Raw genomic sequence first — 139,807 nt, forward strand, 5'->3', positions numbered from 1 at the left:
AAAGGATACATTGTTTCAGAAGAAAAAAAAGACCAAGTTCTGGCTTCCGAGTGGCAGATTCAACTTTCTCTTATTCATTTCAGGCTTAAAAAACAAAACAAAACTCTCTAAATGTCTTTAATAAAATTTAATAAACAGTAGGAGGAAGGGTTGTTAAGATAAAAAAAGGGTTTTAGTTCAGCCAAAAAATAAGGTAACAAGAAGTAGAAAAAAAATCAATTCATTCACTTAAGAGGAGAAACAGGAAGCGTTACAATCACTTCAATCCACAAAAGGTTGTTACCAGAAACCGGTTCGCAGAAAGAGGTAAAGCCGCATCCACAGGATGCAGACGGCAGGTGAAAACACGGCTTGTTCGGTCTACGGAAAAACCTCTCTCCACAGAACCAGTTCCCGGTTGGGGGTCCCATGATCTACATGAACTTAGTCCAGCCCCCTTCCCACATTCAAATCAGAAGATCTGTCCCGAAGATGTCGAACGAAAGAAGACTTAAGATAGTTTGACTAGAATATATACGATTATGAGAAGGTGAGTGATCATTGCAGTCATTAATTTGTTTTCTTCCCACTTCAAAGCATTCTCTGCAATTTTTCGGATTTTTGGGTTCTCCGCCAGGAAAGCTTTGACAATGCCATCCCTCAGGTTGGGCTCCAAATACAGCTGGTTGCTGTAGTATCCACCCCCATTCTCTGAAACGGTTCTCTGCACCGTCTTCATCAGCTCCAAGACCTGCCTCTCCCGCTTGTCTCCCGTGGCCTTGTTGTTGAACCCGCAGAAACGGTAGCGGCATTGCCGGATCACATCCCGTAGATTTTTGTTGGGGTTTCGGACATACTCCTCCAGGGGGATTCCTCCCAGATCCTCCATGTGGGTGAAGAGGACGATCGTGTGCCTGGTGGATTCTGCCCCAAAGATATCCCGGACGCACTTCGCGGCAGCCGCGTCTTCGGCGGTGAAGCGTCCCAACTGGGTCACCAAGATCAAGGCGTGGGGGCCAGGCCGGGAGAGTTGAATGCAAGACATGACCTCCCGTCGCACACCCTCACTGTAATCGTCGGAATCAAACATGGCTGGCGTGTCGACCACAGAGATCCTCCTGCCCATCCACCATCCCTGTCCCATTTGGCACCTCAGGGTGGTGTTTTTAACTGACAAGATGGACTTAAATGCCCTCCGTCCGAGGATGGTGTTGCCAGTGGCGCTCTTCCCACCTCCAGACTTTCCAACCAGGATGAACCGGAGTTCAGCATCGTCCCCTGGGAGTTTGGAAGACAGGGGGACAGTATTAGGGCAGAGTGTAGTTACACTGCTCAATGGAATTCAGTTGACAGAGAGAGGGAAGAGGGAGGGAGAGGTGGATAGATAGATGATAGATAGATAGATAGATAGATAGATAGATAGATAGATAGATAGATAAAGAGATAGGGAGATGGTAGAAGTAGAGAGGGGGAGAGAAAGAGATGGATGGATGATAGGATGGATGGATGGATGGTAAGAGAGAAATAGAGAGACAGGATAGATAAATATGGATGGATTGATGGATGGGATAGTTAGAGAGAGAGAGAGAGAGGGAGGGAGAGAGGGAGGGAGGGAGATGGTAGAAGTAGAGATGGGGAGAGAAAGAGATGGATGCATGATAGGATAGATGGATGGATGATAAGAGAGAAATAGACACGGTAGATAAATATGGATGGATAGATGGATGGATGGATGGGATAATTAGATGATAGGTAGGTAGGTAGGTAGGTAGGTAGATAGATAGATAGATAAGAATAGACAGACAGAGTATTATCTGGTTTCCCTCTTGACTTTGCTGGTCAGAAGGTCGCAAAAGGGGATCACATGACCCTGGGACACTGCAACCGTCATAAGTACAAGTCAGTTGCTGAGCATCTGAATTCGGATCCTGGAGACTCTAGGGACGCTGCCATGGTTGTACGTGTGGAAAAAATGGTCCTTTTTGTGGGTTGTGATTGTGTTTCTTACCTGTTAAGCCTCTCCACTCCATGGCGGCGGCCTGAAAGATTGGGGGGGGGGGAGAGAAATGGAAAATTAGGAACGGCTCCGGTAGGATAATCCACAGGCAGGCAGCGGATGGAAGGTTCGAGACAGAGGAAAGGAGGAAAGGAGGGCTGAAGGCAGGGAAGAGAGGTGAAGTGTCCCTGGGAAAGTGGCATCATAGTCAGGAATTGAACCCCAGCTGGGAGCTTTGAAAAGGATTGACCAGGAATGAAGGAAGAGGGAAGGGAGGGAAAGAAGGGAGGGAGGAAAGAAGGAAGGAGAGAAGGAAGGGACAGAGGGTAGGAAAGAAGGGAGGGATGGAAGAATGGACAGGGAAGAAAAGGGATGGAGGGAAGGAAGGGGGAAGGAAAGAAGGGTGGGAGGGAAGGAGAAAGAGAAAAGGAAGGAAAGAGAGAGGAAGGAAAGAGACAGGGAGGAAAGAGGGAAGAATTTGGGAGGAAGGAAGGAAAGGGAGGGAGGGAAAAGGAGGGAGGGAGGAAGGAAGGAGGGGGAGGGGGAAAGAAGGAGGAAGGAAGGAAAAGGAGAGGGACAGAGGAAAAGGAGGGAGAGAGGGAAGAAGGAAGGAGGGAAAGGAGGGAGGGAAAAAGAAAGGCAGGAGGGAGGGAAGAAAGAAGGAAGGAAGGAAGGAGAGAGGGAGAGATGGGAAAAGGTAGGGAGAAGACAAAAGAGAGAGAGGAAGAGAGAAAAGAAATCAGAAAGAAAGGAAGGATAGGGAAGGGAAGGGCCTCTTCCCAGCTAGCCATGCTCTGCTCCAAGAAGTTCTAGATTCCCAGGCCCAGGTGCAAAGCAGGAGAGAGATTGGGTGGGTGGGTGGGTGGGGCTGGGGGGCAAGAAACCAGGAGGGGGAGCCCACCTCAGAGACCCTGGAGGATAATCCGGGGGAGGGGGGGGCACATGAGAAAAGAGGTAGGCATCCCCTCCTTCCAAGGCACCGGAATCAAACTCAAGGCGCTGGGAAGACAAGCGTGGAGCCGCCTGGGGCTGCCTCTTTGCCAGAACTCCCATTTAGGCAGTCCTGACTTCGGGAATGGAAGGGCCGGGACCCTCCCTTGAAGACCGTGCCCCATTCTTCTCCCCATACCTACCTGGCAAGGGTCGCCCAACGACTGGTAGGCCATTTCTTCCTTCCGTTCTCCCTCCCTCTTCTCTATCTCCTTCCTTCCTTCCTCTTCGCCTCTTTCGTTTGTTCTCTTCTTCTTTCCTTCTTCCTTTTTCCTTCTCTCTCCTTCGTTCCCTTCTCTTCCCTTCTCTATCTCCTTCCTTCTCTTCTTCCCTCCTTCCTTTTCCCTTCTCTTTCTTCTCCTTTCCTTTTTTCCTTCTTCCTTCCTCTTCCTTCCCTTCTCTCTCCTTCCTTCTCTTCTCTTCTTCCCTTCTCTATCTTCTTCCTTCCTTTTCTCTTCTCTCTCCTTCTCTTCTCTTCTCTTCCTTGGACGGTGCAATCTGTGTAAGATCAGAAGGAGGAGGGGGAGTCACAGGGTTGCCATGGCAATCTCCAAAGACGCAGGAGGGCTGCCCCTACCCCATCTGGGGGCCCATTGCTTCCTCAGACCCCAAAGGCCTGCTCATGACACCCGCACCCCCAACCTGGGCTCACACTGTCCCTCCCCCCCAAAGAAAACTTGGGCTGGAGCCAAAGGACAACTTTCATTCTGGTGAGGTCTCCTGCTCCAGCTAGATGACCTCTTGAGGTCCCTTCCCACTCTGTGATTCTGTTCTGTCGAAAAGTAAAATAGCACATCAGTTCCAGAGCTGGAAGGGATATTGGAGGTCATCTAGTCCAACCCCAAGTCAAGCAGGAGACCGTTGCAGAATCACAGACTTGGAAGGGAGCCTTGGGAGGTCATCTAGTCCAACCTGGGCAGAATTTAGCTGTGTGGGGGGATGGGGTCTCCCCTTAGCTCCAGTGGCTTCTTTTATTATCCCTGGGCTTCACCGTTGGGGGGGGGGGGGTATTTTGAGCCCTATGGCGGTGGAGGGGATACCACCGTTGTCTCTTACATTCCCGGGACTTTCTCCTCTACCCATGCTTCTGGGCATGTACAGAAAGCTCTTTTGCGGCTTCCGGTTACTAGAGCCGGGCGGGTGGATTCCTCCTAAGACTCGGTGCCTTGGGGCTGAGGGGGCTTTTGAGGGTTTCCCAGGTGCCAATGGATGGGTTAACAGGAAGGAAGATGCCACCTCCCCTTGCAGAGTCCGGGGGAGTTCCGTCCCTTAAGACACCGGGTGGGGGTTACGTCCTCTAAGGCCCCAAATCTACGTCCCCGAAGACCCCGGCGGAGGGTCGTCCCCTAAGATCGCAGGGGCGGGGGGGGAATAAGTACCCTAAGATGCCGGCGGGGGGGGGAGATCTCTGTCCCATAAGACCCCCGGGAATTTCTGTCCCTTAGTCCCCGGGGGTTGGGTTTCATCCCTTAAGATTCCGAGGGGGGGGGCTTCGTCCCCAAAGACCTAGCGGGGGGGGGGGCTACGCCCCTGTAGGGCTACGGACTGTCCTTGTCCCGCTTTCCAAGCGATCGACACGTTTCCCCCCTTTCCCCCCGCCCGCCACACCGCCCATCTCCCCCTCCCCAGATCGGCTGAAACCCCCGGCCCGCCCTACCTGAGCTCTCGCTCCGTGGGGAGGACTGGGGGCGTCTCGGTCGGAAAGCGAAAGCCGGAGTGAGGGGGGGCGATTCCGTCCCTCCGACAAACTTTGGCGTCCCGCGAAGCTGCGGCCGCAGGAGGGGGCGCTGGGAGCACCCCCCGGAAAGAAGAAGAGCCGAGGCTGGGTGGAAAGTGGGTCGGGGGGAGATCTTGCTCCGTCACCTTCCAAAGATTAACCGAGCGATTCCAGCTGCGTTTTCTGAAAAGTCCAGAGGGGAAACGCCCCGCCTGTTCGCCTGTCCCCCCCCCCCCCCGCACCACATCGGAGGCGGGGCGAGCGTCTTCTGCGGGTGGGGAGGGGGGGGCTACGCGGCAGGGCATTGACCAGATCCGGTTGGTCAGTTCAGTGTCCTGCTTGAGTTGTGGGAGAGGGGGAGGTCGGACTAGTTGACCTCGGAGGTCCCTTCCAGCTGTGAATCTGTAAGGTCTCCTGCTTGACAAGGGTTGGACTAGATGACCCCCAAGGTACCCTCCAACTCTTTAATTCTGTAAGTCTCCTCCTCCTTGAGTATCGGGTTGGTCTAGATATCCTCTGAAGTCGTTTGCGACTGTGATTCTGTAATGCTCTCCTGCTCAAGCAGGGGGTCGGACTAGACAGCCTCCAAGGTCCCAAGGAAGTTGGGGATAGGGCGTGCGGGGGGGGGCGCTCTATGCAAAAGATAAAACGAAAAATTTAAAATTAAAGTAAAGATATAAATTATAAAGTAAAATAAAGTAATAAAAAAGGTCTTTGCGCTCAATGACCCGGTTGCATCCTGTGAGCGGGTGGGGGCCGCCGGCGCCTTTGTTTCCGCTCGCGCGCGTGTGTATGTTGACTGAGGGTGGGGGGAGAATCACTTTCTTTCAATCACGTGACTTCCAAACAAAGCAGCCCCGAACACTTTCGCTTTCCCCCTCTCCCACCCCTCCGCCGCTTCCAGCTAGCGCAGGCGCATCGGCTCTTCTCCCAAGCGACAGCTGCATCACCCACCCACCCCAGGAAGGATTCGGACAGAATAGAACAAAACAAAAAGAGTAGGAAGGGACCTTCGAGGTCATTTAGTCCAATAGAGAGGGGGGGAGGGGGGGAGAGACAGACAGACAGACAGACTAGCCAAATTTGGGCGGGTGGGACAGCTATCTATATACACGCTGTCAGACGGGGCAACCAAGTGGGACGCTCCATTCTCCCACTCTGGCTGTCAAACCTCCAGCCAATCAGGGACCATCTTGCATTGGCACGTTGGGGAAGCCACCTCCTTCCCTCCCTCCCAGGAAGGCAGCTGGAAGCCCCGGAGAAGAGGGTCCCATCGAGGCGCCCCCCCCCCAGGCCTCATTTCCTGAAAAACTCTCCAAAGTAGCACCGCCCCCAAAATTGAAGGGCTGCCTGATTGGGGGGAGGGGGGTTGGACTAAATCAGGGAGGAGCAATCTGCGGCTCTGGAGCCGCCTGTGGCTCTTTCATCCCTCTGCTGTGGCTCCTTGTCAATCAACATATGCATCACAACTGCCAGTGTGCGACACCCACCAGCACACAATTTATTCAGCTTTTCGACCCCAGTGGGCCAATCACGGATAAGTCCAAGAAAAGAAAACCTTCAGAAGAAAACAGAAACGTTTAATTCAACTACATCTGAAAGTTCTGTGGCGGCTCAGGAAATAATCAGGAATGGGAAGAGTTTTGTGGCTTCCGGAGTTTTCTTTTCTGTGGGAAAGGGGTCCAAATGGCTCTTTGAATGATTAAGATTGCCCAGCCCTGGACTAGATAACCCACAAGGTCCCTTCCGACTCTATTGATCTGTAAAATGGGCTGGGGAGGGGGAGGCGCAGGATCAGTGGGGAGGGCCCCCTGTTAGGGCCCCCCCGATTCCTCCCTGGGTGGGGGTCGGAGACTTCCTGGCTGATTCTGGTTTTTGTTGTTTTTTCCTCCCTCCCTTTTTCTTTCTTTCTTTCCTTTTCTCCCTCCATGCCTCCCTCCCCATCTCTCTCCCCTCCCTCCTTCCTTAATTCCTTCCCTCCTCCCTCCCGCCTCCCTCCTTCCTTATTTCCCTTCCCTCCTTTCATGATGGAGGCCGACAAGGAAAACTTCAAGAATAACAAAAACTTTTCCTGGTTGTTCCCCTTGTTTTAGGGGACGCCAAAAAAAAATTCTCTCTGAGCCTCGGCCTCATAGTGGCAACTCGGCAAAAACTTCCCACTCTGTTCTTCTCCCTTCAGCTTCCCTCCAGAAAACCCGCATGAGAAATTGGTAGCAGAGTCTCCCCGACCCAATTCCGTCTGCCGAGATCCTGGTTTCTCCCCTTGGATGAAAGGACTTTCATTCATTCTTTCCATCCTTCCTTCCCCTCCCTTCTCCCTTCCTTTCCTCCTTTCCTTGCTTCGTTCTTCCCTTTCTTCCTCATTCTTTCCTTCCTCTTTCCTTCCTTTCCATCTTACCTTCTTCCCTCTTTCCACCCTCTTTTCCTTCCTTCCTTCCTCCTTTCTTCCTCCCTCTCTCCCTGCCCTTTTGCTAATAGTAGCAAAATCTTGAAAACGTTTCCCTTTCGCTCCCTCTGCCCCCCAAAAGCATCAAGGCAGGACAGCTGTCAGCCTCTGCTTTGCTACTTGCTTTCAGCTGCCATTGAAACGGGGAGGGGGGTGGCATTTGGGAGGGGAAGCTTTCAGTACAGGAGTGAGTGAAAAAGGGAGTGTTGTTCTCACCATCTACCGCGCATGTGTCAGATAGTGGAATTGCCGCCAAGGCCAACCGTCCGGCATACCAACCTGATGATGCTTTTTGAAGATGTAACCAACATGACACCGGTGGGGTGTGCGGATTGGATTGTGGGATGGGGTTGCCAGGGGGAGGGAATTGGGTCACATATTGATATTTATGATTGCACGCGCTTTTGCCTCAGATCTTGCTTTGCTTAGCTGCTATCTACTCATAACCAGTAAAAGTACTCTTAATTCTGCAAAATGGAGTTGAGTGGTTTCTTTCTTGGTCATTGAGGGAGGCAGCCCTGACAATGGCCTTGGGGTATTTCTTCACCCCTTCCCATTTTCCTAATTTATGTATTCTTAATGGCTGCCACCTATTTTCTACATCACAATAAATATATACATGTTTTCCTCTGCATCATAATAAATCTCCTTGCTTATCAAAAAGGTTGTGTGGGGTTTGTGTGTGTGTGTGTGTGTGTGTGTGTGTGGTGGGGGTCAGGGTGTTCGTGTTTGCTCTTTGCAACCATTTAGTAGCAGGTGCCATGAAATCTGGGGGGTGGGGTGGGCGGATGGGAGGGGGGATGCTTCGGGCAATCCAAGATGGGCTTCAAGCACAACCGAATGGGAACGGAAACGACCCGCTCTTAAAACATTCTCGTGTGAATTTGATTGGACGGGGCAGCCCAGTGATGGAAGGCAAGTAAAGGAAGGAACAGTTAAGACTTGGGGGATTTGGGTGCGCGATTTTCAGTTCTGGCTTTGCCTTGCTGTAATTCACTTGACTTAATAAAGGAAACGATACCTTTATCGGTGAATGGAGTTTTTACTTAAGTCTGACCCAGGGACACTGGTGAAGGTGCTCCACTCAGCCCAATCGGCACCATGCCACGATGCGCTTAAAAGGCAGAGGGGAGGGGAAGTACAGGTAGTCTGTTGTAATAGTTTGAAGTTACAACGGCACTGAAAAAATGGAGTTACAACCACTTTCACATTTAGGTCCCTGGCAGCATCCCTGTGGTCATGTGATCAAAATTCAGATGCTGGCAAACGGACTCCTACTTATGACGGTCGCAATATCCCGGGGTTGCGTGATCCCCTTTTGCGACCTTGTGACAAAGAGGGAGCCTGATTTGCTGAACAGCCAGAGGATTAACTTCACAAGTGCGGCGATTCACTGAACAACTTTGGCAAGGAACGTCGGGATGAAACCAGTGATGTGTGGTGAGGTTTATGGCTGGTGAGGCTGGTGACGTCATCAGGAAGGCGGGGAATGGGACCACGTGTGCTGGAGGCTGAGGCTGCCTCAGCCTCCAGCACACGTGATCCCATTCCCCGCCTTCCTGAGCGTGCTCCGCTGGCTCGCGCTCCACAGTTCCCAACAGCAGCTGCTTTTCAGTGCTTTTCTGAGCGTCTGGCGTTTAGGACATCCAGCTATCTACCTAAATGCCAGATGCACAGAAAAGCACTGAATAGCACTTCGCCTCCAAGCCACCTCGTCTTGATGACATCACGGCAGGGGCTGTTGGGCTGGAAGCCCAAACCCCATTAGCCACAAAAACCGCTTCTGGACATACATTGCAATCGCGAGGAGCGCGCAAGTCCAGGAGAGGCAGGAAGGTTCTCGTTGTTCCCCGGTCGCTTTCGTGGCTTCATCATCTGGGAGTGCCGACAACATTTCTCCCTCCGCAGCTCCCGGGTGTGGCCGGACGGATGTAGCCAGAGTGACGCCAAGGCGGTCCGGGCGGACGAAAGAGTGAGCGAGCAAGCGATGGAGGATCAGGCAGCCTGATCCTCGGTCGCTCGCCTGCCGGACTGCCTCGGTGCCACTCTGGCTACCTCCGTCCGTCCGCGCCCGGGAGCTGTGGATGCAGAAATGTTGGTGCTCCTGGATGATGAAGCCACGAAAGCGACTGGGGAACGACGAGAACCTTCCTGCCTCTGCTGGACTTCGCGCGCTCCTCACGACTGCAATATACATCCAGAAGCGGCTTTTGTGGCTAATGGGGTTTGGGCTTCCAGCCCAACAGCCCCTGCCACTTCTGGACATCTATTGCAGTCGCGAGGAGCGCGCAAAGTACAGTGGAGGCAGGAAGGTTATTGGCGCTTCCGAGAACCCTCCTGCCTCCGCCAGTTGCCCAGCTGGCACCGCCCCACATGGGCACCTCTTCTTCCTCCTCCTCCTCCTTCCTCTTCCTCTTCACTCCCCAAAAGTTCTTCTCCTTACCGGAACTTAGCGGGAGCCGTGTAAAAGTGATGGGAGGAAATATATATTATTATTATATATTATTATTTCATGATGAGAGGTGAGGCTCTGCCTCCCCTGCCTCCCCTGACTGCATGTCCCTGGATGATTGCTAAGGTCCCTTCCAGCTCTGTGATTCTGTAAGGGTCTCCAGAATGGGCAGGGGGTTGGACTGGATGACCTCCAAGATCCCTTCCAACTCTTATTATTCTGTCATTCTGTAAAAGTCTCCTGCTTGAACTCCATCTGACTGTCCTTGGGCAATTGTGCTGCGACCGTCATAAATACGGCACGATGGTCCTAAGTGTGAAAAACCTTCCATAAGTCCCTTTTTTTCCTGTGCCATCATCACTCTGAATCAGGGATGAAATGCTACCGGTTTGGACCGGTTCGCCCAAACCGGTGGTAAAAAATGCTACCGGTTCACCTGAACCGGTAGTAAAAACACTACCAGTTTGGCGAACTGGTAGCATGTTTTTATTACCGGTTTGGTTGTGATGAAAGCAAACCGGTAGCAGAGCCTTTCACCCCTGCTCTGAACGGTCACTAAATGAACCTTTGTAAGTTGAGGACTCTCTCCATTGAAAGGGGGGAGACAGAGGCCCCTTATCTTTGGGGCCGGTGGCTCAGGAGGCCCAGGGACGGAGGGAGGAATTGGGGAGGAGGCTCCTCAGAACGACGGGGGTATCGGTGGCTCCGCGGGTGATACAGCAACAATCGAGGTTGTGTAGGAATGGCGACAACCACAAAGAACAAAGAAGCAGCGTTGAGGTCAGCAAAGGAAGGGACCACTTGGAATTCGGCTGGAGTCTGAATTTCTGAAGAAAAATCAGAGTTTGCTGAAGAGGAAATCAGATTTTGTCATGGGGGGGAGGGGGGATTCATTGTATCTGCAGCAAACCTGGGTTTAGGAGGCTTCCTTTTCCATGATGGCCACATTTGGGATGACAGTTTATTTCCATGGCCATTTCCTGGCTTTGTTCCCCAATCTGGGACATTGGATGCTTCTAAGCCCCCACCCCGCCCTCCCCGTTTCCTGGCTGCCTTGATAAAGAGCCGAAGAACTCTTGTTTGTGTAGAATTGGAAGCCTTTCAGCTTTCCCTCTTTTTCTTTTTCCTTTTTTTTTTAGGGTTGTCCGGTTTTAAAGTTCCTTTTTAATCACAATATTTTCTCTAAATTGTAAAGCCACCCGGATTCATTGGCTGTGATGAAATCTCCAGAAAAGATTGAGAGAGATATGAGAGAATGAGAGAAAGAGATGAGAGAAAAAGAGGATATATATAGAGAGAGATGAGAAGGAGAAGGAGGATGGATAGAAAGAGAAAGAGTAAGAAAGATGAGAGAGAGAAAGAGCATAGAGAGATGAAAGTGAGAGAGATGAGAGAGAAATAGGACAGATAGAAAGAGAGAGATAAGAGAGTGACAGAAAGAGATAAGACAGAGAAAGGATAGGTAGAGAGATGAGAAAGTGAGAGAAAGAAACAAAACAGAGAGGGTAGATAGAGACACAGAGATGAGAGAGAGAGAGAGATGAGAGAGAGAGAGAGAGAGAGAGAGAGAGAGAGAGAGAGAGGATAGAGAGAGATAAGAATGAAAGAAAGATGAGAGAGAAAGGATATAGAAAGACAGACATGACAGAGTGAGAGTAAGAGATGAGAGAGAGAGGATAGAGAGATGAAACTGGGAGAAAGGATAGAAAGAGAGAGAGATGAGAGAGTGAAAGAAAGATGAGAGAGGGAGAAAGAGGGTAGAGAGATGAGAGAATGAAAGAAAGATGAGAAGAAAGGATAGATAGAAAGAGAGGTAGAGATGAGAGAGTGAGAGAAAGACAAGAAAGAGGATAGAGAGAAAGAGAGAGGGTAGAGAGATGAGAGAGAAAGAGGGATATTAGATGGATGATATAGAAATATATTATTCATTTTATTTTATTTATTGGAATTTGACAAAAAAAACCTAAAGCAAGAATAAGAGAATAAAAATACAGTAACAGAGACGATAGACGCATTAGTGCACTTATGCATGCCCCTTCTCCTGACCACTTCTGTAAGTATGAATTGAGGTCGACAGAAGTCCATTGGTGACTGAAACTGTGAAAATGTGTAGCTGAGACAACTGAATCAGGAAGGGCATTCCAGACTTCGACAACTTTGTTACAGAAATCATATTGCTTTCTGTCAATTTTGAAACGATTTACATAGAGTTTAAAGCGATTAAAACAGAAAAAGTCATTTACAGGTAGAACATTACTGCCTTACTATATGTAGATAGATGGGATAGGCTGATAGATAAAATAGATAAATATACATAATAAATTATAGATGAGAGAGAGATAAATAGATAGATACTAGATGAATGGAAAGATGGATGGATGGATGAATGGATGGATGAACGGACAGACAGACAGACAGATAGATACTAGATACTAGATGGATGGAAAGATAGAACGACAGATAGACACAAGAGGATGGCTAGAGAGACAAAGAGAGATTGGATGGATGAATGGATGGACACCAAGCTTACCCCCAACATTACTTTTTTCCTGAGAGTAAGTCTTCTGTATACCAAGGGACGTTGAAATTACTCGATGCGGTCCTCATTTATACTCTCTCTCTCTCTCTCTCTGGTTCTCCTTCCTTAACAGCAGGACCTTATGTACAGAGTGTGGACTGGGAGCCCTTCAAATCCTCTTGGGAATAACCAACTGAGCTCTCTCTCTCTCTCTCTCTCTCTCTCGTGTTGGGTCCCCCACCACAGTATTTTCTTCCAGAGAATAGGTGTTCTGTGTACAAGGTTTGGTTGAAATTACTCAAGGCATTCCAGACTTATGTGGGGATGCACACACACAGACACACACAGACACACACACAGACACACACACGAACACACACAAACCAACGAGTGTTAGGGGTGTCTTATCCCACGGTCTTTATTTCCAGAAAATAAGTAATATGTGTACCAGTGTAGGAAGTTATCACCCATCCCTCTCCCAGAAAAATGAAATATCCTAGGAAATATTGAAAAGGCTGAATATTTCTCTGGATGTGAAAAGGGATAAACATTTTATAAAGAGAGAATAGCTCCCTGCAGCTTCCTGCCCCCACCCACTTTGTCAATGGGCCATTAAGAAGGCCAAGCCAGTCCCTTGACATAATAAAGAGTTCTTCTCCCCTTCAGCTCCAGGGGGATGGGATTAAGGCATAATAATATTGGCCCTTTACCCAACTCCCCACATGGCATATGAGAACTCAACCAAACCTGGATTCAAAATGCAGACTAGAGAGTTGCCCCTGCATGGCCCCATGGGAGTCTGACAACCAATCAGAAGACAAGCTCAAGATCAAAGGCCAGAGAGGACATAAAACCAGGGACTCAGCACCTCAGTCCTCCCGTCTCTTCTTCTCCACCAACATTGAAGCATGGGATCACCTTTTCTGTTCAGGACTCAAGCCATGTGGTCCTATCCACCATTAAAACCATCTTTCCAAACAGCCTCCATGTCTCCAGTGTCTTTTTCCCCACTTGGAGCAAAACCCAGAAGGACATTTCTTCCAACAATTGGCACCCTAGATGGGACTCCAAGCTAGCCTAACCAATGGATATGGCCCAGGTAAACATCCCCATTGAGTCTGTGGGTGGACTTTATCTTGGCCTTAGCCATTTGGATCTAGGTTTTAAAGGGGTTTTGAGTTTGAGCTCAAAGGCTGCCTGGAAAGAAGGTGAGTACCTCTAAATTTTAATTCTCTAAAATTTAATTTTAAAGCGTGGAAAATGTGTGCATGCCTGCATGTGTGTGAATAATAATAATAACAATAACAACAACAATAACAACAACAATAATAATAATAATAATAATAATAATAATAATAATAATAATAATAATAAATTTTATTTCTAGACCGCACCCTTTCCTTGGCAGGACTCGGGGCGGTGTACAGTCATGTTAAAACCATATACAAATACATAGACAAAAACGTAGACGTAGACATAGACGTAGACGGAGGAGGTAAAAAATATACTGTACAATTCTTAATTAAAATACAAATACAATTAAAATTCCCTTAAAAAATTCCCCAATAAAATGTTTAAAATGTTTGCCAGGAGGTGGAAGATGGAACTATCAATCGGCTAAGCCAGCTAGTCAGAACAGGTGAGTCTTGAGCTTCTGTCGGAAGGAGCGGAGGTCATTAGTAGTTCTAATATCGGGAGGGAGGTCATTCCAGAGGGTTGGGCCCATCACAGAGAAGACTCTACTCCTAGGCGCCACCCGCTGGCACTGCTTGGCAGATGGCACCTGGAGGAGACCCTCTCTGTGAGAGCGGATAGGTCGTAGAGATGTATGAGGTGAGATGCGGTCTCAGAGGTAACTAGGTCCCATGCCATGGAGCGCTTTGAAGATAGTAACCAACATCTTGAAACGCACCCGAAAAACTACAGGCAGCCAGTGCAGCTCACGCAGGAATGGTGTTATATGGGAGTATCTTGATCCTCCCATGATAACCCGCGCGGCCGCATTCTGAACTAGCTGTAGTCTTCGGGTGCATCTCAAGGGGAGCCCCATGTAGAGAGCATTACAGTAGTCCAGGCGAGACGTCACCAGCGCATGAGTGACTGTGCGTAGGGCGTCCCGATCCAATAGGGGGTGCAATTGACGCACCAGGCGAACCTGGTGGAATGCCCCCCTCGCCACGGCTGTCAGATGGTCATCCATTGACAGCCTGGCATCAAGGAGGATGCCCAGATTGCGCGCCCGTTCCACGGGGGGCAATAATTCGCCCCCTATGGCCAGTGATGGCGTCAACTGGTTAAATCGGGGCGCCGGTAGCCACAGCCACTCAGTCTTGGAAGGGTTGAGCTTAAGTCTGTTGTCCCCCATCCAGACCCGCACGGCTTCCAAACACCGGGACAACATTTCGACGGCCTCGTTGGGGTGGTTTAGGGTGGAAATGTACAGCTGTGTATCATCAGCGTACAGATGGTATCCCACCCCAAAACCACGGATGATCTCACCCAGCGGCTTCATGTATGTGTTGAACAGGAGGGGCGAGAGGACCGAACCCTGAGGCACCCCACAAGTGAGTAGCCTCAGGGTCGAACTCTGCTCCCCTGCCAACACACACTGCATCCGGTCGGAGAGATAGGAGCGGAACCACCACAGAACGGTGCCCCCCACGCCCATCTCTTCCAGCCGGCGCAATAAGATACCATGGTCGATGGTATCGAAAGCCGCTGATAGATCTAATAGGACCAGGATAGAGGAACAGCCCCTATCTCTGGCCCTCCATAGATCATCTACCAACGCGACCAAGGCCATCTCCGTGCTGTGACCGGGTCGAAAGCCGGACTGGCGCGGGTCAAGATAGACTGCTTCCTCCAGGTGACGTGGGAACTGTTGCGCCACCACACTCTCTACAACCTTCGCTAAAAAGGGAAGGTTGGAGACAGGACGGTAATTAGCTAGTTCCTCCGGATCCAGGGAAGGCCTCTTGAGCAGGGGCCTCACCACCGCCTCTTTCAAAGCGGTCGGCAAGGACCCCTCCTCCAGTGAAGCGTTCACCAGACCCAGGAGCCAGCCTCGTGTAACCTCCCAGGATGCCAGTACAAGCCAGGAGGGACACGGGTCCAGTAAACATGAGGTGGCTCGCAGTCGCCCACGTAACCTGTCCAAGTCCTCGAGGGCAACAGAGTCAAACTCCTCCCAGCATGGTGTCTCAAGACTTGCTTCCAACGTCTCCCCTGATCCACTGAAGGGGGCCCATCCACTCCGGATCTGATCGATTTCGTCTTGCAGATATTCCCCAAACTCCTCTGCTCTACCCTGCAAAGGGGCTTCCCGCGACCTCTGAAATAAGAGAGAGCGGGTCACCCGAAACAGGGCGGCAGGGTGGTTATCCGCGGACGCAATAAGAGCGGCACAGTGTCTGCGTTTGGCCGCTCTTAGAGCCACAAGGTAGGTCCGTAAATAGGCTCTTACCTGTGTTTGGTCAGATTCGGAGCGTGATGACCTCCACCTGCTTTCTAGGCGTCTCTTGTGGCGTTTCATCACCCTCAGCTCCTCGGTAAACCAAGGAGCCAGGGTGGTTCGTTGCCGCAAGAGAGGCCGCAAAGGCGCTACCTGGTCCAAGGCCCCCGCAGCCGCCTGATTCCAAGCGGCCACTAGGTCCTCCGTCCGGGAGCGGGTCAAGGCTACAGGAAGTGGCCCAAGCTCCGTCTGGAACCTATCCGGTTCCATCAGTCACTTGGGGCGGAACCATCTGGGACAATCAGGTTCCGCCTCCCCGCAGTGGGGGGTAGCGCCGGGGAAGTCGAGCCGGAGAGAAGAGTGGTCTGACCATGACAGGGGTGTGATAACTAGATCCCCTATTCCCAGATCACTCGTCCACTGTCCAGATACAAAAACAAGGTCCAGTGTGTGTCCACCCTCGTGTGTGGGGCCCTGAATTAATTGGGACAGGTCCATGGCTGTCATGGAAGCCATGAACTCCCGAGCCACCTCGGATGCTTCACCCGTCAACAGCAGATTGAAATCCCCCATAACCACAAGTTTGGGGGTATCAACTGCCGTCTCCGCGATCAGCTCGAGGAGCTCGGGCAGGGCCGCTGATGCATAGCGAGGAGCCAAGTATACAATCAGCAAGCCCAACTGCCTCCCTGGGCCCCATTTCACACCAAGGGACTCTCACCCGGAGATCTGTGGCACAGTGAATTCCCTCGGTTCCAGACTCTCCCGTATAATTACCGCCAACCCACCACCCTTACCCTGGGCCTGTGGCTGATGAAATGCATGGTAACCTGGCGGGCACATCTCCACGAGGGGCAAACCACCCTCGTGGCCCAGCCAGGTCTCCGTTATCCCTGCAAGGTCCAGCTCCCCCTCTGAGATCAACTCATTAATGAGGGGGGCCTTGTTAACAACGGACCTTGCATTGCAAAGCATCAGCCTCAGGCCCTGGCTAGTGACTAGTGTGACTAGTGTGTGTCAAAATGGATGGAAAAGTGAATGAATTTTTTGTTGTTGCTGTTTTGTCCTGTGAAAGCAAAAAAGGAAATGCCCATTGTGCATAAAGAGAGAGGAAAAGAGGAGGTGCGCATACCCACTGACGACAGAACCCCTCCTGGGTAGCTGTATGGCCAGTCCTCCCAAGTCTTTCCCCAGGACTCAAAAACTGTTGGAAAGTCCCTGTGAGTCACGGTGGAAAGACCCCATGTAGAGGGGCATGAAGTTTCCTGCAGTGAGGAATGCGAAAAGTCCCTCCATAGGGCGCGAAAGAGTTCCCTACATAGGGCAAGAAAAAGTCCCTTTAAAAGGGGTGTGAAAAGGTCCTCTAAGGACGCAAATTTTGAAGCGGGGAATACGAAGCGGCAAGCCCGGCTGGGACAAAGTGAGCCCCACATCTGAGTGGGATCATGGAGAGCGGTAGCCCTAGGGGAGCTATTGGGGGCCTGGGGCGAAAAACAGATGCCCGTCCTGGCTGATATGAAAAAAAAGGAAAGCAAGAAATATGTAAGAAATGGGCTTTGCTGAAAGATGATACAGGAAAACTAATTTGGCTACATAAAGGTACTTAAAAGAAAAGGGAAAATGTTGGGGTTTCTTTTTTCTCGTATTTGTTTGTCTCTTTTTCTGTCTTCTATGCAACAACGTGATTTGTTTGTTAAGATTTTGTGCCTTCCCTAATTTAACAGATTTGTGCTGGGAAAGGTTAGCATGTGTAAACCAAAGAGATCTCTCCCCCCCCATCTTATTTTATCCTTGTCCTTGTGTAAATGTGTGTCTAAGTCTTTGTGCACTCTTGAGGTAATTGTAACTATAAAACATCTCCAATCCTAGGCCTAGCCGGCCTGGCATAATCTCGACAACTGTTCCACCCCTTGGTTAATTTTAATTGTCAATGTTAGCTTTTAAACTTTTATTCTTATTGGGGTTTTAACTTCTCTGATTATTGTATTTATTTATTTTTACCTCCTCCTTTGTAGTCCGTAGACCGTTGCTTGTGTACGTCGCCCCGAGTCCCTGTGGGGAGAGGGGGCGACTAATAAGTCTGATAAAATAAATAAATAAATAAATCCAAAAGGACAAGAATTTTAAACTGTTCAAAGAAAGAAAAAAGTAAACTGGCAGAAATTGCCTTCGCTCAGTTTGTCGGGCCCAGAAAACTGAGTGAAGGGGGAGGGGGGTCTTTACTTTGTGTTTGTAAAGAGTAAAGAGAGTAAAGAGAAGTATTCTTTCTTCCTTCCTACCCTATACCTTAAAGTAACAACCCAGGAAACGTTTTAAGTTCATTTACAAGAAAAGTTTCATCTCTGCAGTTATTGTATGTTTAAATGATTTTACCTGTTCATCTCTTTCCTGAAGCATGTGAATCCAGACCCCATTTCTCATCTGTGATATCCCCACAATGTTACCAGTTTATCTGTTTAGTAATGGATGGTTTTATCTTTCAAACTCTGCCTGCAAGCTATCTACCCTTACAAGCTATCTAACTTGAACATTGGGCACTATCTAATAAAATGAAATTCAATGGTGAAAAGAGTAAGGTTCTACATTTAGGCAACAAAAATGGAATGCACAGGTACAGTATAGGTGGTACCTTGCTCAGTAGTAGTAACTGTGAAAGGGATCTTGGAGTCCTAGTGGACAACCATTTAAATATGAGCCAGCAGTGTGTAGCAGCTGCCAAAAAAGCCAACACAGTTCTAGGCTGCATCAACAGAGGGATAGAATCAAGATCACGTGAAGGGTTAATACCACTTTATAATGCCTTGGTAAGGCCACACTTGGAATATGGCATTCAGTTCTGGTCGCCACGATGTAAAAAAGATGTGGAGACTCTAGAAAGAGTGCAGAGAAGAGCAACAAAGATGATTAGGGGACTGGAGACTAAAACATATGAAGAACGGTTGCAGGAACTGGGTATGTCCCTTCCAACTCTACTATTGTATTGTGTTGTATTATATTGTATTATATTACCCCCCCCCCTTACCTCCAATCTTCCAATAAAGCCTTTTTCTGTGGGGGAGGGGACCTTGTTCTCATGTCTTTCAGCTCTGGAAGATTGTACTCTTTGAGGTGAGTATAGATTTTTCTTTACCTTTTGGGGGGAGGGGAGTGTTGCCTTGTGTGTATAAGACGAAGGAAATGCCTACTAGAGGTTTGCCTTCAATCTGAGTAAAAACTCTCTGCACATCTATCTGGCCAACCCAGGTTTCTACTTTGGGATCTATTTGTTCCTAAAGTAGAAACCTGGCCTCCAGAAGGCAGTTTTGATTTAGATTTTTGTCAACAAATTTACTGATTTTCTGGCCACCATCAGACAAACTGAAGAGGAGGTCTACCTGAGTGTCTTCCCCAAGGTAACTGAGGAGTCCACAGACATATGTTTTAAAAAAACTGTTGCAGCAGTAATAGTTGTCTTTAAAAAGAAAAGTAGAGCTCAAGAGCCCCACCCAAATGCAAACGATGTATTAGTGAAAGTCTCCATACAACTTGGTCTTTAAAACTATGCCAGTGATTGCTGGGAGATCAACAATTGGCGGCCCAGATGGGACGCCAAGGTAGCCTAACCAATGGATATGGCCCAGGTAAGCCTCCCATGCCAGCACAGACTCCATTGAGTCTGTGGGTGGACTTTATCTTGGCCTTAACCATTGGATCTAGGTTTTAAAGGGGTTTTGAGTTTGAACTCAAAGGCTACCTGGAAAGAAGGTGAATACCTCTAAATTTTAATTCTCTAAAATTTAATTTTAAAGCATGGCAAAGCATGGGAAATGTGTGTATGCCTGCATGTGTGTGACTGATGGGATCCTTCTCCTGATCACAGCTGGATCTTGATTCCTCTGTGTGTTTTACCAAGAGAGCCTGGAAAGCATTAGGGTCAGGCCAGAGCACAGGACCTTCCGTTAGGGAAAGGAGAGTGTGTGTGAAAATGGATGGAAAGATGAATGATAATTTGTTGTTGTTTTTATTGTTTTTGCTTTTGTCCTGTGAAAGCAAAAAAAAAAAAAAAGCAAAGGTCCAAAAGAGTAGAAAAGAGTGGAAAACAGTAGAGGTGCCTGATACTAACTGCAGAGGGGCAGAGGTCCTCAAGGATTACTTTTTTGATCCTCAAAATCCAGGTGATTCCCTGAGAGGAGGGGCCGAATACTTCGTGGGGGAATCAAAGTCCTTCCCAGAATCTTTTTTTCCCTGAAACCTATGGTGGGTGGTCACCTGGCTAGGCCAAAGTGAGCCCTACATGTAAAGGGTCATGGGAAGCATTAGTTCACGGGTGCCAGAAGTGCCCTTGGAGATTTTCTTAGATGCCAAGATTTTGGCTGACATGAGTAAAAAGAGAGCGAGGAAATTGTGTGAGAAATGGGCTTTGCTGAAAGACGATACAGGAAAACTAATTTGGCTACATAAAGGTACTTAAAAGAAAAGGGAAAATGTTGGGGTTTCTTTTTTTTTTCTCTTGTCTGTTTGTCTCTTTCTCTGTCTTCTATGCAACCATGTGGTTTGTTAAGATTTATGCCTTCCCTAATTTAACAGATCTGTGCTGGGAATGACTATCCTGCCCCATACATCCCTTCGACCAATCCACTCTCACAGAGAGGGGCTCCTCCGGGTGCCGTCCACGAGGCAGTGCCAGCGGGCGACGCCCAGGAGTAGGGCCTTCTCTGTGATGGGCCCGACCCTCTGGAATGACCTCCCCCGAGACATCAGAACAACCACTGATCTCCGCTCCTTCCGTAAGATGCTCAAGACCCACCTGTTTAGTTTAGCGGGCCTGGTCTAATCCCGATCTAGCCCCTCAATTCTGTACTTTTAAATTTTTGGGGTTGTTTTAAGCTGATTTTTAACTTTTATTACCCTGTACAGCTCTACTGTTTAATTGGTTTTTAAGTGTATCTATTTTATACTAGGTTTTAATCTGGTGTCTGTAAACCGCCCCGAGTCCCTTCGGGGAGAGGGGGCGGTCTATAAATTTAATAAAATATATAAATAAATAAATAAATAGGATGTTTAAACCTGAGAGTTCTCTTTCCCCCTCTCTTATTTTCTCCTTGTCCTTGTGTATACATGTGTCTAAGTCTTTGTGCACCCTCAAGGTAATTGTAACTATAAAATGTCTCCAATCTAAAAAAACAAAAATTTTAAACTGTTCAAAGAAAGAAAAGAGTAAACCAGTGGAAATTGCCTTCGCTCTGTTTGTCGGGCCCAGAAAACTGAGTGAAAGGGGAGGGGAGTCTTTACTTTGTGTTTGTTTGGCCAACAGGAACAGAGTAAACAGAAGTATTCTTTCTTCCTTCCTTCCCTGTACCTTAAAGTAACAACCAGGAAATGTTTTAAGTTCATTTACAAGAAACGTTTCATCCTTGCAGTTATTGTGTGTTTAAATGATTTTACCTGTTCATCTCTTTCCTGAAGCATGTGAATCCAGACCCCATTTCTCATCTGTGATATCCCCACAATGTTACCAGTTTATCTGTTTAGTAACTGATGGTTTTATTTTTCAAACTCTCCTGCAAGCTATCTACCCCCCCTCCCCTTACCTCTAATCCTCCAACAAAGCCTTTTCTGTGGGGGAGGAGACCTTGTTCTCTTGTCTTTCAGCCCTGGAAGATTGTACTCTTCAAGGTGAATATAGATTTTTCCCCCTTTTGCGGGTAGGAGGAGAGTGTTGCCTTGTGTGTGCATGTATGAGATGAAGGAAATTCCTACTACAGGTTTGCCTTTGACATGTATGGCATAAAATACAGAGAGAATTGAATAAATGGAAAAAACTAAATTGTCTATGCTGGGAAGGATAGCAGCAGTTAAAATGAATGTTTTGCCCAAGTTTCTATTCTTTCAAATGATACCAATACTTAAAAAAGACGCAAATTTGGAAGAATGGCAGAAAAGTATTAACAACTTTGTTTGGGTAGGAAAGAAACCAAGAATAAAACTTAAAATAATGCAAGATATACGTGAAAGAGGAGGCTTAAAAATGCCCAATTTAAAATTATACTATGAAGCAGCAGTTTTAGCAACAATTAGCGATTGGGTCAACCTAACAGAGGATAGAATATTGAATATTGAGGGTTATGATTTGGTATATGGCTGGCATGCTTACTTAATATATGACAAGAAGGTTGATAAGATCTTTAAAAGTCATATTTTAAGGAATGCCTTACTGCGTGTTTGGAAAAAATATCAATATAGGTTAAACGACAAAATACCTATGTGGGGGGTGCTTAGACATGCTATAGAGAATATAAGTATAGAACAAAAACAAGATCTAACTTGTTTATGCAGAATCCTTAGTATGGATAGAGGTGCGCTGCAGCTGAAATCTCTGAATGTATTAAGAGACAAAAGGATAATTCAAACCTGGTTCCAGTATGGTCAGTTACAGGCCAGATGGAAAAAAGATTAGAAATCCGGTATTATCCAAAGTGAGGATAACTTGATAAAACAAATTAGGGATCAGGGTCAAATGCATATAAAAAGGCTGTACAATGTATTGATAGAAATAGACTCAGAAACAGAATTAGTTAAAGATTGTATGATAAAATGGGCACAAAATTTTGAGGAACCAATAATGATGGAAACATGGGAAGAGATTTGGGGAAGAAATGTAAAATTTACACAAGCTCAGAACTTGAGAGAGAATTTCTACAAGATACTGTATAGATGGCATTTAGATCCAAAAAGGCTAGCCTGTATGTATCCGAACCTACAATCTAAATGTTGGAGATGTGATTGTGTTAATGCCACGTACTACCATATTTGGTGGACTTGTAAAAAAGTTAAAGCACTCTGGATAAAAATATGGTGGGTTATTCAAAATATTTTGAAAAAGAGGATAAAGTTTAAACCGCAGTTGTTTTTGTTAGGTATAATTTCAGACTGTACTGTCATAGAGACTAAACTGATCTTGAACCTAATGATGGCAGCAAGATTGTTGGTGGCGCAATACTGGAAGAAGGAAGAGTTGCCCACTATCCAAGAATGGACGTTAAAAGTAGTAAACTTAGCAGAGCTGGACAAAATTTCAGCGTATTTGAAAGATCATTCGGATGAGAAGTACAAGCTGGGTTGGACAAGATGGATTGACTATATTCAAAACAAATACCGGACTAAAAAATTCCAGTTAGCTTATGAATGAAGGCATAAAGAACACTACAATTTATTCAAAGTTAATTTAATAAAGGGGGAGTTAAAGCATAAGAATAGTAACATGTTAAAATTAGTTATCTTATGTTAGCATATGGTTGTTTAATGTTTATACCCTGTATTTTGCTCTGGGAGGTCGGGGGGGAGGGAGGGCAGGAAGAGGGAAGGGTAAGGGGGGTGATAATTGTACATTTTATTTAAAAAATGTAATTAAAAAAAAAAGAGTAGCAGAAAGGATCTTCAAAACCCAAACCCTGATTGACTCAAAAAATGATGCTGCCCCATTGCCCGGTAAAGCAGGATATGTTCCACTGGTGGTCTCATGAGTAGGAGTCCCCGGGCTCATTGTGTGTAATTTAAAAAACAACAACAAAATAGCCTGGATTGCACACTAATAATAATATTTAATAATAATAATATTTAATGCTTCTAGACCGCCCCCTCTCCCGAAAGGGACTCGGGGCGGTGTACAGTTCATACAAAATATAGTAACAAGATACAATAAAATTAAATATGTACAGTTGACAATTGACATGGAGGTGGTTATAAAGCAGTTAAAAGAACTGTACAAAGCAGATATAAAATAAATTCAAACCCCTAAAAACAAATACAGTAAATTAAAAAACCCCAAAATAACCAGATATAATACATTTGCCAGGAGGGACAGTTGAATTATGCCTAACTCGCTAGCTAAACTCAATTTGGCCTCACTAAAATAAAAGCTAGGGCAGGTTCAAGAACCATCCCTTGGAAATGGGCAGCCTGTAGATTTTTAAAAGACAAAACCATAGCTGCGAAGAATTTTGGGATTTATCTGATACTAATTGGCATGGAAAATTGGATACTGTAAATTTCTTTCCAGACATTGTGCCCTGGTTGTTAGACCTTCATGGTTGAAAGCTCTCTGGGAGCCACTGAAGGGATCCTTCTGCTGGCTCTCAATGCCTTTCCATCAGAAAAATTAAGACTCCCTGATCTGACCAATTTTAATCTTTTGCCAAGAACATGTGCGTTCCATGCACTTGTTTTGAAAAAACCGTGGGGATTGTGGAAAGTTATCACCCAATCCTCTCCCAGAAAAATGAAATATCTTAGGAAATATTGAAAAGGCAGAATATTATATTTGCCTGGATGTGAAAAGGAAGAAACATGTTTTAAATTGAGAGTAGCTCCCTGTAGCTTCCTACCTCCACCCCCTTTGTCAATGGGCCATTAAGAAGGCCAAGCCAGTCCACTTTACATAATGAAGAGTTCTTCTCCCCTTCAGCTCCAGGGGGATGGGATTAAGGCATGATAATATTGGCCCTTTGCCCAACTGACCACATGGCATCTGAGAACTCAACCAAACCTGGATTCAAAACGCAGCCTAGAGTGTTGCCCCTGCATGGCTCCATGGGAGTCTGACAACCAATCAGAAGACAAGCTCAAGATCAAAGGCCAGAGGGAGCATAAAACCAGGGACTCAGCTTCTCTTCCTCCCTTCTCTTTTTCTCCACCAACATTGAAGCATGTGATCACCTTTTCTGTTCAGGACTCAAGCCATGTGGTCCTGTCCACCAATAAAACCATCTTTCCAAGCAGCCTCCATGTCTCCAGGGTCTTTTTCCCCACTTGAAGCTGAACCGAGAAGGACATTTATTCCAACACCTTAATCCGATCTCTACCTCATGCTGGTCTGGTGTTTCCTCTACGCATTGTGTAGACCGGGCCCATCTCCTCTTGCTGTGGTTGTGGGGGTGAGTGGGTCAATTGAGTCGGCATGGCCTGCTTGGGGCCACTCAGCAGCTGTGGCTGACTGGATGGGTGTGGCCAACTGGGTGAACATGGCCAGCTTAACACACTCCCCCAACTGCTGCCATGTTTTTTCCTTGCATTGCGTAGAGCAGGCCAACCCTACGCTGACACGATGTCTGCGCTTTGCAATGGGTGAACTGGCCTTGACGCCATGTCTGATGCCCCCCCCCCCCCGTTTGACCGCTTTTGTCATAATGGGTGTCCCCCTATATTATAGTTTTGGCAGCTCCCCAGCCTCCTGACCTTAGGAGGGAGCCTCTTTTGTGAGAGTGAGAAGAATTGACCCACAGAAGTTGCCTTGGAAGTTGTGGGAAGTTGATCCCTGGAAGGAGAGCCAGGAGTGTCATCTGTCCAATTGGTGTAAGGCAGGGATGTAAAAGAAAAAGGCCACAGGGCAGTCGTGAAAAATGTAAGGAGCCAACCTGTGTCAGGCTCGTCCGGTGTACGAAGGATGCCTGTGAAAGTAGGCTGGTTTGGAGCAACCTGGCCTACCAGCTGTGAAGGCAGAACGTGGTCCACCAATTGTGAAGATAGGAACTGGTCTACCGTCTGTGTAGACAGGCCCCGGTCTACCAGCTGTGAAGACAGAACCCAGTCTACAAGCCTCCCGCCGTCCCCCTTTTCCTTCCTTCTTTCTTTCTCTTCCTCCCTCCTCTTCGTTCCTTCTTTCCTTCTCTTTCCTTTCTCCCATCCTTCCTGCCTCCGTCTGTCTCTTTCCTTCCTTCCCTCCTACCTACCTCTTCATTTCTCTTTTCTTCATTCCTCCCTCCCTCCTATTCCCTCCTTCCTTTTTTCCCTTTCTCCTTCTTTCCTTCCCTTACTCCTTCATCACTACCTTCCTTTTCCCCTTCCTTTCCACTCCTATCCTCTTCTCCCTTTCTCCAGTGTTTCTAGGGAAAAATCTAGGAGAACTCGGGGACTTTTCTCACACCCTCCTTCCTTCCTTCTTTCCCTTTCTCCTTCCTTTACTTCTTTCATCCCTCCGTCTGTCTCTTTCTTTCCTCCTGTCACCCCTTCCTTTTTATTTTCTTTCTTTCTCTTTCTTTCACCCTTCCCTCCCTCCTCTTCCTTCTTTCTCTTTCCATTTCCTTCCTTCCTTTTTTCTTTCTCTTCTTCCCTCCCTCCCTCCCTCCCTCCCTTCTTGCTCTTGCAAAGAGGCTGCGCTTCCATCGCCCTTGGCCTCTGCGGCTCCTGCAGTGCCTGGGAATTTGTGGGGCATGGGAGATGTGGTGGGGATGGGCTGGGGAGCGTCCACTTGGATGCTTTTTAGAAACAGCCCACAAAATAAAAGGAAGGGAGAGAGAGAGAGAGAGAGAGAGAGAGAGAGGGAGGGAGGGAGGGGCTGTAACACCCCTCATCTCTCGCTGGGCTTCAATGGGAACTCCGGGCTTCTGGATTCCCAAATAGTGCAATTCAGAAGGAAGCCCCTTACTCTGTATGGGGCCGACCCCTTTTGCCGCACAATCAGGAGGCTGTGAGATCAATCCTCGGTAGGGGCAGTTGTTTCTCTCTCTGGGCAGAGTGAGTAATTATCTGCTGAACAAAACTCCGCACTGGTGACAGGAATGGCATCCAGCCAGTAAAGACTCAGCTCCATTCAGTTGGCCCAGTTCCACTCTGATGTAAGGGATTATGGGGTCATTAAAAAACAAAAGGACATGAGGACAAGCTGGCCTTGAGGGGCCATGGGGAAGGATCTGGCTGCCATTGAGAAGGTGGAGGAGGGTCTTCAAAGACAAGGAGCCCTGGCTGATCTCCCCTCTCCCCTCCACGCACTTTTCAGCAGTCAAAGGCAAAAGAGAAGTGGAGAGGACACCAGATCTGCAGCTCTGTGATTGTTTATTTGTCGAGCAAAGAAAGTAGAATTAACTTGGCCCCCAGGAAGGGCAAGGAAGATCCCCTCCCCCTGCCACACACACACATTTCAGCAAAGGCAAAAGAGAAATGGAGAGGGCACCAGCTCTGCAGCTCTGCAATTATTCATTTCTCGAGCAAAGAAAGCGGAATTTAAAAAATCACACCATTTCTGGATTTGGAGGCAACGTGAAGCCGTGATCAACATCTGCAGGAAGACCTCAACTTGCAACTGCAGCTGAACCAAATGATCCATTTCTGTTGTTCAGCAAGGCCGTTAAGTGAGCTTGGCTCATTTTATAACCTTTATAAGCGAATCGGTGCAGGGGTTAAGTTAATAACATGCTTGTTCAGTGAAGCCTGGCATCCCCCTGGATTTTGCCGATCGGAAGGTTGCCAAAGGGGATCCCATGAGCCCAGGATGCTGCGGCAGTCATAAAGATGAGTCAGTTGCCACACACCCACATTTCGATCGCCTGATCCTGGGGATGTTGTAACAGTCATTAAGGGTGAAAAACGGTCATAAGTCCCTTTCTTCAGGGCCGTTGGAACTCTGAACTTGTGAGTTGAGGGGGACCTCTGTCTGCATTCATGCCAATTAGCATTGATAACAGAAATCGACCCGCTGAAATAATCATTTCTTGAGGGTGGTAGATGATGTATTTGATTTTGTCTGCCAATTGACTCTGCTCGCTCAACATCTGGATGTGCTCGCCCCACAGCTGGTTGACATAGCATCTGTCCCCATTCTGGACAATGGTGTTCTGCACTTTCTCCATCAGCTCCGAGACCTGACTCTCCCGCTCGGTTCCTGTGGCCTTGTTGTTGAACCCGCAGAAGCGGTTCCCGCACTTTCTGATCAGTTCCTGAAGATTCCCGTTGTCAGACTGTGTGACGTACTCATCCAGGAGGCTCCCCCCCAAATCCTCCATGCAGGTGAAGAGGACGATCGTATACCGGGAGGACTCCTCCCCAAAAATATCCCAGATGCGTTTTGCAGCAGCCGCATCTTCCGCGGTGAAGCGCCCCACCTGGGTAACAAAAATCAGGGCGTGTGGTCCGGGCTGGGAGAGTTTGACACAATCCCTGATATGATCATGCACAATTTCATCAGAATCTTCAGAATTGAAAATGTCAGGCGTGTCAACCACTGAGACCTTCTTGTCCTTCCAGGTTCCCTCCCCACTTTGGCACTCCAGGGTGACGGTTTTTACCGACAACATGGACTTGAACTCCCTCCTGCCGAGGATGGTGTTGCCCGTGGCACTCTTCCCACCTCCGGATTTTCCAACCAGGATCAGCCGGATTTTGGTGTCCACTCCTGCGGGTTTGGAAGACATCGTTACAAAGAGGAATCGAGACTTTCGCATGGGCCCAGAAAGAAACTGTGGGGGGGGGGGGAGAAAACAACATGTTGGGGCATCATTGAATTGATTGAAAATGGTGGTGATTTTGGAAAAGGGTGACCCCCTGCCCTGAAGTGGTTTAACGATGGTTTCTTTTTTTGTGAATCTCCTGGAGTTACAAAAATGGGTTGCTCAGCCATGCAGAGTCCCACAATACTCGAACCCCACTTTAGCAGCTGTCTGAATACAGTCGCTCTGTCCAATCCCCTCCTTCCCGCCACGAGCAAAGCTGGATCTAAGCAAACTAAGATTGACCCCACAAGAGGCTCAGGGCTGCTGGTGTGTGACAAGGATTCTGGCCTAAGTTCCTACAGTGAGTCAGACCGTTAAGTCAGTGTATGTGTGCTTTCAAAACCCGATCACAATTGCTGTTTGTGCCTTTTCATGTGGGACTCCCCCAATGCAGAGGCAGGGGCTCCTTGTGCAGTGTGTGTGTGTGCACGGGCTGCTCGGTCCTGCATTTGCATTTTTGTATAAATATATATATTTTCCATTGATATTCGCAGCAGACAAGATGGAGGAATGATGGAAGGAGGAGCCGAAGTTGTGACGACACAATGTACGGTCTCAATGCTCTGAGATAGCAGTCTACACTTTTGCCACTGGGTGGTCCAAACGGACCTAAACCATCCTGCAGAGACGGTGAACAGGAAGAACAGGAAGAATACATCTTGCTAATCTCAGGGACATCGCAAAGTCCCTGATTGATCCAAGAAAAGTTCTTCAAGCCGGTGACAAAAAATCCAGCCATTTGGCTGATGAAGTCGGTGCGGCTCCAAAATGGAACGATATGGAAAGAGAAAGTGTTTTCAGCTGGTGAGGAATTTTTACTGTTTTAAAAGTGACTGCCTATAAAAAAACTTAAAATTAATTTAAATTAGCGAACCGAAGAAATAAGCGGCGGAATTAAATTTGGACTGGTTTTGGACAGTGTGTTATCTTACTTTTTAAATGCTATCTTCACGGATGGAATTTATGCAAGTCTTTTAACATGAATGGATTAAGTTTCCTTCTATTTTTTTTCTTTTACTATTCTCTGTAATCTATGGACTAAAATTCTCCTCTTTCATTACTGTGGGTGTTTTTCTAACTCATTTAAGAATCTGACTTTTTTTAAAACTTGAAATACAAAAATGATACAAAAAGAAACAAAGAAATTGTAAATAAATTGTAACATTGTAACACTGCAACTTGGAGGCTGGAAGTTTGTGTATTGGAAACGAAATACTTTTTTCACTGATTATCCTGGCTTGGCACTTCAAGGTCTCACAGCTTGTTTATAGAGAGTGATAAGAAGAAAAGCACACAGATGTTCCTTTGAAGTATATTTTTAACCAGAGAAAGTGAAATGTTATTGTGATGCTTAATCCTGTTAAAACCTTCTAAGCTAGAGCAGCAATGTTTGTTAGCTGGAGATAATGGCACAATTTCAACAGCAGAAAGAAGTTTTAAGTCTGCAAAAGATACTTTCAGAAATACAGAAATTATCAGATACACGTGAGAGGATAGAGAAGAAGTTGGAAGTTTTAGTGCACCTAACAGCAAAATATGATGAAAAAGTTGAAGATGTTAATCAAATGGAAAAAGTGGTGGTTAAAATCCTAAAAATCGAAGAGGAAAATGAATATAAAGAAATTAAAATTGCTGATATTTATGGTGATTGGTTTGTCTCTGAAAAGGAAAAGAGTGGAATACTGAAAGAGGAATTAAATGGAGGGGAAATCTACCCCAGATGGCAAGATACAGAAGAAGAGAAAACAAAAGAATTTATGGATTTAAAGGGAGAAATTTTTATCAGCAATATCATTGATAACACTACTGACAATCAAAAAGCTGATTAAGGAAACAGAAGAAGGGCCTTGAAATTACATGAGAGATTTTATAAGCAAGGAGTTGCTAAGAGGAGTCCACACAAAGTTGATTAAGGAGATGATTAGAGGACTGACACCACAAATGGCAGAAGATATGAGACTGTTTTGCTTTTTGAAAAATACAGGTTGATAGATGGAAGAGTATAATTTAAAACTAGTTAAACTTAGTGAAATTTAGCGATAATAGATATAGTTAAATAAATAATTGATAATGATAATAATGTATACAATGTGTAGTGTTATGATAAGTAATAAGTGGATATGAATATTGAATGGTACCCATGAAAGGAAGATTAGAAATCCTTTTGGATTATATATAAAGGTTAATTTAAACGAAGAATTGTTAGATTCAGTTAACTCTTGATTATTAGGGGGGAAATGTTATGATGCAGGATATAGTCAAATAAAGGAGGGATAATGATAATAACGTATATATAGGTATGGGTACAACATAAGGAAACTGGATGTAAATTGTAAATAGTGATTTGGAAAGGAGGATTAGAACATTTTGTTACTAAATATTATGGATGTTTAGCTAGAGTAGGACATAAGGATTCAGTGTTATTGGAGGATTTTAGAAATAGTAAATGAAATACCAGTATATGGTTATGTATTAAATCTTGTTATATTTTATGGTGAAGGACATTTGAACAATTATAGTCAAATGAAAATGGAGGTATGATGATGGTAACATGTATAAATATATCTGAGTTAAAATACTTGAGTTAATATGAATTATGCTTGATGACTGTGGAAGAGATGCACGAAAGTCTTTTGTAACCAACTGATACACTTTCTACAGGATGTAAAGAAGGATGTGTTGTCTTTGTTTTGAAAATTAAAAAAAAAATTTTTAGAGGACTGATGGCGAACCTTTTTGTCACTGAGTGCCCAAACTGGAACGTGCGTGCATAGGCGTGTGCCAGAGTACCGAAAACCGAAAGGCCAGCTGGCTGGTGTGCATGCCTGATTTTTGTGCCATTTTCAGGCCGGTTTTGGGGCCAGAAAACAGCCCAGAAAATGCCCCCAAAACGGCCTGGTTTTGGCCATTTTTTGACGTTGTCCGGGCTGTTTTCAGGCTGTTTTCGGCGTTCCAGCACCCGCAAAGACTAACTGCCAATGGCATGCGTGCCCACAGAGAGGATACAGCATAACAGAGTTGGAAGGGACCTGGTGGGAGGTCTTCTAGTCCAGCCCCCTGCTCAACAGCCTCTACTGTGCCCCCAGGTCTCATGGTGGTTAGAATGCAGTATTGCAACACACTGTCCACAGTTCGATCCTGATGCAATTCAAAGTTGATTCAGCTTTCCATCCTTCCAAGGTCAGTCTAAGGAGGACCCAGATTATTGGGAGCTGGGGGAGGGGGAAAGAGGCTGACTCTGTAAAACAGGGGTGTCAAACCTGATTTCATTGAGGGCCACATCAGGGGGGCATGGCCAGGTGGGCATGGCCAAGTGGACATCCATTTTCAGCTGCGATGGCCCCCTGCAAGTCTTCTGCCAGCAAAACCGGAGCTCTGGGGTGAGGTGCACATGGCCCTCCCCAGCTCCGTTTTCTCTGGCAAGGGCACTGCAGGCCGGTCCTTCCCTGTTTCCAGGGTAGTCCCATGGGGAGTGAGATTGAGTCCCACGGGGAGGGGCGTTTGTGGGGAACAAGCGTTGCCAACGTCTGGACTTTGCTGTGTTTTGTCTTGCCCTGTTTGCCTGCCTGCCTGGACTTCTTGCCTCGGTTTATTTATTTATTTATTTATTTTGCTGCCCTTGCTACCTTGGCTTGCTGGATTACTCGCAGCCCAAGGCTGTCGGGGGTGCATGGGAGAGCTTTGCTCCAGGACTTGCAGGAAACGTGGGGACGTTGGTGGGGGGGCATGTTGGAGCAATAAAGGGGAGTTGGAACCGTTCTCCGGCCGTGTTGCTTCTGTGCCTCATCCCGGGTCATCAGAGTGTAATTTCAAGAGTGGGTCATCTAAGAAACTTTTTCGGGGGGGGGGGGGCATCCATTATCATGCAAAACAGCTGCTAAGAGACCGTTCCTAAGTCAAGGAGATGATAAGAATTACCTTCCATATTCACCACTTCCCAGCCTTCATCCGATACTTCATCTTTCCCTAAGGACAAGGATGAGTATCAATCACGGAATCTGGAATTGGATAGAAACCAGGTGGGGGGCAGTAGGGGTGGAAAGGAGGTCAGGGGGGGTGTCTCATAGGATAGGATAGGAATGGAACAGAACAGAACAGAATAAAATGGAGAACAGAACAAAACAAAAAGTAAAGTAGAGTAGAATGCAGAATAATAAAATAATAGAATAGAATAAAATAGAGAATAGACGTTTCATGACCCAACAAGGAAACATCATCAGTGCTAGAAGGGAATGGATTTCCAGAGGAGGAGGAGGAAGAGGAGAACTGAAGGGAAGGGAGTTGGATTTGTAGGGTGGGAGGAGGAAGAGTATGGGGTCCTTGATGCTGTCTGAGCTGGGTGGTTTTCTTGCAGACATTTCATGATCAAAATAGGGAACATCATCAGTGCTAGAAGGGAGGGGGATTTGCAGGAAGGAGGAGGAGGAGGAGGAGGAGGAGGGCAACAGGGAGGTCTTTGGTGCTCTCCGAGTTTGTTTGTTTTCTTTCAGACGTTTCATGACCCAACTAGGGAACGTCATCAGTGCTAAGTGTGGAGAGCTGTTTGGGACAGCAACTCAGATACTGGAAGACTTGCTCTCCTGTCTCCCCCTTAGTCCTTCTTTTCCCTAGACTGGGCCAGACCGTATGTATGTTCACCGTATGTTTCAGCCTCCAGCCCCCCGCCAATCCTCTTTGTTCCTCTTCAGCCCTCCTACCCGCCCCCCCCAAATGCCAGGCGTGGTGGTGCCCTCCTCACTTACCCGGGGCAGCCTTTTCATCTGGGGCTCTCTGGAAGAGTGGAAAGAAAACACGGGTCAGAAGTGCCTCCCCCTCCCGAGTGCCTTTGCGTGTCCAGTGGGGCAGAGGGAGATCCCCTCCTCTTTGGGCCCAGAAATTGCACCCTGGTCCCCCAACCCTATTCAAGGCACTGCCATGAAGCTGCTCTGCACACACACACACACACACACACACCAGACTAAGTGGGGGGGATGCTCTGAAGGGACCCACCACCAAGGAAGAGAAAGAGTGGCAGGGAGGGAAGGGGAAAAGAGAGGGAGGGGGGAAATGGGGCAGGGGGAGGCATCCTTTCAGCCTCAGAGTCATTCATGGGCTACTCGCAGCCAGAGGCCCCTCCTTAATAGAAAACCAGATAGGGCTGGCCTGGAGGAGGATGGGAGGAAATGGGGGCCTGGCCAGCCCCCAAATTCTGCCACCCCCGGAGCAGAGGATCTCCCCTTTCCCAAAACGTATACCCCCACCCACCCACTTCTCACACCTACCCAGGCCCAGCTCCAAAGCCATTGCAAAGGCCAGGCCATTTCCAGCTGCTGCTGCTGCCAATTCCGTCAGCCGGGACTGTGGGAATAGAAGAGAGAGGATGGGGTGAGTGGGTGGGAAAAGACCCCCTTCTTGAGGTGAGGGAGGGTCTGACCAAGGCCCCTTTTTGGGGGGGAGGCTGCCCCCTGCGCAAAAGGTAGTTTAAAGGAAAATGGGGGGAGGAGAGAAAGCCTTTGGGGGGAAGATTGTGAACTTGTGGTCTTTTGTCAGATGGGGGGGGGGCTGCGAGGGAGGCACTGTGGGTGGGGGTGGGTGGGATCTGTTCTTGGGATACGCCTCCTCCCCCCACCCCGCGTTTCTTCTACAAGGCTTTTAACTTTTCTCCCCCGACTTGTGTTTACAGTAAACGATTCGCTAGTTCTCTCTCTTTGTCCAAGCTTCGGGATGGGGGGGCTGTTTCTCCCCCCCCCCCCCGCCGGGTTGGCTGCGCCTTTTCCTCAGCTTTCAAGAGACGCTCCAAAGCGTTTTTCCCCTCCTCTCTCCGCCCGAAAAAGCTCGGGGAGTCCGTGCGTCACCCCTTAAAGGGGGGGGGGGGAGTTCCACCTCCTCCATCCCCTCCCCTCCCCCCAGGAAAACAAAACAGCCAAGATGAGAACAGCTGGTTGAAAGAACAGAAAGCGAAAGTCTTGGGAGGAAGGGCGGGGGTCGCAACTCCTGGCCCCTCTTTGCTCGAACCCTCTGATTTGGGGAGCGGGCGCCTTTCCCTCCCGCTGCGCGGCCCCTCCCGCCTCCTCGGCGGGGGTGGGGGAGAACAGCAGAAAGGAGGGGGCCGGGAGAGCGCGGGAGGGGAAGGAGGGAAGTAAAGAGCGACAGGGGAGGGGTCTCCCCGTCCAAACCTCTTCTTCCAAATCTTCCAAAGTCTCCCCCAACCCACCCCCGACTCACGTGGGAAGATTGCACCCCTCTTGCGCAGCTCTGGGGATGCTCTTCGCCTTAGGATCCCGGGAGATCCAGGGAACGCCTCCTCCTGGGCGGACCCCCTCCTCTTCCTCTCCCCTGCACCGCCGCGGAAGGGACCCCGGGAACGTCGCCCCCCACCCACGTCCCCCGAATCTCCACCTCCGCTGCTGCGGGGAAACCAGCACGCGATCCCCGTCTGGCTCTGGATCTCCCCGCGCGCCTCGCAAGATCGGGAGCTGCTGCGTCACGGAGCGGTGGCTTGTTTGTTTCCACCTCGCTCTCCCCCAGCTCTGACAACTTCCCCTTGTTTGTGTATTTGTGGGTGTGGGTGTGGGTGTGGGTAGTGGGGCAGTCAAGATCCAGTCCGCCCAGTGGAGAGGAGGGGCTCAAAAGATCTCTGGAGAAGGCCCCCTCTCCCCCTCCCCCGTTTTCTCTTGGCTTGAGGCGCTGGCCGCTTGGAGACCTGCCCTTACTTTCTTCCCGGCAAGCGGCAAGCGGGTGGGAGTTACACCTCGACGGAGTGGTTTGTTTGTTTGCTTATTGGATTTATATGCCGCCCTTCTCCCAAAGGACTCAGGGCGGCGTATAACATTAAAAAACACATATCACAAAAGTTAAAAGGAAATTAGAAACAGTCCAAAAAACAAACCCAATTAATATAACACTAACATTTTAAAAATTAGACAAAATGTAACAGGCCAGGCCGGCTTGCTGGAAAAGCCAATTTTTAGGGCGTGTCGGAAGGACCGGATTATGCGAAGGGGGGGGGGGGCTCATTCCAGAGGGAACAGAGAAGGCTTTCCCCCTGGGGGTCGCTAGGCAACACTGTTGGTTATCACAACACCCAGTTCTGGCCTTCTCTTGTTTTGCAGCAACAAGTGCGTTGAACTCTCCCTGTGAGATGACTATCCGTCCGTCCGTCTGTCTCTTCTCATTCACTGTCTTTCTCTTTTTCATTTTCCCATTCTCTCTGCTTCCCTCTCTTTCTTTTTATTCTCATTCTCTCTTTCTTCTGATTCTCTCTTTCTCTTATTCTTTCTTTCTCTGCTTCTCTTTCTCTCCCTTTTCTCATTCTTTCTCTCTTTCTCTTATTCTTTCTCTTTGTTTCTTTCTCTCTCTTCCTCTTTTCTCATTCTCTCTTTCTCTTTCTGTTTCTTTTCTTTCTCTCTTTTCTCATTCTTTCTCATTCTGTCTCCATCTCTTTTCTCCTTCTCTTATTCTGTCTCTTTACTCTTTCTTTCTCTTCTCATTCTCTCTCCCTTCTGTCTCTTTCTTTCATTCACTTTTCTTTCACTCTCTTATTCTCTATGTGTCTCCCTTTCTCTCTCCTTTCTTTCTCTTTCTCTTCTCATTCTCTCTCCCTTCTGTCTCTTTCTTTCATTCACTTTTCTTTCACTCTCTTATTCTCTATGTAATAATAATAATAATAAATTTTATTTGTTAGCCGCACCCTCTCCAGAAGGACTCGGGGCGGCGTACAATAAAAACACATAAAATATACAAATATAAACAGTACATATACATATACATATGCATGGAGGAGGTAAACAGATGAATAAAATAGAATTAAAATTTCAATTTAAAATCCCCTCAATTAAGATACAAAATACACAATTAAAAAACCCGTCAGGAGCGATATGATCAAACTATGGTTGAGCCAGGCCAGCCACTTGAAATAGGTGGGTCTTGAGCTTTACACGGAAGGAGCGGAGGTCAGAGGTAGTCCTAATATCCGGGGGGAGGTCATTCCACAGGGCTGGGCCCGTCACAGAGAAGGCTCTGCTCCTAGGCGCCGCCCCCCGACACTGTCTGGTGGACGGCACCTGGAGAAGTCCCTCTCTGTGCGAGCGAATTGGTCGCAGGGATGTATGTGTCTCCCTTTCTTTCTCTTTCTCTTCTCATTCTCTCCTTTCTCTCATTCTGTCTTTGTTTTATTCTCTTTCTCTTCTCATTCTCTCTCTTCATTCTGTCGCTCTCTCGTTCTCTTTTCTTTCACTCTCTTATTCTGTGTTTTTTTTTCTTTCTTTTTCTCTCTGCCTTTTCTCATTCTCTCTGTCCTCATTCTGTCTCACTCCTCTCTTTTTTCATTCTTTCTCTTTCTTGTAGTCTTTCTCATTTTTTTCTCTCTTATTCTCTCTGCCATTTTCTCTTTTATTCTCTCGCTTCTCTCTCTGTCTCTCACTCTCTCTTCATCCTGTCTCTTTCTCTCTTTCTCTTTTTTCACTCTTGTTCTCTCTGTGTCTATCTCTCTTTTTCTCTTTCTCTCTCTCCCCTCATTCTCTCTCTCCTCATTCTCTCTGAGAGGGAGGGAGGGAGGGAGAGAGAGAGAGAGAGAGAGAGAGAGAGAGAGAGAGAGAGAGAGAGAGCAAGCTCAGTTGGCTATTCCCAAGAGGATTTGAAGGGCTCCCAGTCCACTCTCTGTACATAAGGTCCTGCTGTGTAAGGAAGGAGCACCAGGCGGGCCCTGGGTTCTAGTCGGATGCCCGTGAGTCAGTCCCTCCCTCTCAGTGCTAGGAAGGAGGCAATAGCAAACCGCTTCTGAGTAACCTCGCTGATCCAGGGCAGCCGCCAGACTCAACCGGGAGTCAAGGAACTGCACCAAACTGAGATCAGGAAGAGTCAATACTTCACTGGATGGCAAAATAAATAAATGGATAGACGGATGGATCAATCAATCAAGGTTTATTTGTGGTTTCTAAGACTGCAACATTAGCAGAGCCTGATTAGGCCAGGGGTTCATATCTTACCACATTGCAACAGAGCTGGCCAAACCGTTGAAACGTCTCTTTACATTAATTGGTAAAAAAAAAATAGAAAATCAAAGGGAAAATAAAGGGCAAGAAATAGGAGAAGGGGGGGGGGTAAGAGAAGGCACAAATAAGGAGCAAGATATGGTGGAAGAAAGAAAAGTGGAAAATGAAAGGCAGACAGATGATTTCACTGGGATTTACAGTTACAAAGAAAAAGCAGACAAGGGGGGAGATCCCCCCCCCCAAAAAGAAACCACAAGATGGGAAGGAAGGGAGGAGAGCTGGATCACAATTCAGAACAGGGAAGCGCAGGGCTGTGGCCTTTGGCAGCGCTGCCACCTTGGAGCAGAGGATGAAGTAGAGAGGCTTTCCAGTGTCTGTTAGAGAAGAGGACACCACCACCAGCCCTTCTTTTCTTCCTTCTTTTCTTCCTTATCCTGCTCTTTGTTTTTCTTGTCTTCTGGGTAATAATGATCTTCGTTCTTCCTCCACACAGCAATCGTGGTCATCAGCTGGGCCTTCATTTTTTCCTCATATTCCTTTTTGTCTTTCTTCAGCATCTCTTCCGTGTAGCAAGGATCCCCTTTGTTCTTCTGCACCAACTCATCAATCATGGTCATCAGTTCGGCCACCTGAGCCTCTCGTTCTGCTCCTTTGGCCTTGTTGTTGAAAGCCAGGATGCGGCCACCACAACTGTGCACCTGCTCCTTCAGCCCATCCTTCTCCTCGTTCCCCTGGGCGATGAAGTCCTGCAGAGTCGTATTTTGCAGATCATCTTTCCGGGTGAACAGGAGGATCATGTAATTCTTGGCCCTCAGGCTGAAGATCTCCTTGATCAAGTGAGCCATGTCCTTCTCCTCTTGGGTGAAACGGCCGAGGCACATCACCTGCAGAATGACGTGGGGACCCGGGAAGCAAAACTTCACACACTTGCTCACCTCAGCAGCAATTTCCCTCTTGGGAACCTTGGTGTCAAAAAAGCCCGGAGTATCCACCACCACAATTTCCCGGCCATTCCACTGTGTCTCCTCCTTTTGGCAAGTCTTCGTGATCGAATTAGGGGACATCCTAGACTCAAATACTTCCTTCCCCAGGATGGTGTTTCCTGTGGCGCTTTTCCCGTTGCCAGTTTTGCCCACCAGGACGATCCTCCGTTCTGACTCTACCAACCCCAAAGGGGGGAGGAGGAGGAGAGAGAAGAGAAGAAGGGGACCCCGGTTAGCAGTGTAGGGCTGGCCCGTCCGACTCTGCCTCTCCACCCAGGACAGGGACTCCCACCCAATACCCCCCACCCCCCACCCTGGCAGCAGCCAAAGACTTTACCTGGGATGCTTTCAGCCATGTCCACAATATTCACACAGGAGAAAATCTGGGGATTTCTGGATGAAAAGTGAAAGTGAAGGAGAATCAGTGAAAGGAGAGGCTGCCTTGCTGGGAGGTTGCCAGGGGCGCCCCCACCCCCAGAAGACACGGGGAGGAATTGGAGGGGTCCCCCTCCTCACTGCCCTTGAGTCCTCCTGATTCCTCCCCCCCAATGCTTTGGGGGCTTCAATAAAGGTGGGCATTGATCCCCCAAACACAGTGCTGTTCCCCAGATCCCCTTGCAGCTCCGGCTCGCCTCAATCAGTCAGTCAATCAGAATAGGTACCTCAGAGGTCATCTAGTCCAACACCCCACCCCAAGTGGGAGGGGGGGCACTATACCTTCTGCCTAATTGGAGCCCAACAACAGCCAGCCGTCTCTCCCAGAGGGCACTCCCCACCTCGTCCCTCTCTCTGATTTCTGAGCCGGGGGGGCGGGCAGCCTCATCCCCTTCGGACTGCCGGACCCGAAGCCCCTGCCTAAAGCTTTCCTGAAATGAGCCCCCTCCCCTCCATCCTCCACCCTTTCCGCACGACCCTCCTCCTCCTGTCTGAGGGAGGCTGATGGCTGGCGCCCCCTCCCCATTTTCTAGTCCCCCCACCCCCGTTTTCTAGAAACCCACCTGAGACCCTCAACCGAGAGGCACCTGACCGGTGGGAAGGGAGCTTCGCTGCCGCCGCTCTCCTGGCTCCACCTAGGGGGCTGCGAGAAGCTTCTGTGCGGGAAATGCCGCGTAAAAGTCCTATTTCCTTGGATGGGGGGAGGGCGGGGCGGGGCACTCGGAGTGGGCGGAGCCTCCTTGTCCCCACCCCACCCCCCATCATGAGATCCATCAATAAACCCTCCTTTCCCCCTTTCGGAGGTCCTATTTCGCCCCGCCGCTTGCTCTTCGCCTGGGGGTGGGGGGGGTGAGCCTGAGTGGGGCGGGGGGGGTCACTGTGGGGGCTCAGGATTGAACGGGTGCCCCAGATGTTTTGGCAGCCCCTCCCGCTTCCCCCCTCCACCGGCTAAGCTTTCCCCGATCTTTGCATCCCCCATCAGCCTGCAGGGGCTCCTTGGCCCTCTGGCAAACGGTCCTCAGACGTCCCAGCCGACGCAGCTCTTCTTAATGGGACCAGTGATTCCCACCCAGCTCCTTCCCCGAATGCAGGAGAGAGGCCCAGCCTGCCACACTCATCACATAAACGGTAATTTGGAAAGGAGGATTTTGTTACAATAGGTATAGTTAAATAAAAAATTGATAATGATAACAATGTATACAATGTGTAGTGTTATGATAAGCAATAATTGGATATGAATATTAAATGGTACCCATGAAGGGAAAGCTGGAAATCCTTTTGTATTATGTATGAAGCTTAATAATAACAATTAAAACGGACTAAATTAGATACAGTTAAGTTTTGATTATTAGGGGGGAAATGTTATGATACAGGATATAGCCAAATAAAGAAAGGATAATGATAAATAATTTATATATATGTATGGGTATAATATAAGGTAACTGGATGAAAATTGTAAACAGTGATTTCGAAAGAAGGATTAGAAAACTTTGTTATTGAATATTATGGATGTTTAGCTAGAGTAGGACATAAGGATTCAGTGTTATTGGAGGATTTTAGAAATAGTAAATGAAATGCCAGTATGTGGTTATGTGTTAAATCTTGGTATGTTTTATGATGAAGGACATTTAAACAATTATAGTCAAATGAAAATGGAGGTATGATGGTGGTAACATGTATAAATATATCTGGATTAAAATACTTGAGTTCATATGAATTATGCTTGATGACTGTGGAAGAGATGCACGAAAGTCTTTTGTAACCAACTGATACACTTTCTACAGTATGCATAGAAGGATGTGTTGTGTTTGTTTTGAAATTAAAATAAAATAAAAATTTGTGGGGGGAAAAAACCTCCCATAATGGAACGTCCTGCGATTTCTGGTGTCAAGCTGTTCCACAGGTGAATTGTCCTCACTGTTAGGCATTTTCTCCTCAATTCCAGGTTGCACCGCTCCTGCATGAGTTGCCATCCATTGCTTCCTGTCCTGCCTTCAGGGGCTTTGGAGAATAGATTTCCCCCCCCCCTTTTCTTCTACAAAGCCCCTCAAGCCCTGGGAGGCTGTTCTCACGACCCCCCCGTCCTTCTTTTCTCTAGATTAGCCAACCCCAAATCCTGCAACCGTTTTGGTCTCCAGGCCTTCAATTGCTCTTCTCTGCACTTTTCCCAAAATCTCAACATCTTTTTTCCCCTTCCCTCCTTCCTTCTTTTCCTTCTTTTTTTCTTTCCTTCCTTCCTTCCATGGTTTCCTCTCCTTCCTTCCCTCCCTCCATCCTTTCTCTCCCACCTTCCCTCCCTCCCTCTTTTCCTTCCCTTTCCCCTCCCTTCCTTCTTTCTGTTGTTTCTCTTCCTTCCCTCCCCCTCCCTCTTTCCCTTTCCTTCTTTCTTTCTTTTCTTCCTTCCACCGTTTCCTCTCCTTCCCTTTTTCCTCTCCTTCCTTCTTTCTGCTGTTTCTCTCCTTCCTTCCCTCCCTCCCTTTTCCTTTCCTTACCTTCTCTTTCATTCCTTCCCCTTCCCTCCTTCATTTCCTCTCCTTCCCTCACTTCTTTCTTCCCCCCTTTTTCCCGTCCTTCCATCCTCCCTCTTTTCCTCCCTCTCTCCCTCCTTTCCTTTCCTTTCCTCTCCCCGCCTTTCCTCTGCTTTTTTCCCCATTCTCCTCATCTTTCCTTTCCTTTCTTTTCCTCTCCTTTCCTCTCCTCCTTTCTTCCCTTCCCCCACCAGAAAAGGCCAGTTTTCAGGAACCCAGAAAAAGCGAATTAAGCTCCCCCCCTCCCCTCCCCGAGCGTCGGTTGCCACCCTTCCTCGACCCGCCCGATCTGCTAAGCAGACGAATCCGGGACCGTCGCGAGGAAGGAAATTTTGCAGTGGTTAACTCCGCCCTCCCCCCACCCCCACCCCACGGAATCCACGCCAAGAGCCAAGATAGGAGAAGTTTCCTCCGCCCCAAAGGCGCCCAAAGGCTTCAGCCGCCTCTGCCCGACCTCAGTTTCCCCTTCGGGGCAGATCGCCTGGCACTTTCGCTTTCCCTTCCCACGCGCGGGACACCCGCCCTGCCCGCGGCCGAGTCACGGGCGGATCGGACCCCTGCGCGCAGTGGAGCCTTTGCTCTCCCTCCCGAGACATGCAAGGCTCCCCCCCCCGCTTCGGAGTTGCGCGGATCCCGAGCACGAAGGTAAGGGGGTCCGGCTGGTTTAGGCGGGGGGGGGGAGGAGGGGGGAGAAGGAAGAAATGGGCGAAGGAGGGCTGAGTTCCCCCCCCCCAGTGCCTGTCCCGGTGCGCGCCCCCTCTTTGTAGATAAGATCTTTATGGGGGGGGGGGAGACAAGAAAGGAGCTCTTTCTTTCTTTCTCTTTCCCTCCCTCTTTCCTTCCATTTTTCCTCCGTCCCTTCCTCTTTCCTTTCCTTTCCTTCACCTCCTTCCCTTTTCTTTCCTCCCTCCCTCCTTTCCATTCTTCCCTTCCCTCTCTCCCTTCTGTCCTTTCCTCATCTCCCCTCCCTCCTTCCTTCCTTCTCTCCCTCCCTCCCTTTTTTCCTTCTCTCCCTCCCTTCTGTCCTTTCCTCTCCTTCCCTCCCCTTTTTCCTCCCTCACTCTTTCATTTCCCTCCTTCCTTTCCTTCCCCCTCCCTCCAAGGCCAAACGGGGTCTCCGCCTCAGCTCCCACCAGTAGGTCGCTCTGCCCATTCAGAGGCCGTCCTTGTCCCCCCTCCCGGCTGCCGAGAGATCCGCTGGATTTGCCTTGTTTTTTCCTTTCGCTTTTGCAGCCGGCGGAGGAGCCGAACGGATCCCGGGCAAACGGCTGGATGGCCTCGGCGGAGAAAGGAGACAGGGTCCAGGTAGGCGGAAAGACGCCCCCCCAAAAGGAAATGCCCCCTTTGATCGCTGGGGGGGAGCAGAGGAGACTGCCGGACCTCCGACAACCCCCGAAGGTCCTCGCTTTGCGTCCGGAGGCTCCGGAGTTGCGGCTGGGACTTGGGCAGGACTTGAAGGGGAAGGGGGGAGGGGATGACCGGACACCAATCGTGAAAAGGATTGCAAATTTCTCAGGGCAAAATCGGTGGGATTCTTCTTTCTTTCTTCCTTCCCTCACTCCCTATTTCTCTCCTTACCCCTCTCTTTCTCACCCCCCCCAATTTTCCTTTCTTCCTTCCTCTTTCTTTCTTTCTTTCTCTCTCTCCTTCCTTCCCCCCTTCCTTGCTTGCTTTTTTATTCCCACTTTCCTTTTCTTTCTTTCTTTCTTTCTTTCCTCCTTCCTGGTCCTCCTTTTACCTACCTTTCTTTTCCCTCTCCCTCTTTTCCTTCCTTCCTTCTTTTTTCCTCCATCTATTCCTTTCTACCTTCCTTCATTTTGTTCATTCCTTCTTTCCTCTCCTTCCCTATTTCCTTCCTTCCTTCCTTCCTTCTTTCTCTTTCTTTCCTTCCTTTTTACTCCCCCTTTATTTCTTTCACCTTTTCTTCTTTCCTTCCTTCCTTCCTTCTCCCCTGCTCCTACCAAGTCTGGGCCCTGTATCTCTGTCTGTCTGTCTGTCTGTCTATATCTATCTATCTATCATCTATCTATCTATCTATCTATCTATCTATCTATCTATCTATCTATCTATCTATCTATCTATCTATCTATCATCAGTATAGAGCTGGAAGGGACCTCAGAGGCCCTCTAGTCCAACCTCCTCCTCAAGCAGGAGACCCGGCCGAGACCGTTTCAGACAAGTGACTGCCCAGTCTCTTCTTGCTCTATCTTGGGGCGTCACCATCTGCTGTCTGACCTGCTTCCTGGTTCTCTTTCAGGGGCCCCCGGAGGACCACGGAGCCGAAGCGAAGGAAGAAGGTGAGCGTTGACCAAGAATTGTGCTTCATGGCTTGCCAATGCTACCACAGCGGGAGGGTTGGGCTCAGTGTGCGTGTGTCGAAGCATAGCATAGAGTTGGAAGGGACCTCAGAGGTCTTCTAGTCCAACCCCCTGCTCGAACAGGAGTTTTACAGAATTACAGAGTTAGAAGGGACCTCAGAGGTCCTCTAGTCTAACCCTCTGCTTGAGCTGCAAACCTTTATAGAATCATAGAAATACGGAGTTGGGACCTCAGTCTAACCACCTGCTCAAGCAGAAGACCCTCTACCATTCCAGACAAATAGCTATCCAGTCTCTTCTTCAAAACCTCCAGTGATGGAGCAGCCACAACTTCTGGTGGCAAGCAGTTCCCCTGGCTATTTGTCCTCCCTGTTAGGAAGTTTCTCCTTCATTCCAGGTTGCTTCTCTCCCAGATTAGTTTCCATCTGTTGTTTCTTGTTTCCTGCTTCTTTCTTTTTCTTTCTTTCTTTCTTTCTTTCTTTCTTTCTTTCTTTCTTTCTTTCTTTCTCTCTCTCTCTCTCTCTCTCGATCTATCTACCATTATTTTATCTATATTTATCTATCATTATATGTGTCTATCTCTATCATCTATCTATCTATCTATCTATCTATCTATCTATCTATCTATCTATCTATCATCTATCTATCTATCTCATGTATCTATCATCTATATCAGGGGTGTCAAACTCAATTTCATTGAGGGCCACATCAGGGCTGTGTTTAACCTCGGGGGAGGGTTTTCGGGGGGCATGGCCAGCTCATCATCCTTTGCATTGCTCTGCCAGAGAAAAAGGAACTCAAGAAGACTGTAGCCTTCCCGAGCTGCATTTTCACTGGCAGATGCACTGCGGTCTGCTGCTTCCCTGTTTCCAGGATGGCCCCGGGGGCAAGATTCTGTCTGTCTGTCAGTCTGTCTCTTTCTCTCTCTCTCTGTCAACAGTTGAATACATGAACTGAATTCCATTGAGCAGTGTAACTACACTCTGCCCTAACACTGTCTTCCAAACCCCCAGGGGACGATGACGAACTCCGGCTCATCCTGGTCGGAAAGTCCGGAGGTGGGAAGAGTGCTACTGGCAACACCATTTTGGGCCGACCGGCGTTCGAGTCGCTCGTGGCAGCGAAGACCTCCACTGTGGAGTGCCAAAAGGTGCAGGGAACCTGGAAGAAGAGGAAAATTTCTGTCATTGACACTCCACCTATTTTCGATTCCAAAGAATTGGAGCAATCCCTGAAAAAGCAGCTGGAAAATTGTCGTCACATGTGCCAGTCAGGTCTCCATGCCTTCATTTTGGTGACCCAGGTGGGATGCTTCACGGCCGAAGACGCGGCAGCTGCCACGCACGTCTGGAAAATCTTTGGGGACGAGTCTGCCAGCCGTACGATCGTCCTGTTCACCCACAAGGAGGATCTGGGAGGGGATTCCCTGAAGAATTGCGTCAAAGAAGCCAACAACAAACATCTGTGTGAAGTGATGAAGAAGTGTGACCATCGCTTGTGTGGGTTCAACAACAAGGCCAAGGAAGACGAGCGGGAGAAGCAGGTCTCCGAGCTAATGGAGATGGTTGAGAAGATAGACAAGGAGAATGGAGGGAAACCCTATTTCATCCCACCAGGTTCAGAAAAAAACAAATATTTGTTCAAAAATATCTGATTGGGAGGGGGGGCAAAATCAAAAGTAAATATTGAGATAGATTGTTTTGAAAGCTAGTTCCTCAGCTTTTTGGATGACCCCGCTTCCCCCTCCACTTCTCCCAAGTGATGGCCAGAGGGGAATGCATGTAGATCCATGTACACATGTGTATTCCTGTCTCCCCGCATAGCTAGCGACCCACCATAGGGAGACGCTGTCAGTGCTGTGACATTTGCTCTGGCCTTCGTGGGGGACCGTCCGGGATCATCTTTCTAAGCAGAAGGTCAGCCCCTTCTCCACTTGGAAGGAAATCTCAGTGGCAAAAGTTCCTGTGAATGTAGAATGGGGACATCTGGCCTGCAAGTTGACATTGCGAGTCACATTTTGTGCAATTCCCACTTTGATAGGGGTTGGGACAACAACTCCCACCGTTCCCATCTGATGTCATGAAGAACCAGCATCTCTAGCTGGTCCCCTTAAAGCAGGGGTCCCCAACCCATGGACCACGGCCCACTACCAGGCCATGGCCTATTCGAGACTGGGCCATGGGCTGGCACGCATGGACACATGTGCAGCTCAACTCACATGAGAGCTGGACTGGCAGACACAGGCATGCAGCTCGACTCGCAAGAGCGGCAGAACCGGTGTACGCATGCGTATGTGTACACAGCTCAATTTACAATTAAACTGCTTGTACACATGTGTGTGTGCACCGGCCCTGTCGCCCGCATGAGTGGAGCTGCAGATGCACCAGCCCGCCACTGACACGACCCAGTTCCCCTCTCCCCTGCCCCAGACAAGATGCCAAGCTGCAAAGTTTAGAGACTGCTCCCCTAATATCAAACTCTCAGCCAAAGTTTTGTTGAGTTATAAATCACTGTTTATTGGATCCTTGTGGGTCTTTGGATGAAAAGATGGAAAGGTTTTAGATGGGTATTGGAATACCTTTGCCCACAGGGATAATGTTTGTGTGTGTGTGTGTGTGTGTGTGTGTGTGTGTGTGTTTGTGAGAATATCTGTCTCTGTATCTATCCATCTCCCTCCCTCTCTCTTTATCATCTATCATCTATCTATCTATCTATCTATCTATCTATCTATCTATCTATCTATCTATCTATCTATCTATCTATCATGAGCTATCTATCATGTATATCTATCTATCTATCTATCATCTATCTATCTATCAGCTATATATAATCTATATCATCTATATCTATCAGTTATCTATCTAGATCATCCATCTATCTATCTATCTATCTATCTATCTATCTATCTATCTATCTATCTATCTATCTATCTATCTTATATTATATTTATCTTATATTTATATTTGTATTTTATCTTTATTTGTTGTGTGGACTGTACACCGCCCCGAGTCCCTTTTTGGGAGAGGGGGCAGTTTAGAAATACGAAGAATAAATATCTATCTATCTACCTACCTACCTACCTACCTACCTACCTACCTACCTACCTACCTATATCATCTCTCCCTCTCCCTCTCTCTCTCTCTCTCTCTCTCTCTCTCTCTCTCTCTCTCTCTCTCTCTCTCTCTCATGTATCTCATATATCATCTAAATCAGGGCTGTCAAACTCAATTTCATTGAGCGCTGCATCAGGGCTATGTTTGACCTCGGGGGTGGGTGTCGGGGGTCATGGCCAGGGTGGGCATGGCCAGCTCAGCATCCTTTGCATTGCTCTGCCAGCGAAAATGGAACTCAAGACGGCCGTGGTCTTCCCAAGCTTCATTTTCTCTGGCAAATGCACCACGGGCCAGTGCTTTGCTGTTTCCAAGGCAGCCCCATGGGCCAGATTCTGTCTGTCTGTCAGTCTGTCTCTTTCTCTCTCTCTCTCATCAGCAGTTGAATACCTGAACTGAATTCCATTGAGCAGTGTAACTACACTCTACCCTAACACTGTCTTCCAAACCCCCAGGGGACGATGACGAACTCCGGCTCATCCTGGTTGGAAAGTCCGGAGGTGGGAAGAGTGCTACTGGCAACACCATTCTAGGCCGACCGGCGTTCAAGTCCCTCTTGGCAGTAAGCACCACCACCATAGAGTGCCAAAAGGAGCAGAAAACCTGCGAGGGGAGGAAAATTTCTGTCATCGACACGCCAGATAATTTTGACCTCAAAGAGTTGGAGGAATCCCTGGAAAAGGATCTGGAAAACTGTCGCCATGCTTTCATTTTTGTGACCCAGGTGGGGCGCTTCACGGCCGAAGATGCAGCGGCTGCCAAGCATGTCTGGAAAATCTTTGGGGACGAGTCCGCCAACCGCACGATTGTCCTGTTCACCTGCAAGGAGGATCTGGGAGGGGATTCCCTGAAGAATTACATCAAAGAAGCCAAGAACAAATATCTGCATCAGCTGATGAAGAAGTGCAACCATCGCTTCTGCGGGTTCAACAACAAGGCCGAGGGAGAAGAAAGGAAGGAGCAGGTCTCTGAGCTGATAGAGATGGTTGAGGAGATAGTCAAGAAGCCTCGAGAGATTTCACCCACAAGGGGCAAAAAAGCCAAAGATTTTCTCAAAAAGGCCTTACCTTTCGGTGGGGAAAAATCAAAAGTAAACATTGAGAGAGATCGTTTTGGGAGCTAATTCCTCCGCTTTTTGGATGATCTCTCTTCACTCTTGGCCAGTGGGGGATGCATGTAGATCCATGTAGAGTAGATGTGTGTATTCCTGTCTCCACGCACGGCTGGCGAGCCACCACGGGGAGCAGTTGTCAGGGTGGCAAGGTTTGCTCCGTCGTTTTGGGGGGACCGTCCGGGATCATCTTTTCAGAGCAGCCTGGCAGGCTCCACTCGGCAGGAAATCCCAGTGGCAAAAAGTCCTGTGAACATGTGGATGGGGACATCAGGCTTGCACGTTGGTGTTGCGAGTCGCCTCCACAACATCTTATGTGGTTCCCACTTTAGTGGGGACTGGGACACCGACTCCCATGGTTCCCAGCCGATTCCACGAAGAACCAGCATCTCTAGCTGGTCCCCTTAAAGCAGCCCACTACCATGAAGTTGCCTATTTGAAACTGGACCATGGGTCGGCACACACGCATGCACAACTCAACTCGCGCGAGCCCTTGGCCGACAGACACACGCCTGCAATTCAACTTGCATGATTCGGTGTGCACACACATGTGTATGTAGCTCAGTTTATTTTAAATAAATAAACGTATTCGTTTATTTTGTGTGTGTATTGTCCATATTGTATTTTATGTGTTTTTTATTGTACGCCGCCCCGAGTCCTTCGGGAGATTATTATTATTATTAGTTTACAGTTGAACTGCATGTATGTGCATGGGTATGCATGTCTGCCCCATCGCTTGCACGAGTCAAGCTACAGACACACCAGCCCGCCGCTCACACAACCCAGTTCCCCGTCTCCCCTGCCCCAGATGGGACGCCAAGCTGCAAAATTTAGAGACTGCTCTCCTAATATCAAACTGTCAGCCAAAGTTTTGTTGAATTGTTAATCACAGTTTTTGGGTTCTTGTGGGCCTGTTTTGAGCGCAACAAAAATCTTTGGATGAAGAGATGGAAAGGTTTTGGATACAATAATACAATAACAGAGTTGGAAGGGACCTTGGAGGTCTTCTAGTCCAACCCCCTGCTTAGGCAGAAAACCCTATACCATTTCAGACAAATGGCTATCCAACATCTTCTTAAAGACTTCCAGTGTTGGGGCATTCACAACTTCTGGAGGCAACTTCTGTTCCACTGATTCATTGTTCTAACTGTCAGGAAGTTTCTCCTCAGTTCTAAGTTGCTTCTCTCCTTGATTAGTTTCCACCCATTGCTTCTTGTTCTACACTCAGGTGCCTTGGAGAATAGCTTGACTCCCTATTCTTTGGGGCAACCCCTGAGATGGCTATTGGAATATGTTTGCCCACAGGAACAATGTTTTTCTCTGTCATCTATGAATTGTTCTCTGAAATAAAAGGCACTTAAATAAAATTTAAATCATCTGCTTGGCAGCTTGGAAATGTTATTTCCTGAAATTGTGTTGTTAGTTTATATATAGATATAGATATATATAGATCGAGAGAGAGAAAGAGAGAGAGAGAGAGAAGAGAGGGAGAGAGAGAGAGAGAGAGAGGAAGAGACACAGACAGACAGAGAGAGAAGGAGAGAAAAAGGGAGGGAGAGAGAGACAAATAGACAGACACAAAGAGAGACAGAGACACAGAGACAGTCAAAGACACACAGAGAGGAGGGAGAGACAGACAGACAGACTCCCACACACAGACAGAGAGGGAGGGAGGGAGAGAGAGAAACAGAGACACAGTCAGACAGACAGAGAGAGAGGGAGGGAAGGAGGGAGACAGACACAGAGACACACAGACAGGGAGGGAGGGAGGGACATGCGCACACACACACACACACACACACACACACAGGGCACCGATCCCAGGCTAATTTGTTCCAAACACACCCACACCCTGTAATATCTGCTTGACCACCAGGTGGGGGGTGTCATCAAGGAGCCATCAATCATCGGATTGACCAGGACTCAGTGAAAACATAAAACACTGGAAATCCGAACAATCCCTTCTAGCATTGATGCTGTTACCTAGTTGGGTCATGAAATGTCTTCAAGAAAACTAGCACACTAAGAGAGCACCCAAAACCCTATGGTCTTCCTCCCCCTCCTCCTTACAAATCCCATTCCCTTCTAGTCCTGATGGTGTTACCTGGTTGGGTCGTGAAATGTCTCCAAGAAAACAACCAAGCTGTGAGAACACCAAAGTCCCCCAGAATTCTTTTCTTCTTTTTCCTCCTCCTCCTCCTCCTCCTCCTCCTCCTCCTCCTCCTCCTCCTCCTCCTCCTCCTCCTCCTCCTCTTTACAAATCACATGTCCTTCTAGTCCTGATGGTGTTACATGGTTGGGTCATGAAATTTCTGCAAGAAAACGGATATCTAAGGGACTGCCCCAAGGAAGAGGGGCTCAACCTATTCTCCAAAAGACCAGAAGGCAGGACAAGAAACAATGGATGGAAACTAATCAAGGACAAAAGCAACCTGGAATGAAGGAGAAACTTCCTAACACTGAGGACCATTCACCCATGGAACTGCTTGCCACCAGAGGTTATGGGTGTTCCATCACCAGAGGCTTTTAGGTAAAGACTGGACAGCTTTTTAGGGGTCCTGCTGGAGCAGGGGTGGGCTAGATGACCACCAAGGTCCCTTCCCAACTCTGTAATTGTGTAAGTCTCCTGCTTGAGCAGGGGGCTGGGCTAGATGACCTCTGAGGTCCCTTCCCAACTCTAATTGTGTAAGTCTCCTGCTTGAGCAGGGGGCTGGGCTAGATGACCTCTGAGGTCCCTCCTAACTCTGTCATTCTATGATTCTGTAAGTCTCCTGCTTGAGCAGCCAATTGGACTAGGTCCCTTCCAACTCTGTTGTTCTGTAATTCTGTAAGGGTCTCCTGCTCAAGCAGAGGGTTGGGCTAGATGACCTCCAAGGTCCCTTCCAACCCTGTGATTCTGTAAGGGTCTCCTGCTCAAGCAGGGGTTTGGACTAGATGATCTCCAAGGTCCCTTCCAACTGTCTTACTCTAAGGGTCTCCTGCTGGAGCAGGGGTTGGACTAGATGACCTCTGAAGTCCCTTCCCTTGTGGCTTGATAAAAAATCCTGGAAATGAAAAATGTTTTGTTTTAATCGAAGGAGATAAGTGATAATACAAATATGTTGTTAAATAGATTAATAACGATACAATGAAAGACTGACATATATATGAATTGAATAATTTAGAATATTTTGTTTTAAAATGAAGGATAAGGATAATAATGAACCTATGTATATTTGATAGATGATTGGTGATATTATGCATGACTCTAAGTAGTGATGTATATTATAAAGATATCTTATTGCTGATAAATAGTTTAATAAGGAAGTAATGAAAGATTGGTATATGTATGAAGTGAGTACTTAGAATACTCTTTTTAAAAATGAAGGAATAACATTTGCGCTTGAAAGTATAATGTACAAGGACAACAATCAACATAAGCATACTTGATGGATGATTGGCGGGATTATGCATAATCAAAAGTAGTGATGTATAAACATAAACAGTTGGTAAATTCTTTTACACTGTAAAAATAATCAGAATGAGATAAGTGATTACATAAAGGTATATTGTTATTAAATAGACAATTAAGAATATAAGGGAATTAGGTTCGCTAAAAAGAAAGAAATATTCACCATCATTGAATATATGATGTACAATAAAAGTGAGGTACTTAGTTATATTAGACGGAAACTTTGTGATTGTATACGTAATTGAAAATATGGATGCACAAACACTTATAACCAAACAACATGTCGTATGTAATGGGTGATAATTTTTTATGTTGTCTTTCATTTTTTTTTTTTTAAAAAGGCCTCCGAAAAAGAATAAACTCTGCAAAAGGCAGACGGACATTTTGGATGACCCCTGCTCTGGCTGGTCTCTGAATCCATCAGTCCCTTCTAAGGGTCTTACTCTGTAAGAGTTTCCTGCTGTTGGACTAGATGACCTCTGAAGTCCCTTCCAAAGCTGTGATTCTGTCATTTTGTAAGGCTCTCCTGCTTGACAAGGGTTGGACGAGATGACCTCCAAGGTCCCCTCCAACGCTTTAATTCCGTAAGCCTCCTCCTCCTTGAGCAGAGGTTGGACTAGATGACCTCTGGGGTCCCTTGCGACTCTGATTCTATGATTCTGTAAGGGCCTCCTGCTTGAGCAGAGGTCCCGGACTAAATTACCTCCAAGTTCCCCTCCAACTTTGGAATTCTGCAAGCCTCCTCCTCCTTGAGCAGCGGGTTAGACTAGATGACCTCTGAAGTCTCTTCCAAGTGTCTTACTATGTATGGGTCTCCTGCTTCAGTAGGGGTTGAACTGGATGACCTCCAAGGTACCTTCCAGCTCTACTCTGATGGAAAGGCTGCTGGGAGACTGGGAGAAGGGCACGTGGGTGGGGCTCTCTGTAAAGCGGCATGCAGAGGAAAGAGGCTGGCTTTTGCGGATGGGTGGGGGCAGGGGGGAGGGGCTAGGGGAAGTGGGGAGGAGGAGGCGACACTACCTGAAGCGGCCATTGTGCGATTAAAAGAGACGGACAAAAAGAGCCTGCTTGAGGAAGAATTAAACAAGTTCTAAATGAACGAATACATCCAGATTAAAACAGATTTTGACCTCACAGACACATTAAAAATAATACGAGAATCATCCTAGATATAATAGAATATTATGAGGCGCATCCAGAAAAGCAATTGGTACTGGTTTTCCTTGGTGCACAAAAAGCATTCGACAATGTAATGTGGAAATTTGTAACAACATAATTAGATAGGATGAAATTTGGAGAAAAATTTACAAAAATGATAGAAAAACTTTATAACACCCAGACAGTCAAAGTTCTGATGAACGGAGAACTAACGAGAGATGATCGAAATAAAAAAGGGGACTTAGACAGGGATGCCCCATCTGTCCTTTGCTGTTTATACTAACTCTGGAAATATTAATAAATGAAATTAGGAAGGGCCATGGAATAAAAGGTTTAAGACTTAAAAATGAAGAATATGAGATCCAAGCCTATGCCGATGACTTAGTATTTGTTTCAGAGCAACGGTTCTCAACCTGTGGGTCGCGACCCCTTTTGGGGTCGAACGACCTTTTCACAGGGGTTGCCGAGGAGCCTCCCACAGAGAGGCTGGCCCGAAGGGAAAGAACGGCTCGGGTTCCCCACATGGCGGAAGGAGAGGGGTGTGTGTGTGTGGGGGGGGGGAAGTAGGAGTTGGAATGGAGGCGAGGAGGGGGAGAAGAGAGATGCTGGGAAAGCAGCTCACTCCGAGTGATGGAGGTTGATGGGCAGAATCTAACATGGGTAACAGTCTTAATAGGCTTTGGCCCCTCTCCTGCGGCTCCCTGCTGACCCAATCGTGCAATCTGCTCTCCGCTCCGAGAAGGCATGAGCCTGTCGCCTGCTTTTGCGATTCCACGTCCTTCGCAGGCAACTCAGGGTCGGGAAGAACTCCAGCCCTTTTCTTGTGCTCATCTCTTGCGCGCGTGCGAACAAGCAAAATATCAAGGCGGAGGGGACGATGACTCTCCTCCCGCTGTCGCCACTGTGCAATGAGGTGAGTAACTGGAGACTCCTCAGCGCCAGACTCAGGTCAGCGCAAGCCGCAGTCCCCTTCGTGTTGGCTCAGGAAGGAGGAGAATGGGGAGCAGCAGCTGCAGCTGGTTGGGTGCAGGGAGGGAAGAGCTCTCCTTGCGCAGGGCTCTGGAACTCTGCATCCAGAGGTGACTGCTCCAGCTCTTTCCTCAGTCAACACGAAGGGGACCGAACTGAGTCTGGCGCTGAGGAGTCTCCTACGCACCGCAGCCAGCTACTCACTACTCTGTCCCTGTGATCCTGGCCCAGGAGGGTATTTTGCTTTCAAGCGCAAGAAAGAGATGAAAGAGAAAAGGGGAGAAAGAGAGAGAGAGAGAAATGTAAGAGCTGGAAGGAGAGAATAGGGGAGAGGGAAAATAGAGGGAAACAAATTAGAGGGAGAAGGGGGAGAGGGAGAAAGAAATGAAAGAGAGCTGAAGGGAGAGAATGAGAGAGAGGGAAAAGAGAGGGAAACAAATCAGGGGGAAAGAAAGGAAGAGAAAAGAAAGAACGAAACTAACTTTCTCAGACCTATGATGAAAGCAATGGCAAGCTAGATCTTGTTGGAAGAAATGTCCTTCTGGGTTCGGCTCCAAGTGGGGAAAAAGACATGGGAGACATGGAGGCTGCTTGGAAAGATGGTTTTAATGGTGGAAAAGACCACATGGCCTGAGTCCTGAACAGAAAAGGTGATCACATGCTTCAATGTTGGTGGAGAAGAAGAGAAAGGAAGAGAAGGGAAGATGGAGGGGCTTGCTAGGCTTTTTATAACCTGTTCAGTCCCACCTCTCTGTTTCCTGTTCCTGTGTAAGAAATGTATTCTGATTGGTTGTCAGACTCACATGGGCCCATGCAGGGGCAACTCTCTAGGGCCGTGATGGCAAACCTATGGCGCGCGTGCCACAGGCGGCACACGGAGCCATTTCTGAGGGCACGCGAGGCATTGCCCTGTCAGCTCCAGTGCGCATGCACCCGCTGGCCAGCTGATTTTCGATAGTTTTTTTTAATCTCCGGAGGATTCCCTGAAGCCTCCAAAGGGCGAAAAACAGCCCAATGCAAACCAGAAATGAGGAGAGAGCTGCTGGAACGGGGGAAAGACAAGCGGCAAGAAAAGAGGCTTCTTCCACTCGTGCTGGCTGCTCTGTTCCCCCCTCCCCCCTGCTACTAAAAAGGATCCTGCCCGATCGCTGGAATCCACAGGGAAATGAGGAGAGCTACCAGCAGGGGGGAAAGACAAGCAGAAAGGAAAGAAGAAAAGAGGCTTCTTTCACAACATGGCCGCTGTTGCCCTTTTCTCCATTTTAGTGCTATGGCATCGAGGTTGCCCCACCCAGCATTGCCCAGGTCCTCGCTTCTCCCAAACATTTCTTTGCCTACCTGATTTCCAGCTCCATCACGTTTCTTGCCATTGTGTGTTTGTGGGACTAAAAAAAAACTTCAATCAATTACAACTTTGGGGGGGGGGGCATGGGATCACCTTTTCTGTCCAGGACTCAAGCCACGTGGTCCTGTCCACCATTAAAACCATCTTTCCAAGCAGCCTCCATGTCTCCAGGTTCTTTTCCCCCACTTGGAGCCGAACCCAGAAGTGTAAGGATCACTGGTGGGCCTCCCAGGAAACAGACCAAATGATGAGAAGAGACAGTTTTCTCGTGATGGGAGCGCGTAAATCTAAACCTACACGTCCCTTTTATTGGTTACAAAAATGGGCGGTTACAGAAGGCAAACAAAGGAATAGCAAAAGGAAGATTATGATTTCATACATAGCAAAACTTTACACGTGATTATAAAAAGTAGTTACACAGCCAGAGATATCGCACCTAAAGATAAATGCCTTTTCTAAAACCTCCCCTTCATTTCGGGCAGGAATGGAATGTCGAAATGTTATCTGCAACGGACTCCCTTCTGCTCAAGGACAGCCAGAGAGAAATGTGTTTCTTTGAAGTCTTTATGTGTATTCTTTTGTATATTGAGACCGAAGTATTTCTCCACAAGGCACCAGGCCAGTGGTGGGTTTCAAATTTTTTTGGAACCTACTCTGTGGGTGTGGCCTCCTTTGTGGGAGTGGCTTGCTGGCCATGTGACCTGGTGGGAGTGGCTTGGCAGTCATGTGACCAGGTGGGCATGGCTAACTTGGAAAATGTGGTGAAACTCACTTAACGATGCTCTTGCTTAGCAACCAAAATTTTGGGCTCAATTGTGGTCATAAGTTCTTTTTCTTTCTTTCTTTCATCTCTCTCTCCCACTTTCTTTTTTTCTTTTTCTTTTTCTCTCTCTCTCTGGCTCTTTCTCTCTCTCTCCCTCTCTCCCTCTCTGTCTCCCTCTGTCATTTTCTCTGGGTGTCTATCTGTCTGTCTCTCTCTCTGTATCTCTGTCTCTCTCTCCTCCTTCCCCCATCTCTGTCACTCTGTGTGTGTGTGTCTGTCTGTCTCTCACTCACTCTGTGTGTGTGTGTGTGTGTGTCTGTCTCTGTCTCTCCCTCTGTCTCTCTCCCCTCCCTTCCTCTCTCTCTGTCACGCTGTGTATGTGGGTGTGTCTGTCTCTCACTCATTCACTTAATCACTCACTCTGTGTGTGTCTCTCTATCTTTCTCTCCCTCCCTCCCCCTCTCTGTCTCTCTGTGTGTGTGTGTGTGTGTGTGTGTCTGTCAGTCTCTCTGATTCCCTCCCTCACTATGCTTTTAACCATATATTTTGGTCCTATGACTGCAGAATGCTGCAAAATACCATAAATGCAGGCCAGTTGTTGAGTGTTTCAAATGTGATTGGAACACTCAACAAGGTGACCACAGTGTGTGTGTGTGTGTGAGTGAGACAGACAGACAGAGAGAGAGAGGAACAGAGAGGGAGTGAGAGAGGGAATCAGAGAGAGACTGACAGAGTCTGACAGAATCAGAGAGGTACTTTTAACTACCTGGCAGCGGCGTTTTTCCTTGGGGGGCTCCTCAGAACATCCTAAGACTTCGGAGGGAAGCCTCCAGCCCGGAGCAGGAGCAAAGCCCCTTTTCCAACTGGCCTTTCCTCGCTTGGAGGGCTTTGGAGGGAAGCTTCTGCATAAGCCCGGCCGAGTGACAACAAGTTCCCACCGTTACGAAGCCTCGGAGGCTGTAATTTTCTGAGCTGTGCGCGCCCGCCTGTTTTCCACGGCGTGGAGCAGCAGCGAGGTTTGTGTGGCCGGCAATCACTCCAAATGCCATCCGGGAAGACGAGGAACGTGAGGGGGGACTGTTGACGGCCTCCGCAATCATCGCTCGCCTCGCAGAGCCTCGCTGCTGCTCCACGCCGTGGAAAACAGGCGCGCGCGCACAGCTCAGAAAATTACAGCCTCCGAGACTTCGTAACGGCGAGAACTTGTTGTCACTCGGCCGGGCTTATGCAGAAGCTTCCCTCCGAAGCGTTCTGAGCCTCGGAGGCTGTAATTTTCTGAGCTGTGCGCGCGCGCCTGTTTTCCACGGCGTGGAGCAGCAGCGAGGCTCTGCGAGGCGAGCGATGATTGCGGAGGCCGTCAACGGTCCCCCCTCGCGTTCCTCGTCTTCCCGGATGGCATCCTGAGTCATTGCCGGCCTCGCAGAGCCTCGCTGCTGCTCCACGCCGTGGAAAACAGGCGCGCGCGCACAGCTCAGAAAATTACAGCCTCCGAGACTTCGTAACGGCGGGAACTTGTTGTCACTCGGCCGGGCTTATGCAGAAGCTTCCCTCCGAAGCGTTCTGAGCCTCGGAGGCTGTAATTTTCTGAGCTGTGCGCGCGCGCCTGTTTTCCACGGCGTGGAGCAGCAGCGAGGCTCTGCGAGGCGAGCGATGATTGCGGAGGCCGTCAACGGTCCCCCCTCGCGTTCCTCGTCTTCCCGGATGGCATCCTGAGTCATTGCCGGCCTCGCAGAGCCTCGCTGCTGCTCCACGCCGTGGAAAACAGGCGCGCGCGCACAGCTCAGAAAATTACAGCCTCCGAGACTTCGTAACGGCGGGAACTTGTTGTCACTCGGCCGGGCTTATGCAGAAGCTTCCCTCCGAAGCGTTCTGAGCCTCGGAGGCTGTAATTTTCTGAGCTGTGCGCACGCGCCTGTTTTCCACGGCGTGGAGCAGCAGCGAGGTTCTGCGAGGCGAGCGATGATTGCGGAGGCCGTCAACGGTCCCCCCTCGCGTTCCTCGTCTTCCCGGATGGCATCCTGAGTCATTGCCGGCCTCGCAGAGCCTCGCTGCTGCTCCACACCGTGGAAAACAGGCGCGCGCGCACAGCTCAGAAAAGACTTCGTAACGGCGGGAACTTGTTGTCACTCACCCGGGCTTCTGCAGAAGCTTCCCTCCAAAGCCCTCCAAGCGAGGAAAGGCCAGTTGGGAAACGGGCCAGAAGACAAGGAACAGCAGTGGCGGCGGGGAGTCAGCCCCGATGCAAAAAAAACGCCAAGGGGGCGGGCCCGGAAATTACTTCCGGGTTCATTCTTCAACCGGTTCGCACGATCCGGTGCGATCCGGTAGAAACCCACCACTGCACCAGGCTAATTAATGATTGCAACACAGAAGGACATTTCTTTCTACAAAGTCAATAAAACCCAAAAATAGAAGTTAAGAAGAATTAACATACATATAGATACACACCTCTAATAAATTTAAACTCTCTTGTGTGTGTATATATGCACACAAGAGAGTTTAAATTTATTAGAGGTAATCACCCAATATAGCAGATAGATGAGTAAAATAAGTGGGTTAAAAATGGTGAAACGCAAATGAAATATATTAAAAGGGGAAATAACATAAAGAGAATTGCATCGATTTGAAATTGCTATTAGAAAGAACAGGAAGTTCCTGTTTGTACTGTATTGGGGAAATGTAGTGTACATCTAAAAAAAATAGCCTGCTTGCTTTGAGTGCCCCCCCCCCCGCCTGTTTACCTTTGTCTCTTTGTGTGTGGGGCAGGGGAGGGGGGTGCCTTACCTTATTTCTTTTCGCCTTCTTTTGCTGTTTTTTTCCTTTTCTTTTTCTGTCCCTGGGATTGGGAGGGAAGGGAGGGGAAGGGGGGGCATCTAGTTATAGGCGAGAGAGATGGGGAAGGGTCTCCTGTAGGAGTGGCCCACAAGCAAGGGAGAAAGAGAGAGAGGTAGTAGAAATAGGGGTGGGTGGGGTGGGTGGTTGGGTAGAGAGAGATGAATGGATGGATGATAGAGATAAACACAGGCAGGATAGATAAATATGGATGGATGGGATAGATGATAGATAGATAGATAGATAGATAGATAGATAGATAGATAGATAGATAGATAGATACTAGATGGATGGAAAGATAAGAATAGACAGACAGAGAGAATATTATCTGGTTTCCCTCTTGACTTTGCTGGTCAGAAGGTCGCAAAAGGGGACAACATAACCCCGGGACACTGCAACCGTCATAAGTACAAGTCAGTTGCTGAGCATCTGAATTCGGATCCTGGGACCCCGGAGACTCTAGGGACGCTGCCATGGTTGTACGTGTGGAAAAAACGGTCCTTTTTGTGGGTTGTGATTGTGTTTCTTACCTGTTAAGCCTCTCCACTCCATGGCGGCGGCCTGAAAGATTGGAGGGGGAAATGGAGAATTAGGAGCAGCTCCGGTAGGATAATCCACAGACAGGCAGCAGGTGGAAGGTTCGAGATGGAGGAAAGGAGGGCTGAAGGCAGGGAAGGGAAGTGAAGTGTCCCTGGGAAAATGGCATCATAGTCAGGAATTGGACCCCAACTGGGAGCTGGGAAAAGGATTGACCAGGAATGAAGGAAGAGGGAGGGAGGGAAAGGAGGGAGGGAGGAAAGAAGGAAGGAAAGAAGGGAGGTATGGAAAGTAGAGAGGGAGGGAAGGAAAGGGAGGGAGGGAAGGAAGGGAAGGAAGAAAAGAAGGGACAGAGGGAAGGAAAGAAGGGATGGAGAGAAGGAAAGAAAGGAGGAAGGGAGGAAAGGAGAGAGGGAGGAAATTGGGAAGAAGGAAGGAGTAGGAGGGGGAAAGAAGGAGGAAGGAAGGAAAAGGAGAGGGACAGAGGAAAAGGAAGGAGGGAGGGAAGAGGGAAATAAGGGAGGGACCTCAGAGGTCATCTAGTCCAACCCCAAGTCAGGCAGGAGACCCTTGCAGAATAACAGACTTGGAAGGGACCTTGGAGGTCATCTAGTCCAACCCGGGCAGAATTTAGCTGCTAAAGGTGTAAGGGAAGGGGTGTCCCCTGGGGCTCCAGTGGCTTATTTTTTTATCCCCGGGCTTCAGCTTTGGGGGCAGGGACGAGGAGGGGATAAAGTTGTTGTCTCTTACATTCCCGGGACTTTCTCCTTTGCCCGGGCTTCTGGGCACGTACAGAAAGCTGTTTTGTGGCTTCAGATTACTAGAACCTGGCAGGTGGATTTCTGAGACTCGGTTCCTTGGGGCTGTGGGGTTTTTTGGGGGGTCCCAAGTAACAACGGATGGGTTAACAGGAAGGAAGATGCCCCCCGCTCCAGTTGCAGAGCCTGGGGGAGCTCCGTCCCCTAAGGGGGGTTGGCTTCGTCCCTGAAGACCCCGGGGGGAGGGCTGTTCCCGAAGACTCCGGGGTGGGAAGCTATATCCCTAAAGACCTGGGGGGGGGGCTATGTCCCTAAGACTCGGGGGGGAAGGGGGAAGCTACGCCCCTGTAGGGCTGTGGAGTGTGGACCCTCCTCGTCCCGCTTTGCAAACGATCGACACGTTTCCCCTCTCATCCCCCCGTCGGCCGCACCGCCCATCTCCCCCCCTCCAGACCGGCTGAGACCCCCCGCCCGCCCTACCTGAGCTCTCGGCCGCTGGTTCCTCGCTCTGTGTGTGTGTGTGGGGGGGGCGCCTCGGTTGGAAAGCGAAAGCCAGAGGGGGGGGAGCGATTCCGTTCTTCCGATAAACTTTGGCGTCCCGCGAAGCTGCGGCCGCAGGAGGGGGCACTGGGAGCCCCCAACCCCACCCAAACCCCACCCGCAGAAAGAAGAAAAGCCGGGGCTGGGCGGAAAAGTCCCGACGGGAAACGCCCCGCTTGCTCGCCTCTGCCTCCCCCACCCCCGCGATCGGAGGCGGGGCGGGCGTCTTCTGCGGGGGAGGGGGAAGGGCTTTGACCAGGTCTGGTTGGTCAACTCAGTGTCCTACTTGTGTTGGGGGGGGTGAGGTCGGACTATATGACCTCCGAGGTCCCTTCCGACTATTATTCTGTAAGGGTCTCCTACTTGAGAAGGAGATGGGACTAGATGACCTCGGAGGTCCCTTCCAAGTCTTATCATTCCCCCCTCCCCCGCCTCTTCCCAGTGTCCCGATCTGCCCTTTCAGGGACGGGGGTCGCTGGCTATGAAATGAGGGCGTCTGTTTCTTCACCCCGCCCTCCCCGCAATTGTAGGCAGCCCCTTTTCAACTCGGGAGGCTGGGGAGGGGGCGTGTGAGGGGAGGGGTCGCTCTATGCAACAGATGAACGACAATGATTTAAAATGAAAATTAAAAATTTTAAACTAAAATTAAGTAAAGGGTAAAGTATAGAGTAAAGTAAAGCGTAAACTGGGGAAAAATCTATACACCCTCAGATGAAACTACAATCAGGAAAATGGATAAAATGACAATAGAACTAAAAGAAAGAGAAGAATCGGACTTCTATAAAGTATGGAAGAAAATGTACAAGTGGCTAGAAAACAGAAGCCAAGACAGAAAATAGAGAATACAAATATATGGAGAGATATAAATAATGAATACTATTATAAGTGTTAATACTTATAAGTATTAGGTTACTGAGAGGAAGGCAATGCAATGCCTTTCTTTCCGCGCATGCGTGTGTGTGTATGTTGAGTGGGGGGGAATCGCATTCTTTCAAGCACGTGATTTCCAAACAAAGCAGCCGCCCCGAACACTTTCGCTTTCGCCCTCTCCCCCACCCCCTGCCGCTTCCAGCTCGGACTAGATGACCTCTGAGGTCCCTTCCAAGTCTATCATTCCCCCCTCCCCCGTCTCTTCCCAGTGTCCCGATCTGCCCTTTCAGGGACGGGGGTTGCTGGCTATGAAATGAGGGGGTCTGTTTCCCCCCCCCCGCCCTCACTCCAATTGTGGGCCGCCCTTTTTCAACTCGGGAGGCTGGGGAGGGGGCCTGCGAGGGGAGGGGTCGCTCTATGCAAAAGATGAACGACAATGATTTAAATTTAAAATTAAAATGAAGTAAAGTGTATAGTAAAGTGTAGGGTAAAGTATAAACTAAAGTAAAGTAATAAAAAGGGTATTTGCGGTCAACGACCCCGCCGCATGTTTGCGTGTTTGTGTATCTTGAGGGGGGGGGGGAATCGCTTTCTTTCAAGCACGTGATTTCCAAATAAAGCAGCTGCCCCGAACACTTTCGCTTTCGCCCTCTCCCCCCCCTCGCCGCTTCCATCTCGCGCAGCCGCAGAGAGGACAGCCTGGAAGCATCTGTAAAAACCCTTGTGAAGCGGCATATAAAACTTACGCGCTACGACTATCGCTATAACTTTATTGCATCGGGGCGTTTTGGGGACCAGACGCAAGTTTTGGATCGCGGCCCCCACGCGCGCGCTCTCCGTGGGCTTCGCTCAAAGCACGTGACGTCGGGAAAAAGAGCCCCCCCCGACCCTTTTCCTGAAGTCCGCCTCGCTTTTGAGGGAGTGGGCGAAAAGAAGGGGGGAGGAAGAGTTCCCACGGGCTGTGTGTGTGTGTTTGAGTGGGAAGGGGTCGCGGGCGCAATCGGCTCTTCTCCCAAGCGACAGCTCCATCACACACAAACCCCAGGAAGGATTCCGACAGAATAGAACAAAAAAGAAAAGTAGGAAGGGATCTTCGAGGTCATCTAGTCCAACCCACCCACCCCGCCCAAGCCCCTTTGGCCGGGATTCCGACTCGCGTCGTTTGTGGGGAGGGGGCTCGGGTTATCATCGGAGGTTGGGGGGGGAGCCAAATTTGGGCGGGTGGGAGATGCCACCTTTAGCTAAGTTGGGGCTTTCCGGGGAGGGGTGGCGGAGAGGATGGAGAGCGGGCTGGGATGCCGGGAGACGTCTCTCCCTCCCCCCTTTTCTCCGCCGGTGCAGCCAATCCGAGGAGACTCCGCCCTCCTCCCGGTAGCCCCCCCCCCCGCTTTCCTTCTTTCGGTTCTACCAAGGCTGTTTCTGTGCGGCGATCGGCGGACAGACAGAAGCGACCCGCGGACCTTCCCTGGAGCAAAGAGAAGCGGTGGTCGCGGAGACCCTCCCACCCACCCACTCACCCTCACATCACTCCCCCTCCGCCAGAAGGAGACACTCAGGTTGGTGTCTGTCCGGCGGAGACTCTGGGGAGAGAAAGAGGGGAGGGGGATACAGAGATGGGGGTTCCGTCGCTTTGCGCGTTAACGCCTCTCCCACCCCCGCCCCTCCCCGCCTCATTTCCCGAAAAACTCTCCAAAGGTCCCCAAAATTGAAGGACTGCCTGTTGGGGGAGAGGGGGTTAGACTAGATGACCTGCAAGGTCCCTTCCAATGGTTGATCTGTAAAATGAGCGGGGGTGGGGGGAGGGCGCAGGATCAGTGGGGAGGGGCCCTGATTGGGAGGGAGTCGGAGACTTCCTGGTTGATTCTAGGTTTTTTTCCCTCCCTCCCTTTCTCTTTCCTTCCTTCTTTTCTTCCTTTTCTCTCTCTATGCCCCCCTCCGCATCACGTTCCTTCCTATCTCCTCTTCCTCCTTCCCCCCTCCTTCTTTCTTTCCTCCCTTCCTATCTCCTTCCTCCCTACTTTCTTCTTGCCTTCCTCCCTCCCTCATTTCCCTCCCTCCTTCTTTCCTCCCCTCCTATCTCCTTCCTCCCTACTTCCTTCTTGCCTTCCTCCCTCCCTCATTTCCCTCCCTCCTTCTTTCCTCCCTTCCTATCTCCTCCCTACTTCCTTCTTGCCTTCCTCCCTCCCTCATTTCCCTCCCTCCTTCTTTCCTCCCTTCCTATCTCCTCCCTCCCCAATATCTGCCTTCCTCCTTTCCTTCCTATCTCCTCTCTCCCCTCCCTCCCTCTTTCCTTATTTCCCTCCCTCCCCTCCCCTCCCTTCCTCCCTTCCTCCCTCCCTCCTTCCTTCCTGCCTTCCAGCCATTCTCCCTCCTTATTTCCCTTCCTCCCTTCCTATCTCCTCCCTCCCTCATTTCGTTCCTTCTTTCCTCATCTCCTCCCTTCGCTCCCTCCTTCCCTGCCTCCCTCCCTCTCTTATTTCCCTGCCTCCTTCTTTCCTTCCTCCTTCCCTCCCCTTCCTCCCTTCTTCCTTTCTTCCTTCTTCCTTTCCTTATTTTCCTTCATCTCTTTCTTCCTCCCTCCCTCCTTCCCTCCTTCCTTCCTCCCACTGATTTCTCCCTGGGTCCACTGGGGATGGGGAGACTCCCTGGCTGATTCTGTTTTTTGCTTCTCACACAGAAACTTCTAGAGTTGTGCTGTGCAATTTCTCTGGAAATGTCTGGACATATCCAAAGTAAGTCTTCCCCGGATGGGAGAGTACATGCAGATCTTGACTTACGACCAAAATGGAGTCCAAAATTCTTCTGTCGTTAAGTGAGGCATTTGTTGAAGGGAGTCTTCTCCCCCTTTAATGACTTCCCTTGCCCCCACCTTGTGAATCGCCACAGTTTAAGATGGGCTGGATTTAGATTGCTTGTGAGCGCTTAGGGATTCTTGATGCCTTTCACCCCTCCCTTGGCCTCAGCCTTGTCATCTCCCACAAAGGATGGATGGGTTGAGGGAGGGAGGGAGGGAGGTAGATATGGAAAGAGAGACAGAGAGAAATGAGAGAGAGAAAGAAAACAGGAAAGAAAGAAAGAAAGAAAGAAAGAAAGAAAGAAAGAAAGAAAAGAAAGAGAAAGGGAGAGGCCAAGTGCCAGGAAAATCAGGAAGTTCAGCAGTTCAAATGAGTATCAAGACTGATTGCAAGCTTAAGCTCACTACAAGAATCTGACCTATTAATGTTCAAGGGAAATGAGCGGGAGAGAAAAAAGGCGTTTGTGGTGGGTTGGATTGAGATCGCACTCAGGGATTCATGTCTGATACCGCCTATGACCCCTCCCTCAGGCAACAGCCTACCCATCTACAATGCTCCTGACTGGTCCCCTTCTTGTCTCTTCTCCCCCTTTCGGTTGTAGGGCAGGAACGGAGGATTGTCCTGGTGGGCAAAACCGGCAACGGGAAAAGCGCAACGGGAAACACAATTCTGGGAAAGGAAGTCTTTGAAACCGGGATTGCTTCAAGTTCCATCACTCAGTGTTGCCAAAAGGAGGAGGCCGAGGTGAACGGCAGGAAGGTGGTGGTCGTGGATACGCCTGGATTTCTCGATACTGGGCGTCCCGAGCTAGAAACGTCCACTAAAGTGAGTAAGTGCTTGAAGTTTTGCTCCCCGGGTCCCCACGTCATTCTGCAGGTGATTCGTATCCACACTTTCACCAAAGAGGAGCAGGAAGTGTTTAGCTTTATCAAGGAGATCTTCAGCCTGAAGGCCAAGAATTACATGATCCTCTTGTTCACCCGGAAAGAAGATCTGGGACGAAAGCCTCTGGAGGACTTCATCGCCCAGGGGAACGTCGAGCTGAAGGAACATGCGTACAATTGTGATGGCCGCTTCCTGGCTTTCAACAACAAGGCCGAAGGACCAGAACGAGAGGCTCAGGTGGCCGAACTGATGACCATGATTGATGAGCTGGTGGAGAAGAACAAAGGGGCTCCTTGCTACACGGAAGACATGATGAGGGCCGACAAGGAGGACTTCAAGAAAAACAAAAACTTTCCCTGGTGCCCCTTGTTTTAGGGGAGGCCAAAAAAAAAATTATCTCTGAGCCTCGGCCTCATCGTGGCAACTTGGCAAAAGGTCCCCGCTCTGCTCTTCTCCCTTCGGCTTCCCTCCAGAAAACCCACATGAGAAATTGGTAGCAGAGTCTCCCCGACCCAATTCCGTCTCCTGAGAATCTGGTTTCTCCCCTCGGGTGAAAGGACTCCCTCCTTTCATTCATTCTTTCCATCCTTCCTTCCCCCCTCCCTCTTTCCTTCCTTTCCTCGCTTCGGTTCTTCCTTTTCTTCCTCCTGCTTTCCTTCCTTCCTTTTTCCTTCCTTTTTCCTTCTTTCCTCCCTCTTCCCTTCCCTTCCTTGTTCCCTCCTCCTTCCCTCCCTCCTTTCCCTTCTTCCTTCTTTCCTTCCTTCTTCCTTTCTTCCCTCCCTCTCTCCCTGCCCTTTTACTAATAGTAGCAAAATCTTGGAAACGTTTCCCTTTCGCTCCCTCTGGCCCCAAAAAGCATCAAGGGATATGAGATATTTTCTCACCACTTGTTTTCCTGGGAATTCATGTTGGCTGCCACCTATTTTGTACATCACAATAAATATATACATGTTTTCCTCTACATCACAATAAATCTCCTCACTTATGAAAAGGTTGTGTGGGGGGGGAGGTTGTGTGTGTGGTGGTGGGGGTCAGGCAGTTCGTGTTTGCTCTTTGCAACCATTTAGTAGCAGGTGCCATGAAATCTGGGGGGCGGATGGGAGGGGGGATGCTTCGGGCTCTCCGAGATGGGCTTCAAGAACACCCGGATGGGAACGGAAACGATCCGCTCTTAAAACATTCTTGTGTGAATTTGATTGGACGGGGGAGCCCAGTGATGGAAGGCAAGTAAGGGAAGGAACTGTTAAGACTTGGGGGATTTGGGTGTGTGATTTTCTCTAGGACTCAGAAATCCATCATGGCAGGTGTCCAAAATGTCTTATCTGCCTCCACAGAATTTATTTTGCTTTTATACCGTTTCAACAAGCAAAGCAAGAGCAGAGGTAGCAAGAGCATCGTTATTGGCTTATTCTCCTTGTCAATCTCTACGACCATCCCAGCCAGGGTAGAATCTCACATAACACAATAGTTCCTGGTGCTGCCTGGTTCTACTAATTAGGTGAGCTCGTAGACAGTTGAGGTCATCGGTTACTAAGGCGCGTGGCAGCTGCTGCTCACGGCCTCTCCGTCACCTTTGTATAACTTCTACATCTCAACTCTTTTTTATTTTGTTAGACAAGGTATCGTAAGAAAGGTTAATAAAAGAATCCTAATCAAAAGAGCAACATCCTTACAATTGCTTATGCAGGGCATATCCTTGACCCTGAGGCAGTGTGGAAGAGGGTTTTAGGGGAAAAAGCTGTGATACAGATATTGCAAAGGGAGGGACGACACTGAACAAAACAGCACCCGCCAATCAAAATAGCACAAATAATGACTGAATAACGTAGGACATTTCCCAATAAGCCTGAGGGCATCCAAGCCCAAAGGCTTTCCCACCAAGATCCTAAAGTATCAATTTTCAAATCAGAGGCAAAATGTGTAACTTATTGAGCTGGTGATGGATGGTTCGTGATTCATCCGAAAGATTGAAGCAACACCTTAATTACTAAAATAGCTAAAGAAGTAGCATTCATTATTTTGGCCAAATTACACGCAACAGCATTAATCTTAAAATGAGCGCAACCAACCAGCCCTGGCACACCCGCTATAGATATAGTCAATGCTACATATTCTGCTTTGTTAAGCAAAGCTGTCTCAGAGTCTCAGAGTGCTGTCTAGCGTGACTCCACATCGAGAACGGCTTGAATGAAGTTCAAGTTCAATGATAGCATTGTTCCAATATCTCAGGGTTGCCACAAAGAAGAGGGAGTCAAGCTATTCTCCAAGGCACCGGAGGGCAGAACAAGAAGCAATGGGTGGAAACTAATCAAGGAGAGAAGCAACTTAGAACTGAGGAGAAACTTCCTGACAATGAGAGCTATTAATCAGTGGAACAGAAGTTGCCTCCAGAAGTTGTGAATGCCCCAACACTGGAAGTCTTTAAGAAGATGTTGGATAGCCATTTGTCTGAAACTGTATTGGGTTTCCTGCCTAGGCAGGGGGTTGGACTAGAAGACCTCCAAGGTCCCTTCCAACTGTATCTTATTTCTTTTCAATCACGTAGTTTCTAGGCAGCGCCGCCGCCGAAAGACTTTCGCTTTCTTTTGCTGTTTTTCCTTTTTCCGTCCCTGCGATGGGGAGGGAAGAGGGGGAAGGGGCGGCATCCAGTTAGGGGCGAGAGAGATGGGGAAGGGTCTCCCGTAGGAGTGGCCCACAAGCAAGGGGGAGAGAGAGAAGAGACCCCCGGGGAGAAGAAGTAGAGGATTTCAAGAAGAGACTGGGCGGCCATTTGTCCAGAATAGCGTAGGTAGGGTCTCTCCCGCTCGGGCATGGGGGTTGGATTAGATGACCTCTGAAGTGCCTTCCAGCTCTTTGATTCTGCAAGGGTCTCCTGCTGGAGCAGGGGGTTGGACTAGGTGACCTCTGAGATCCCTTCCAACTCTGAGATTCTGTAAGGGTCTCCCACTCCGGCAGGGTGTCCGACTAGATGGCCTCCAAGGTCCCCTCCAACTCCTTAATTCTGCAAGCTTCCTCCTCCTTGAACTGGAGGTTGGATTAGATGATCTCTGAGGTCCCTTCCAATTCTGAGATTCTGTAAGGGTCTCCTGCTGGAGCAGGGGGTTGGACTAGGTGACCTCTGAGATCCCTTCCAATTCTGAGATTCTGTAAGGGTCTCCCACTCCGGCAAGGTGTCCGACTAGATGGCCTCCAAGGTCCCCTCCAACTCCTTAATTCTGTAAGCCTCCTCCTCCTTGAGTAGGGGGTTGGAATAGATGACCTCTGAGGTCCCTTGCAACTGTGATGCTATGATTCCTCAGGATCTCCTGCTCAAGCAGGTGGTTGGACTAGATGACCTCCAAGTTCCCTTCCAATTCTCCTGCTGGAGCAGGGAGTTGGAGTAGATAACCTCCCAGGCCTCTTCCAACTCTGTGATGCTGTAATTTTTGTCAGGGTCTCCTGCTGGAGCAGGGGGTTGGACTAGGTGACCTCTGAGATCCCTTCCAATTATGAGATTCTGTAAGGGTCTCCCACTAGGGCAGGGTGTCCGACTAGATGGCCTCCAAGGTCCCCTCCAACTCCTTAATTCTGTAAGCCTCCTCCTCCTTGAACTAGGGGCTGGACTGGATGATCTCTCAGGTCCCTTGCGACTGTGATGCTATGATTCTGTCAGGATCTACTGCTCGAGCAGGGGGTTGGACTAGATGACCTCCGAATTCCCTTCCAACGCTGTGATTCTGTCATCATGTAAGGCTCTCCTGCTTGACAAGGGTTGGACTAGATGACCTTCAAGGTCCCATCCACTTCTTTAATTCTGTAAACCGCCTCCTCTTTGAGCAGCGGGTTGGACTAGATGACCTCTGAGGTTCATTCCCGCTCGATTCCGATGGAAAGGCTGCTGAAGGAGAGGCAGGTTACGCGGAGTAGAGAGAGTAGAGAGTAGAGGAAACGAGTCTGGCTTTTGCGGGGGGGGGGGGGACTCGACACAACTCAAAGCGGCCGTTGTGCAATTAATACACCCGGAGAAAAATAGCCTCTTTGTCTATGCTGCGGTGTGTGTGTGATGTGTTTGTTTGTGTGTGTAGGGGGGGGCGGTCCTTCCAAATCGTTTTTTCCCCCAGTGGCATGATTTGCAAGCAGCCCCGGCGGCGGCGGGAGACCTTCGCTCCGTTATAGCTGTTTAGATGCGACTCCTTTCTGCGTCCCGGGGATTGGGGGTTTTTTTGGAGAGGGGGAGAGGGAGGAGAGAGGACGGCATACAGTTGGGGGCGGCAGAGGTGGCGAGAGGTCGCAGGAATGGGCGGCCCCACCAGGCAGGGGAGTGGCTGGGGGGAGGGCGCTTGAGCAGGGGGTTGAACTAGATGACCTCTGAGTTCCCTTCTAACTCTGAAATTCTGTAAGTCTCCTGATTGAGCGGAGATTTGGACTAGAGGACCTCCCACACTTTAATTCTGTAAGTCTCCTCCTCCAGCTGCGGGTTGGACTAGATGACCTCCAAGTTCCCTTCCAATTCTCCTGCTGGGGCAGGGAGTTGGAGTAGATAACCTCCCAGGTCTCTTCCAACTCTGTGATTAATTTTTGTCAGGGTCTCCTGCTTGAGCAGGGGGATGGATTAGATGACCTCCAAGGTCTCTCCTCACTGTCTTAATCTGTCAGTGTCTCCTGCTTCAATGGGGGGAGGGGTTGGGCTGGATGACCTCCGAGGTCCCTTCCAGTTCTATTCCGATGGAAAGGCTGCTGGGAGAGGGGCGCGTGGGTGGGGCGCTCTGCAAAGCGGCGTGCAAAGAGCAGTGGAAGCGAGGCTGGCTTTTGTGGACGGGGTGGGGGGGAGGGTGGGGGAGGGGAAGTGGGGAGGAGGAGGCGACACAACCCGAAGCGGCCGTTGTGCGATTAAAAGCGACGGACAAAAACAGCCTGTTCGCTTTGAGCGCCCCGCCTGTTTACTTAGCTCGGCTACTTGTCTCTTTGTGAGTGTTTTGTTTGTGTGTATTTTGTATCTTATTTCTTTTCAATCACGTAGTTTCTAGGCAGCGCCGCCGCCGAAAGACTTTCGCTTTCTTTTGCTGTTTTTTTCTTTTTCCGTCCCTGCGATGGGGAGGGAAGAGGGGGGAAGGGGCGGCATCCAGTTAGGGGCGAGAGAGATGGGGAAGGGTCTCCCGTAGGAGTGGCCCACAAGCAAGGGGGAGAGAGAGAGAGACCCCCGGGGAGAAGAAGTAGAGGATTTCAAGAAGTGACTGGGCGGCCATTTGTCCGGAATAGCGTAGGTAGGGTCTCTCCCGCTCGGGCATGGGGGTTGGATTAGATGACCTCTGAAGTGCCTTCCAGCTCTTTGATTCTGCAAGGGTCTCCTGCTGGAGCAGGGGGTTGGACTAGGTGACCTCTGAGATCCCTTCCAATTCTGAGATTCTGTAAGGGTCTCCTGCTGGAGCAGGGGGTTGGACTAGGTGACCTCTGAGATCCCTTCCAACTCTGAGATTCTGTAAGGGTCTCCCACTCCGGCAGGGTGTCCGACTAGATGGCCTCCAAGGTCCCCTCCAACTCCTTAATTCTGCAAGCTTCCTCCTCCTTGAACTGGAGGTTGGATTAGATGATCTCTGAGGTCCCTTCCAACTCTGAGATTCTGTAAGGGTCTCCTATTTCGAGCAGCGGGCTGAACTAGAAGACGACCACACACACACACACCTGACAAAAGATACACCTCCTTTTGTAAGAAAGGAAAAGATTTATTAATAACTGATTAAAATTCACATCGTAGGTAGGTCCTCACTCGGAATCCCGTGTTGAGTTCACATTGGCCAGGGCAAGGGATGGTGGTATAGCAACGCCCCCCCCCCCTTGCCAAACCTTTGGGCACCAAGGACTGGTTCTGTGGAGGTTGGTTTTTCCGCATACCGGAGAGGGTGTGTAGGCTTCACTTGCTGCCTGGATCGCGTGCGCTCACAGACACACACAGATGGGGCTTCACTCCCTTGTGCTGCCTGGTTCTTTGTGGACCACAGCCAATGTTCCCTCTAATTTTTTTTCAGTGTGAGCAGAAAAGTATAGTGTTTGAGTGGCACATTTTTATGCCTGAGCAGCACCTGAATTTTTTTTCACAGGTGTCACCTAAGACAACAACGAAATCAGTATTATTTGAAACTCAAAGTTATGTTTATTCAAGGTACCCGCTTAATTAAAAGTGTTATATACTTAACAACGCTCTTGCTTAGCAACCAAATTGTTGGGTCAGAAACTCTGGCATTTGAAGCGTGCAAGTCTTAAAGCTGTCAAGTTACAAGATCCTTGTATCCCTAACCCTTTAGGAAAAAAACCCCAAGGGGTCTTCAAACCTGACAGCTTTAAGACTTGGGGACTTCAACTCCCAGAATTCCTCCTCCAGTCATGTTGGCTCAGGAACTCTGGCATTGAAGCATGCAAGTCTTAAAGCTGTCAAGTTGCAAGACCCTTGCACCCCTAACCCTTTAGAAAAAAAACCCCCAGGGGTCTTCAAACCTGACAGCTTTAAGACTTGGGGACTTCAACTCCCAGAATTCCTCCTCCAGTCATGTTGGCTCAGGAACTCTGACATTGAAGCATGCAAGTCTTAAAGCTGTCAAGTTGCAAGACCCTTGCACCCCTAACCCTTTAGAAAAAAAAAACCCAGGGGTCTTCAAACCTGACAGCTTTAAGACTTGTGGACTTCAACTCCCAGAATTCCTCCTCCAGTCATGTTGCGGCAACGTCATCTGCATGGATCTGCTCCATCTTCGGTTTTTTTCACAGGGGGCAGGGCTGCTGCTGAAGATGCCGACGATGAGCCCCTGCCGCCACCAGAATAACAGCTGCCTCCTCCTCCTCCTCCTCCTCCTCCTCCTCCACCACATTTGGAGTGAAGCCGCCAAAGCTCCCGCTGGCGCCCCCGCCCGTGGCAGCGGTGGCAGTGCATCCTCCACTCGGAGCGCCTGAGCTGGGCACCGCATTACCCCTGCCGCCTCCTCCTCCGCCGCCGTGCTTTTGAGAAGCCCCCTGCAGGAGCTTTGAAAAGGCTTTGGGGGTTTATTTTTGCTGCAGCGCCGGGCGCAAGCAGCTAGGATTGGCCGCCCACAAAGGACCTCCCCGGGCTTGCTTTCCTGAACTCAGTCACCCTGCACTCATCAAAACAAGTCCGGGGAGGTCCTTTGCGGGCGGCCAGTTCTAGCCGCCTGCAAAGGACCTACGCCGCCTGTTACAGTACAAAACACTGCGCGGCAGTTGGAAACTGCTGCACGGTGCTTTCTTGCCACCTGCGCGGCCGTGCAGACCACAGCCTGTCGCTGGTCCACAGCCCTGGTGTAGAGGAGCAGCCCCCCCCTTTTGTCACCAAGACACTCCAAGACACACAAAGTCTCTTCCAGATGTTTATTGACATACAGGTTCCACCTTGGCAGCAATCCAGCCTGCCAAGGTCAAGATAGCACTCTGGGCAGCAATCCAGCTACAGCGACACCCCTTGGCAGCAATCCAGCTACCAAGCTGCAGATAATCACCTTAGCAGCACTCCTGCCTGCCAAGGTCCAGGGAACAGATTGCCAGCAATCCAGGTAAAACCCTTTGGCAGCAATACAGCCTGCCAAAGTACGACACAGATCTGAGCTTCTCTAACTCCAATGATCAGTTGATTCCTGCAAAGGGTGTGTCCACAAGCAGTCCCTTTATAGTCTGGAGAGGAGTCTAATTATCAGCAGCTGAGAGCAATTACCTCCTGCAATTGCTCAATTGCTCCTTATGCCGGGTAGCAGGTCGGTAACGAGCATCTAATAGCTCACTGCTGATGTCTGACTCACTGTCCTGTGACTCCTCCCCACTGCTCCAAGGCATGACATCAGGAGCCCCCTTCCTTTGGCTTTCACCACTGCTCCATGCCTCAGGCGCCTCCTGGTGGCCAACCAGCCTCTCTGCGCCCTGCTCAGAGTTGGAACCCTGTCCAGGGTCCTCCACATCCTCCTGAGCCAACTCGGAGGGACCCTCGCTGTCAGAGTCTGGTGGCAACTCCAACGGCTCCTGCTGGGCCACAACACTAATCTATCTATCATTTATTATGTATATTTATCTATTTTATCTATCAGTCAACCTCATCTATTTGTATATAGAAAGGTAGTAATGTTCTACCTGTAAATGACTTTTGCTGTTTTAATCGCTTTAAAATCTATGTAAATCGTTTCAAAATTGACAGAAAACAATATGATTTCTGTAACAGAATTGTCGAAGTCTGGAATGCCCTTCCTGGTTCAGTTGTCTTGGCTACTGAGAAAGAAGGAAGGAAGGAAAGAAAGAAGGGAAGGAAGGAAGGAAAAGAGGGAGGGAGGGAGGCTTGTCGACTGGATCGCATCATGCCGGCTTGATAGTTCCTTCGCATTGGTAGACCGGGTCCCGCTAAGTCAGGCTGGTGCAGGAGCAATCAGTAGACCGGGTCCTGTGTTCACAACTGGTGGATCGGGATCCGCTTCACAGCTGGTAGACCGGGTCCCTCTAAACCATCCTGGTGGTTTCGCAATTGATAGACCGGGGTCTGTCTGTCTTCACGACTGGTACACTGAGACCTGTCTAAACTGACCCCCTTTCACAAGTACCATTCATATGTCAGACGAGCCTGACACAGGTTAGCTCCTTACATTTTTCACCACTGCCCTGTGGCCTTTTTCTTTTACATCCCTGCCTTACACCAATTGGACAGATGACACTCCTGGCTCTCCTTCCAGGGATCAACTTCCCACAACTTCCAAGGCAACTTCTCTGGGTCAATTCTTCTCACTCTCACAAAAGAGGCTCCCTCCTAAGGTCAGGAGGCTGCCAAAACTATAATATAATACAGTTCACCCATTGCAAAGCGCAGACATCGTGTCAGCGTAGGGTTGGCCTGCTCTACGCAATGCAAGGAAAAAACATGGCAGCAGTTGGGGGGAGTGGTGTTAAGCTGGCCATGTCTACCCAGTTGGCCACACCCACCCAGTCAGCCACGGCCAGTGAGTGGGCGCAAGCTGGACATGCCCACTCAATTGACCCCCCCCCATCCCCAAGATCAACCACAGGCAAGAGGAAATGGGCCCGGTCTACACAATGCATAGAGGAAACACCAGGCCAGCATGAGGTAGAGATGGGAATTAAGGATACTGAAGGAAAGGGGGGGGGGGGGCTTTCAGAAGAAGTCCTTCGAATTCTCTGTGTTTGTGTGTTTGTGCGTGTTCGTGTGTGTACCCCACATAACTCTTGTACACAGATGTCTTATTCTCTGGAAGAAAATACTGGGGGGCGGGACAACCCAAAAACCCTCAGAGAAGAGAGAGAGAGAGAGAGAGAGAGAGAGAGAGAGAGAGAGAGAGAGAGAGAGAGAGAGAGAGAATAAATGAGGAATGCTTTGAGCAATTTCAACATCCCTTGGTATCCCTTACTCTCAGGAAAAAAGTAATGTTGGGGGTAAGCTTGGTGTCCATCCATTCATCCATCCAATCTCTTTGTCTCTCTATCCATCCTCTTGTGTCTATCTATTGTTCTATCTTTCCATCCATCTAGTATCTAGTATCTATCTGTCTGTCCATCCGTCCGTCCATCCGTCCGTCCATCCGTCCGTCCATCCATCCATCCATCCATCCATCTATCTTTCCATTCATCTAGTATCTATCTATCGATTTATCTCTCTCTCTTATTTATTATGTATATTTATCTATTTTATCTATCAGCCTATCCCATCTATCTATATATAGTAAGGCAGTAATGTTCTACCTGTAAATGACTTTTTCTGGTTTTATCACTTTAAAATCTATGTAAATCGTTTCAAAATTGACAGAAAGCAATATGATTTCTGTAACAGAGTTGTCGAAGTCTGGAATGCCCTTCCTGATTCAGTTGTCTCAGCTACACATTTTCACAGTTTCAGTCACCAATGGACTTCCGTGGACCTCAATTCAAACTTACAGAAGTGGTCAGGAGAAGGGGCATGCATAAGTGCACTAATGCATCTATCGTCTCTGTTACTGTATTTTTATTCTCTTATTCTTACTCTCATTTTTTTGTCAAATTCCAATAAATAAAATAAAATGAATAATATATTTCTATATCCATCCATCTAGTAACTATCTTTCTATCAATCCATCCATCTCTATGCATCCATCTAGTATCCCTCTTTCTCTCTCATCTCTCTACCCTCTCTCTTTCTCTCTATCCTCTTTCTTGTCTTTCTCTCCCTCTCTCATCTCTCCCTCTCTTTCTATCTATCCTTTCTTCTCATCTTTCTTTCACTCTCTCATCTCTCTTTCTATCCTTTCTCTCACTTTCATCTCTCTATCCTCTCTCATTTCTTACTCTCACTCTCTCATATCTCTCTTTCTATATCCTTTCTCTCTCATCTTTCTTTCATTCTTATCTCTCTCTATCCTCTCTCTCTCTCATCTCTCTCTCTCTCTCATCTCTGTGTCTCTATCTACCCTCTCTGTTTTGTTTCTTTCTCTCACTCTCATCTCTCTACCTATCCTTTCTCTGTCGTATCTCTTTCTGTCACTCTCTTATCTCTCTCTTTCTATCTGTCCTCTTTCTCTCATCTTTTTCTCACTCTCATCTATCTATCTTCTTTCTCATCTCTTTCTCTCACTCTCATCTCACTATTTATCTATCCTTTCTCATCTCTTTCTTTCATTCTTCCATCTCTTTCTATACTCTCTCTCTCTTCTCTTTCTCTCACTCTCATCTCTCTGTCTCTATCTATCCTTTCTCTTTCTTTCATTCTCTAATCTCTCATCTCTTTCCCACTCACTCTTTATCCTCTTTCTCATCACTCTCGCATGTATCTCTCTCTCTCTCTCCTCTCTCCCCTCTTTCTCTCATTCTCTCATCTATCCTCTTTCTCTCTTATCTCTTTCTGTCACTCTCTAATCTCTCTATCCTCTTTCTCATCTCTGTCTCTCACTCTCACTCTCTCATCTTTCTCTCTTTCTATCTATCCTCTTTCCCTCTGTGTGTGTCTCCCTCCATCCAATTTTTTTTCTGGAGATTTCATCACAGCCAATGAATCCAGGTGCCTTAACAATTCGAGGAAAATATTGTGATTAAAAAGGAACTTTAAAACCGGACAACCCTTTAAAAAAAAGAAGAAAAAGAGGGAAAGCTGAAAGGCTTCCAATTCAATACAAACAAGAGTTCTTTGGCTCTTTATCAAGGCAGCCAGGAAACGGGGGGAGGGCGGGGTGGGGGCTTAGAAGCATCCAACGCCCCAGATTGGGGACCAAAGCCAGGAAATGGCCATGGAAATAAACTGTCATCCCAAATGTGGCCATCATGGAAAAGGAAGCCTCCTAAACCCAGGTTTGCTGCAGATACAATGAATCCCCCCTCCCCCCATGATAAAATCTGATTTCCTCTTCAGCAAACTCTGATTTTTCTTCAGAAACTCAGACTCCAGCCGAATTCCAAGGGGTCCCTTCCTTTGCTGACCTCAACGCTGCTTCTTTGTTCTTTGTGGCTGTCGCCATTCCTACACAACCTCGATTGTTGCTGTATCACCCGCGGAGCCACCGATGTCCCCGTCGTTCTGAGCAGCCTCCTCCCCAATTCCTCCCTCCGTCCCTGGGCCTCCTGAGCCACCGGCCCCAAAGATAAGGGGCCTCTGTCTCCCCCCTTTCAATGGAGAGAGTCCTCGACTTACAACGGTTCATTTAGTGACCCTTCAGAGCAGGGGTGAAAGGCTCTGCTACCGGTTCTCTTTCATCGCAACCAAACCGGTAGTAAAAAAAATGCTACTGGTTCGCCCAAACTGGTAGTGTTTTTACTACTGGTTCAGGTGAACCGGTAGCATTTTTTACTACCAGTTAGGGTGAACCGGTTCAAACCGGTAGCATTTCACCCCTGGTTCAGAGTGATGATGGCACAGGAAAAAAAGGGACTTATGGAAGGTTTTTCACACTTAGGCAGCTCCATGGTCAGGTGATCAAAATCCAGACACTTGCAAACTGACTTGTAGTTATGACGGTCGCAGCACAATTACCCAAGGACAGTCAGACGGCGTTCAAGCAGGAGACTTTTACAGAATGACAGAATAGTAAGAGTTGGAAGGGATCTTGGAGGTCATCCAGTCCAACCCCCTGCCCACTCTGGAGACCCTTACAGAATCACAGAGCCGGAAGGGACCTTGGCAGTCATCCCTGGAGCACAACATTTATGTCGCTAAGTGAGACATTGCTCAAGTGAGTTTCATCCCGACGTTCCTTGCCAAAGTTGTTCAGTGAATCGCCGCAGTTGTGAAGTTAATCCTCTGGCTGTTCAGCAAATCAGGCTCCCTCTTTGTCACAAGGTCGCAAAAGGGGATCACACAACCCCGGGACGTTGCGACCGTCATAAGTAGGAGTCTGTTTGCCAGCATCTGAATTTTGATCACATGACCACAGGGATGCTGCCTAAATGTGAAAGTGGTTGTAACTCCATTTTTTCAGTGCCGTTGTAACTTCGAATGGTCACTAAGGGAACTGTTGTAAGTTGAGGACTATACCTGTATTTCCCCTCTCCTCTGCCTGGCATGGTGCCGATCGGGCTGAGTGGAGCACCTTCACCAGTGTCCCTGTGTCAGACTTTCCTCAGCTCAAAGCTCTAGGTGAAAACTCCACTCAATACAATACCATACAATAGCAGAGTTGGAAGGGACCTCGGAGGTCTTCTAGTCCAACCCCCTGCCTAGGCAGGAAACGCTATACCGTTTCAGACAAATGGCTCTCCAACATCTTCTGAAAGGCTTCCGGTGTTGGGGCATTCATCCAGGGCCTCTTTCTTGAGGCAACAGTTATGCCGATGCAGCTGTTCTTGTTTGACCTACTCTCTTTTTCAGATCCATTCTTTCATCCCTCTTTTTAATTTTGGATCTAATTTTGGAGGGGGAGCCGGACCTCGCCGGAATAACCGAGACCTGGTTGGGCCACGAGGGAGGTCTACCCCTTGTGGAAATGTGCCCTCCAGGTTATCGAGCATTTCACCAGCCTCGGGCCCAGGGAAGGGGCGGTGGGGTAGCAGTGATTATCCGGGAAGACTTAGAGCCGAGAGAGTTCACCGTGCCGCAGACATCCGGGTGTGAGTCCCTCGTCGTGAGATGGGGCCCAGGGAGGCAGTTGGGCCTGCTGATAGTATACCTGGCTCCTCGCTATACTTCAGCGGCCCTGCCCGAACTCCTTGAGCTGATCTCATCGGTGGCGGTTGAGACCCCCAAACTGTTAGTGATGGGGGATTTTAATCTGCCGTCGATGGGAGAAGCGTCTGAGGGGGTTCGGGAGTTCATGGCTTCCATGACAGCCATGGACCTGACCCAGTTAATTCAGGGCCCTACTCACGAGGGAGGCCACACCCTGGACCTTGTTTTTGTCTCTGGCCAGTGGACGAGTGATCTGGGAATAGGGGATCTAGACACTATTCCCCTGTCATGGTCGGATCACTCACTTCTCCGGCTGGACTTCCCTGGTGCTACCCCCCGCCGCGAGGAGGCGGAACTGGAAGGTATTAGATGGTTCCGCCCCAAGCGCCTGATGGAACCGGATAGGTTCCAGACGGAACTTGGGCCACCTCCTGTGGACCTGACCCGCCCCCGAGTGGAGGACCTGGTAGACGCATGGAATAGTGCGACTACCGGGGCCCTAGACCGGGTGGCGCCTTTGCGGCCTCTCCTGCGGCGACGAACCACCCTGGCACCTTGGTTTACCGAGGAGCTAAGGGTGATGAAACGCCACAAGAGACGCCTAGAGAGTCGTTGGAGATCCTCCCGTTCCGAATTTGACCGAGCACAGGCACGAGCCTATTTGAAGACGTACCTTGTGGCATTAAGAGCGGCCAAACGTCAACATTGCGCCGCTCTTATTGCGTCTGCAGATAACCGCCCTGCCGCCCTGTTTCGGGTGACCCGTTCCCTCTTGTTTGAGAGACCACGGGAAGCCCCACTACAGGGCAGAGCAGAGGAGTTTGGGAATTATCTACAGGACAAAGTCGCTCAAATTCGGATGGGATGGACCCCTTTCAGTGGTTCAGTAGAGACGCCCGTTGCGAGTCTTGAGGGACCGCTTTGGGAGGAGTTTGACTCGGTTGCCATCGAGGATTTGGACAGGTTGCGTGGACGTCTGCGACCCACCACATGTTTATTGGACCCGTGTCCCTCCTGGCTTGTACTGGCATCCTGGGAGGTTACGCGCGACTGGCTCCTGGGCCTGGTGAACGCCTCGTTGGGTGAGGGGTCTCTACCGGCCGCCTTGAAAGAGGCGGTGGTGAGGCCCCTGCTCAAGAAGCCTTCCCTGGACCCAACGGACCTAGTCAATTATCGTCCAGTCTCCAACCTTCCTTTTTTAGCGAAGGTTGTAGAGAGTGTGGTAGCACAGCAGTTCCCACGTCACCTGGAGGAAAATGATTATCTAGACCCGCGCCAGTCCGGCTTCCGACCCGGGCACAGCACGGAGATGGCCTTGGTCGCATTGGTTGATGATCTCTGGAGGGCCAGAGATAGGGGTTGTTCCTCTATCCTGGTCCTATTAGATCTCTCGGCGGCGTTCGATACCATCGACCATGGTATCCTGTTGCACCGGCTAGAGGGGCTGGGAGTCAGGGGCACCGTTTTACGGTGGTTTGGCTCCTACCTCTCTGATCGGACGCAACGTGTGTTGACAGGGGAGCAGAGTTCGACCCGGAGGCCACTCACATGTGGAGTGCCACAGGGATCGGTGCTCTCGCCTCTCCTGTTCAACACATATATGAAACCGCTGGGCGAGATCATCCGTGGTTTTGGGGTGGGATATCATCTGTATGCTGATGATACTCAGCTATACATTTCCACTCCGAACCACCCCAATGAGGCCGTCGAAATGATGTCCCGGTGTCTGGAGGCCGTACGGGTCTGGATGGATGGCAACCGACTAAAACTCAACCCTTCCAAGACGGAGTGGCTGTGGCTTCCGGCCTCCCGGTTCAACCAGGTGCTTCCATCTCTGGCCATCGGGGGCGTCCAACTAGCCCCCATGGAACAGGTGCGCAATTTGGGCGTCCTCCTGGATGCCCGGCTGTCCATGGATAACCATGTAACAGCCGTGGCAAGGGGGGCGTTCCATCAGGTCCGCCTGATGCGCCAATTGCGCCCCTTATTGGACCGGGATGCCCTACGCACAGTCACCCATGCGCTAGTGACGTCTCGCCTGGATTACTGCAATGCTCTCTACATGGGGCTTCCCTTGAGATGCACTCGGAGACTACAGTTGGTCCAGAACGCGGCCGCGCGGATGATTATGGGGAGGACTAGATACTCCCCTGTAACACCTCTCCTGCGCGAGCTGCACTGGCTTCCTGTGGTCTACCGAGTGCGTTTCAAGGTTTTGATTATGATCTTTAAAGCGCTTCATGGCACAGGGCCTAGTTATATGCAGGATCGCATCCTGCCCCACACATCCCTACGACCAATTCGCTCACACAGAGAGGGACTTCTCCGGGTGCCGTCCGCCAAACAGTGCCGGGGGGCGACACCCAGGAGCAGAGCCTTCTCTGTGATGGGCCCAGCCCTGTGGAATGACCTCCCCTGTGACATCAGGACTACTTCCGATCTCCGTTCCTTCCGTGTACAGTTGAAGACCCACCTCTTTCAATTATCTGGCCTGGCTCAATCGCAATCGTAATTTTCTCATTCCTCCTAACTGTTTTTTAAATTGTCCTTAAATATTAATTTTTAACTGCATATTGGGTTTTTACAATTGGGGTATTTTAAAGCTGATTTTTAACTGTCTAATGATGTAATTTGTTTCCTCCTCCGTGTATGTATGTGTGTTGTGTATGTATGTACGTTTTTGTGCTGTTATATATCTTTTATGTTTTATGCTCCATTGTACGCCGCCCCGAGTCCTACTTGGAAAGGGAGCGGCTAATAAATCCAAATTTATTATTATTATTATTATTATTATTTTCATCAGAATGCCAGGGGGCTGGCACCAGCTTGCCCTATTCCACTCGGCCAGGCCAAGCAGATTGCCTCATCCTGTCCCCCGTGTCCTGGGGCATCCCCCTCCTCAACGAGGAGGAAGAGTTAATCCTGTTATTTCTCTTTTTCTTTTTTCAGCCGTTACTGCCTTGGGCAAAGCTTTCTCTTTCAAAACGGATAGTGGGCTATTCTTCATTGGCCTTTTTGTAATTTTGTAACTCACGGGCTACCCTGTCATTCCACAGGTAAAGGCATTGTGGAACGTGTTCATTGGTCCTTTAAGGACTGTCTTCACAAACAAATAAAGAAGAAGGGCTCTCGGCAGTGGTGGGTTTCAAAACATTTTGGAACCTACTCTGTGGGTGTGGCCTGCTTTGTGGGAGTGGCTTGCCAGCCATGTGACTGGGTGGGAGTGGCTTGCCAGCCATGTGATGGGGTGGGAGTGGCTTGCCAGCTATGTGACCGGGTGGGAGTGGCTTGGCAGTCATGTGACTGGGTGGGAGTGGCCAAGACGATGTCACCGAATTCTTTGCCCCAATGGATGAAATCCAAAAGTATGAAAGAAAACACCAATTATGTAAGGAAAGGTCACTAAAATGTATAAAGAAATATTATTAGTACTTGATCATTATTAATGCGTAGATAACTGTGGGACATTACACACCCACACAAACTATGACAGTGCCAGGAAAACACAAAACATTAAGAATTCTCCCCCCCCCCAAAAGACTGCAAATAAAACCAGTTTTTGGTATTGAGTATTGAGTGTAGAATATTTTAAAATGGTTTACTTCAATTTATTGTGTGTAGAATACCTGGAAATGTTTACATGTATAAATTATTGTGTGCGGAATACTTAACAATGGTTTTTAAGGATTTTTTTACTTATAGAATATCTTTTTTTAAAATTATTTTTAGGGAATTTTTATTTTTTTAATTGTTTATAAAATATATTTACTACAAAAAATGTTATTCCTTTTTGCAAATGTTTTCTTTGTGATGCAATATGTTGCTTTTAAGTGTTCAGGCCAGGTTTATGTGTCTCAAAGTGGCTGCTTTTCTATGGGCAGGCCAGGTTGATGCAAGGCAGCTTTGCCAGATTTTGTGTTTCACCCTGGTTGTTTAGGTAATTGTGAGGTGGTTGCTGGTTCTGTGAGCTTCCTGGCACTGTCCTTTATAATTTCCCACAATGCCTTGATGGTTTTTATTCCAGTGGCTTTGTCTTTCCTGTCCTTAGGATTAGGGGGAAAAAACTGGTTTATATTTTATAAACAATTAAAAAATAAAAATTCCCTAAAAAGAATTTTAAAAAAAATATTCTATAAGTAAAAAAATCCTTAAAACCATTGTTAAGTATTCCTCACACAATAATTTATACTGTAACCATTTCAAGGAATTCTACCAGCAATAATTTATACTGTAACCATTTCAAGCTATTCTACACACAATAAATTGGAGGGAGGGAAGAAGGAAGGGAAGGGAAGAGGGAGGAAAGAAAGAAAAAGGAAGGAAGGAAAGCGGGAGGAAGAAAGGGAAGAACCGAAGCGAGGAAAGGAAGGAAAGAGGGAGGGGGGAAGGAAGGATGGAAAGAATGAATGAAAGGAGGGAGTCCTTTCACCCGAGGGGAGAAACCAGATTCTCAGGAGACGGAATTGGGTCGGGGAGACTCTGCTACCAATTTCTCATGTGGGTTTTCTGGAGGGAAGCCGAAGGGAGAAGAGCAGAGCGGGGACCTTTTGCCAAGTTGCCACTATGAGGCCGAGGCTCAGAGATAATTTTTTTTTGGCGTCCCCTAAACCAAGGAGCACCAGGGAAAGATTTTGTTATTCTTGAAGTTCTCCTTGTCGGCCTTCATCATGTCCTCCGTGTAGCAAGGAGCTCTTTCGTTCTTCTTCACCAGCTCATCAATCATGGTCATCAGTTCGGCCACCTGAGCCTCTCGTTCTTCTCCTTCAGCCTTGTTGTTGAAAGCCAGGAAGCGGCCACCACAACTGCGCACCTGCTCCTTCAGCTCCTCGTTCCCCTGGGCGATGAAGTCCTCCAGAGCCTTTCCTTCCAGATCTTCTTTCCGGGTGAACAAGAGGATCATGTAATTCTTGGCCTTCAGGGTGAAGATCTCCTTGATAAAGCGAGCCACCTTCTCCTCCTCTTTGGTGAAACGGGTGGGACGAATCACCTGCAGGATGACGTGGGGACCCGGGGAGCAAAACTTCAAGCACTTACTCACTTCAGTGGACGTTTCTAGCTCAGGACGCCCGGAGTCAAGGAATCCAGGCGTATCCACGACCACCACCTTCCTTCCCTTCAGCTCGGTCTCCTCCTTTTGGCAACACTTGGTGACGGAACTGAAAGCCATCTTGGATTCAAAGGCGTGTTTTCCCAGGATTGTGTTTGCCGTCGCGCTTTTCCCGTTGCCGGTTTTGCCCACCAGGACGATCCTCCGTTCCTGCCCTACAACCAAAAGGGGGAGAAGAGACAAGAAGGGGACCAGTCAGGAGCATTGCAGATGGGTAGGCTGTTGCCTGAGGGAGGGGTCAAAGGCGGTATCAGTCATGAATCCCTGAGTGCGATCTCAATCCAACCCACCACAAACGCCTTTCTTCTCTCCCGCTCATTTCCCTTGAACATTAATAGGTCAGATTCTTGTAGTGAGCTTAAGCTTGCAATCAGTCTTGATACTCATTTGAACTGCTGAACTTCCTGATTTTCCTGGCACTTGGCATCTCCCTCTCTCTTTCTTTCCTTTCCTTCTTTCTTTCCTATTTTCTTTCTCTCATTTCTCTCTGTCTCTCTTTCCATATCTATCTATCTATCTATCTATCTATCTATCTATCTATCTATCTATCTATCTATCATCTATCTATCTATTTTCTATCTATCTATCTATTTTCTCCCTCCCTCCCTCAACCCATCCATCCTTTGTGGGAGATGACAAGGCTGAGGCCAAGGGAGGGGTGAAAGGCATCATGAATCCCTAAGCGGTCACAAGCAATCTAAATCCAGCCCATCTTAAACTGTGGCGATTCACAAGGTGGGGGCAAGGGAAGTCATTAAAGGGGGAGAAGACTCCCTTCAACAAATGCCTCACTTTACGACAGAAAAATTTTGGACCCCATTTTGGTCATAAGTCAAGATCTACATGTACTCTCCCATCCGGGGAAGACTTACTTTGGATATATCCAGACATTTCCAGAGAAATTTCACAGCACAAATCTAGAAGTTTCTGTGTGAGAAGCAAAAAACAGAATCAGCCAGGGAGTCTCCCCATCCCCAGTGGACCCAGGGAGAAATCAGTGGGAGGAAAGAAGGAGGGAGGGTGGGAGGAAGAAAGAGATGAAGGAAAATAAGGAAAGGAAGAAGGAAGAAAGGAAGAAGGGAGGGAGGAAGGGGAGGGAAGGAGGTAGGAAAGAAGGAAGGAGGGAAATAAGGGAGGGAGGGAGGCAGGGAAGGAGGGAGCGAAGGTAGGAGATGAGGAAAGAAGGAAGGAAATGAGGGAGGGAGGGAGGAGATAGGAAGGAAGGAAAGGGGTGAGGGAAAGAAGGAAAGAAGGAGGGAGGGAGAGGAGGAGATAGGAAGGGAGGAAGGGAAATAAGGAGGGAGGGTGGCTGGAAGGCAGGAAAGAAGAAGGGAGAGAAATAAGGAGGGAGGGAGGGAGGGAGGGAGGAGATGCAGAGGGGGGCAGAGAGAGAGAAAAGGAAGAAAAGAAGGAAGGAAAGAGAAAGGGAGGGAGGGGAAAAAAACCCAGAATCAACTAGGAAGTCTCCGACCCCCACCCAATTAGGGCCCCTCCCCACTGATCCTGCACCCTCCCCCCCACCCCCGCTCATTTTACAGATCAACCGACGGAAGGGACCTTGTAGGTCATCTAGTCTAACCCCCTCTCCCCCAACAGGCAGTCCTTCAATTTTGGGGACCTTTGCAGAGTTTTTCGGGAAATGAGGCGGGGAGGGGGCGGGGGGGGAGAGGCGTTAACGCGCAAAGCGACGGGACCCCCATCTCTGTATCCCCCTCCCCTCTTTCTCTCCCCAGAGTCTCCGCCGGACAGACACCAACCTGAGTGCCTCCTTCTGGCGGAGGGGGAGTGATGTGAGGGGGAGTGGGAGGGTCTCCGCGACCACCGCTTCTCTTTGCTCCAGGGAAGGTCCGCGAGTCGCTTCTGCCTGTCCGCCGATCGCCGCACAGAAACAGCCTTGGCAGAACCGAAAGAAGTAAAGCGGGGGGGGGCTTTCGGGGCGGGGGAGGGCGGAGTCTCCTCGGATTGGCTGCACCGGCGGAGAAAAGGGGGGAGGGAGAGGCGTCTCCCGGCATCCCAGCCCCCTCTCCATCCTCCACGCCCCCCTCCCCGCAAAGCCCCAACTTGGCTAAAGGTGGCATCTCCCACCCGCCCAAATTTGGCTACTCTCTCTTTCTCTCTCTCCCCCCCCCCAACCTCCGATGATAACCCTGAGCCCCCTCCCCACACACGACGGGGGTCGGAATCCCGGCCAAAGGGGCTTGGGCGGGGTGGGTGGGTTGGACTAGATGACCTCGAAGATCCCTTCCTACTTTTCTTTTTTGTTCTATTCTGTCGGAATCCTTCCTGGGGTTTGTGTGTGATGGAGCTGTCGCTTGGGAGAAGAGCCGATTGCGCCCGCGACCCCTCCCCACTCAAACACACACACACAGGCCGTGGGAACTCTTCCTCCCCCCTCCTTTTCGCCCACTCCCTCAAAAGCGAGGCGGACTTCAGGAAAAGGGTCGGGGGGGGCTCTTTTTCCCAAAGTCACGTGCTTTCAGCGAAGCCCACGGAGAGCGCGCGCGTGGGGGCCGCGATCCAAAACTTGCGTCGGGTCCCCAAAACGCCCCGATGCAATAAGGGAAAGTTATAGCAATAGCCGTAGCGCGTAAGTTTTATATGCCGCTCACAGGGGTTTTTACAGAGGCTTCCAGGCTGTCCTCTCTGCGGCTGCGCGAGCTGGAAGCGGCGGGGGGGAGAGGGGGAAAGTGAAAGTGATCGGGGCGGCTGCTTTGTTTGGAAATCACGTGCTTGAAAGAAAGCGATTCCCCCCCCCCCCCCGCCACTCAACATACGCAAACACGCAAACATGCAGCGGGGTTGTTGACCTCAAATACCCTTTTTATTACTTTACTTTACACTTTACTTCATTTTAATTTTAAATTTAAATCATTGTCGTTCATCTTTTGCATAGAGCGACCCCTCCCCTCGCAGGCCCCCTCCCCAGCCTCCCGAGTTGAAAAAGGGCAGCCCACAATTGGAGTGAGGGCGGGGGGGGGGGAGAAACAGACCGCCTCATTTCATAGCCAGCGACCCCCGTCCCTGAAAGGGCAGATCGGGACACCGGGAAGAGGCGGGGGAGGGGGGAATGATAGACTTGGAAGGGACCTCCGAGGTCATCTAGTCCCATCTCCTTCTCAAGCAGGAGACCCTTACAGAATAATAGACTTGGAGGTGACCTCCAATTTTTGATCTTTTTCCAAAAATCTTTAGCCTCCTCACAGGTCCACCATAAATGGTAATACGCTCCGTGTAGATTCGCATTTCCAACATTTTGGGGAGGTATTTGTTGATATTTTAGCTAACCTTGTTGGTGCCAGGTGCCACCTATAAAACATTTTGTACTGGTTTTCCTTGTATGCAACCGAGAGTGTCATTTTTTAGTTTGTTCCCCCAAATTTTTCCCATTTGTCTAATTCAATATTATATCCAAAGTTCTGCGCCCATTTTATCATTTGTTCCTTCACAATTTCCTCTTCCATTTTATACTTCAGAATAAATTTATATATTCTCCCTAATGATGTTGTTTTTAATCCCCCTTTCTTTGCTCGACAAATAAACAATCGCAGAGCTGCAGATCTGGTGCCCTCTCCATTTCTCTTTTGCCTTTGACTGCTAAAATGTGTGTGGAGGGGAGAGGGGAGATCAGCCAGGGGTCCTTGTCTTTGAAGACCCCCTCCCCCTACTCAAGGGCAGCAGATTCTTGCCCCACAGACCCTCAAGGCCAGCCCGGCCCCATATCCTTGCCTTTGCCCCAGTGCAGCCCAGGAGCACTCCCCGCCCCCAGTTGCACCAGTATCAAAGCTGAGACCACTTATCCCGGGTGGGTTAAGTTGCTTCTTCTTCCCTGACCCTCCACCCCTCAATACCAGAGAGGAGGCAGTTGACTCTTTTGGGTGGCCTCTTGGCCTCTCGAGAATTTAACTTGCTGTGGGATAATTTAACAGTTCAATTACCGAAAAGAAATCCAGAAACTATGCTGATGTTCGCCATCCCCATTTCATGTTGTCCCTCCCTTGGCATCCATTCCTCATCGCTGGAAGCATTCAAGAGACTGGACTGCCATCTGTCAGAAAAGATGTAGGTAGGTCCTCCTGTTTGGGGGCGGGGGCGGGTTGGACTAGATAACCTAACAGGTCCCTTCCAACTCTATTCTCTTTTTTTGTCTTTTAATGACCTCGTAATCCCTTACATCAGGGTGGAACTGGGCCAGCTGAATGGAGCCGAGTCTTTACTGGCTGGATGCCCTTCCTGTCACCAGTGCGGAGTTTTGTTCAGCAGATAATTACTCACTGTGCCCAGAGAGAGAAACAACTGCCCCTACCTAGGATTGACCTCACAGCCTCCTGATTGTGTGGCAAAAGGGGTCCATACAGGGTAAGGGGCTTCCTTCTGAATTGCACTATTTGGGAATCCAGAAGCCTGGCGTTCCCATTGAAGCCCAGCGGGAGATGGGTGGGGGGTGTTACAGCTTCTCTCTCTCTCCCCCCTTAATTTTATTTTATTTTGTGGGCTGTTTCTAAAAAGCATCCAAGTGGACGCTCCCCCGCCCATCCCCACCACCTCTCCCATGCCCCACAACTTCCCAGGCACTGCAGGAGCCGCAGTCTGAGGGCAATGGAAGTGCAGCCTCTTTGCAAGAGGAAGAAGGAAGGGAAGGAAGAAGAGAAAGAAGAAAGGAAAGAAGGAAAGGGAAAGAGAAAGAAGGAAGGAAGAGGAGGGAGGGAGGAATGAAAGGTAGAAAGAGAAAGAAAGAAAATAAAGAAAAAAGGAGGGAAGGAAGGGGTGGCAGGAGGAAAGAGACAGACGGTGGGAGGAACGCAGCAAAGGAAGGAGAGAGGGAAAGAAGGAAGGAAGAAAGGAGGGTGTGAGAAAAGTTTCAAGTTCAAGTTTATTTGATTTATAGACCGCCCCCTCTCCCCGAAGGGACTCGGGGCGGTGTACAGGAACCACATTAAAAACCATATACATAATAAATACTCTTAAAACCAGATTAAACCTAGAGCCCTGTACAAGTTGTTAAAAATTAAAACACGACCTAAAACCAACCCCTCGAATTTAAAAATACAGGCATGGGGTGGGAAGCTGGAATTAGGCCAAGCCGGCTAAATTGAACAGGTGGGTTTTTAGTTTCTTGCGGAAGGAGCGGAGATCTGTAGTTGTTCTGATATCAGGGGGAAGATCATTCCAGAGGGTCGGGCCCATCACAGAGAAGGCCCTTCCCCTGGGCGTCGCCTGCTGGCATAGCCTAGTGGACGGCACCTGGAGAAGTCCCTCTCTGTGTGAGCGGATCGGCCGAAGGGATGTATGGGGCAGGATGCGATCCCGCAAATACCTAGGTCCTGTGCCATGGAGTGCTTTAAAGATGATAATCAGCACCTTGAAACGCACCCAGAAGGCCACAGGTAGCCAGTGCAGCCCGCACAGGAGAGGTGTTACATGGGAATACCTAGCGGCTCCCAAAACTGCCCGCGTGGCCGCATTCTGGACAAGTTGCAGCCTTCAGGTACATCTGAAGGGGAGCCCCATGTAGAGAGCGTTACAGTAGTCCAGCCGGGACGTCACAAGCGCATGGGTGACTGTGCGAAGGGCAGCCCGGTCCAATAGGGGACGCAGTTGGCGCACCAGGCGAACCTGGTGAAACGCCCCCCTTGCCACGGCTGTCACATGGTCGTCCATTGACAGCCGGGCATCTAGGAGGACGCCCAAATTGCGCACCCGATCCATGGGGGCCAGATGCTCGCCCCCAATGGCCAGTGATGGAATCAACTGGTTGAACCGGGGTGCCGGTAGCCACAGCCACTCCGTCTTGGACGGGTTGAGCTTGAGTCTGTTACTTCCCATCCAGATCCGTACGGCTTCCAGACACCAGGACATCACTTCGACGGCATCGTTGGGGTGGTACGGGGTAGAGCTGTACAGCTGGGTGTCATCTGCGTACAGATGGTAATCGACCCCGAACCCACGAATGATCTCGCCCAGCGGCTTCATGTATGTGTTGAACAGGAGAGGCGAGAGGACCGACCCCTGCGGCACCCCACAAGTGAGCGGCCTCAAGGTCGACCTCTGCTCCCCTGCCAACACAAATTGCGCCCCGCCAGAGAGGTAGGAGGAGAACCACCGCAGAACGGTGCCCCTCACCCCCAACCCCTCCAGTCGATGCAATAGGATACCATGGTCGATGGTATCAAAAGCCGCCGAGAGGTCTAATAGGACCAAGATGGAGGAACAACCCTCATCTCTGGCCCTCCAGAGATCATCCACCAACGCGACCAAAGCCGTCTCCGTGCTATGGCCCGGCCGGAAGCCGGACTGGCGCGGGTCCAGATAATCAATCTCCTCCAAGTGGCGTGGGAACTGTTATGCCACCACACTCTCTACAACCTTCACCAAAAAGCAAAGGTTGGAGACAGGACGATAGTTTGCTAACATAGCTGGGTCCAGGGAAGGCTTCTTGAGTAGGGGCCTTACCACCGCCTCTTTCAGGGCGGTCGGCAAGAGCCCCTCTCTCAAAGAATCGTTGACTAACTCCTGGAGCCAGCCTCGTGTGACCTCCCAGGATGCCAGTATAAGCCAGGAGGGACACGGGTCCAATAAACATGTGGTGGCTCGCAGTTGCCCGCGCAACCTGTCCATATCGTCGGAAGTAACAGAGTCAAACTCCTACCAGAATGGGACCTCAAGACCCACCTCCGATGTCTCTTCTAAACCACTGGAGGGGACCCACTCGCTGCGAATCTGAGCGATTTTGTCCTGCGGATACTCCCCAAATTCCTCTGCTCTACCCTGCAGAGGGGCTTCCCGTGGCCTCTGTTGAAGGAGGGAGCGGGTCACCCTAAACAGGGCGGCAGGGCGGTTATCTGCGGATGCAATAAGAGTGGCACAATACTGACGCTTGGCCACTCTTGAAGCCACAAGGTAAGTCCGCAAATAGGCTCTCACCTGTGCTCTGTCAGATTCAGAGTGTGACGATCTCCATCTGCTCTCTAGGCGTCTCTTGCGGCGCTTCATCACCCTCAGCTCCTCGGTGAACCAAGGAGCCTGGGTGGATCGCTGCCGCAAGAGAGGCCGCAAGGGCGCAACCCGGTCCAAGGCCCCGGCGGCCGCATTGTTCCATGCAGCCACTAGGTCCTCCATCCGGGTGCGGGTCAGGGCTACAGGAAATGGCCCAAGCTCCGTCTGGAACCTATCAGGTTCCATCAGGCGTCTGGGGCGGAACCATCTAGGACATTCCGGTTCCAACTCCCCGCGATGGGGAGTAGCGGCTGAGAAGTCGAGCCGGAGAAGTGAATGGTCTGACCATGACAGGGGTGTAATGACTAAATCTCCTATTCCTAGATCACTCCTCCACTGGCCAGAGACAAAGATAAGATCCAGTGTGTGACCACCCTCGTGTGTGGGGCCCTGAATTACTTGGGTCAGGTCCATGGCTGTCATGGAAGCCATGAACTCCCGGGCTGCCTCGGATGTTTCCCCTACCGATGGCAAGTTAAAGTCCCCCATGACCAACAGCCTGGGGGTTTCAACCGCCATCTCGGCGATCACCTCGAGGAGCTCGGGCAGGGCTGCTGATGCATAGCGAGGAGTCAAGTATACAATCAGCAAGCCCAACTGACTCCCTGGGCCCCACTTCAGGCACAGGGACTCACAACTGGTTATCTGTGGTACAGTGGACTCTCTCGGCTTAAGGCCTTCCCTTACAATGACCGCTACCCCACCACCCCTGCCAAGGGCCCGAGGCTGATGAAATGCGCGGTAACCTGGCGGGCACATTTCCACGAGGGGAGACCTCCCTCGTGGCCCAGCCAGGTCTCCGTTATCCCTGCCAGGTCCGGCTCCCCCTCTGAGACCAGGGGTGGCAGGAGGAAAGAGACAGACGGTGGGAGGAACACAGCAAAGGAAGGAGAGAGGGAAAGAAGGAAGGAAGGAAGGAAGGAGGGTGTGAGAAAAGTCCCCGAGTTCTCCTGGATTTTTCCCTAGAAATGCAGGAAAAAGGGAGAAGACTGCTCCAAATGGTTCCCTGGGTGGCATTACAGCAGACCTTGAAGATCCACTATGCACCCAAACCATCGAGGCATGTTCGCCACCACGAATTCAACATTAGGAACCAGAGGGAGGGAGAGTCCATCAATGAATATGTGGCGCCGTTGCGCAAGGCAGCTATCTATTGTGAGTTCTGTGACCTGGATGATTTAATATTAGAACGCATAATTTGCGGTGTGCGGGATATTAATCTGCAGAGATGATTGCTTCCCAGGTCCAATATGTCTTTGCAGGTTGCACTTGATGAGGCCAGAGCCTCCGAATCTGCAGACAAGTCAACAGAAGCCTTGCAGCATCAACAAAATGTGCCACAAAGTGCGCAGAAACAAATGCACGTTCATCACGAGGCCACAGAGCAAGAGCACTCGGACAGCGAAGAAGATGACAGCTACCGCATGTGCAGTAGCAGCATGAAGCTGGCACGAAAATTTAACTCGCATTTGCCACTTTGCACTAGCTGCGGAGGAGACCATGCCTGGTCTACTTGTCGTTTCTGGGATGCAACCTGCCAGCATTGGGATCGAAAGGGGCACATTGTCAAAGTGTGCTGGAGCGAATTCCCTGCCACCGCTTGGCAGCCTAAACCTACTTCAAGCCACCAACAGAGGCCCAACCCAGGGGCCTGGCAGAAACCACAAGGGTGTCCAGAGAGAGAAAACAAGGTTACCTATCACACTGCAATAGGGCAAGTCTGCACTAGGCAGCCAAAAAAGCTGAAGGTCACCGTCCTCATAGAGGATGCTCCCTGTGAGTTGGAGATGGACACTGGATCATCATTAACAATCATATCGTGGTTGACCCTGAAGCAAGCCATTCCGAGCTTTAAAAAGCAGCACCTTTGCACCCCAGACATCAGCCTGCGAGACTACCAGGGGAACCAAGTCCCCATCATGGGCCAAGGCACCTTCCGGGTGTGCTTCAAAGCCTTCTGCACTAAGCTTCCCGTGACCTTGGTCAGCACACCCCTGCAGAGCCTCCTGGGGCTCGACTGGTTTCAAGCCTTGGTGCTGGAAGTGATCAACTCAACTCCATGAAGGAAGACGGCGCCAAGGCCATCTTTAAGGAGTTCGAAGATGTCTTTGGTTCCGGTCTTGGTAAGTATGTGGGGACGCCAATCTCTTTTAGTTTGGACCCCAACATAGCGCCTATCAGGATAAAACCCAGGAGAGTACCTTTCGCTCTCCGCCCTAAAATTGATAGGGAAATTGATAAGCTTGTGAGCCAGGGAATCCTAGAACCAGTCGACCATGCTTGCTGGGAGACCCCTATTGTGACCCCGGTCAAGCCTGCCGGATCAGTCCGCATCTGCGCGGACTATAAATGTACAATAAACAACGCGCTACAACAAAGCGCTTACCCTGTACCCATTGTACAGCACCTACTACATTTGCTAGGCCCAGGTAAAAGTTTTGCAAAATTAGACATGGTGCAGGCATACCAACAGTTGCCTGTAGATGGCACTACAGCGGAGGCTCAAACCATTGTGATGCACAGGGGTGCATTCAAATGCCACCACCTGCAATTTGGAGCTAGTATCGCCCCTGGACTGTTCCAAAGCGTCATGGAGCGGCTTTTGCAGGGGATGCCAGGAGTTGTCCCCTATTTCGACAACATCTTGGTATCGGCTGCAAACGAGGCACAACTTTTAAAACGAGTAAGAATGGTTTTGACCAGAATTCGCCAAAAAGGCCTCCGGCTCAAAAAAGAAAAATGCAAAATTAATGTACCAAGGGTTGAATTCCTGGGGTACATGATCGATGACTCTGGGATTCACCCAACATCATGAAAAATAAAAGCAATTCAGGAAGCCCCCACATCCCACACTCAAACCGAGCTACAGGTGTTCCTCGGGCTCCTTAATTTCTACAGCGTCTTTCTCAAACAGAAAGCCACCATTGCTGAACCATTGCATCATCTCCTGGCCAACAACGCCAAGTGGTCCTAGGGCAGTGCCAAGGCTACCGCATTTGACGTGGTCAAATGACTGCTAACAGCTGACACCCTTCTAGTCCAATACAGCCAGACCCTGCCGTTGGTGTTGACTTGTGACGCATCCCCATTCGGTGTCGGCACTGTCATCAGTCACTGCATGCCCAACGGCACAGAAGCCCCTATTGCCTTTTACTCAAGAACCTTGTCTTCCGCGGAAAGAAACTACAGCCAAATGGACCGCGAGGCTTTGGCTGCAGTGGCGGAAGTTAAAAGGTTCCATGAGTACCTTTATGGCCGGGATTTCGAACTTGTGACGGACTACAAGCTGTTGCTGGGGCTACTGGCTGGGGACTGACCTACCCCGGTGTCGCTATCATCCCGCATGACCAGGTGGACTGTTTTCCTGGCTGCCTACTCCTACAAACTGATTCACCGCCCTGGTTCCATGTTGGGACACGCAGATGCATTGAGCCGCTGTCCCCTACCTGAACTGCTCGCTGACCTCACTCCCGAGACACCAGTCCTGCTCATTGACTGTCTGGACACTGGACCTGTCTCGTCCAATGATGTTACCCGTCATTCTGCTAAGGACTCCACCATCAAACAAATTTTGAACTGGGTGTAGAGGGGGTGGCCCAAGGGGCCTGTTGGGGCCAATTTTAAAATGTATTTTACCAAACACGATGAGTTGTCGGTAATCAAAGGCTGTTTATTGTGGGGGGACCGGATGATTGTTCCAAACAAACTGCGCAGGACAGTACTGGAAGCTTTGCATGTGGGGCATCCTGAAATTGTCAGGATGAAGTCTTTGGCTAGGAGTTACATGTGGTGGCCTAACATGGACAGTGAGATAGAAGAATGGGTGGCTACCTGCACACCATGCCAGGAATCCAGGCCAGCTCTCCCAGAGGTGCCTGCTAAGGAATGGGAGCATCATCAAGCACCCTGGTCTCGGGTGCACATTGATTTTGCTGGCCCATTTCATGGCCAAACCTTCCTCGTAATTGTGGATGCTTACTCGAAGTGGTTAGAGGTAGTCCTGATGACCTCCACCACAGCAGGAGCGGTCATCAAGGTGCTACGGAGACTTTTCTCCACACACGGCCTGCCCGACGTCTTTGTCTCTGACAACGGGCCCCAATTCAGGGCCATACAATTCGAGACCTACTTAGCAAGTCAGGGAATCAGGCATGCCCTGGTCGCGCCATTCCATTCAGCTTCCAATGGTCAGGCGGAGAGAATGGTGCGATCTGCAAAAGAGGCCCTTGCTAGGATGGGCCCAGGTGATTGGCAAACATGGGTTGATAACTAATTGTTAATCCAATACATCACGCCAAGTGCCACTACTGGGAGAAGCCCCCCAGAGCTTCTCATGGGTCGCCGGCTAAGGTCTCACTTAGACCAGCTACACCAAAACTATTCTGCCACATCGTCCCCTGACTCCACAAGCAAGATTCAAAACTTTAGCGTAGGCGACTCGGTATACGCCCACAACTATGCTGAGGGCACTCTGTGGATCCCTGCCATGGTGATAGGCATCACCGGGCCTCGCTCTTATCTGTTAGAGCTCGAGGATGGAAGAAACTGGAGGAGCCATATTGACCAACTCCGTGGTCGCCTCTCCAACTCCACTCTTAGAACACCAAATGCAACCCCTGAACAAATCAGCCAAAGCCCTACCCCAAAGGAGCAAACATTCACTCCTTCTACAGCCAGCTCAAACCTGAGGGTACCGGGAAACGTATCTGAATTTGTTGCAGGCCCACAGCGAGCTCCAAGCGAGCAAATCCTAGAAGCTCCAGCCGCTGCCTGGGAAAAGTTCCAGGAGGTTCCACCAAGCGGAGCTGGAAAACAGACAGGTCTGTCTGAACTGCCTGAAGAACTGGTTCCAAATGAACTGCGCAGGTCTGGTAGAGTAAGACAAAGACCCGCCTACCTGCGAGACTTTGTAACCAATAGGAACATCCCAACTAAGAGAAGAGGGGTGTTAGATATTCAATCTATCTACCATGGTTTCCACCAAGGTCCTCTGTTCCAGCGGGAACAGAGATTCAATCCTATTGGTTGAGAGGTCTGACAGCTCCCTATAAAAGGGCTGCTGTCAGACCAAGCAGTTGCTGGATTGTACATACTGTTATTTGTTAATAAAGAGCTGTTGTTACGTTAAGCATGTGTCTGTCTTCTCACTACCCGATCCAACAACACCCATTATGACAAAAGTGGTCAAACGGGGGTGGGGGCGGAGTGACATCAGACATGGTGTCAAGGCTAGTTCACCCATTGCAAAGCGCAAACATCGTGCCAGCGTGAGGTTGGCCTGCTCGACCCAATGCAAGGAAAAAACATGGCAGCAGTTGGGGGAGTGGTGTTAATCTGGCCATGTTCACCCAGTTGGCCACACCCATTCAGTCAGCCATGGCTGGTGAGTGGCCCCAAGCTGGCCGTTCCCACTCAATTGACCCCCCACCCACAAGATCAATCAGGCAAGAGGAGATGATAGCATTGTTCCAATATCTCAGGGGTTGCCACAAAGAAGAGGGAGTCAAAATATTCTCCAATGAATCAGTGGAACAGAAGTTGCCTCCAGAAGTTGTGAATGCCCCAACATTGGAAGTCTTTAAGAAGATGTTGGATAGCCATCTGTCTGAAACGGTATAGGGTTTCCTGCCTAGGCAGGGGGTTGGACTAGAAGACCTCCAAGGTCCTTTCCAACTCTACTATTGTATTGTATTGTATTGTATTGCAAATGAGGAATGCTTCGAGCAATTTCAATGTCCCTTGGTATACAGAAGACTTACTCTCAGAAAAAAATAATGTTGGGGGTAAGCTTGGTGTCCATCCATTCATCCATCCAATATCTCTTTGTCTCTCTATCCATCCTTTTGTGTCTATCTATCGTTCTATCTTTCCATCCATCTAGTATCTATCTATCTATCTATCTATCTATCTATCTATCTATCTATCTATCTATCTATCTATCTATCTATCTATCATCTCCCTCTCATCTATAATTTATTATGTATATTTATCTATTTTATCTATCAGCCTATCCCATCTATCTATATATAGTAAGGCAGTAATGTTCTACCTGTAAATGACTTTTTCTGTTTTTATCACTTTAAAATCTATGTAAATCGTTTCAAAATTGACAGAAAGCAATATGATTTCTGTAACAGAGTTGTCGAAGTCTGGAATTTCCTACCTGATTCAGTTGTCTCAGCTACACATTTTCACAGTTTCAGTCACCAATGGACTTCAATTCATGGACCTCAATTCATACTTACAGAAGTGGTCAGGAGAAGGGGCATGCATAAGTGCACTAATAATAATAATAATAATAAATAAATTTAAATTTATTAGCCGCTCCCTTTCCAGACAGGACTCGGGGCGGCGTACAGTGGAGCATATAAAACATATACAACACATAAACATACATATATACAGGACATACATACACGGAGGAGGTAACAAATTACATCACATTGGACAATTAAAAGTCACCATTAAAAATACCCCAATTGTAAAACACAATTTAAAATTTAAGGTTTTTAAAATTTAAAAGAACTGTCAGGAGGAGTAAGAAAAGTTTACGGTTGAGCCAGGCCAGATAATTGAAAGAGGTGGGTCTTCAGCTGTACACAGAAGGAGCGGAGATCGGAAGTAGTCCTGATGTCACGGGGGAGGTCATTCCACAGGGCTGGGCCCGTCACAGAGAAGGCTCTGCTCCTGGGTGTCGCCCCCCGACACTGTTTGGCGGACGGCACCCGAAGAAGTCCCTCTCTGTGTGAGCGGATTGGTCGTAGGGATGTATGGGGCAGGATGCGATCCTGCATGTAACTAGGCCCTGTGCCATGAAGCGCTTTAAAGATCATAATCAAAACCTTGAAACGCACTCGGAAGACTACAGGAAGCCAGTGCAGCTCGCGCAGGAGAGGTGTTACAGGGGAGTATCTAGTCCTCCCCATAATCACCCGCGCGGCCGCGTTCTGGACCAACTGCAGTCTCCGAGTGCATCTCAAGGGAAGCCCCATGTAGAGAGCATTGCAGTAGTCCAGGCGAGACGTCACTAGCGCATGGGTGACTGTGCGTAGGGCATCCCGGTCCAATAAGGGGCGCAATTGGCACATCAGGCGAACCTGATGGAACGCCCCCCTTGCCACGGCTGTTACATGGTCATCCATGGACAGCCGGGCATCTAGGAGGACGCCCAAATTGCGCACCTGTTCCATGGGGGCCAGTTGCACGCCCCCGATGGCCAGAGATGGAAGCAACTGGTTGAACCGGGAGGCCGGAAGCCACAGCCACTCCGTCTTGGAAGGGTTGAGTTTTAGTCGGTTGTCATCCATCCAGACCCGTACGGCCTCCAAACACCGGGACATCCTTTCGACGGCCTCATTGGGGTGGTTCGGGGTGGAAATGTATAGCTGAGTATCATCAGCATACAGATGGTATCCCACCCCAAAGCCACGGATGATCTCGCCCAGCGGTTTCATGTATGTGTTGAACAGGAGAGGCGAGAGCACCGACCCCTGAGGCACCCCACATGTGAGTGACCTCCGGGTCGATCTCTGCTCCCCTGCCAACGCACGTTGCGTCCGGTCAGAGAGGTAGGAGCCAAACCACCGTAAAACGGTGCCCCTGACTCCCAGCCCCTCCAGCCGGTGCAACAGGATACCATGGTCGATGGTATCGAACGCCGCCGAGAGATCTAATAGGACCAGGATAGAGGAACAGCCCCTATCTCTGGCCCTCCAGAGATCATCAACCAATGCGACCAAGGCCGTCTCCGTGCTGTGCCCGGGTCGGAAGCCGGACTGGCGCGGGTCTAGATAATCATTCTCCTCCAGGTGACGTGGGAACTGTTGTGCTACCACACTCTCTACAACCTTCGCTAAGAAAGGAAGGTTGGAGACTGGACGATAATTGACTAGGTCCATTGGGTCCAGGGAAGGCTTCTTGAGCAGGGGCCTCACCACCGCCTCTTTCAAGGCGGTCGGTAGGAGCCCCTCACCCAACGAAGCGTTCACTAGGCCCAGGAGCCAGTCGCGTGTAACCTCCCAGGATGCCAGTACAAGCCAGGAGGGACACGGGTCCAATAAACATGTGGTAGGTCGCAGACGTCCACGCAACCTGTCCAAATCCTCGATGGCAACCGAGTCAAACTCCTCCCAAAGCGATCCCTCAAGACTCGCCGCGGGCGTCTCAGATGGACCACTGAAAGGGGCCCATCCCATCCGGATTTGAGCGACTTTGTCCTGTAGATATTTCCCAAACTCCTCTGCTCTGCCCTGTAAAGGGGCTTCCCGCAGTCTCTCAAACAAGAGGGAGCGAGTCACCCGAAACAGGGCGGCAGGGCGGTTATCTGCGGACGCAATAAGAGCGGCGCAATATTGACGTTTGGCCGCTCTTAATGCCACAAGGTACGTCCTCAAATAGGCTCGTGCCTGTGCTCGGTCAAATTCGGAACGGGAGGATCTCCAACGACTCTCTAGGCGTCTCTTGTGGCGTTTCATCACCCTTAGCTCCTCGGTGAACCAAGGGGCCAGGGTGGTTCGTCGCCGCAGGAGAGGCCGCAAAGGCGCCACCCGGTCTAGGGCCCCGGCAGTCGCACTATTCCATGCGTCTACCAGGTCCTCTACTCGGGGGCGGGTCAGGTCCACAGGAGGTGGCCCAAGCTCCGTCTGGAACCTATCTGGTTCCATCAGGCGCTTGGGGCGGAACCATCTAATACCTTCCGGCTCCGCCTCCCCGCAGCGGGGTGTAGCACCAGGGAAGTTAAGCCGGAGAAGTGAGTGATCTGACCATGACAGGGGAATAATAGTTGGGTCCCCTATTCCCAGATCACTCGTCCACTGGCCAGAGACAAAGACAAGGTCCAACGTGTGGCCTCCCTCGTGAGTAGGGCCCTGAATTAACTGGGTCAGGTCCATGGCTGTCATGGAAGCCATGAACTCCCGAACCCCCTCAGATGCTTCTCCCATCGACGGCAGATTAAAATCCCCCATCACTACAAGTTTGGGGGTCTCAACCGCCACCGATGAGATCAGCTCGAGGAGTTCAGGCAGGGCCGCTGATGTATAGCGAGGAGCCAGGTATACTATCAGCAGGCCCAACTGCCTCCCTGGGCCCCATCTCATGACGAGGGACTCACACCCGGATGTCTGTGGCACAGTGAACTCTCTCGGCTCCAATTCTTCCCGGATAATCACTGCTACCCCACCGCCCCTTCCCTGGGCCCGAGGCTGGTGAAATGCTCGATAACCTGGCGGGCACATTTCCACGAGGGGTAGACCTCCCTCGTGGCCCAACCAGGTCTCGGTTATTCCTGCGAGGTCCGGCTCCCCCTCCGAAATTAGATCGTGAATGAGGGGGGCCTTATTGACAACGGACCTCGCATTGCATAACAGCAGTCTCAGGCCTCGGGTCTGTAGATCCTGACCTAATGGGTCTATCGTCTCTGTTACTGTATTTTTATTCTCTTACTAGCTGTACCCGGCCATGCGTTGATGTGGCCCAGTCTGGTTAAATGGAAAAGAAAGAAAAGAGAAAGCGCAAGTTTCTGATATATAAATAATAAATTATAAATAATAAATAAATTTGAATTTATTAGCCGCTCCCTTTCCAGGTAGGACTCGGGGCGGCGTACAATGGGCATATAGAACATAGAAACATGTATACAAACACATAAACATACAAAAATACAGAGACACACATGCACGGAGGAGGTAACCAATTACAACATTTAGACAGTTAAAATCCCCATTAAAATACCCAATTGTAAAAAACCCAATGTACAATTAAAATTTAAAATTTAAAAAGACAGTCAGGAGGAGTGAGAAAAAATTACGGTTGAGCCAGGCCAGATAATTGAAAGAGGTGGGTCTTCAGCTGTACACGGAAGGAGCGGAGATCGGAAGTGATCCTGATGTCACGGGGGAGGTCATTCCACAGGGCTGGGCCCATCACAGATATGTTTAATTTCACAATGCTTGTGGGGATACAATATTTTTTGTTGTTCCATTGTCTGTGCAGATATAGAGAATGTCTGGCTTGCCGACTCTAGAACACGCAACATATAATTGTCCGTGTGAGAAACAATTTTCAGTTGCTGGAAAGACGTTGGACCGGGCACATTGACCAAAAGCATGCGAAGAAAGAAACATTCCCAGGGTGGTTCCCTCCGGGCAGGGTCATGCCGTTACCAGCAGTGGCAAGGTTCGTGAGGGTCTTGCCCACCTGGTGGGCCCTGCTACTCGCTGCACTGGCCACGGCTCCCCCAGCAGAGGTGGCCCTGCATGGAAGGGAGCCACGGTGGCCCCTGCAAGAGCTGCCACTGAGGACTCTCCTGCAGGCCCCGGCCTGGCGCACTCCAAGCTCCCTGTGGCAGGCAGCATCCAGAACAACAGGCTGGATGGGGCCCCTCTGGACATGGGCGGGGGGACCCCAGCGTGGGAGGGAGGCTGGGGAAATCCCCGGTGGGTGTAGTGGGGTGGCGGGTGGGCAGTGCCGTTGGTCAGGCCTCGGGGCTGCTGGACTGGGTGAGGCTGGTTGGGGAAGACGGCGCCGGGGCTGTTGGCCTTGTGGAAGTTGTTGAGCATCTCCTCAGAGGAGCGGCGCTTGGGTTCCCCCAAGTTGGTGGACCGGGATTTATTTATTTATTTATTTCTTAGATTTTTAGACCGCCCCTCTCCCAAAAAGGGACTCGGGGCGGTGTACAGTCAATATAATAAAATCATTCATAATAATTAAATACATTTAAACTACATTTAACGGGGAGCTAAGGGCGATGAAACGCCTTAGGAGACGCCTGGAGAGTAAGTGGAGATCCTCCCGCTCCGAAGCTGACCGAACACAGGTAAGAGACTACATAAGGACCTACCTTGTGGCAATAAGAGTGGCCAAACGTCAGTATTGTGCCACTCTTATAGCGTCCGCAGAGAACCGCCCTGCCGCCCTGTTTCGGGTGACCCGCTCCCTTCTGTCACAGGAGCAGCGGGACCGCCCATTGCAGGGCAGGGCAGAGGAATTTGGAGAGTTCCTGCAGGATAAAATCGATCATATCCGGAGAGGTTGGACCCACTCCAGTGCTCCAGTGGGGACGTCCGAGACTAGTCTTGAGAGACCATGCTGGGAGGAGTTTGACCCTGTTGTCATCGAAGATTTGGACAGGTTGCGCGGGCGACTGCGGGCCACCACATGTTTACTGGACCCGTGTCCCTCCTGGTTGGTGCTGGCCTCCTGGGAGGGTTCACGAGGCTGGCTACTGGGACTGGTGAACGCTTCGTTGGGGGAGGGCCTGATGCCGGCCGCCTTGAAAGAGGCGGTGGTCAGGCCCCTGCTCAAGAAGCCTTCTCTGGACCCAAAGGAGCTAGCAAATTATCATCCTGTCTCCAACCTTCCTTTTTTAGCGAAGGTTGTTGAGAGTGTGGTGGCTCAGCAGTTCCCGCGCCACCTGGAGGAAGCTGATTATCTAGACCCGCGCCAGTCCGGCTTCCGACCCGGTCACAGCACGGAGACGGCCTTGGTCGCGTTGGTGGATGATCTCTGGAGGGCAAAGGATGGGGGTTGTTCCTCCATCCTTGTCCTATTAGATCTCTCGGCGGCCTTCGATACCATCGACCATGGTATCCTATTGCGCCGGCTGGAGGGGTTGGGGGTTGGAGGCACCGTGCTACGGTGGTTCCGCTCCTACCTCTCTGGCCGGACGCAATGTGTGTTGACGGGGGAGCAGAGGTCGACCGCAAGGCCCCTCATTTGTGGGGTCCCTCAGGGGTCGATCCTCTCGCCTCTCCTGTTCAACATATATATGAAGCCGCTGGGCGAGATCATCCGTGGTTTTGGGGTGAGTTACCATCTGTACGCTGATGATACTCAGTTGTACATTTCCACCCCAAACCACCCCAACGAGGCTGTCGAAGTGATGGCCCGGTGTCTGGAAGCCGTACGGGTCTGGATGGATGACAACAGGCTCAGGCTCAACCCCTCCAAGACAGAGTGGCTGTGGTTCCCGGCTTCCCGATTCAATCAGCATACTCCATCGCTGACCATCGGGGATGAGCAATTAGCCCCGGTGGAAGGGGCGCGCAACTTGGGCGTCCTCCTTGATGATCGGCTGACCTTAGAAGATCACGTGGCGGCCGTGGCAAGGGGGGCGTTCCACCAGGTTTGCCTGGTGCGCCAGTTGCGGCCCCTTTTGGACCGGGAGGCCTTGCGCACAGTCACTCACGTGCTGGTGACGTCCCGCCTGGACTACTGTAACGCTCTCTACATGGGGCTCCCCTTGAGGTGCGCCCGGAGACTGCAGTTGGTCCAGAATGCAGCCGCGCGGGTTATTATGGGGAGATCGAGATTCTCCCATATAACACCTATCCTGCGCGAGCTGCACTGGCTTCCTGTGGCCTACCGGGTGCGCTTCAAGGTACTGGTTACCATCTTCAAAGCGCTCCATGGCACAGGGCCCAGTTACCTGCGGGATCGCGTCCTGCCCCATACATCCCTGCGACCCATTCGCTCACACAGAGAGGGGCTACTCCGGGTGCCGTCCTCTAGAGAGTGCCAGAGGGCGGTGCCCAGGAGTAGGGCCTTCTCTGTGGTGGGCCCTACCCTTTGGAATGACCTCCCCCCAGACATCCGGACAACAACCGACCTTCGCTCCTTCCGTATGAAGCTGAAGACCTACCTGTTTTGTCAAGCCGGCCTGGCATAACGTTACAATCTTGCCACCCCAGGTCATTTTATAATGGGAAATTTTGTTTTTTAAAGTTTTTAGAGTTTAATATTTTTGGGGTTTTAAATTTTGTAAGTATGCTTATTTATGGACTTATTTTTACCTCCTCTGCACGATATATGGTGCTATCTTGATTATTGCTCTGTACGTCGCCCCGAGTCCCTGTGGGGAGAGGGGGCGACTAATAAGTTCAATAAAATAAATAAATAAATAAATAAATACATTTAAGATACATTTGGAGGGGGAAATAGGCTGTACTAAGAAATAAATAATTCTAATCTTAAAACATCACAATTAAAACCCCAAACCCTAAAATAAAATAAATCCCTGGGAGGTAAAACTAAGAAAGTGCAAGACGTCCAGGATCTCAGAAGAGGAGAAGTCCTCGGTGTACGACTTGTCCAGGTCGTTGTAGCTCTCCATCTCTAGGGGGACAAGGATATACAATATAATACAAAAGCAGAGTTGGAAGGGACCTTGGAGGTCTTCTAGTCCAACCCCCTGCCTAGGCAGGAAAACCTATACCATTTCAGACAAATGGCTATCCAATATCTTCTTAAAGACTTCCAGTGTTGGGGCATTCACAACTTCTGGAGGCAACTTCTGTTCCACTGATTAATTGCTCTCACTGTCAGGAAGTTTCTCCTCAGTTCTAAGTTGCTTCTCTCCTTGATTAGTTTCCACCCATTGCTTCTTGTTCTGTCCTCAGGTCCCTTGGAGAATAGTTTGACTCCCTCTTCTTTGTGGCAACCCCTGAGATATTGGAACACTGCTATCATGTCTCCCCTAGTACTTCTTTCTCTTAAGCTAGACATACCCAGTTCCTGCAACCGTTTTTCATATGTTTTTGTCTCCAGTCTGGGAGGAGTTTGACTTGGTTGACATCGAGGATTTGGACAGAATGCGTGGACGGCTGCGACCTACCACATGTTTACTGGACTCGTGCCCCTCCTGGCTTGTACTGGCATCCTGGGAGGTCACACGAGGCTGGCTCCAGGAGTTAGTCAATGCCTCCTTGAGAGAGGGGTTCTTGCCAGCCGTCTTAAAAGAGGCGGTGGTGAGGCCCCTACTCAAGAAGCCTTCCCTGGATCCAGCTATATTAGCTAACTATCGTCCTGTCTCCAACCTTTGCTTTTTGGCAAAGGTTGTAGAGAGTGTGGTGGCACCACAGTTCCCACGCCACTTGGATGAAATTGATTATCTAGACCCGCGCCAGTCCGGTTTCCGGCCCGGTCACAGCACGGAGACGGCTTTGGTCGCATTGGTGGATGATCTCTGGAGGGCCAGAGATGGGGGTTGTTCCTCCATCCTGGTCCTATTAGATCTCTTGGCTGCTTTTGATACCATCGACCATGGTATCCTATTGCGCCGTCTAGAGGGGTTGGGGGTGAGGGGTACCATTTTGCGGTGGTTCTCCTCCTACTTCTCTGGCTGAGCGCAATGTGTGCTGACGGGGGGGGGGGGCAGAGGTCGACCCTGAGGCCGCTCACTTGTGGGGTGCCACAGGGGTCGGTCCTCTCGCCTCTCCTGTTCAACATATATATGAAGCCGCTGGGTGAGATCATTCGCGGTTTTGGGGTTGAGTACCATCTGTACGCTGACGATACTCAGCTGTACATATCTACCCCGAACCACCCCAACGAGGCCGTCGAAATGAAGTCCCGGTGCCTGGAGGCCGTACGGGTCTGGATGGGCAGTAACAGACTCAAACTCAACCCTTCCAAGACGGAGTGGCTGTGGTTACTGGCACCCCGGTTCAACCAGTGGGCTCCATCACTGGCCATTGGGGGCGAACAGCTGGCCCCCGTGGAGCGGGCACACAATTTGGGCGTCCTCTTGGATGCCCGGCTGTCAATGGATGACCATGTGACGGCCGTGGCAAGGGGGGAGTTCCACCAGGTTCGCTTGGTGCGCCAATTGCACCCCCATTGGACTGGGGCACCCTGCGCACAGTCACTCATGAACTGGTGACGTCCCGACTGGACTATTGCAATGCTCTCTACATGGGGCTTCCCTTGAGATGCACCCGAAGGCTGCAGTTGGTCCAGAACGCGGCCGCGCGGGCAATTATGGGAGGTATCAGATACTCCCATGTAACACCTCTCCTGCGCGGGCTGCACTGGCTACCTGTGGCTTTTCGGGTGCATTTCAAGGTATTGACTATCATCTTTAAAGCGCTCCATGGCTCAGGACCTAGCTACCTGCGGGACCGCATCCTGCCCCATACATCCCTGCGGCCGATTCGCTCTCACAGGGAGGGACTCCTCCGGGTGCCGTCCACTAACCTGTCCATATCTTCGGCAGCAACAGAGTCAAACTCCTCCCAAGATGGTCCCTCAAGACTCGCCTCTGGGGTCCCTCCTAGGCCACTGCAGGGGACCCACTCGCTGCGGATCTGAGCGATTTTGTCCTGCAGATACTCCACAAATTCCTCTGCTCTACCCTGCAGAGGGGCTTCCCACGACCTCTGTGAAAGGAGGGAGCGGGTCACCCGGAACAGGGCGGCAGGGCAGTTGTCTGCGGACGCAATAAGAGCGGCACAGTATTGACACTTGGCCACTCTTAATGCCACAAGGTAGGTCCGTAAATAGGCTCTTACCTGTGTTCGGTCAGATTCAGAGCGTGAAGATCTCCATCTGCTCTCTAGGCGTCTCTTGTGGCGCTTCATCACCCTCAGCTCCTCGGAAAACCAAGGGGCCTGGGTGGATCGCTGCCGCAGGAGAGGCCGCAAAGGCGCAACCCGGTCTAAGGCCCCGGCAGCCGCACTGTTCCATGTGGCCACCAGTTCCTCCATCCGGGTGCGGGTCAGGACTACAGGAAGTGGCCCAAGCTCCGTCTGGAACCTATCAGGTTCCATCAGGCGCCTGGGGCGGAACCATCTAGGACATTCCGGTTCCGCCTCCCCGCGATGGGGGGTAGCGCCCAGGAAGTCGAGCCGGAGAAGTGAGTGATCTGACCATGACAGGGGTGTAATAGCTAGTTCCCCTACTCCCAGATCACTCCTCCACTGGTCAGAGACAAAAATAAGGTCCAGGGTGTGGCCTCCTTCGTGTGTGGGGCCCTGAATTATTTGGGTCAGGTCCATGGCTGTCATGGAACCATGAACTCCCGAGCTACCTTGGATGATCCCCCTGTCGACGGCAGGTTGAAATCCCCCATAATCAATAGCTTGGGGGTCTCAACCGCCATCTCGGCGATCACCCCGAGGAGCTCTGGCAGGGCCGCTGATGCATAGCGAGGAGCCAAGTATGCAATCAGCAAGCCCAACTGTTTCCCTGGGCCCCACTTCACGCATAGAGACTCACACCCGGATATCTGTGGCACAGTGAACTCTCTCGGCTCCAGCCCTTCCTTTACAATAACCGCTACCCCGCCACCCCTACCTAGGGTCCGAGGCTGATGAAATGTACGGTACCGGGTGGGAATATTTCCACGAGGGGGAGACCCCCCTCATGGCCCAACCAGGTCTCCGTAATCCCTGCAAGGTCCGGCTCCCCCTCCAAAACTAAATCATAAATGAGGGGGGCCTTATTGACAACGGACCTTGCGTTGCACAACATCAGCCTCAGGCCCTGGCTCTGTAAGTCCTGGCCACCTAGGGCGCGGGGGTTGGGACAGATGACTGGACGTGTCCAACAACCGCGGTCTCCCAACCGGCAACGAGATCTACGTCTGCCCTTGCACCTACCCCTCCCCACGACCGTTGTGATGACAAGACCCTCTGCTGGAATATTACTATTCCCCCTCCCCTCCACAGCTCCGCTCACTTCCCTACCAACCTCACCTGTTGGCCTGGCACTAGCTCCTCCCTCAGCCTGATCAATCCCACCCCCCACCCTGGGACCCCTAAAACATATATAAAACATTTTATTAAAAAAACCCTCAGTTTTCGCTTCCTCCACCTCTCTGGATTAATAAATCCCTCATCAAGGTGGGCCCTCGAAAGGGTGGAGGGCCATACTTGTGAGAGGGGGGACTCCCGCAGTAAAATCAGGTCTGCCCTCGAATACATAAAAGGCCATAATTCAGCAGGGCCTCAGATCGAATTGAGGATGCTACAGATGTTAAAATGATGTTGAGAGATGTTAGAATAAATAGTACATAAGTCCAGTGGTATACAGAAAGCCAGAGCTTGGGTACAGATGGTAAAACCAAAGTCCTAGGTGGGGATGGTGGGGATGGTGGGGATGGTGAACCGATCAGATGGTCTGCAAGAGGTAGGTGATAGGTGGACAATGGGTGGTCAGTCAGTCAGTAGGGGCAGATGGTCAGTTAGATAGTAAGCGGAGGCAACTGGTCAATAGGTAAAGAGCAGGGTAGTAAATAGGTGGTAGGTAGGTGGTAGGCAGGGGGCAGATGGAGAAAAACAAGATAGGCGGCCAGCAGGAGACAGATGGTTTTCCTGCCAGAACTCTGGCAGCCCTGGCATTGAAAGTCTCCTGTTAGCCACAACAGGCCCCCTGATTCCTGTCCGGTCTCCAGCGCTGAGAGCAACCCTCCTCCTACCAGGCCTCCAACGCTGAGACGCCCCTGCCATCGTTCCTCCACTCTCCTCCGCTCTTCTTCCACTCCTCTCCGCCCCCTACCTCAGGCCAACAGCCACCATTCGCCCTTTCCTGTATGCTCGGCGTCTCGGGCCGCCGCTCCAGCTCCAGGGGCCATTTTCCGCCGGCCTCTGCTTCGGCGCTTCGGCCGGCCTCCAGGGCTCCCAGCTCCAGGCTCCTGGCCTCTCCGAGACACCACCAGTGCCAGTGCCAGCGCCGACAACAGCTTGCAAGCCCCAATCTCACCAGCCGTCTCCGCACACTCCCAGCACGCTCCAGCTCTCTCCCTCTCGCGTTCTTTCCATTTCCTCTCCAGCTCTCTCCCTCCCGTGCTCTTTCCAATTATCTTGGGCACCAGACCACCCTGGAGACCCATTTGGGTCACGATGAAAAGCCAGGGTGGTCACTCACTGGACCCGGTCCTCAAAGATGACAACAGGGGGCCGGCAGCATCCCTGCTCTCTCAAGGGAGCCCCGCAAACATACGGAGCTCACGGGCAAACCGCCATTGCTCCAGGAAGCTCTCCCAAGAGTCATTTATACTTCCTTCATATTGAATTGTACATTTCATTATTATCGTAACAAATTATTTATTAACAAATAAACATTAAAAAAACAATCTAAAAGCATCTACAACGTCCTACGTATTAATCACCAAAAATTAACTAAGTTTTTTAATATCAACATTCATTATCAACCTGTATCTTTCCAGTAATGGAACAGTCTTATCTCTTTTGCCAGTTGTTGCGTCAATTCTCTTATTAACTTCTTTATAAGGTTTTTAAAAACTTTTCTCTGCACTTCTTTGCTTGAAAGATCTCTCAAGTAGTCTCGTCGCCCTTGAAGTGATATTGAAATCAGCATATCTTTGATTATCAAACGTATTTCTGGAACTGTTTCTCTTCTTAATTCCATCATTAATTCCATATCTTGACAAGAGGGATAGAGCTCCAGATTATCAAGTTCACTTTTCCATATTCCCTTCTTTCCACTTTCACTCATAAGTGCTCCATTAGTAAATTCATCTAATATCTTATCTTTATCTTCTATATCTTCATTCTCTTCTTTAATTTTTGGGGCTCCAACCCCTTCAGCTTTTGCTGTGCAAGACAATAGTCTATCCAACTTCTTCTCAAATCTCTCAAATCCTTCCAATACATTTTGAATTCCAACCAAAAAATCCTGAAAACATAAAGTTTCCTCATCTGAATCTTGATACATATTTCCAAAAAGAAAAAAAGAAAAAAGAGGAGAAAGAAAAAGAGTCTAAAATCCACTGTCACTCTAGCCTTCAATGTCTCTTTTATTTATTTGTATGTATGTATGTATGTATGTATGTATGTATGTATGTATGTATGTGTGTGTGTTACAACTCCTGGTATGCCCAAATATCAGCTGATAAATGGAGGAGAGCCTGTGGCTTAGTGGCTAAGACTCTCCGCTCCTTCCGTACGAAACTCAAGACCCACCTGTTCCAACTAGCCGGCCTGGCTTAATTAGAACTCTCTAACCTCCCTGGCAATTTTAAACTGTAAATTTAAATCTTTTGGGTATTTTATTGTTTTAATTGTTGTAATTTTACTGTTATTTATCTTAATTTCGTGGCTTTTATTTCTATTTGAATTGTTAAATGTTGATGTATTTACCTCCTCCATGCCACACGCCTATTTATTTGATTGTACGTCGCCCCGAGTCCCTTTGTGGAGAGGGCACGACTGATAAATTGAATAAATAAACAAACAAATAAATAAATAAATACAGCCCAGGTTTGAATCCCAGTAAAGGTATGGCTAGCTGATGAGAGCTAAATAGCTTGAAATGGATCTATACTAGTCTCCCTTTATTTATTTATCAGCACAAATACAATATATATATATATATATATATATATATATATATATATATATATATATATATATATATATATATATATATATATATATATATATATATATATATATATATATATATATATATATATACACACACATTTATTTTGAAATGACTTAAGCACAAGTCCCTTTTAGTTTTTTCAAAAAGGAAGGGTTCTATCTTCTTTTCTTTTCCCTCCCTTGCCAAGATATTTCACAAAAGCACCTGCCAAAACAGTCCATGCCCTTGAGTCCTTATCAGTCTCCACAAGCAAGCTGCAAAGTCTCCAATTACAGAGTCAGTAAAATCAAAGGAGAGAGAACAAAGAATACCTTGTTTCAAAACAGGGGGGAAAAATTAAGTTCTGGCTTCCGAGTCACAGAGTCAAACTTTCTCCTATTTATTTCAAACTTACGTACAACAAAGGTCTTTAAGTGTCTTTAGTGAAATTCAATTAGCAGTAGTAGGAAGGATTGGTAGAATAAAATAAAAAAAGATTTTAGTTCAGCCAAAAAATAAGGTAGCAAAGAATAGAGAAAAAAAAATCCACTCATTCACTTAAGAGGAGAAACGGGAAGCATTACAATCACTTCAATCCACAAAACATTGTTACACAGAGAAAGGGGGGGGGACTTTCTAACGCAGTCCAATAAAGATAAATTTTGCTGCTTTATTCTTTTGCTTAAAGAACTAATTTATCTTTTTAAAAAAAGTTTCTTTGGGCAGTCATTCTCAAAGAAATCGATACTTTAGGATCTTGCTGGGAAAGCTTTTGGACTTGGATGCCCAGAGGCTTATTGGGAAATGTCCTACGTTATTCAGCCATTATTTGTGCTATTTTGATTGGCGGGTACTGTTTTGTTCAGTGTCGTCCCTCCCTTTGCAATATCTGTATCACAGCTTTTTCCCCTAAAACCCTCTTCCACACTGCCTCAGGGTCAAGGATATGCCCTGTACAAGCAATTGTAAGGATGTTGCTCTTTTGATTAGGATTCTTTTATTAACCCCTCTTACGATACCTTATCTAACAAAATTAAAAAGAGTTGAGATATAGAAGTTATACAAAGGTTACGGAGAGGCCGTGAGCAGCAGCTGCCATGCGTCTTAGTAACCGATGACCTCAACTGTCTACGAGCTCACCTAATTAGTAGAACCAGGAACTATTGTGTTATGTGAGATTCTACCCTGGCTGGGATGGTCGTAGAGATTGACAAGGAGAATTAGCCAATAACGATGCTCTTGCTACCTATGCTCTTGCTTTGCTTGTTGAAACGGTATAAAAGCAAAATAAATTCTGTGGAGGCAGATAAGACATTTTGGACACCTGCCATGATGGATTTCTGAGTCCTAGAGAAAATCACACGCCCAAATCCCCCAAGTCTTAACTGTTCCTTCCCTTACTTGCCTTCCATCATTGGGCTGCCCCGTCAATCAAATTCACACAAGAATGTTTTAAGAGCGGGTCGTTTCCGTTCCCATCCGGGTGTTCTTGAAGCCCATCTCGGAGAGCCCGAAGCATCCCCCCTCCCATCCACCCCCCCACCCCCCAGATTTCATGGCACCTGCTACTAAATGGTTGCAAAGAGCAAACACGAACTCCCTGACCCCCACCACCACACACACAGCCTTTTTGATAAGTGAGGAGATTTATTGTGATGTAGAGGAAAACATGTATATATTTATTGTGATGTAGAAAATAGGTGGCAGCCAACATGAATTCCCAGGAAAAGAAGTGGTGAGAAAATATCTCATATCCCTTGATGCTTTTTGGGGCCAGAGGGAGCGAAAGGGAAACGTTTTCAAGATTTTGCTACTATTAGTAAAAGAGCAGGGAGGGAGGGAGGGAAGAAAGGAAGAAGGAAGGAAAGAAGGAAGAAGGGAAAGGAGGGAGGGAAGGAGGAGGGAAGAAGGAAGGGAAGGGAAGAGGGAGGAAAGAAGGAAAAAGGAAGGAAGGAAAGCTGGAGGAAGAAAGGGAAGAACTGAAGCAAGGAAAGGAAGGAAAGAGGGAGGCAGGGGAAGGAAGGATGGAAAGAATGAATGAAAGGAGGGAATTCCTTTCAGCCAAGGAGAAACCGGGTTCTCGGGAGACGGAATTGGGTCGGGGAGACTCTGCTACCAATTTCTCATGCGGGTTTTCTGGAGGGAAGCCGAAGGGAGAAGGGAGAAGAGCAGAGCGAGGCTCAGAGAGAATTTTTTTTTGGCGTCCCCTAAAACAAGGGGCACAACCAGGAAAAGTCTTTGTTATTCTTGAAGTTCTCCTTGTCGGCCCTCATCATGTCTTCTGTGTAGCAAGGAGCCCCTTTGTTCTTCTCCACCAGCTCATCAATCATGGTCATCAGTTCGGCCACCTGAGCCTCTCGTTCTTCTCCTTCGGCCTTGTTGTTGAAAGCCAGGATGCGGCCACCACAATTGTACGCCTGTTCCTTCAGCACGACATTCCCCTGGGCGATGAAGTCCTCCAGAGCCTTTCCTTCCAGATCTTCTTTCCGGGTGAACAAGAGGATCATGTAATTCTTGGCCTTCAGGCTGAAGATCTTCTTGATCAAGCGAGCCACCTTCTCCTCCTCTTGGGTGAAACGGGTGGGACGAATCACCTGCAGAATGACGTGGGGACCCGGGGAGCAAAACTTCACACACTTCCTCACTTCAGTGGACGTTTCTCGTTCGGGACGCCCGGAGTCGAGGAATCCAGGCGTATCCACGACCACCACCTTCCTGCCCTTCAGCTCGGCCTCCTCCTTTTGGCAACACTGAGTGATGGAACAGGGAGCAATCCTGGTTTCAAAGACTTCCTTTCCCAGGATTGTGTTTCCCGTTGCGCTTTTTCCGTTGCCGGTTTTGCCCACCAGGACGATCCTCCGTTCCTGCCCTACAACCGAAAGGGGGAGAAGAGACAAGAAGGGGACCAGTCAGGAGCATTGTAGATGGGTAGGCTGTTGCCTGAGGGAGGGGTCATAAGCGGTATCAGACATGAATCCCTGAGTGTGATCTCAATCCAACCCACCACAAATGCCTTTCTTCTCTCCCGCTCATTTCCCTTGAACATTAATAGGTCAGATTCTTGTAGTGAGCTTAAGCTTGCAATCAATCTTGATACTCATTTGAACTGCTGAACTTCCTGATTTTCCTGGCACTTGGCATCTCCCTTTCTCTTTTTTTCCTTTCTTTCTTTCCTTCTTTCTTTCCTATTTTCTTTCTCTCATTTCTCTCTGTCTCTCTTTCCACATCTATCTATCTATCTATCTATCTATCTATCTATCTATCTATCTATCTATCTATCTATCTATCTATCTATCTATTTTCTATCTATCTATCTATCTATCTATCTATCTATCTATCTATCTATCTATCTATCTATCTATTTTCTCCCTCCCTCCCTCCCTCCATCAATCCATCCATCGTTTGTGGGAGATGTCCGGGCTGAGCCCAAGGGAGGGGTGAAAGGCATCAAGAATCCCTAAGCGCTCATAAGCAATCTAAATCCAGCCCATCTTAAACTGCGGCGATTCACAAGGTGGGGGCAAGGAAAGTCATTAAAGGGGGAGAAGACTCCCTTCAACAAATGCCTCACTTTACGACAGAAAAATTTTGGACCCCATTTTGGTCATAAGTCAAGATCTACATGTACTCTCCCATCCGGGGAAGACTTACTTTGCATATATCCAGACATTTCCAGAGAAATTTCACAGCACAACTCATAAAGTTTCTGTGTGAGAAGCAAAAAACAGAATCAGCCAGGGAGTCTCCCCACCCCCAGTGGACCCAGGGAGAAATCAGTGGGAGGAAAGAAGGAGGGAAGGAGGGAGGAAGAAAGAGATGAAGGAAAATAAGGAAAGGAAGAAGGAAGAAAGGAAGAAGGGAGGGAGGAAGGGGAGGGAAGGAGGTAGGAAAGAAGGAGGGAGGGAAATAAGGGAGGGAGGGAGGCAGGGAAGGAGGGAGCGAAGGGAGGAGATGAGGAAAGAAGGAAGGAAATGAGGGAGGGAGGAGATAGGAAGGGAGGAAAGGGGTGAGGGAAAGAAGGAAAGAAGGAGGGAGGGAGAGGAGGAGATAGGACGGGAGGGAAAGAGGAGGGAGGAAAATAAGGAGAGCGGAAGGTAGTGGGGAGGAGATAGGAAGGGAGGAAAGAAAGAAGGAGGGAAATAAGGAAAGAGGGAGGGAAGGAGGAAGAGGAGATAGGAAGTGAGGAAGGAAAGAAGGAGGGAGAGAAATAAGGAGGGAGGGAGGAAGGAAGGCGATGCGGAGGGGGGCAGAGAGAGAGGAAAGGAAGAAAAGAAGGAAGGAAAGAGAAAGGGAGGGAGGGAAAAAAACCCAGAATCAACTAGGAAGTCTCCGACCCCCACCCAATTAGGGCCACTCTCCACTGATCCTGCGCCCTCCCCCCACCCCCGCTCATTTTATAGATCAACCGTCGGAAGGGACCTTGTAGCTCATCTAGTCTAACCCCCTCTCCCCCAACAGGCAGTCCTTCAATTTTGGGGACCTTTGGAGAGTTTTTCGGGAAATGAGGCGGGGAGGGGGCGGGGGAGAGGCGTTAACGCGCAAAGCGACGGGACCCCCATCTCTGTATCCCCCTCCCCTCTTTCTCTCCCCAGAGTCTCCACTGGACAGACACCAACCTGAGTGTCTCCTTCTGGCGGAGGGGGAGTGATGTGAGGGGGAGTGGGAGGGTCTCCACGACCACCGCTTCTCTTTGCTCCAGGGAAGGTCCGCGAGTCGCTTCTGTCTGTCCGCCGATCGCCGCACAGAAACAGCCTTGGCAGAACCGAAAGAAGGAAAGCGGGGAGGGGGGCTCCCGGGGGGGGGGAAGGGCGGAATCTCCTCGGATTGGCTGCACCGGCGGAGAAAAGGGAGGGGAGAGAGGCGTCTCCCGGCATCCCAGCCCCCTCTCCATTCTCTCCGCCACCCCTCCCCGCCAAGCCCCAACTTGGCTAAAGGTGGCATCTCCCACCCCTCAAATTTGGCTAGTCTCTCTTTCTCTCTCCCCCCCACAACCTCCGATGATAACCTGAGCCCCCTCCCCACACAAGACGCGGGTCGGAATCCCGGCCAAAGGGGCTTGGGCGTGGTGGGTGGGTTGGACTAGATGACCTCGAAGATCCCTTCCTACTTTTCTTTTTTGTTCTATTCTGTCGGAATCCTTCCTGGGGTTTGTGTGTGATGGAGCTGTCGCTTGGGAGAAGAGCCGATTGCGCCCGCGACCCCTTCCCACTCAAACACACACACACAGCCCGTGGGAACTCTTCCTCCCCCCTTCTTTTCGCCCACTCCCTCAAAAGCGAGGAGGACTTCAGGAAAAGGGTCGGGGGGGGGGCTCTTTTTCCCGAAGTCACGTGCTTTCAGCTAAGCCCACGGAGAGCGCGCGCGTGGGGGCCGCGATCCAAAACTTGCGTCGGGTCCCCAAAACGCCCCGATGCAATAAGGGAAAGTTATAGCGATAGCCGTAGCGCGTAAGTTTTATATACCGCTTCACAGGGGTTTTTACAGAGGCTTCCAGGCTGTCCTCTCTGCGGCTGCGCGAGATGGAAGCGGCGTGGGGGGGGGAGCGGGGGAAAGCGAAAGTGATCGGGGCGGCTGCTTTGTTTGGAAATCACGTGCTTGAAAGAAAGCGATTCCACCCCCCCCCTCCACTCAACATACACAAACACGCAAACATGCAGCGGGGTCGTTGACCTCAAATACCCTTTTTATTACTTTACTTTAGTTTACACTTTACTTCATTTTAATTTTAAATTTAAATCATTGTCGTTCATCTTTTGCATAGAGCGACCCCTCCCCTCGCAGGCCCCCTCCCCAGCCTCCCGAGTTGAAAAAGGGCAGCCCACAATTGGAGTGAGGGCGGGGGGGGGGGAGAAACAGACCGCCTCATTTCATAGCCAGCGACCCCCGTCCCTGAAAGGGCAGATCGGGACACTGGGAAGAGGTGGGGGAGGGGGGAATGATAGACTTGGAAGGGACCTCCGAGGTCATCTAGTCCCATCTCCTTCTCAAGCAGGAGACCTTTACAGAATGACAGAGCCGGAAGGGACCTCCGAGGTCATCTAGTCTGATCCCCTTCTCAAGCAGGAGACCCTTACAGAATAATAGTCGGAAGGCACCTCGGAGGTCATCTAGTCCGACCTCCCCCCTCTCTCCCCCCCGAAACTCAAGCAGGACACTGAATTGACCAACCAGACCTGGTCAAAGGCCTGTCGCCCCCATCCCCCGCCGCAGAAGACGACCGCCCCGCCTCCGATCGCGGGGGTGGGGGAGGCAGAGGCGACCAAGCGGGGCGTTTCCCGTCGGGACTTTTCAGAAAACGCAGCTGGAAGCGCTCGGTTATTCTTTGAAAGGTGACAGAGCCAAGATATCCCCCCGACCCACTTTCCGCCCAGCCTCGGCTTTTCTTCTTTCTGCGGGTGGGGCTGGGGTGGGGTTGGGCGCTCCCAGCGCCCCCTCCTGCAGCCGCAGCTTCTCGGGACGCCAAAGTTTGTCGGAGGAACGGAATCGCTCCCCCCTCACTTCGGCTTTCGCTTTTCAACCGAGGCGCCCCCCCCCCACACACACACAGAGCGAGGAACCAGCGGCCGAGAGCTCAGGTAGGGCGGGCGGGGGGTCTCAGCCGGTCTGGAGGGGGGGAGATTGGCGGTGCGGCCGGCGGGGGGATGAGAGGGGAAACGTGTCGATCGTTTGCAAAGCGGGACGAAGAGGGTCCACAGCCCTACAGGGCCGTAGCTTCCCCCTTCCCCCCGCTACGTCTTTGGGGACTTAGCCCCCCCCGGAGTCTTAGGAGACATAGCCCCCCCTTGAGGTCTTTAGGGGTATAGCTTCCCACCCCGGAGTCTTCGGGAACAGCCCTCCCCCCCCGGGGTCTGCAGGGACGAAGCCCCCCTTAGGGGACGGAGCTCCCCCAGGCTCTGAAATTGTAGGGGGGCATCTTCCTTCCTGTTAACCCATCCGTTGTTACTTGGGACCCCCAAAAAACCCCACAGCCCCAAGGAACCGAGTCTCAGGAATCCACCTGCCAGGTTCTAGTAACCTGAAGCCGCAAAAGAGCTTTCTGTACGTGCCCAGAAGCCCGGGCAGAGAAGAAAGTCCAGGGAACGTAAGAGGCAAGAATTTTATCCCCTCCTCGCCCCTGCCCCCAAAGCTGAAGCCCGGGGATAAAAAAATGAGCCACTGCAGCCCCAGGGGACACCCCTTCCCTCACACCTTTAGCAGCTAAATTCTGCCCAGGTTGGACTAGATGACCTCCAAGGTCCCTTCCAAGTCTGTGATTCTGCAAGGGTCTCCTGCCTGACTTGGGGTTGGACTAGATGACCTCTGAGGTCCCTTCCAGACCTGGAACTGATGTGCTGTTTTACTTTTCGACAGAACAGAATCACAGAGTGGGAAGGGGCCTCAAGAGGTCATCTAGCTCGAACAGGAGACCTCACCAGAATGAAAATTGTCCTTTGGCTCCAGCCCAAGTTTTCTTTGGGGGGAGGGACAGTGTGAGTCCAGGTTGGGGGGGTCGGGTGTCATGAGCAGGCCTTTGGGGTCTGAGGAAGCGATGGGCCCCCAGGTGGGGTAGAGGCAACCCTCCTGTGTCTTCGGAGGTTGCCATGGCGATCCTGTGACTCGCCCTCCTCCTTCTGATCTTACAGAGATCCCACTGTCCAAGGAAGAGAAGAGAAGAGAAGAGAAGAGAAGAGAAGAGAAGGAGAAGAGAAGAGAAGGAGAAGAGAGGGAAAGGAAAGGAAGAGATGTGAAGGAAGGAGATAGAAGAGAAAAAGAAGGAAGGTAGAGAAGGGAAGAGGAGAAAAGAAGGAAGGAGAGAGCAGAGAAGAGAAGGAAGGAGAGAGAAAAGGAAGGAAGAAGGTGATAGAGAAGGGAAGAGGAGAAGGAAAGGAAGGAGAGGGAAGAGGAAGGAAGAAGGAAAAAAGGAAAGGAGAAGAAAGAGAGAAGGGAAAAGAGGGGGAAGAAGAAAGAAGAGAAGGAAGGAGATAGAGAAAGGAAGGGAAGGAAGGAGAAGAAAGGAGAGAGAGAAGAGAAAAGGAAGGAGGGAAGGAAGAAAGAGAGAAGGAAGGAGAGGAGAGGGAAAGGAAAGGAAGAGATGTGAAGGAAGGAGAGAGAAGAGAAGGAAAGAGAAGGAAGGAGAGAGAAAAGGAAGAAAGGAAGGAGATAGAGAAGAGAATAGGAAGGAAGAAGGAAAAAGGGAAAGGAGAAGAAAGAGAGAAGGGAAAAGGAAAAAAGGAAGAAGAAAGAAGTGAAGGTGATAGAGAAAGGAAGAGAAGAGAAGGAAGGGAAGGAAGGAGAACAGAGGAGAGAGAGAAGGGAAAAGGAAGGGAAGGAGAAGGAAGAAGAAGAGAACAAAAGAGATAAGAGAACGAAGGAGAGATAAGAGAAGGAAGGAAGGAGAGAAAAGGAAGGAGGGAAGGAAAGAAGAAATGGCTTACCAGTTGTTGGGCGACCCTTGCCAGGTAGGTATGGGAGAAGAATGGGATGCCGTCTCCAAGGGAGGGTCCCGGCCCTTCCATTCCTGAAGTCAGGACTGCCTAAATGGGAGTTCTGGCAAAGAGGCAGCCCCAGGCGGCTCCACGCTTCTCTTCCCAGCGCCTTGAGTTTGATTCCTTGGAAGGAGGGGATGCCAACCTCTTTTCTCATGTGCCCCCCCCCCCCGATTATCCTCCAGGTTCTCTGGGGCAGGCTCCCCCCTCCTGGTTTCTTGTCCCCCAGCCCCACCCAGCCAGCCAGCCAGCCAATCTCTCTCCTGCTTTGCACCCGGGACCGGGAATCTAGAACTTCTTGGAGCAGAGCATGGCTAGCTGGGAAGAGGCCCTTCCCTTCCCTTCCTTTCTTTCTGATTTCTTTTCTCTCTTCCTCTCTCTCTTTTGTCCTCTCCCTACCTTTTCCCATCCCTCCCTCTCTCCTTCCTTCTTTCTTTCTTTTATTTCTTCCCTTCCTCCTGCATCTCTTTTTCCCTCCCTCCTTTCCCTCTCGCCCTCCTTCTTCCCTCCCTCCTTTTCCTGTCCCTCCCCTTTTCCTTCCTTCCTCCTTCTTTCCCCCTCCTACTCCTTCCTTCCTCCCAGTTTCTTTCCTCTTTCCTCCCTCCCTCTCTCCTTTCCTCCCTTTCCTCCCTTTCTCCTTCCTTCCTCCTTTTTTTCCTTCTCTCCGTCCCTTCTTTACTTTTCTGTCTCTTCTTTCCTTCCTTCCCTCCGTCCCTTCTTTCCTTTCCTCCTTCCTTCCCTCTGTCCCTCCTTTCCATACCTCCCTCCTTTCCTTCCCTGTCTCTTCTTTTTTTCCTTCTTTCCTCCCTCCCTCCCTCCTTTCCCTCCCTTCCCTCTTCCTTCATTCTTGGTCAATCCTTTTCCAAGCTCCCAGCTGGGGTCCAATTCCTGACTATGATGCCACTTTCCCGGGGACACTTCACCTCCCTTCCCTGCCTTCATCCCTCCTTTCCTCCTTTCCTCCATCTCGAACCTTCCACCTGCTGCCTGTCTGTGGATTATCCTAACCGAGCCGCTCCTAATTTTTCATTTTCCCCTCCAATCTTTCAGGCCGCCGCCATGGAGTGGAGAGGCTTAACAGGTAAGAAACACAATCACAACCCACAAAAAGGACCGTTTTTTCCACACGTACAACCATGACAGCGTCCCTAGAGTCTCCGGGGTCCCAGGATCCAAATTCAGATGCTCAGCAACTGACTTGTACTTATGACGGTTGCAGTGTCCCGGGGTCATGTGATCCCCTTTTGCGACCTTCTGACCAGCAAAGTCAAAAGGGAAACCAGATAATACTCTGTCTGTCTGTCTATTCTTATCTATCATCTATCTATCTATCATCTATCTATCTATCATCTATCTATCTATCTATCTATCTATCTATCTATCTATCTATCTATCTATATCTTCAGTAATTTATCATCAATCATTTAATATCTATCCATCTATATTTATCCATCCATCTATCCTCTCTCTATTCTATCTACATATCATATCTCTCTATCTCTCTATCTATCCCATCCATCCATCCATCTATCCTATCATCCATCCCTTTCTCTCCCCCCATCTCTACTTCTACGATCTCCCTATCTCTCTCTCTCTCTATCCCATCCATCTATCCATCCATATTTATCTATCCTATCTGTGTTTATCTCTCTCCATCCGTCCATCCATCTCTCTCTACCCCCACCCCTATTTCTACCACCTCTCTCTCTCTATCTCATCCATCCATCCATATTTATCTATCCTGTCTGTGTCTATCTCTCTCTATCATCCATCCATCTATTCTATCCGTCCATCCATCCATCTATCTATGTATCCCATCCATCCATCCATCCATCCATCCATATTTATCTATCCTGTTTGTGTATCTCTCTATCATCCATCCATCCATCCATCCATCCATCATCCATCCATCTATATCACATCCATCCATATTTATCTATCCTGTCTGTGTCTATCTCTCTCTCTCTATCATCCATCCATCCATCCATCCATCTTTGTATCCCATCCATCCATCCATATTTATCTATCCTGTCTGTGTTTATCTCTCTATGATCCATTGAGCAGTGTAACTACACTCTGCCCTAATACTGTCCCCCTGTCTTCCAAACTCCCAGGGGACGATGCTGAACTCCGGCTCATCCTGGTCGGAAAGTCTGGCGGTGGGAAGAGTGCCACGGGCAACACCATCCTCGGATGGAAGGAGTTTAAGTCCATCCTGTCGGCTAAAAACACCACCCTGAGGTGCCAGAGGGGACAGGGAAGCTGGCAGGGCAAGATGATCTACGTGGTTGACACGCCAGGCATGTTTGATTCCGACGATTACAATGAGTTTGTGCGACGGGAGGTCATGTCTTGCATTGACTTCTCCCGGCCTGGCCCCCACGCCTTGATCTTGGTGACCCAGGTGGGACGCTTCACCGCCGAAGACGCGACTGCTGCGAAGTGCGTCCAGGATATCTTTGGGGCAGAATCCACCAGGCACACGATCGTCCTCTTCACCTGCGTGGAGGATTTGGGTGGGGACCCCCTGCATGAGTACGTCCGATGCTCCGACAACAAAAATCTGCGGGATGTGATCCGGCAATGCCACAACCGCTTCTGCGGGTTCAACAACAAGGCCACGGGAGCCGAGCGGAATAATCAGGTCTCGGAGCTGATGGAGATTGTGCAGAGAACCGTTTCAGAGAACGGGGGCAGATACTACAGCAACCAGCTGTATTTGGAGCCCAACCTGAGGGATGGCATTGTCAAAGCTTTCCTGGCGGAGAACCGGAAAGCCCGAAAAATGGCAGAGAATGCTTTGAAGTGGAAAGAAAAAATGTTAATGGCTGCAATCATCATTGCCTGTTTCGTAATCTTCATATATATTCTAGTGAAACTATCTTAAGTCTTCTTTCGTTCAACATCTTTGGGACAGATCTTCTGATCTGAATGTGGGAAGGGGGCTGGTCTAGGTTCATGAAGATCATGGGACCCCAACCATTTGGCCCCTGGGGACTGGTTCCGTGGAGAGAGGTTTTTCCACAGACCGAAAGAGCTGTGTTTTCACCTGCTGTCTGCGTCCTGCGGATGCGGCTTTACCTCTTTCTGCGAACCAGTTTCTGGCATGCAGCAGACCGGTGCTGCTCCATGACCCCCGGGACCCCTGATGTAAATGACCACATTGAGCCCAAGGAAGGGGTCGAGGCTGTCATGAATCTTGAGTCCCATCCTGCCGACAAGAGATCTGCCCATCTGATTTTGAATTCTGAAGACTTTTCTCTCCCGCTAATTTAGTGCTGACTGTTAGTTGACCAGATTCTTGTGTATTCACCCGAATAATAAATCAAACATGCTGTAACTTCCCATATGGTCTTGATCCTTTGCTCCACGCTGTAACGTAACATATGGTCTCAATCCTCTGCGCCATGCTGTAACTTAAGATATATAACTTAAGATATAGTCAACATAGTGACTAAATTAGTAGACCAGCGAAATACTGTGGGCATAACAGACATCAGCAAGGCATTTGACAAAGTAGACCACAACCTACTTCTTTGTAAGCCAGAAAAAAGTGGGATAGACAGCTTCACCACCAGATGCATTTGCACCTGGCTGACAAACCGTACTCAACAAGTAGTCCTTAATGTGTCCACGTCTACATGGAGAGAAGTAAGCAGTGGGATACTACATGATTCTGTCTTAGGCCTAGTACTCTTCAATATCTTCATAAATGACTTAGATGAGGGAATAGAAGGGGAACTTACCAAATTTTCAGATGATGCTAAGCTGGAAGGAATAGCCAACGCCCTAGAAGATAGGCTCAAGATCCATATGGATCTTGAAAGATTTGAACACAGGGCCCTATCTAACAAAATGAAATTCAATGTAGAGAAAAGTAAAGTCCTACACTTAGGTAAGAAAAGCCTAAAGTGCACATATAGACTGGTTGAAATCAGGCTTAATAGCAGTGACTGTGAGAGGGATCTTGGAGTCTTAGTGGACAACCAGCTAAATAGGAGCCAGCCGTGTGCAGCAGCAGCCAAAAAGCAATCCTAAATTGCATTAACGGTGGATACAATCAAGATCAAGTGAGGTACTACAACCACTCTTGAAGCCCGAGTAAGACCACACCTAGAGTACTGCAGTTATAGGAACTGGGCTTGGCTAGTCTAGAGAAGAGAAGTGGAAAACCGGTATAGCAGTGTTCCAATATTGGAGGGATTGCCACAGAAAGGAGGGGGTCAAGCCTGAAGGCCAGACGAGGAATAATGGAATCACTGGAGCCTTTCAAGAAGAGACCGGACTAGAAGACCTTCAAGGTCCCTTCCAACTCTCTGATTCAGTGTCTCCTGTTTGAGCAGGGGGTTGGACCAGGACTAGATGATCTCTAAGGTCCCTTTTAACTCTGTTCTATGTTCTTCGCAGAGGAGCAGATTTGGAAGGGACCTCGGAGGTCTTCTAGTCCAACCGCCTGCCAGAGCAGGAGATCCAATAACCATTTCACACGGTTGGTCCAATCTCTTCTTGAAAACCTCCATCTAAAAAACTCTTCATTTTCACCCATCTACACCCCCCCCCCGCCTTCCCCCGCCCCACTTGGCATGCATTTAGTGAATATGGTGCCCCGCTGATTTACTTGGGGGAGGGGAGTGTCTTTAACCTCACCCTACACCACAATGCATGAACTCACACAACCGCTGTACCCTCGGGGTGGGGGTGGGGAGCAGACTGGGTTCAGATCTCCCCCTCCCTCCCTCTTGTAAAAATTCTTGGATGGGGGGGCGGAGGGAGGAAACAACGCAGGAGCTTTTGAGAAAAGGATCTCCATCGGATTCTTCTGGCGATGTTGGGGTTGGGGAGGGGGGAAAGGGCGGTGGGCGTGTGTGGGGGTGGGCGTGAGGAAGTGGGCTGTCCCCCCCCCCAAGGTTTGTCTTCAGAAGGAAACCCGGTCCGGACGGAGAAAATCTCTGAAGAGGTAAATGACGTTGGTGGTCCCGGGACGATGGCTTAAACGGGGCTTGGGCGGGGGGGGCACCGTGAAATCGCGCTACGGGGGCGGAAAGAACCCGGTTCCCAATTGCGGGGGTGGCATAAGGGAAGAGGGGAGGGAGGTCTCTCTCTAATGGCAGATCCCATGACCGCCCCCTCCCTCGCCTGGGCCGAAAAAGCGAAAGCCGGGCTGCCAGACGGCTGCACAGTCGCACTTTCAATTGCTTTCGCTTTCGGCCGCGTCGCGGATATTTTCTCGGAGCGAAAAACGTTTTTATGTTCGGAGTCTTCTCGAGGGCGCGCAAGCCCCAGGCCAGGTAGGAGGAGGGGAGGGGAGGGGGTGCAAGGGAGGCTTGTTTAGGGAGGGGGAGGATAGGGGGGTCTCCAATCCCGGATGAAGGACGTCCTCTCCCTTCCCTCTCCCGTTCTCCCCCGTCCAAAGCTTCTCCGTGCGCTGGCCCGATCTATCTGACCCCCCCTCCGCCACTTTCCCTTCCCCTCCCTCTCCTTGCCGGTGGTCCCGATCCGGAGAAACCCCTCTGTTTGGGGGGGGGCGGACCCTCATCGACGCAAGCCCCCCCCTCCCGCGCCTGATTCCCTTTGGCTTGTAATCTGCCCCTCCCCCTTTTCAGCGCTTGTTCAGAGAGCGCAATAATCCCCATCTGTAACAGATCCCCGACCCCCCCTCAAAGCCCCTCCAGCCCCCCTTCTCATTGCTCTGCCGGCAGTTTTTTTTGCCCGGTGGATTCTTCCTTGCATTGCTCCAGCTGGGTAGTTAATGCTCGACTTTACGACCACAATGTACGTTGTGAAACAAGACATTTGTTCAGAGAGGTTTTGCCTCATCTTTTGCAGCCGCCGCCGTTAAGCAAATCGCCACCGTCAATCAGTGAGCGAGCTGGCTGTTAAGTGAATCTGGCTTTCTACACACACACACACACACACACACACACACACTCACACACACACACCTCGGATGTCTCTGTTCCGCAGGTCGCAAAAGGCAGTCTCGTTGACCTTTGGTCGTAAGTGTGAGTCTGTTGCCAAATGTCTGAATTTTGATCTCGATCACGGGGATGCGACCAAGGTCATAACCTGCGAACAAGAGTCACAAGTCTGAGGTTTTTTGGTGCCGTTGTCCCTTTGAATGGTCACTAAATGAACTGCCTTAAATCGAGGTGAAGAGTTGATGAAGGTGACAATCGCAACGGACAAACTCAGCTGCTTCGTATCGAATGAAATTTCGTAATATCATCTTACCACATTTTTTTGGTTGTTTTTGTTGGAAGGCGGCTGGATGCTGAGATTGGCGGTGAATACATTTAGGATGGAAGTCAATGGGCAGGGGGTTGGACTAGAAGACCTCCAAGGTCCCTCCCAGATTCTATGGGGATCAGAATTTCCACGGCTTAAGGCAGTTGTGAAGTGAATTGCGAGGCTTCCGCAGTTGGCCTAGTCAGGGGTTTTTTTCAGCGCTTTGTGACTTCCGACAGTCGCCAAATGAATGGTCATAACTTGAGGACTACTTTGTAAATATGTATTTGTGCGACAATGTAGTGACCAGGTTTATGGTTGGTTTTGTTAAGGCAGACCTAGCAAAGGGGGGCTTCCAAAGTCCTCGACTTACGACCACAATTGAGCCCCACATTTTGGTTGCTAGGTGAGACATTTGTTCCATCAGTTTTGCTCCGTTTGATGACCTCTCTTGCCACTGCCGTTAAGTGAATCACGGCAGCGGTTTAAGTGAGTTGAATGGTTCTTAAGTGAGGCTGGCTTCCCTGTTGGGTTTGCTTGCTCAGCTGGTCGCCAAAAAGGGGAAATCGCGTGTCCCTCCCACACAGCAACGGCCATACGTCCCTTTTTGTCACTTTGAACGGTCGCTAAGTGAATGGTCACAAGTTGAGGACACCCTGTGCCCACAAGTCATTTAACAACCCCAGGGAACAGGTGGTCAAATTGGGGCTGACTCACTTAACAACTGTCTCGCTTCACAATGGGAAGGTTGGTTTCAATGGCAGTTGTAAGTCGAAAGGGAAGCTCAGTTGACTGAACAGTTAACAGGTGCAGCGATTCATGCAACTCGCTTAACAACTGTCTCACTTAACAACAGAAATGTTGGTCTCTATTTGGGTCGTAAGCTGAGAACTGCCTGTAATTGTTTTTGTTGTTTGCAGGGACCCAGGTCTTCAAAGCGTCGTGTGTGAAAGACGGGAAATGGCATTTCTACAGCGTCGGGAAAACGTCGAGGTACGTCGTATTTCGAAGCAAATCTACCTTTTAAAGTCACTTCTGTTCGGCCTGGGGTTCAATCCAGGATCCAGTCCAACGGCTGCCGCTTCTGGTGTGTTGGGTGGGTCGAATTCTTTACCAGTTGGATAACGTTCCACTTCTCCAGGTTGTCCTCGACTTACGACCACCGCAGAGACCCATATTCCCATCACTAGGCGAGACAGTTAAGCGAGTTTGGCTTCATTTTACTACCTTTCTTGCCACCATTTTAAGTGAATCTGTCAAGCCGGCCTCCCTCAGCAACCAAGAAAGAAACCACTTAACTCCATTTTGCAGAATGAAGAGTACTTTTACTGGTTATGAAAAGGTAGCAGCTAAGCAAAGCAAGATCTGAGGCAAAAGCGGGCGAAATCATACATATCAATATGTGACCAAACCCCTTAAACTTCCCCTCCCAAATACCAGTCCCCCCCTCCCCTTTTCAATGGCAGCCGAAAGCAAATAGCGAAAGAGAGGCTGACAGAATCATTGCAGTTGTGAAGTGAATTGCACAGTTGTGAAGTGACTCTGACGACCGCAGTGACTTCGCTTGTCAGAAGCTCGCAAAGTGGGAGTCCCCAGATTCCCTGACACTGCTAATGTCGTAAATATGAGTCCGTTGCCAAGCATCCAAATGAGGGGTGTCAAACTCACATCGTCATGGTGGTGTCGCATGACGTATTGCGACTTCTCCCCCCTTCGCTAAATCGGGTGTAGGAGTGGCCAGAGCGTGTCGTGTCCGGCCCACGGGGTGTTACTTTGACAGCTCTGGTCCAAATTCTGCTCTGTTGTCATTTCAAACGGTCGCTAAATGAATTGCTGTAAGTTGAAGACTAGTCCTCGACCTACGACCCAAAATTTCCATTGCAAAGCGAGGCAGCTGTTAAATGAGTGCTGCGCCACTTCTCCACCTTTACTGCCACAGCTGTTAAGTGAATCCGTGCAGGTGTTGAGAATCGTTTATACCGTTGTTAAGTGAAGCGAGCTTTCCCATTGATGTGGCATGTTAGAAGGTCGCTAAAAGAGATCCCTTCACCTGGGACACCACCACCGTCGTAAATGCGAGTCAGTTGCCAAGTGTCTGGATTTCGATCGCAGGACCGCTGCAACGGTCGCACGGTTGAAAAAGACTCATTGGTCCCTTTTTTCCCCGTACTGTTACAACTTTGAGTGGGCACTAAATGAACGGTTGTAAGTCGAGGACTCTTTCTTTAAGGGGGGGGCTGAGAAGCGACCCTGGGCGGCAAAAGAATCTGAATTGTCAGGTGTTGCGATTTGGCTAGCTAAGTCTGGGCGAAGCCGTGCCACGGTTGCCCTCCACGTACCCTCTTGACCTTTCTTGGTTTCTAACCGAGTCTTTTGTTGCAGAACTTTCTGAAAGCCCAGAAAAGGCGTGGAGAAGGTAAGATGGGACACAGGAGTCTTGTGGGGAGGGGGACCCTTCATGGGTGTTTGGCTCTTTTCTTCAAAAAAAAAAGCTTTTGTACCCCGTGAGGTGAAAACAACACATGTCCCAACCATTCATTTTCCCCAGGGCCCAAATGACAAACCAAAATTTCAGTTGTTAAGCAAGACAGTTGCTTTGTGAGTCATGCCCAATTTTCCCTTTGTCGGTTGGGGCTTGTTAACCCAATTGAGACTGTGAGGGTCACACACACACACACACACACACACACACAAACACACACACACATCCAGATAGTCCTCGACTTACTTAGCGACCGTCCGGAATTACAACAAAATCATCACTTATGACTGTTTTTCACTCTTACATCTGTTGCGGCATCCCCACGGTGAAGTAATTTACCTTCGGATGTTTGACAAGTGGTTCACATTTATGACAGTTGCAGTGTCCCGGGGCCATGTCATCCCCTTTTGCGACCTTCTGACGAGCAGTTCATGGGGAAACAAGATTCACTTAACAACCGTATGGTTAATTTAAGAACAGCAGTGATTCACTTCACAGATGTGGCAAGAAAAGTTGTAAAATGGAGCAAAACTCACTCAACAACATAATTTGTTCATAAATTGAAGGCTACTACTAATAGCAATCCACCCAGGCCAGTCAAAAGACCCAATGAGGCTCAGAGACCGTAAAATATCTGCACTAACATGTCGTTATTTTCAAATGCCAAAATTGAGGGCAGGTAGTCCTCGACTTATGGCCATAATTGAACCCCACATTTCTGTTGCTGAGTGAGACATTTGTTAAATGAGTTTTGCCCCCTTTTACGACCTGCGAATCACTGCAGTGGTTAAGTGAGTCACGTTGTTGTTAAGGGAACCTGACTTCCTCATTGATGCGGCTGGTTAGAAGGTCGTGGAAGGGGAATGACGTGACCCCAGGAGGCTGCAACCGTCATAAATATGAACCAGTCTGGTCATGTGACCACGGGGATACTGAAATGGTTGGTAGTGAGAAAAACGGTCCTGAGACACTTTTTTTTAGTACTGTTGTAACCTTGATCACTACATGAGTGGTCGTAAGTCGAGGACTACCTGTATTTCCAACTGCAATCAGTAAGGACTCTTGTTTAATGGACCTCAGCAATTCTGTGTCTTCAACACTCACAGAGGAACTCCGGCTAATCCTAGTTGGAAAATCCGGCGGTGGGAAGAGTGCCACGGGCAACACCATCCTCGACCGGAGAGAGTTTGAGTCCACCTTGACGGCAAGGATCACCACCCTGAAGTGCCAAAGGGGGCAAGGAAGCTGGAATGGCATGACGGTCTCCGTGGTTGACACACCAGCCATGTTTGATTCTGACAACTACAATGAGTTTGTGCGACGTGAGGTCATGGCTTGCATCAAGGCCTCCCGGCCTGGCCCGCATGTCCTCATTTTGGTAACCCAGACGGGACGCTTCACCGCGGAAGACATGACCGCTGCAAAATGTGTCTGGGATATCTTTGGGGCCGAGTCCGCCAGGCACACGATCGTCCTCTTCACCTGCGTGGAGGATTTGGGTGGGGACCCCCTGCAGGAGTACGTCCAAAAGTCCGACAACAAGAATCTGCAGGCACTGATCCGGCAGTGCGACAACCGCTTCTGCGGGTTCAACAACAAGGCGGTGGGAGACGAGCGGGAGAGCCAGGTGTTGGAGCTGATGGAGATGGTGCAGAGAACCGTTTTGGAGAACGAGGGGAGATGCTATGTCAACCAGCTATACCTGGAGCCCAACTTATGTGACCAACGCATCGAGCGGTTCTTGCTTCAGAACAAAACGGCCCGGAGAAAATCGGAGAGAAGTTGGCTGCGTAACCGTTATTGTGTTGCCGGTGTCATTGCGGGTATTGGGTTTGTCATTGTTGCCGGTGTCATTGTGGGTATTGTGTTTGTCATTGTTCTTGTGATATATTTTTCCTAAGGTGTTCTCCTTTCTAAACGTCCGATTGTCGTACGTGCAATAAAAAGGCTGTTGGAAATTGGCGGTTGTGCATTTGTATACAGCAAGAGTTCTAGAAAGTGTGTCCGCACAAGTGAACTAAGTTTCATCGTGGATATGCGGACTCTAGGTAGCTCGTGAAGCCCCACACAGAGACAGACAGACACACACACACACACACACACCAGGTCCATGGAAAAATTGTCTTCTACAAAGCCGGTCCGTGGTGGCCAAAAGATTGGGGACCATTGGTATACAGCACAGGTGCGAAAGTCGATTGCGTTGCGAGCCTGACCGTGTCTATCGTGACATATTCTGCCTTTGCCGATCCATATCCGCCCCGCCTGCCACCTGTTCGACATCCCTGGACAGCCCTACAGGTAATCCTCCATTTACAACCATCCACTTAGTGACCGTTCAGAGTTATGACAGCATCGGAAGAGTGATTTGCGACTGTTTTTCATGCTTAATGACCGTGAGGCTCATGTGAGGCTCTTGACAAGTGACTTATTGGCAATGGGAAAGACGGACTCATTTAACAACCGCGTTTCTGCCTTACCAATGCGCTAAGCATTGGAGACCCCCCCACACACACACACAACGCTCGACCCCGGGGTAGCCGTTACTTATGGCAAAGGGGTGGGCAGTGGAACATGGGCTCCCCCGTCCCTCCCCTCTAGGCAGTCCAGATCTGCCACTCGGGGGGTCAGGGCATCACTTGCAACTCGTGAGGAGGATGGGTGCTGTTTCTCCCCTTCCCCTGAAGTTTTAGGCTGCCATTTCTGAACTGATTGAGGTGGGGAGGGAGGGGGGTGAAGAGCGGAGAAAGTTGAAAAGCAGGGCTCTCCGGGAGAGCAAATCTCAATGAGGACTAGTCGCAAACAGCGATCCTTCTGCATTTCAAACGTAAGGGGAGAATAACACCCATCTTGGCAAACCGGGTCCCCCACATTTCGTTGGACGGGACTGGGCGGGCGTGGGCTGGTTTGGGAGAATGGGGGGGGGGTGACTTTTCTTCAGTCACGTGATTGCCGGGCAGCGCAGAGCCCTCTCGCCACCCCCGCCCCCACTTTCGCTTTCTACTGGCGGCTTGCCTGCATTGTCCGGAGGGCAGGATGGGTGGGCTAAAATGGGCATCCGGTGAAGGGTGAGACTCGGGGAAGGAGGACGTGGGGAGGGGGTGGAAGGGGACTGAGAGACAGACTGGGGAGGACAAGCGGAGCAGAAGAGGCTCCGATTGGTTAGAACCGCAGAATCCCAGAGCTGGAAGGGAACCTTGCGGTCATCCAGCCCAGCCCCTCCTCAGGGCAAAGTTGAGAACAAAAGTGTGTTTTTCTTCACCCAGAGCTCCTCGGGCCTCCAGCTGAAATCATGTCTGTTTGAGATTGGACAGCCACTTGTCTGAAATGGACTCTAGGGTTTCCTGCCCGAGCAGGGGGTTGGACTAGATGACCTCTAAGGTCCCTTTCCAAATTTCTATGATTCGGTAAGGGTCTCCTGCTTGAGGAAAGGGTTGGACTAGAAGGTCTTCCTTCCTTCCTTCCTTCCTTCCTTCCTTCCTTCCTTCCTTCCTTCCCTCCCAAAGTGAATCCGGAAGAGTTAGAAAGGAGGATTGGAATCGCGCGCGTCGTCTCTTCAGGTTGCTCGGCCGAGCCAGGAGCGCAACGAAGGCTCCTTCCGACTCCTCACCCTCCTGTTGCAGCTGGACAGCGGTGGCTGCGTCTGGAGCTTTGGGGGTGGGGCATCAGGCATCGGGTGGGTGGGTTGTTCTTGTGGGAGGAAGCCCCCTTGGAGAGAGAAGAGGGGAGAGGTCTCTGCTCTGGGTCACCAAGAGATGCTTTTCAAAAGAAGTTGGGGGTTAGTGTTCGAGCCGCGTCCCTTAGCCATAACAGAAACAATATTTATATCTAAATAGGAGCCTGGACGCCCCAAAGGGTTAAATTCCACCCAAACAGGACGCTAATTTTGGGTTTTTTGCGGGGGGGGGGGAAGGGTTTGTCGGACTGCCCAGCCCACCATATCCTATCCAGAGTTTCTCAACCTCTCCACCCTGAGGGGCAAATGTTTTGTGTTTGTAATCGGTTAACTAACAAAGTTCCTTGGTCTTTTCCTTGGGTTGATTTGCTCTCTTTTAAAACGAGGTGCAGGTTGATTCGCTTTGAACATTCCTACTGATAAGCAGACTAGATAAGAAAAGTTCGTTAGCACAAATAGGGAACTCCCAACTCTATAAACAACCTTCCCCCCTCCCCCCTCCCAATGAGGCCCCTTTGGACCTCGGACCTCATTTTAAGGAACATGTGGCTATTATGGGAGGCGAATATGGGAGGTGTTTGACTGCAGCAGATTCCCTGAAGGGGAGGTGATATCTCATTTCCTCTTGCAATTTTCTCTGTTTGTGTTCGGTATAAAAGTGAGGGAAACAAGGGGCTCTGGGTTTTCTCTCTTACTTTTTCACAGAGAAAGCAGGGGACCCTAATAAATTGTTCTTAAATGATCTTCCGACTCGGTGGCTTGGTGGGAAGGTAAACTGAGGCACAATCCTGAGCAGGGGTGTCAAACTCGATTTCTTTGAGGGCCGCATCAGCATTGTATTTTGTCCTCCGCGGGACGGTGGCGGGACAGGGGGCAGTGGGACGGGGCTGGACGGATGCCTCCTTCAGCACCCTGTCAGCCAAAAGAGGGCACAGGGGGGAGTCTGCATGCGCCCCCCTGCACCTCGTTTTCACTCTCCATGGCCTTCTGCAGCACTCTGCTGGCGGTTCTTTCGTCCCATTTTTTGTGCCATTTTCGGCCAGCAGAGGCACCACTGGCCGGTCCTTTGATATTTCCAGGCTGGCCCCCGTGGGCAGGATTTAAGCACCCCGTGGGCAGGATCCAGCCCATGGACCTTCAGTTTGACACCCCTGACCTCGAGCCAGTTTTGCCTCTCAACCCTGATGGACAAAAGTAGAAATGCCACAGAGAGCTGCTGGTTTCTTTCTTTTTTTTAAAGGGGGGGGGGAAGAAAGACCTGGATAGCCAAAGGACCACCCCCCCAGAATCCAGTCCCCCAGTTTAAGCACTGGGGCTGCATCTGAACCCAGTCCTTTCTTCCCTAAATCAAAGCAACGTAACGGGGTTCATGTCAAACTTGGGTGAATGGACGGGAGGAAAGCTGGCTGTAAATGGGCTGGGGGAGGGGTTGGGGAAGGTGGGGCCAAGGGTGGGATCCTAAAATGGCTATGGGTCCTCCTGTGATCCAGGAGTTCCTTCCTGACCAATGGAGACACCTGGGGGATGCCATTCCAAATACATCTGGACTGGATAGGTGGCCATGACATTCCTTGGCTGCCTCATCCCAAAGCTTCTTCCCCCCCCCCCAAAAAAAAGGCCACCGGACTTTGCTTTTTTTCGTTGAAGACATTTCGCTTCCTATCCCAGAAGCTTCTTCAGTTTTGACTGATAACGGACTACACAGCTTTAAAAGAGACTGGAAACCATTTGCGGACTTTCTGCAGGCTGAATGTAATAACGGATGGTTAACAGAGGGACTTGAAAAGTAGTGCAATGTTTAGCTCAACCTCTTCTCTGCGTTTTCTTTTTATATATATACATTTATACACACACAGACACACACAGGCACATATAATGGATTACACAACTTTATTCGAGACTTTAGACGTGAGGAGGGCCCCCCTCTGTTTCTCCCCTTACCTTGAATTTTTAGGCTGCCGTTTCTGAACTTCTTGGGGTGGGAGAAAGCGTTTTTTTTTGGGGGGGGGGGGATGCCAACAGCCATCCTTCTGAATTTCAGAGATAAGGGAGAAAAACATCCCTCTTGGCAAACTGGGTCTCCACCCCTCCACCTCGTTGGACGGGACTGGGCAGGGGTGGGGACTGCTTTGGGGGAGTGGGGGGGTGACTTTTCTTCAATCACGTGATTGCCGGGCAGCACAGAGCCCTCCGCCCCCCCTTTCGCTCTCTACTGGCAGCTTGCCTTGATCATCTGGAGGGCAGGATGGGTGGGGTGAAGTGCGGAGGGTGTCTCCCCACACACACGGGGGGGGGGAGATCCGGTAAGGGGTGAGACAGGGGTGGGGCAGCTGAGAGACAGACTGGGGAGGACAAGCGGAGCAGAAGAGGCTCCGGTTGGTTAGAACCGCGTGTTAGATATTAGCATATATCGAGATAAGTCTTCCCTCAGGTCCGCTCCTACAGCGGGAAACAGGTATTCATCTGATTGGTCAATGGGCGTGCCTCATCCCTATAAAAGGGGAACCCTCCGACCACAGGTTAAGCTGGATCACTACTACTACTAATAAAATGAGCTGTTGAGTTACTTCGTGTCCGCAGTCTGTCTCTCGTTGCCCAGATCTAACATTGGCGACGAAGGTGGGATTGAGAGACAGATAGGACGAAGAGCGCACTTCAAGAATCTCCGGATTTGATCCAGCCCAGGAATTCGGCAGAAATTCCGGCAGCCATCTCAGATCACCGCAGCGCGGCAAATTCAAACTGAGAAAATGGCGATGCATGCTCCCCCCGCTCCTTTCGACCCAGCAACCGACGAATGGGAAGCCTTCATGATTCGCTTCGAGTGTTTCCTCGAAGCAAATGAGTACACGGGGATCACCGATGCAAGAAAGAAAAATATCTTCCTCGGCTACTGCGGAAAGGAAGTCTTCAATACGGCCAGAGACCTCACCGCGCCTACTCCAATACAAGCAGTACCGTGGGCGACGCTGAAACAAGCCTTGGAAACACATTACGCGCCAAAACCGTCCCGCCATGTCAGCCGCAAAGAATTCAACACGAGGACTCAAATGGCGGGAGAATCCATTAACCAATTTGTTGCAGCTCTACGAAGAATAGCAGCCCACTGTGAATACAGGGATTTGGAAGAGCATATCTTAGAGCAATTCATCTGTGGGGTAAGAGACATTTCGTTGCAAAAGAAACTGTTAGCCAACCCGAATCTAACCCTACAGTCAGCATTGAACAAAGCAAGAGCGTCGGAATCAGCGGAGAAATCAGCAGTGACCATACAAAGAAGGGTCAACGAAACCCAGCCGGCACCGAGACAAACCAGAGTCCACTACGAAGACGCAAGCCCCGACTACGTGGATCCCGAGTTCGAGGACAGTCACCTAATGCAGAGCAGTCACTGGAGGCCTGGGGGGAAACCCGGATCCCGCTTGCCGCCCTGCGCAAGCTGCGGAGGGAATCACCCCAGGTCTACTTGCAGGTTCAGGAACGTTGTTTGTTCGCACTGCAACAAACTTGGGCACATCGCACGAGTGTGCCGGAGCGGAGTCCCTGCCTCACGGCAGCCACCCATGTACCGCCAACAGAAGCCCAACCCAGGGGCTTGGCGAAGTCAAAAAGGGCGCCCAGAGAGAAATCCACAAGTGTTTACCCAGAGAGAAACTCCCCAAAGAGCTGAACGAGCGTATTCCCAGAGAGATTACTCACAAGAAAGTGAGCGAGCGTATCCCCAGAGAGAATTCACACAGAGAGCCGAAAGAGCGTTCTACCAAGACGCTCAACGAGAGTATTTTCAGGATATAGACGATGAGATAGAGTTGACCCAGAGAGAGGAGTTGCGAACGTATCTCACCACGATACATCAGGTCCGCCCTAAGCGGCCCAAAAGGCTGAAAGTCACAGTCCTCTTGGAGGGCTCACCCTGCGAGCTGGAGGTTGACACAGGATCAACCCTGACGATCATTTCATGGGCATCCATGAAACAGGCCATTCCCGGCCTCAGAAAGAGCCAACTGCGCGCTCCTGACGTCCTGCTACGAGACTACCAGGGGAACCAAGTCCCCATCGTGGGCCAAGGCACATTCCACATCCAGTTTAAGGACATCGAAGCCCAGCTGCCCGTGACCATCTCCAGCGCGCCATTGCAGAACCTCCTGGGGCTTGATTGGTTTGAAGCCCTGGGATTAGAAGTCACCGGAATCAACGCCGTGAGAAACAGCAGCGCTGAAAAGATCTTTAAGGAGTTCGAGGATGTGTTCAGCTCCGGTCTTGGTAAGTATGTGGGCAAACCAATATCGTTCAATTTAGATCCAAATGTGGCGCCAATCCGACTTAAACCGAGACGAGTGCCTTTTGCACTCCGCCCAAAAATAGATAAAGAGATAGATAAGTTAGTGGAACAAGGAATCCTTGAGCCGGTAGATCACGCGCGTTGGGAGACACCTATCGTGACCCCAGTTAAGTCAGACGGATCAGTCCGCTTGTGCGCAGACTATAAATGCACAATTAATGTCGCGCTACAACAGAGCGCATATCCGGTGCCCGTAGTACAGCACCTATTGCACTCATTGGGGCCAGGAAAGGTTTTCGCTAAGTTAGATATGGCACAAGCTTACCAGCAACTGCCAGTAGATAGCGCCACAGCGGAGGCCCAGACTATAGTGACGCACAGAGGAGCGTTTAAATGCAACCGGCTACAATTCGGCGTAAGTATTGCTCCAGGATTGTTCCAGAGCGTCATGGAACGACTGTTGCAAGGGATACCGGGAGTCGTCCCATATTTTGACGATATCTTGGTGTCCGCTGCAAACGAGGAGCAACTAAACAAAAGAGTCAGATCTGTTTTGGCCAGAATCAGAGAGAAGGGCCTCCGCCTTAAAAAAGAAAAATGCCAAATTAACGTGCCTAGTGTAGAATTCCTGGGTTATAGAATTGATGGTCAGGGAATTCACCCCACTGAAAAGAAAATTAAGGCAATCCAGGACGCCCCCACACCACGAAATCAAACCGAGTTGCAGGCCTTCCTCGGACTACTTAATTTCTACAGCGTTTTTCTGAGACAGAAGGCGACCGTTGCTGAGCCACTACACCGTCTACTCCAGAGGAACGCACCATGGAGATGGGGACGAGCCGAAGCTGCAGCATTCGCCGGGGTAAAGCGCCTGCTCACCACTGACTCACTACTTGTGCAATACAGTCAAACCCTCCCGCTGGTATTGACCTGCGACGCATCGCCTTTCGGGGTTGGAGCAGTCCTCAGCCACAGGATGCCCGACGGGAAAGAAGCACCCATTGCTTTCTACTCCAGAACTCTTTCATCGGCCGAAAGGAACTACAGCCAAATGGACAGAGAAGCATTGGCTGCCGTTGCAGGTGTGAAACGTTTCCATGAATACCTCTACGGCCGCGATTTTGAACTCATTACTGATCACAAACCGCTGTTAGGACTTTTGGCGGGAAATCGCCCCACTCCGGTCTCCCTTTCTCCACGTATGACCAGGTGGACTGTTTTCCTGGCTGCGTACTCTTACAAGTTAATTCATCGACCGGGCTCCACTCTAGGGCACGCAGATGCGCTCAGCCGTTGCCCATTACCAGACATTTTGCCAGACCCCACTCCAGAAGTACCGGTATTGCTCATTGACTGTTTGGATTCGGGACCGGTTTCTTCTTACGATGTCGCAAGGTTCTCCTCGAAGGACAATTTAATAAAACAAGTGCAAACTTGGGTATGGAGGGGGTGGCCGAAGGGAAATGTGGGCCCGGAATTCAAAATGTTTTGGTCTAAACGGGACGAACTCTCCGTGTTACAGGGATGTTTGTTGTGGGGGGATCGAGTTGTTATTCCTTTTGCTCTACGAAAAAAGGTATTGAATGCTTTACATATGGGTCATCCGGGGATCGTGAGAATGAAAGCGTTAGCGAGAAGTTATGTGTGGTGGCCCAATATGGACAAAGAAATAGAGGAGTGGGTGGCCACTTGCGACCCATGCCAGGAGTCGAGACCAGCACCCCCGGAAGCGCCCGCCACAGAATGGGAGAAACCCAAGGCACCCTGGTCACGCATTCATATTGATTTTGCAGGACCATTCCAGGGTCAAACCTTCCTCATAGTTGTAGATGCTTATTCTAAATGGTTAGATGTAGTCCTAATGACATCAACCACGGCAGAGGCAGTTATAAAGGTTCTTAGGCGGCTTTTCGCCACCCATGGTCTACCAGATCTGTTAGTATCGGACAACGGGCCCCAATTCACGGCCATGCAGTTCGAAACATTTTTAGCAGGGTTGGGAATCAGACACGCCCTCATCGCGCCATTCCATCCAGCGTCCAATGGTCAGGCAGAAAGAATGGTGCGGTTCGCGAAAGAGGCCCTCGCCAGGATGGGCCCGGGGGATTGGCAAACACGCATTGACCATTACCTCCTCATTCAACACATTACCCCGAGCGCAACGACGGGTAGAAGCCCCGCTGAACTACTAATGGGTCGCCGCCTACGGTCTCACCTGGACAGGCTCCACCCGAATTATTCTACCTCGGCTCCCCCAGACTCTACAAGTAAGGTCAGATCTTTTAGAGAAGGAGACACTGTTTATGCTCAAAATTACACAGGGGGGACATTGTGGATACCGGCGAGGGTCATTGGCATCATGGGCCCTCGATCGTATTTGTTAGAGCTTGAAGATGGGCGGAATTGGAGAAGGCACATCGATCAGCTTCGAGGTCGCCTAGCACAATCCAACTTACGGGATGAGGGCGAAAGTTTCCTGTCCACAGAAAGACAACCGCAGGGAAACTTCATCCCAGGAAACGACGACACCGGCGAGCTAAGCGGGGGACAGGACATCACGCACGCAGCTGAGCAACCCCCCGTCATCACAGCCGCTGAGCAACCCCCCGTCATCGCAGCCGAACAAGATACCAGGGAAAAGAGCATCGAAAACGCAAGACCTCCAGAAACAGAAAAAGCACCCGATCCTGCAACCACTTCAAACCAACAGGAAACCAGTCCTGCAAGTACTTCAACGCAACCTGAACTCCGACGTTCCTCCCGAGCAAGACAAACACCCACCTACCTAAAGGACTATGTCACCTACCGCAACGTCCCATCTAGGAGGGGAGGGGTGTTAGATATTAGCATATATCGAGATAAGTCTTCCCTCAGGTCCGCTCCTACAGCGGGAAACAGGTATTCATCTGATTGGTCAATGGGCGTGCCTCATCCCTATAAAAGGGGAACCCTCCGACCACAGGTTAAGCTGGATCACTACTACTACTAATAAAATGAGCTGTTGAGTTACTTCGTGTCCGCAGTCTGTCTCTCGTTGCCCAGATCTAACACCGCGGAATCCCAGACCTGGAAGGGAACCTTGAGGTTATCCAGCCCAGCCCCTCCTCAAGGCAAAGTTGAGAACAAAAGTGTGTTTTTCTTCACCCAGAGCTCCTCCAGCCTCCAGCTGAAATCTTCCTGTCTGTTTGAGAAATTGGACAGCCACTTGTCTGAAATGGTCTCTGGGGTTTCCTGCCCGAGCAGGGGGTTGGACTAGAAGACCTCCAAGGTCCCTTCCAACTCTTGTTCTTCGTAATTCTTTTCAGGGTCTCCTGCTCAAGCAGGGGGTCAGACTAGATGACCTCCAAGACCCCTTCCAATTCTGTCTTTCCGTAATTCTGTAAGGGTCTCCTCCTTGAGCAGGGGGTCGGACTAGATGACCTTTGCTAGGTCCTTTCCAATCCTTTGATTCTGTAAGGGTGTCCTGCTTGAACAGGGGGTTGGACTAGAAGACCTCACTTTAGCTGGGTACCCTAATCAGCTACTCTTAAATGATCTTCCGACTCGGTAGCTTGTTGGGAAGGTAAACTGAGGCACAATCCTGAGCAGGGGTGTCAAACTGGATTTCTTTGAGGGCTGGATCAGCATTGTATTTCTCATCCGTGGGATGACGACAGGGCAGGGGGCAGCAGGGGGGCAGGACAGATGCCTCCTTCAGCACCCTGCCAGCCAAAACCGGCTGTTTTGGGGGCCATTTTCTGGCCTGTTTTCGGCCAGCAGAGTGCTGCAGGAGGCCATGGAGGGTGAAAACGAGGTGCAAAGGGGGTGCACGCAGCCCGTTTTAGCCACCAGAGGCACCACTGGCCGGTCCTTTGATATTTCTAGGCTGGCCCTGCAGGCTGGATTTAAGCACCCCGCGGGCCGGATCCGGCCCACGGGTCTTGAGTTTGATGCCCCTGATTTTGAGCCAGATTTGCCATTCAATCCTGATGGGCAAAAGCAGATATGCCACAGAGGGCTGCTGGTTTCTTTCTTTTTTCGGGGGGGGGGGAGAAAGCCCTGGATACACGCAGGACACCCCCCCCTGGCAATCTGGACCCCCAGTTTAAGCACTGGGGCTGCATCTGAACCCAGTCCTTTCTTCCCTAAATCCAAGCAATGTAACAGGGTTGGGTCAAACTTGGGTGAATGGACGGGAGGAAAGCTGGCTGTAAATGGGCTGGGGGAGGGGTTGGGGAAGGTGGGGCCAAGGGTGGGATCCTAAAATGGCTATGTGCCCTCCTTTGATCCAGGAGTTCATTCCTGACCAATGGAGACACCTGGGGGATGCCATTCCAAATACACCTGGACTGGATAGGTGGCCATGACATTCCTTGGTAGCTTCATTCCAAAGCTTCACCCCTCTCTCCTCCCCTTTGGTCTTCCTTCTCCTCCATTACTTCCTCCTACCAAAAGAGGCTGCTTGAACTAACCCTGGCTTGGTTTTCGCTTCCCATTAGAAACCCTGAAGATCGGCCATGGACTGCCGTCAATATGGGTGCAGCCGAGTCAGGTAAATCACGGTTAGGAGAAGGGTGGGATGAGCCATCTTATTTAAGCCAATAGGAATTGGAATGGAATTAGAATGAACAGAATTCAGAATGGAACGGAACAGAACAGAACATGGAACGGAATGGAATAGAATAAGGAATGGAATGGAATAAGGAATGGAATGGAATGGGACAGGACGGGACGGAACAGAACAGAACAGAACAGAACGGGCAGTGATGCTGCCTGTCCCACATTTTTTCTAACTTACCAAGAAGTAGATTGTGGTCTACTCTGTCAAATGCCTTACTGAGGACACAGTAAATTATATCCATCACATTTATTGGATCTCATTTTTTTCAACTTTGTCAAAGAAGCCAATAAGGTGTATCTGGCACGATCTGTTTTTGGCCAACTCTTATTGGCTTTGCGTTATGACCTGGTCTGCCTCTAGCCGTTTGCAGATTCATTGCTTGGTTATCTTTTCCAGAATCTTCCAGGCTGTTGAGGACAGGATAACAGCTGGCCTGTAGTTTCTGACAGGCCTGTAGTTTCTGGATCCCCTCCCACCTTTCTTTAAAGATGGGGACCCCATCAGCTCTTTCCCAGTCTTTAGATAGTTCCCTGGTGATCCAGGTTCTTTGAAAAATATGTGTTAGGGGTTCTGAGATCACACCTGCCAGCTCCTTCAGAACTCTGGGACGTAATATCTCAGATCCCGGGAATTTACCGTACTTTTATGTGTATAAGACACCCCCATGTATAAGACACTCATGTTTCATGTAGTTTCTTTTTTTTTCAAACAAAGTTTTTTTTTTTAATTTTTGTTACAAATTTTAAATTCTTTTGTAAACAAAGTGTTGCTCGGGTTTTCCCCTTTAAACATTCTCTCATAGGCATAATTAATTTTACATCTTATTTCCATTTCCAATTTTAGCCGTATTATTTTCTTCCCATATTTTCCATCTTAAATTTATTTTTTTCTTAACACATAAACAATATCATTATTTGCTCCTTCAGAAATAAACCAAATTTATCATTTCATATTCTATTTTCTATAGGTAGCATATATCCTCAAATTCAATTTTTATATAAGCATTTTATTTAATTAGTTATCCACAATTAATAATGTTAATGTATTTCCCTCCCATCTTAATTCGCTACATATCATTAACAGTATTAACATATTTCATTTTATTCTACTAATATATCCCTTCTTTCCTTTCCTCCTTTTCTAACCGTTTCCTCTTAATTCACCTTACTCTTTAATGTTCCACTTTTCATTAATTTTTTAGTTGTCCTTTTATCCCATGTTCTTAGATTCCTTTCCCCGCTTTTTTCCTTTTTATATGCATTATGCCGTTTCTTCTGAATCTTTTCTATCACTTTTTTTAATTAAACAATTTTTATTTGTTTTTGAACAAGGACAAACAAATATAAAAAAACCCATCTTCCATTACAAATTGTAGAAAGTGCGTCAGTTGGTTACAGTATTTCCATGCATCTCTTCCATAGTCCCCACCTACTTTTCATATCAAATCGCATATTTTAAATTCCCCTGTATTCATGTATATCACAATTATTATATCTCAACCTTAATTTGACTATAATTGTTTTTACAAATCTAGAATAGGATTACATGATAACATTCCATTAAATCATCCTAAAATCATCCAATCACAATACATCTTTATAACATATTCTAGATAAAGCTTTT

General features: G+C 49.7%; 7 protein-coding genes across 13 annotated transcripts in view; 3 read left to right on the forward strand and 4 right to left on the reverse strand.

Moving 5' to 3' along the window:
• Positions 1 to 4,898, reverse strand: part of LOC309381555 (GTPase IMAP family member 5-like) — a 6,901-nt gene extending 2,003 nt beyond the window's left edge. The window contains exons 1-4 of one of the 2 annotated variants that reach the window (XM_081932699.1): positions 4,623 to 4,898; positions 3,109 to 3,463; positions 1,988 to 2,018; positions 1 to 1,257 (exon numbers count right to left, since the gene is read on the reverse strand). The exon at positions 1 to 1,257 is cut by the window's left edge and continues 2,003 nt beyond it. In XM_081932699.1, coding sequence (XP_081788825.1) covers positions 491 to 1,257; positions 1,988 to 2,018; positions 3,109 to 3,141 — 831 coding nt within the window. In that variant the 5' untranslated portion in view covers positions 3,142 to 3,463; positions 4,623 to 4,898 and the 3' untranslated portion in view covers positions 1 to 490. Of the gene's footprint in view, positions 1,258 to 1,987; positions 2,019 to 3,107; positions 3,464 to 4,622 lie in introns of both variants that reach the window. The other variant, XM_081932700.1, reaches the window with a different exon arrangement.
• A 21,443-nt stretch (positions 4,899 to 26,341) lies between these two features.
• On the reverse strand, positions 26,342 to 38,840 carry LOC309381809 (GTPase IMAP family member 8-like). The gene is made up of 8 exons (XM_081933092.1): positions 38,745 to 38,840; positions 38,084 to 38,139; positions 37,145 to 37,922; positions 33,996 to 34,177; positions 33,053 to 33,120; positions 32,534 to 32,561; positions 31,710 to 31,757; positions 26,342 to 27,694 (listed from the first exon to the last, which is right to left on the reverse strand). Exons 2-8 carry the CDS (start codon positions 38,100 to 38,102, stop codon positions 26,910 to 26,912), a joined length of 1,908 nt encoding a protein of 635 aa, XP_081789218.1. The 5' UTR covers positions 38,103 to 38,139; positions 38,745 to 38,840; the 3' UTR covers positions 26,342 to 26,909.
• Positions 38,841 to 41,170: 2,330 nt separating this feature from the next.
• Positions 41,171 to 65,120, forward strand: LOC309381810 (GTPase IMAP family member 8-like). The gene is made up of 10 exons (XM_081933093.1): positions 41,171 to 41,354; positions 41,943 to 42,014; positions 42,967 to 43,006; positions 44,041 to 44,643; positions 46,593 to 47,255; positions 47,581 to 47,701; positions 61,155 to 61,329; positions 61,884 to 62,027; positions 63,149 to 63,203; positions 63,868 to 65,120. The coding sequence occupies exons 1-10, from the start codon at positions 41,304 to 41,306 to the stop codon at positions 64,524 to 64,526; spliced, it is 2,583 nt and encodes an 860-aa protein (XP_081789219.1). The 5' UTR covers positions 41,171 to 41,303; the 3' UTR covers positions 64,527 to 65,120.
• A 15,539-nt stretch (positions 65,121 to 80,659) lies between these two features.
• On the reverse strand, positions 80,660 to 84,258 carry LOC309401850 (GTPase IMAP family member 9-like). Its single transcript, XM_081971143.1, has 3 exons — positions 84,118 to 84,258; positions 83,233 to 83,287; positions 80,660 to 82,515 (listed from the first exon to the last, which is right to left on the reverse strand). The coding sequence occupies exons 2-3, from the start codon at positions 83,249 to 83,251 to the stop codon at positions 81,857 to 81,859; spliced, it is 678 nt and encodes a 225-aa protein (XP_081827269.1). The 5' UTR covers positions 83,252 to 83,287; positions 84,118 to 84,258; the 3' UTR covers positions 80,660 to 81,856.
• A 26,044-nt stretch (positions 84,259 to 110,302) lies between these two features.
• On the reverse strand, positions 110,303 to 113,198 carry LOC309381557 (GTPase IMAP family member 7-like). The gene is made up of 3 exons (XM_081932711.1): positions 113,074 to 113,198; positions 112,109 to 112,163; positions 110,303 to 111,326 (listed from the first exon to the last, which is right to left on the reverse strand). Exons 2-3 carry the CDS (start codon positions 112,125 to 112,127, stop codon positions 110,665 to 110,667), a joined length of 681 nt encoding a protein of 226 aa, XP_081788837.1. The 5' UTR covers positions 112,128 to 112,163; positions 113,074 to 113,198; the 3' UTR covers positions 110,303 to 110,664.
• Positions 113,199 to 116,494: 3,296 nt separating this feature from the next.
• On the forward strand, positions 116,495 to 120,238 carry LOC309381554 (GTPase IMAP family member 3-like). Of its 2 annotated transcripts, none has more exons than XM_081932698.1 (3): positions 116,495 to 116,895; positions 117,976 to 118,003; positions 119,037 to 120,238. In XM_081932698.1, exons 1-3 carry the CDS (start codon positions 116,863 to 116,865, stop codon positions 119,807 to 119,809), a joined length of 834 nt encoding a protein of 277 aa, XP_081788824.1. In that variant the 5' UTR covers positions 116,495 to 116,862; the 3' UTR covers positions 119,810 to 120,238. The 2 variants fall into 2 exon arrangements, with proteins under 2 accessions (XP_081788824.1, XP_081788823.1); XM_081932697.1 differs by having other exon boundaries at positions 116,498 to 116,895; positions 117,973 to 118,003.
• Positions 120,239 to 121,786: 1,548 nt separating this feature from the next.
• Positions 121,787 to 127,590, forward strand: LOC309382225 (GTPase IMAP family member 2-like). Of its 5 annotated transcripts, none has more exons than XM_081933809.1 (5): positions 121,800 to 121,879; positions 122,887 to 123,071; positions 124,068 to 124,140; positions 125,530 to 125,563; positions 126,736 to 127,590. In XM_081933809.1, the coding sequence occupies exons 2-5, from the start codon at positions 123,052 to 123,054 to the stop codon at positions 127,527 to 127,529; spliced, it is 921 nt and encodes a 306-aa protein (XP_081789935.1). In that variant the 5' UTR covers positions 121,800 to 121,879; positions 122,887 to 123,051; the 3' UTR covers positions 127,530 to 127,590. The 5 variants fall into 5 exon arrangements, with proteins under 5 accessions (XP_081789937.1, XP_081789935.1, XP_081789936.1 ...); XM_081933810.1 differs by lacking the exon at positions 121,800 to 121,879 and adding an exon at positions 122,035 to 122,210 and having other exon boundaries at positions 122,887 to 123,088; XM_081933808.1 differs by lacking the exon at positions 121,800 to 121,879 and adding an exon at positions 122,035 to 122,210.
• Positions 127,591 to 139,807: the final 12,217 nt, after the last annotated feature.

Source organism: Natrix helvetica (genome assembly GCF_964273705.1).
Source record: "Natrix helvetica genome assembly, chromosome: Z".
In the NCBI taxonomy this organism is placed as follows: domain Eukaryota; kingdom Metazoa; phylum Chordata; class Lepidosauria; order Squamata; family Natricidae; genus Natrix; species Natrix helvetica.

Bases quoted from the DNA above. Each gene is read 5' to 3' on its own strand.
- LOC309381809 (XM_081933092.1), bottom strand. The intron at 31,758-32,533 runs GTAAGTGAGGAG...CCTTGTCCTTAG, and splicing joins AGATGAAAAGGCTGCCCCGG to GGAAAGATGAAGTATCGGAT. The intron at 27,695-31,709 runs GTAATTCTTATC...CCAAACCCGCAG, and splicing joins GGAAGTGGTGAATATGGAAG to GAGTGGACACCAAAATCCGG.
- LOC309381810 (XM_081933093.1), top strand. From the start codon at position 41,304: ATGCAAGGCTCCCCCCCCCGCTTCGGAGTTGCGCGGATCCCGAGCACG. The intron at 47,256-47,580 runs GCTAATTCCTCC...TTCCCACTTTAG, and splicing joins TGAGAGAGATCGTTTTGGGA to TGGGGACTGGGACACCGACT. The intron at 63,204-63,867 runs GTAAGTCTTCCC...TTTCGGTTGTAG, and splicing joins AATGTCTGGACATATCCAAA to GGCAGGAACGGAGGATTGTC.
- LOC309382225 (XM_081933807.1), top strand. From the start codon at position 122,170: ATGTTCGGAGTCTTCTCGAGGGCGCGCAAGCCCCAGGCCAG. The intron at 122,211-124,067 runs GTAGGAGGAGGG...TGTTGTTTGCAG, and splicing joins GCGCGCAAGCCCCAGGCCAG to GGACCCAGGTCTTCAAAGCG. The intron at 124,141-125,529 runs GTACGTCGTATT...CTTTTGTTGCAG, and splicing joins AGCGTCGGGAAAACGTCGAG to AACTTTCTGAAAGCCCAGAA.
- LOC309381554 (XM_081932697.1), top strand. From the start codon at position 116,863: ATGGCTTACCAGTTGTTGGGCGACCCTTGCCAG. The intron at 116,896-117,972 runs GTAGGTATGGGA...CCAATCTTTCAG, and splicing joins TGTTGGGCGACCCTTGCCAG to GCCGCCGCCATGGAGTGGAG. The intron at 118,004-119,036 runs GTAAGAAACACA...CCAAACTCCCAG, and splicing joins GGAGTGGAGAGGCTTAACAG to GGGACGATGCTGAACTCCGG.